Source organism: Gossypium hirsutum, chromosome A11 (genome assembly GCF_007990345.1).
Source record: "Gossypium hirsutum isolate 1008001.06 chromosome A11, Gossypium_hirsutum_v2.1, whole genome shotgun sequence".
In the NCBI taxonomy this organism is placed as follows: Eukaryota; Viridiplantae; Streptophyta; class Magnoliopsida; order Malvales; family Malvaceae; genus Gossypium; species Gossypium hirsutum.
The window spans coordinates 2,880,280-2,998,587 of record NC_053434.1 but is presented as its reverse complement, the minus strand read 5'-3'; the positions used below and the strand labels follow the sequence as shown (position 1 = coordinate 2,998,587).

Below are 118,308 nucleotides of genomic sequence, written 5' to 3'. Positions count from 1 at the left end.
TAAATAAATGATTAAATATCTAAGAGGTCCTTGCACTATAGAGTTAACAACAAAGTAGTCGACATCGCACCGATAGATACACCATTCTTTTTCTACTATAATCGATTTGTATTGATACTAGTATGTTTCAATGTATCTTTTCGTATCAATCAATATTTTTGAAAAATATATATGTATATAAAAATATCTAAAAAAATGAATGAGATTAAATAAATTTCAAATATAGATATGCTGCATAAAATTTTAGATCTTTATAATTTTTAGAATATTGTATAAAATATTATTTTTATTTTTAAAGTTTTAAAATTCACTAATCAAAGATAGACATGTGTAATTTTTTTTTACAATTGTATTTATATTTTATACTATTTTTATAATATAAATGTAAATAGTTAATATCATATCAATTATTTTTATTTGCTCACTTTTGAATATGTTATCAAAGTTTTTTTTTTCTATTTTATAATAACATAGGGATTAAATTACCCTATTTATTTTAATACCAACTAAATCACTAATAATCCTATAATACAATAACCTTCTGAGTATTTTATTCCAAAAAATAAACAATAAAAAAGACCCTAACCCCATGATAATTAACTAAATAAAGTAGAAATATTAAAATTAGTTATTCTCTATAATAAGGGCCTGTTCAGTCCTACGAGTCCCCTCAGCTATCCCTACCCTAACCCAAAATATTGGGAAGAGCCAAAATAAAATTAAGAAATCATGTTCCATTTATTTTTCAATATTTAACATTAATTATATATTTTTACCAATAACGTCTTGACATATGATTATGGTGTGAGACTTTTTAATTTTAATATACATGGATCAGTTTAGTTTCGATTATTTCGATTCTTAATTTATTTGTAGTTTAATTTTATTTTGAATCTACATTTTAATTACTTGAATATATATTTATGATTCTTGTATACTAAAAAAAACATATTTTCACTATCATAGAGTTAAAAGGATTTGGAGATTATTCCAACACTATATTATTTTTTCTAAAAAAGTTAGACTTAGACACATATTTTAATATTGATATAAAAATATAATAAAATTGAAAATTCTCTATCGTGTACATATTTAATCTTTAAATTTAAAAAAAAAAAGGAAATTGGGTTTAAGCCGCCATTCACCTCACAATCCATAGATCTTGGCATCATGAAAACCATGAACCATTCCAAAAGGAACTTTAATACATATTGTTAATACAATGATTTCTAAAACATAGCATAAAAAGTAACATTTTATTAATAAATTTAAAATTCAATTTTTAATATTCAAAATTAATTAATTATCAAATGTAAACACTTGAGTTTGGGTCCCGAAATAACACGTGAGCTGACGTGCAAAGAACATGGCGTGTGTTCTTTTTGCTTTCCTTAAGATTTGACCAGTCAACCTTCATAACCTTACGTTAACTACCCTTAATTTTCTATTTTTTTTCGTTAATTAAGATTAATACTTTGATCCACGAATCCAATATTACTTACAAACCGGTGGACAAGTCCTTATAAAATTGTTAATTATTATGCATTAATATAAAATTTCATAAACATACCCCGAAAAATATTGAATTTTTTTATTCATCCAATTTTTATTTTATATAATTCAATGATTAAAAATTCAAGCTTTCGATGATCAATATTTTTTTTCAAGCTTTCTTTTAATGACATTAAAGTAATACTATGATCATGTGCTGTAAATAAATGATCAGATTTTTTTTTCTATATTTAGTTTTGATTATTAAAATTATTACATGGTATTGAGCGTGGATTCTTTCTTATTACATCAAGTCAAGATAAATTCCTTTCATTTAAATCATATTATGTAATGAGATTTTTCTTAAAAAAAATTATTCTAAAAATTATTATTGAATTTTCATTATTACATTTAATGTGTAATAAATAATTATTTTTAAATGTAAATATAATTTGAATAGAAGTAATATATATTTATACAATCCATAATAGAAAAAAAAAGTCTTTAATCCAGAATAGTGGAATTATAATTTTTAAACAATTAAAAAAATAATAAGTTAATATAATAATAAAAATGCATTTTAACACTTGTCAAAATCCAACATCAACCAATAAAACCACAAGGACCATACAACATTGTAACCTAATGAGGATAACCACTTATATCACCTAAGGTGCTTCCGAAACAATGAACAAACTAATAAACTATTCTATCAGATTGTAGCTCCATTACTCGTCGTTAGAAATCAGATCAATATGCGTAAATCTTTAATTTTATTATATGCGTATGTTATGTATAGATTTTGTCTAAGTACTCTTCGTTTATTATGTTTTATATTAATTTAATTTTGCGTTGTAATTAGTTAATCATATCTTTGTATTTGTATTTTACTTGTGGATGCAATGTATTTACCTGTCATTCCATCACTAATAATATAACCATTTCCATTAGCTTGCAATTTTAGTTCTTTATGAGAGACAATGCTTTAGTTATTTCTTTTAATCTTTTTTTTTTTTTGCTGCTGAATTTTGTATCAGACAATGACTCATTAGTAAACAGATCATTAACCAAATTAATTGTGATGTTCAAGCTCTCACTAGAATAGAGAAATAGAATAAAACATTTATTAAAGAAAATACCGATTAGTTGAAAATTTTACTAATTTCTAAAATACGGCACTTAGTATTTTTTTTTAAATTTAAAATCCCTCAACAACCCTACAAATACATTTAAAATTAATAAATATATATATCTTCAAATTTGCGTGAAATACAAATTTAAACCATACATACTTCAAGATAAAAAATAAAAAATAAAAACCCAAAAAATTAAAGTTAAAAGATAGCTTCAAAGTAAAATTAAAATGAAGCGAATTGGGAACAACCCCAATGAAAGACAGGATGGCATATCCAAGTGTGGGTTTTGATTCTTTTGTATGTATTTTATTGTTCTTATTTATTTTTCCATCAAAACCCTATTTAAAGACAAAGAGGCATAAGCATTCTCCCATGCAAATTGTCCCCCCTTCTCTCCAATCTCCAACACACCTCCACTAGCTTTTCTCACTTGAGAGTTTAAGCCTACATTTCACACCAACTAAATCTCTTCCTCCATAACTTGTCTCCCTCAATACCATTCCTTCCTGTTCCTCATCTCCTTTTTAACTTACTTTTGCATTAATTTGCTTTCACAAACTCCCCACCTATATATATTGTAATCTGTGTGTTTGTTGAGAATTAATTTCATTAGATCATATATATCCATAAGATGTCAAGCAGAAGGTCAAGATCAAGGCAATCAGCAAGTAATTCAAGAATAACTGATGATCAGATCAATGATCTTGTTTCTAAGTTACATCAACTTCTTCCTGAGATTCGTAACTCCCACTCTGATAAGGTATTTCAACTCCCCTAACCTTTCTCTCTCTCTCTCTCTCTCTCTCTCTCTCTATATATATATATATCTCTTTTGTAATTTTCATTTAAGTATTATTAAGTCTTGAAAACTGGGGTTCTTTTTTTTTTTCCTCTGACAAATGATTAAGGACCAAACCCTTGTTTAGCTTAACTAAAATAAAAAGATAAGAAAATTGGGCGTAAAATTCAGACAATTTCCCATGCATGTATTTGGCTTTTTACTTCATCGAGAAATGGAGGAATAAAAAAGTTATCAAATTTGGAGTTTCTCTCGGTTATTATTTTTTTTCTATGTCACTTTGCACTAAGCTCGAATATAATAAACTACAGACGGTGATGGATCTTAAACTTGATTTTGGATTTAAATCTAAATTATATTTATCTCCTCTCTTTTTTTTTTCGTTTGAGGTATTTGATCATATTTACTGATATATTTATATATAAATTTTAGCAGTTTATGATTAAAACTATAATTATAAAATACGTTAAGTTATAAAGTATGAACTATATATTTGAATATGATATTTCAACCTTTTTTGTTCTTTGATGTTGATGGTAAACAGAAATTAGATTTTAATTAATTGTAACTTATAAAATGATCTCACGAAACAAATAAAATTAACAAAGAAGTTCTGTTATTAGCGACGGATATAGCGGCATAACTTTTAGCGACGATATTATTATTTTTATTTTAGCGACTAAAAGTAGCAATTTTAAACCTGTTGGATTGACAGGTTTCAGCGGCGAAAGTGTTACAAGAGACCTGCAACTACATTAGAAGCTTACACAGAGAGGTTGATGACCTTAGCGAGAGATTATCAGAACTATTAGCGACCACTGACAATGCCCAAGCTGCCGTAATTCGTAGTTTGCTTATGCAATAATAGATCACTTAATTAATAAAAATGAGGGTTAATTTTTGTATTAGGACTTTTATGGCTTCACTACTTTAATTTTATATTTTTAGAGTTTTCTTAATTTGTCTTTCTTTATATTTTTGTTATTTCTTTGCATTTCTTTTCTAATTTATGCTTTTTATTTTCTTTTGATTACGACTTTGTTTGTTACTAGCTAGCTAAGAACCTAAGTTGAAACCCAATTGAGTAGATAATCTTTGTGCAAAGCTTTATGTGTTAATTTAGAAATAATTTTAAAAAAATTTTAATCCATCCATTTTAAATTCAACTCATGAATTTTAAATTGATGTATCAAGAAAGATATCTCTTGAATTAATAATTAATCAAATTTAAATAATTAAATAATTAAATATTGTTATCTAATGTGTTGTTTAATGTGATTTTAAGGAGAGAAATTTACTTTTTTTTTCTCAATAGTATTTCAATTGACCATAACCCATGTCCATAAACATTTATTAACCAATATTAGATTATGATATACACTTATGTGGGTGAAAAATAAAATAATAAAACAAATATATTTATAAAATATTTGTATAAAAAATAAATAAGACTTTAGTTGAAATAATAAAGAAACTCAAAATCATAATGTCGCCCATTCAAATGTCCGTTTGAATAAGAATAATTAAAAATAACAACGAGTTGAATATTAATTTTGTTTTAATCGTAATATTCAAAATATAAATCCATTTATATATTCATACTAAATTTAAGTATTATCATATGAATTTAGAATAAATAAAAAAATCAAATATCTATAAATATCTACCACACATACTGTCCACTAGAAAAAAAAATTAATGAATGCGTAATGATATTAATTAATATGTAAACATTAAAAAGTAGTATAACTCAACAAAAGAACTTGATTAAATACAAAATTATCTTAAATAGTGATTAAATAATTTGTAGTCGGTGCTTATTATTATAAAATAATAAGAGAATAAAGATCTTGATCCACTGATCAAGCTTCTCTCAACGTGCAAACGTGATGAACTCACCAATTTCAAGACATTAATTAAACCAAACTAGTTTTCTCTGCCAATTAATTAGAATGGTAGTAATTGTTAATTACTTATTAAATCAAAAGTGCTCAAGTAAAATATCTGTCTTGGGACTAATCTGTATAACTTTTCTTAAATTTTACTCAGCAGGTGTGTCTACTGATTCTAAAGGCTACCTAAAGTTAATTAATATTGTGAACAGTTTAAGATATTCCTTTTTGTTTGTAATGAAGATTGCAGTTTATAAATTGAAATAATTTAGTTGATTTCGTTATAATAATAATAATAAGATATAAATTTAAACTTATTTAAATATATATTACTTTTTTTATTTATGGATTAAATATTTAAAGAAGATTATATTAATTTAAGTTAAAATTTTTAAATTTAGACCCAATTTATTTTTATTTTTCACAAGTAACATTTTTGAAGACAAGTTTTCATAATTTTTTCAATGTTGACATTATATACCCATATTTGTTCATAAATTCATAATGTTGGCATTGTGCATACATGTAGAAATGGGCAGTCATATATACTTAATTGTCTCAAATTATATAGCAATATGAATAGAGGCATGGTCAATTTTATCGTTAAAGTTGAAAGTACTTTTGATTATGTTGTTGTAAAGTAAAAGTTATATATTTAAATGAGTTAATATTTTGATATATGAAATATATAAATTTAAATTATAATAAAATATTAAAAATATTTTATTAGAATAATTAATATTATGATGTATGAAATGTATAACGAATTTAAATTTATATATTCACATATTATATTTAAATATTAAAACCCTAACCAACACCCCTAATTCATCATCACCAATAGCTTTGTCAAGTACTGCATCACAGTTTACTTTCAACCAATTATCCTCAAACCTCTCTCAGTCATATACATATTTCATAGTTTCGTCTCTATAAGGGTGTATATAAACAATGTTTAATAGGATTAACACTAGTGCAACATTTTCATAGAAAGATCTTTAACTTACTTAGCATCTTTAACTTCTAGATTACTATCTATATTCTGTTATTAACCAAATGTGAGGAAAAGGGTTTGTTTTTTGCTTTGTACCCTTAATAACTTATACATTGACCTAACAATGTATATGTCACGGTCTGCTCACGAGCAAGGCACCCAAAAGTTCGGAATAAGCCACTAGATTGAACAAATGCCACTCCAGATGTGGAAGGAGGCCCTCTCAAGTGCAACAAGCCCTCAACATGCCTAAGAGTGTCTTCTCCATTGCTTTTGGGATGAAATTTTTCTAAAAAAAATACTTTTCTCTTAAAAGTAATGAAGAACACATATCATTGGGGCAATTTTTTTAACTTTTAGGATGAGCTTTTTTAGAGATGAAAAAGCAGTAAATTTTAGCTTTTTCAGCCAAAAAGCATTTTTGGCTGTTATTTTACCTTTTTAACCTTACTTTTTGACTTAAAATGTGTTTGATGCTATTATTTTGTGTTATCTTTCTTAGTTATTTAATATAATTTTTACAAATGTGTTAAAAGCATTAATTAAAAATAAAAAATATTTTTTAAAATAATATAATTGTATCAATATCTAATTAAAAATATTTAATTATTATATTTAAATATTTAAATATAGTTTATATATTCTAATTAAATTTAATAAATAATTAATATTAATTACTTAGAAATATTTAAAATTAATATTATATATTAAAATATTAACAATAAGTTATAATAAATTATTTTTTATATTTTTACTAAAATATCATAATATTAACTAATTTGAACATTATTTAAATACATATTTGTTACTTTATAATATCATGTCTAAAATGAACATTTTAATTTTCAAAAGCACTTTTTGACAGTAATATCAAACACTTAAATTTTTGTAAAGCACTTCTCAAAAGTATTTCTCAAAAGCTTTTCCATAGTACTTTTCAAAAGCACTTTTCAAAAGCAATGAAGAACTGGCCATAATTCAAGAAAGAAGAGTCAAAAGGTTCTTGGAATGTGGTTGAAAACTTCTAGAATGTGATGAAAGAAGGCTTGAAAGAGTTTGGAAGTATATAAGGAAGAGATCAAAATTTTGTGGAATTAAGTAAAACGTTACGGAAGCTCTAGAATACTCTAGGCATGTATAAACTTGTAAAACATTATAAAAAACATTCTAGAGACGCGATCTTAACCACCCATTGTAATAAATCCTAATTACAGGATCAAAAGGACTTGACCTATATAAAAGAGGCATCATTCCCTCATTTGTACACAATTTTGCATTTTATCAATAATAGTATATCCCCCGAACTCACTTGTGTTCTTTAGGTACTTTCTTATTCTGATTATTAGAGACTAAAGGCTAGTTAGTAGCTCTCCGAATTAGATCTAAAGTTGACTTAGGCATATGTTAACATAAGACCCAAGTCAAAAGTTGCACATTAGCAGCACTAAAGTCTCAGCCGTAACATCTACATTAATATAATATAAGGTCATACAACTTTACCAAATCATCAATTTCATAGATTAACAGTTTTTGAATTGCTTACTTTTTTTTCTCAATCAACCATTCTTTTATACTTGATAGATCCCGCTTTCTTTCCTCCTTTAATAATATCTCAACTACCTTAACAAGCATATAGATTTATAGTGTCAGGTGCAAGTAATTTATGTTTCTCGATCACTCTACTAATCTATCTTCTCATAGCTTAATATTTTCACTATATATAATTCAGTAGAACAAATACCATGTTCATCATCAATGCATCTCAATAAATCAATCATAAAATTAATGACTACTCACAAACATGCACAATAACATTTATATTAACTCTAATTTATATTTAATTTAATTATATATTAATCTAATTTATAAAAATGGATGGAATATAAATTACAACCACATGCATAATTTAACACCGCTTTAAGTAATTAATAGCCACACATTCCATAAACAATAACCATATCATATAAGTACACAACTTAACCCATCCAAAAAAAAACACATATAAAAATACTCAACAAAACTAAATTCTAATGATAAGAGTGAGATTTACAATAGCATATCTACCACATAGACAAATGCATGTTACCTTTTAAGACAATATTAAGTTAAATTAGATAAGTAATCATAATATGAACAAAAATTGTACAGAAATGCATATGCTAAGAAGATCATTGTAGACCTTTCTTGGAGTCTCAAAATTTTATTTTAGAATCATCAATTAAATAAATATTATAATATTTTATATTATGAGGAAAAATAAATAATTAAAGAAAAATGAAGGGTGGTGGTGGCATTGACGCATAGTCCTCGCTAGCCATGGGATGAATGTCATGTGCGCCCTAATTGCACCCTGAGTACTGCACTCATCACTCTATATTTAATATTTGAGACTGCTCAAATAGATACTTTCATCATCAAAATTACAATACTATTCGATAGTTAATATTAAATTTTGAATTTGATTAATTTAAAATTGAATTGGACTAAATTTTTAAATGTGTGTAAAAATTATTTGAGATTATTTTTTCTTTTTATAAAATTATAGACTAGTCTATTTTTAGGGTTTTTTTAGGATTTGTTTGGTATGAGAAAATGAAAAGTGATTATAAGTTTTAATTATTTAATTACATTTTTATCTATTATTATAAATATATATATATTTTTACTTATTTTATCATCTGTTGTATCAAAGCAAAGCTTTAATCACCAAAACGCATGGGTGAGAAATGGAGATATGGAATGCATTTGACTGCCCTAATTTTCTGAATTATCTTTAAATTTTTAAAAGAAAACATTTTTAAAATTTAATTTGGTCTTGTTGAAGGAGATTAACTCTTTTAAGTGAGTTTTTTAAAGTGTCATTTGTTTAAAGTTGTCAGGAGGGATGCAGTAAGAGTCGAGATTAAGTTGTATATAATTATGAGATTTAAAATATAAATTTTACCCTTGTATTAGCTTGTATTTTTATACATTTCAATTAAATCAAAATTCTAATATTTGGGGGACAAATTGTAAGTTTATCATATATTAAATTAATATTTTATGAATTTTGGAAGGTCTAAAGCTACAAATTCTCATTTTAAGGGGGCCAAGGCCCTATCTACTCCCTCCCTTCACACCCTAGTCGACAGGTTTCTTAACGAGTTAATATTATTTCAAGTTGAAATTTTGTCTCTCAACTTTATGAAAAACTTGAGTGTTGAGACATTAAATTTAACAAAATATGAGAACAAAATTAAAGTTGATCATCTATCAAAAGAATTTAAAGATTTGACATAATAAAATTTTAACTCATACCCTACAATATGAAATGTTACCACTTAAATTAACCTCTATAAAGTTGAGAGAAAATCTCAAACCGTTGAAAACTTCCTATAAAAAAATCCTTCAACTCCTAACCAATAATATTTTAAAAACTTGCTCGAAAAAATTTAAAAAAAAAATCCTCAACCGATCCTAATTTATATATTTGAATGTTGATGATTGAAAAATTTTATAATTCATTTCCCTTACATCTTTACTGCTGTAGTATAAAATTCTTAATTTCATCATTTCCAAAGTGATAATAATGCATACCCAAATCATTTGATTTTCCTTAATTAATTAATCCAAATCTCTACCCTTTTCGACTATTAGCGGTCACAGGCACGTGCTTGCTTATATAAAAAAATGCATGCAGGATTTACTTTTATTATTATTATAAAGAATGGATCAAATCTCACATTAATTTAAAAAAAAACATTAATTTCTCACTAAACATAATGCCATCCCCTTGTTAATTAATCTGGCAAACCAGCTGTTTTAGTATTAATTAATTAAATTTATTTAATTAGTTGAAAGAGTGAATTATGGAGGTACTTTCAATAATTTCTTTTTACTTTTAATTAATTATTTTTTTATAAATATTAACAAATAACAGGTAGGCATCAAAGAATTAATGTACACTAACAATTCATGACTGTGTTCTTAATGGTGAAATTATGTTCTTAGTATTTGTATTTTTTTAAATTGCATATTTAGTCTTTATACTCTAATTTAGTCAATTTTAATTTCTATACTTTTTCAAATCTTAAAATTTAAGTCTTGGCTCAAACGGTGACAATTAAATTTGTTTGATAAATTTTACTATTGCTTTCGTATTATGTTCTCCAAGTAATCATTTTAGTCATAATTTTCGAATTTTAAAATTTCATTATTAACTCAAATAATACTAGTTGAACACATTAGTTAAAATGATGTGGCTTTTTTATGAGTATTGTGTAGAAATAGTAAGTTAAAATGATATTACACATGTGTTAATATATTTATTGCATAAGATTTTGAAAATAGCAAAATTTAACGTTATTGTTTGATTAGGATTGAAATTTCAAATTTTGAAAGGTACAACGACTAAAATTGATCAATTAAAGTGAATGGACTAAATTCATAACTTACGCATAGTATAATGACTAATAGACAAAATTTAACCTATTCTTATTCTCTCTTGCCAAGTCAATAAATAAATGATTAAATATCTAAGAGGTCCTTGCATTATAGAGTCAAGAACAAAGTAGTCAACATCGCACCAATAGATATATCATTCTTTTTCTACTAGAATCGATTTGTATTGAGACTATTATGTTTCAATGTATCTTTTCGTGTTTATCAATTTTTTTGTATGTATATAAAAAAATCTAAAAAGATGTATAAGATTAAATAAATTTCAAATATAAATATGCATCAATAAACTTCATAAAAATTTTGATCTTATTGTGATTATTAAAGATTAGAGGCTAGTTAGTGGCTCTCCAAATCAAATCCAAAGTTGACTTAAGCATATGTTAACTCAAGACCCACGTCAAAGGTTGCACATTAGCAGCACTGAAGTCTCAGCCGTAACATCTACGCTAATATAATATGATGTCATACAATTTTACCAAATCATCAATTTCATAGATTAACATTTTCTAAATTGCTTACTCTTTTTTTTTTCTCAATCAGCCATTCTTCTATACTTGATAGGTTCCGCTTTCTTTCCTCCTTCAATAATATCTCAACTACCTTAACAAGCATATAGATTTGTAGTGTCAGGTGCAAGTAATTTATGTCTCGATCACTCTACTAATCTATCTTCCCATAGCTTAGTATTTTCACTATATATAATTCAGTAGAACAAATACCATGTTCATCATCAATGCATCTTGATAAATCAATCATAAAATTAACAACTACTCACAAACATGCACACATACAATCACACGACCATTATGTAACGTCACTCACCTGACCTGATAGTCAGATCTAAATTATGGTGTGCCACATTCGTTGTCGGAACAACTACAATCAAATATGCAATAAATAATTATTCACACATACAATTAAGTACTAAACACATTCAATTCATGTTAAACAATTAATATGTATTTAATTGACGATTTGTTCCTCAAAAATTATTTGGTGACTATTGGCCCGGTCCATTAGTTTTAGTCCATTTAATCCAAGTTTCGGATTTTTTTATGAATTTAGCATTGTTTGGCTTTGAATTTTTTTTTATAGAAAAATATATATGTTGATATTTATCTCACAATTAAATAAAGATGTATGGAAATTTGGGATTTTCATCTTTAATTCACTAGTTATAGGTTAATAATCAATCTTTTTATCTTTCAAAATTGAGAAAAAAATAGATATTTAATTGTGAAAAAAAATTAAGTATTAAATTGAATATTGAAATTAAATTAATATATCAAATAGAAATTTGTTTAAGGCATTCATTCACCCTTGACCTCTAGTTTCAAAAATAATTTCTTAGTTGAATTTGATTTAAAAATAAATATTAACATAGAAATTTGTTTATAAAAGAAAATCAAAAGCTAAACAATATTAAATTCATAACAAAATTCAAAACCTAGATTAAACGGACTGAACTTAATGGACCGGGCCAATCTTGTATAGGCAAAAACCAATCTACCATTGAACAAAATCGAAATAGCAAACAAGCCACCAAACAGTTTTTGTGGAACGAATCGTCAACTAAATAAATACTATTATATACAAAATTCTGTAAAATAGAGTAAAAAGGGACTCTTTTCATTTATTATTAGTGTTTTATGTGCATTTGTGGGTTTCATCCCCAAAATTGAAAGCCAAATCTTTCACCGGTAATCGATCATTTATACAATTTCTTTTCATACTCATGTTTCCTTGTTTGGGTTTCTTTCAAAATTTCTGAATCAAACTGGTGTAGTTATTGGTAGATATTAGAAGAAGATGGTGCTGGTTTTGGCTTTGGGGGATTTGCATATACCCCATCGGGCGGCTGATCTCCCTCCCAAATTCAAGTCCATGCTGGTTCCTGGAAAGATCCAACACATCATTTGCACTGGTAATCTTTGCATCAAGGTATCCCATCTTTCTTTTCCTTTCTGGGTTTTTTTTTTTGTAGCTGAAATCATAGTTGAATTTGGTTCCACTTCTTTAGCACTTTGGGTTTTATGTTTCTCGGCAAGCAATTGACTATGTTTATTTTCTCTTCCTTCTTTGGAACTATGGATTGTTCATTCCTTTGTAGTAGTTATGCTAAATTTATGCCTAATTTAATCTGGATTTAATGTTTTTGCCCAATTATTTTCTCTTTGAGCTGTAATATGCGAAGAGATATTATTTGCTAGTTTGAATTTGGGAAAAGCAGCAGAAGCTACCTTACCTGAATTATTAGTATTTTAAATGATCGACAGCAATTGTTTTATTTGATAATTGTAATTTCGATCCGAATAGCCATTGCTGCTACCTTGCTTTTATACATGCAAAGAACGATTCCTGTCATGTTTGATCTCAAATGCGTATAATCGCGTGTCAGATACTGGTTTGTGTTCAAAATTTCCGAAGCTTTTCCGTATGTTTGAAGGATTTTATCTCAATCCTCTGAATATTTGTAGGGCATATGTGCCACTTTTGAGAAACCGAGAAGAGTCCGTGTAACATAGCATTAAGTAGGATTGAAGTACATATTCGGTTGAACTTAGAAACATGTAGGAAGTTAGTCACTAAGGGCTAGTTTCTCATTGCTTTTGAAAAGTGCTGCAAAAAAATGCTTATGAAAAATGCTTTTGAAAAGCTTGGTTTAAAATTTAAGGGTTTACTATCTCTTTAGTATTGCTTATGGCTTTAAAAGCACTTTTGAAAAGCAATGAGAAACGATGCCTAAGTCTAAGCTGTTTTTCTCTTATTTGCATAGCCAACAGCTAATCAAATGAACCTGATTTGTTAGCTTTAGCTTTAGCTTTATGGAAATTACGCCATAGTATTTCTACCAATTGAACTTTTACGGTTTTCGTTTATCTTATTAAAATTACCACTGGCTCAGCTAATTCGGACTAAAATTTCAGGAAGTTCAAGATTACTTGAAGACACTTTGTCCTGACTTGCATATTACCAGAGGTGAATATGATGAAGATACAAGATATCCCGAGACCAAAACATTAACTATCGGACAATTCAAGTTGGGATTGTGCCATGGCCATCAGGTATTATTTTCTTCTTTCCGCTGGTATATAGTATTGGACTCTGCATTTTAAATCAGTACCTAGTTTGCCATTGATGCGGATTATAAATTCATATTGAAGCATGCATCTCCTGCTGTGAAAAATATGTGATTTCATGCTAATGGTGTTATCCACACCTATGTCACTTGGATTCTGTTGTGAAATATCGGATGCAAGAATGAGTCCAACTTGAATATGCTCTTTTTCCCTTTTTTTTTTTCAAGTTTTCCCATGTATTTTTTAATGATCCATGAGGGATATATCTCTGAACCCTTGTAGATCTGCACATTTCAGCCAATACTAATCAGTCTTAATACGACTTTGATGCATCAAGGTCATTCCCTGGGGTGACCTAGACTCCTTAGCCATGCTACAGAGGCAACTGGATGTAGACATACTTGTAACAGGTCACACCCACCAGTTCACTGCTTACAAACATGAAGGCGGAGTTGTTATAAACCCGGGGTCTGCTACTGGTGCATATAGCAGCATCACTTATGATGTCAACCCTAGCTTTGTCTTGATGGATATCGATGGACTACGTGTTGTGGTCTATGTCTATGAACTCATCGACGGAGAGGTTAAAGTCGACAAAATCGATTTTAAGAAGACACCTGCTACAACTCACTCTGCTCATTGAAACTTTGGGGTTTGTTCTCTGTTGCTGTTCACATTTTCTATGAATTCGCTCAAAAGTTTGTCTTGCTAATCTAATGTTATGTCCTGTTTTGGAAGCCATTGGTTTGGATTAAATTAAAGAAAATGAAAGTAAAAGCTAAGACAAGCTTTGAAATGGACTTTTTTTTTTTTTGAGATGTTAGTGTGCCTTTACATGAATAATAGTTTTGATAAGTTATTGGTTTTTATTATTTTTTTTCATGCAGATTATCAAAACTAGATAACCTTTTTTTTTTCTTTTAATGTTGGGTTCGGGTTATCAGCTAGCTTCTAATATGATTTCTTTTTATCACATGTATGAACGGACTTGCGATTTGTCTCTTCTTTTATTTTTCTTGAGAGGGCCATTTGTCTCATTTGGTTATATATTATTGCATAAATCAAGTAAATTGGGTACCTTAAAAAAGGAAAAAAAAAAGAAGAAAGAAAGTAAATTGGGGAAATTTTAAGCTACAATTTGATATTCGACAGGGTAGATCGACACAGTAGATTAGTTTTTATTGATGAGTAGAACCATGTTATGAAAAAAAGTTAAACATGGAAAGAGTTTTTAATTGATACATGCAACAACAATTTTATCATTTTAGTGATTTAAATAAAATTTTTTGAATAATTTAATATTTTATATTTTTTGAAATTGAGTAACTAAAGTGTAAATTTACTAATATTTTAATAACTTTGAGTGAAGTTTACCCTTATATATATATATTGGTCAAAAGAAAATAAACCTAAGACTTGCTTTCACAATAGGGGATATTGTTTACACCTCCCTTGTGATCTCTTCAAACAATGTTTGGTTTTTTTATATCAAAAATCAATTTTACCGTACAATCTGTAATTTCATTTAACTCCCTAGAAATGCGTTGCAGGACTCTATGTCTAATATTTACTAAGAGTTGATGAATATATAACCCATGTATTTTTAAGTATTTTCAAATATCAATCATTAAACAATGAAACAAATTAATCAAGTGTACTTTAATGGCATTAGGTATAATTTAATTAATCAAGTGTTTTTTATGTCAATCCTTAAACAACATCCTTTTAATTTAAATGGAGATTTAAGGCTCGACTACTAGTCTAACCTAACATAAATTATGTACATATAATTAATAATTGTGAATTACAAAATTTATATTAGTATTTTTATTAAATTATAAAAAATTAATAAAATAAAATGAGAATTTGTGTTCAACTTTTTTTAAGTGTATACACACCCTTAAATTAATCAATATAAAAAATTATTTTTTATTTGCAACTGTTCTAAAATAATAATAAACAAATAAACAAATTTAAACATACTATAAAATCAATTAGTAAACCTAAACCTTAATCCTCATACTCTTAATGAGCAGTGAACCTATAAACCATAAAATGCTTATATATCCCTCGAGGCTTAACGATCTGAGATGGAAAATTTGGGTGATTCACTGCATCAGGGAATCCTTGAGTCTCAAGGCAAAACCCTGCATGTTTTCCATACACAGTTCCATTTCTGCCCTTCTCATTCTTCAACATATTGCTTGTATAAAACTGGACCCCAGGCATATTGGTCCATAGCTCCATTTTCCTTCCACATTTGCTTTCTACAACCACAGCAACTTTCCTCAAGTGTCTCGACCGCCTCGATTTATGGAGCACATAGTTTATGTCGTATCCGTGGGGTAATTGGTCGAACTTGCTGCCGATCTTGCGAGGCCGGCGGAAATCATAAGGGGTTTTTCGAACTGGAACGATTTCACCCGTTGGGATTAGTTCAGAGTCCACCGGTGTTAACTTAGAGCCAAATAGCTTAAGTGTGTGAGACATGATGTCGCCACTGTTGTGGCCACCGAGGTTCCAATAGGTATGTAAGGCTAAATTCACTGGGGTTGGTTTGATTAGTGGCTTGGCCATCATTTTCACAGCTAGTTTGTTCTTATGAAGCAACATATATGTCACTGAAACTGAAAGATTTCCGGGAAAACCTGCATAATTTAAGAGAAGTTTTTTAATGTTTTTAGGGACGAAAGTTATAGCTTTCAGTTTATAACTTTTCACGGTCCATATAACATCAGAAAATCCCTTGCTTCCACTTAAATTTAAAAAATGTCAAAATGTTAAAATATAACTAACAATTTCAATTTTAGTTAGAAAATAGTAAAAAAAATTTTACCATGAAGGGTGTTTTTTCCATCATTAGCATCGGTTTTATAAGTGACACCATTTAAAATAAACTTAGCCCCTCCAATTCTATTAGCCACTCGGCCTACAATGGCTCCAAAATAGGTTGTATCATTCTGAGAGAAACCCAAAATTCAAAATCATAATCGATTATAATAACATTCATCATATTCGCTTTCATCATAATATTACCTTGTAATCATTAACCAAGTCATAACCGAGAACAACATCATCCAATTTCCCTAAATAAATAAACAATTTTGCATTAGTTTTAAAATTGTGAAAACACAAAATATAAAGTAAAAAAAAAAGTACTAGGGATACCAGTTTTATCAGGGAGAATAACAGAGAGCATAGTTGCACCATAATTAGTGAACTTAGCAGAGAAATATCCTCTCTTAAGTTCATATACTTTAACATGCTGTGCTTTAGAAAAGCATAATAAAGAAAGGACAATAAAAACACAAAAGGAAAAAATATTAGCCATGGTTTAATGTTAATGAGAAATACAGCTAAAAGTCACAGACTATATAGAGAGAAGAAGGGTTTGCATTAAGTTGAAACTGGGTAAAAAATAAGTAGATAAGCACAGAGTTTACAGATCAAAGATAAATATCCCGCTTATTTTGCAGAAAAATCTGTAGGTTATGATTATGAATACTGAAAATTATGGCAAGAATTTATTGCATTATAACTCTGTTTTTTTTACGCCACCGTATATGGATTTGGTGTTTATTCTTCTAAAACTCAATTTGAGTTTATTAGTTTTTGGATAAATATCAAAATTGCGTATGAATTTTATTTTAATTTGTAATTTGATACATAAATTTTTATTTAGTACAATTATATACTTGAAATTTTAATCATGGTTCATATGTATACATAACAAAAATTTGTGATTCAAACTATTAAGTTTAAAGAAATAATACATCACTTTCTTTTCATATTAGATAAATATAATTATATTTGTCTATACAATATGTATAAAAGCCGTATAGTTTTGATATTTATCCCTTAATAAATTCAAATTAATTTTTAATAACATGTGGAATGATTGGATTTGCTTTTTATTTATGTAGATATTTAAAATTATTTTATTTTTTATTATATTTTATAAAAAATATATATTTTATTAAAATTACATTATATTATCTCTCAAAAAATACATTATATTATAGTATTTATTATATTAATAAAAATATACTTATTTTAATAAATTATTAAATATCTTCATGTAGCATATAGGATACGTACTATTTAAATCTGTTTAGATACATAAAAGTAGTGTTATTTGAACAATTACATAAACCAAAATATGAAAATATATAATTAATACGATAAAAACTTTTTTCACTTATTAAATTTTAATATTTAGCGGATTTAAAATAAGTAAGAAAAATCCACCCATTGGCCATTACTCTTTCTTTTCGCGTGGTGGTTCCAAGAATATGAGATGAGAGATTCGATTTTTTCTTTGTTATCTTTATTTTTGCCTTTAATGGACTTAACGAAATACTAAAATTATTCAAAAAGTTTGAAACTTAATTTGTACAAATAATAATAAGACAAATTCAACATCTATGTCGAAATATATATGTGCAAACTTAATTTTTGCCTTACAGATAAATCACTCTGTGCATATAATTGTTTATATTGGTTTCTGGTGTTAATCAAGTAAATGTAGTTTTCTATCATTTAACTCTTGGATTTTGTCACTTCTGATGTTTGATGGCAGGCTGCTTATGCATTCATGATATCGACGTTCATTTACAAGTCATCTGCAGCCATGACATACGGGCACTTTCCCACTCAATATCTTCTTAATAGAGGGCTACACCATCTTAATGCGACTACTGAAAATCCAACGGATCCTGGAATGAAGTGGGAGGATCGAAAGGGTAGGCTGGCCAGCTCGCAAGCTCGCACTTTGACAGGCTCACCAAGTGAGAGAGCTGCTGCATGGTTGACCAACTCGTAACAGTATTTTCTAGCAGTGCCTATCCTACTCATAATATTTGCTCAAATTCCAGGTAACTCAGAGTTATTGGATCAGGTCAAGCTCTCAGAAAGTACCAAGTTAGAGCTGGTCGTTACAATGGAGGGATGAAGCGTCGTCTCAGTGTTGCAGCTGCCCTTTTAGGCAGAGGCGGATACCGGGGGGGGGGAGAACAATTCTTTCTTGACTTACGTCATCCCTTATTATCGAGAAAATTACCTCACTGTAAGCACTTCGGTAATCTTAAACTATGTATCTGTTGCATTTTACTTTTTAACTATTTGCCTCCAACAGAAATTCTTCAGGGAACTCCAACCGAGAGAAAAGGAATTCGGCATAGGCGATGTACAACTCGGTCTCACTACGCTCGAAGAAGTTTTCATGGACGTTGCAATGAGGACGGAGTTAGAAACCGCTTTCACCGAAGGACGAATGACGACTTTTACGATGCCAAACGGATTAGACGTTGAGGTATGTTTCAATCGTCCGAACACTCCTCAACGTTTATATATATGTGTCGGATAAGGATACTTACAAACCAATGGGTGTTATTACAGATACCAGTTGGGGCAAGGTATATAGGGATTCCAGGGACAGAGTCACCACACTATCCGCAAGGCTTCGCAGTGGAAGTGTATTGGCAACAAGATCCTTTAACCGAGAAATTATGCATGGCTGGTCACTCGGCTGAAATTGCAGTGCCTCCCAATTTTCAACGCTTGCCTTCTGTAACATCAACTACTCCGCCTAATACCTTAGGCAAAGGTGGTACAGTTAAAGGAATCGTGGTCAGTTACTAAAAAAGAAAAATTATAACATCAGTTTTTTAGAGGTAAATTGCACATCACCCCCGTCTACTTAGAAATTGGTTGGTGAAAAAAAGCAACAATTTAATTATTTAATTTGTTTTTTAAAATAATAAAATTTTTAATTATATAATAATTAATTGAAATATTAAGTGTTTATAAGTAATATATTTGTTTTTTATTGGGAGAATTTACATGTAGAATTACAATATATATTTGAGCAATTACAAAATACAAATGAACAGTTAAATTGTCTAATATGTCGTTTTTTTATTAATTAGTCAAATAGACCTTTTTTTTGAAAATTTAGGAAAATAAACCGGTTTTGGAGAGAGTGTGTGTAAGCGTATCTAGCTAGACGTGGAAAGCGTGTCGCATTTTTTTAACTTTTTTAATATAACTTTGGTTAGATGGTTAAATGTTAGTGGTTTTGTTCTTGAGTCCTAAGTTCGATTTCTCTCTTTGAGTCTAAGGTTCAATTTCTCCTCTTTTAAACATATTTGAAATTAATAACTCTATCAACTAATTTTTTGATATATTTTTCTTTATAATACTTATATGTCAAATATTTATTTTCTCCACGTATATTGTAGACATGGTAATTTCTAATATTATAAACTGAAATAATTATTTCAAATATAAATATTATTTTTATATGTAAACTATTTCAAATATCATTATTTTTTCATCTACATTGTGCTATGATGCTTCAAATATTTTTATATGTGAAATATTTTAATTAATTATTTCAAATATCATTATGTTTATATGTGAAATATTTTTAATGCGAAAATAATATATTTATTAATTAAAAAAAAGCTTGAAACAACACGAAATAAAAATTACAAATATGTTTAGAAGAGGAGGAATTGAATTTGGGACTCAAAGATAAAATCATTATTATTTAATCATTTAACCAATTGTGTAACAGCCTAATTTTCAGTGGTGTCGGAACAGTGATTCGAGATCACTAAATCCAACAAATGAGTAGGAAATATTATTAATTTAGTGAGTATAAGTTAAATGTGAAGTTAGGAAAAATTTTGAAATAGTGAAATGTACAAATATATATATTAAAATAATTAGAATTGAAAACGAGGTATCGAGACCTCGAGAATTTTAAATCGAGCCATAAATATTTTTATAAATATTTATGGAGTGTTAATAAGTTAGTATTAAAGTTTCATCAAGAAATTTTAAAGTACTGATAGCTAATTGAACAAAAAGGACTAAATTGTATCAAATGCAAAATTGTGGGAAATGATTAAATAGCTTAAATGATAAAAGAAAGAGGGTTTAAAAGGAAAATAGACCCAAGGTCTATTTGGGCTGGACGGCAAGAGCATGAAATCACCAAGAAAATAAGGGCAAAATTGGAAAATTACAAAACTTACTTAATAAAGCTAGGATTAAAGTGGAATTATCTAGATTTCTCTTTATTTTTCTGCATTGTCATCAGCAAAAACACCATGGAAGAGTTCCCTTAAGCTGGTTTTTCATATTTTACTGCAAGTAAGTTCAATTCTTGATTATTTCTTGAAATTTTTGTGTTTTTGTGACTTTTACAACTAGGTCCATTTGTTGAATTCATTAGTTATTGATTCTATGAAAGAAATTGAAAGTTTCTATGAATATGTGCTGGAAGTATATGATGATTTGATATAGAATTAGAGCTTTAAATTGTTTATATGCTGATTTTATTGAAAGAATTGAATAGAAAGTGAATGTTTGGGACCTAAATTGTAAAAGAGTTTGAAGTTAAGAGTTTTATGTGGAAATTCTAAATTTCAATAGTTATGAAATAACTTATAATGTCTAGGAAAAGTATTAATTGAGAAAATTAGTTTAATTGAGGGGTTAATTAAGTAAGGACTGAATTGTATGAACTGTGAAATTTGGGACAAAATGAAAATCAACATTTTGCACTAAAACAGTTTTGGACAGCAGCAATAGTCTAACTTTGAAAAATCTCCAAAAATTGTATAAATATAATTAGAGGATGAATAAAATATGAAATTAAAGCTTATTGAGTCTAGTTTCTTATAGAAGAAACAGTGTAAGCAATGGAACTGTAAATCATGAGATATAATAAGTTTTGTGAGACAATGTCAAAATGATTTCGGGTTCCCCTGTTCTGAATTTGGAAAATCATAAAAAATTGGATAAAAATAATTAAGGGGTCAAATTTATATTTTTAAAATCCTTAAAGAGTCTATTTTCAATATAAATAAGCGGGAACATCATCCGAATCTTGTACGATGAGATAATTAATTCTTAGTGAAGAAGGGTCGGAACTGTCAGACAGCAGAACAGGGGCAACTTTAAAGAATTAACTGTACTTATTGGCTAAACCAAAAATTTTATGGTAATAATATAAGTAAGTCTAGTTTCAGGGAAAATTAGCAGATCTTAATTTCGAGTTATTTAGCTTAATATATAAATAATTTAGTGACTATGACGCAAATGGACAATTTTGAATATACATAAGTAAATAGTGAAATTATTGATAATGTTACTTGTTGCATGTTATATAAATTAAGGATGTGGAATGGAGAGGAGGAGGAGGAAAAATATGTATGAATATTCATCAAGCATGGCTAATTTGCATGTTTTAGGCTCAGGGACTAAATTGAATAAAAGTAAAACTTTATGGGTAATTTTATAAAAATGTCAGAAATGACCAAATTGCATGAAATGGATTATTTTATTATTTAAATTACAAAATTGAATGAAATTATTAATTTAGCTCAAGATCAGGGAAAAACATGTTTTAAGGACTAAATTGAAAAGTGTTGAAATTATGGAAAATTCTGACATTTTATAGAATTCATAGGTTGTTATCAATTTGTGTGAGAATAAAGGCTGGAAATAAGGATTAAATTGCAATAATTTTATTTTATACCTAATGATGAAATCGTCATTAATTAAAAGTTTAGGGGCAAAATGATGATTTTGTTTAGAGCATTAGTTGAATGTATTATAACATGAAATAAATGAAAACGATGATCAAATTTCTTTATAAAGATTCAGATGACTTGAATACGAGACTTGAACGTGGTAAAGAAAAGATATCGGATTAGTGAAATATCTGATAAATGAATCGGTAACTCCGGTAATGCTTTGTAACTCTATTCCGGTGACGGATTCGGGTTAGGGGCGTTACAAATTGAGCAAATATGTTAAAAATATTAATTAAAAATAATAAAAAGTTCAAAACAATATGAAATAAAAAATGCAAATGTGTGTGGGGAGGAATCAAACTTGGGACTCGAGGACAAAACTAGAGGTGTGCATGGGCCGGGCCGGGTTCAACTAAAAATTCAAGCTCGTTTGTTAGGCCCGGGCCTGGCTCGGCCTGAAAAATAGGCTTAAAATTTTATCCAAGCCCGACCAGGATAAAAATGTTAAAACTCGGGCCCGGCCTGGCCCATAATACACCAAAAATACTAAAAACATCAAAATAAATATTTTCCAACAAATTGAAAATAAATTTTAATAAATATGTATATTTAAATAATACTAAAATATATGCATCTTAACAAGCAAATGCCTCTAAAATAATAACAAAATTAACAAATGTCTTTAAAATAATAACAAAATTAACAATAAAATAAGTTTTATATAATATCCAAACAATAACAACAAAATAGTAGTAACATAATAGTACAATGGTCGCAAAATAGGAAGAAAACAACAAGAAAAAAATTAAAAAACAAAAAAAAGCATATTTTTTTCTTTTAGTGAATTTGGGCTCGGGCCAAAAATGCCTTACCTGAGGCTGGGACCGTTTTTTAAACGGGTCTTTTTTGTCTAAGCCAATTTTTCGAGCCTATATTTTTGCCCAAATCCTTCCACATTTCCATGAGCAGATATAGACAAAACTACTAACATTTAAATATCTAATCAAAGATTTATTGTATTAAAAAAGTAAAAAAAATGTGACTTAAAGGGAAAGCGCATCCAACTGAGCGTGTTTCCCTACCACTTGGACGTACTTTTATATTTTCTCTCCAAAATCGACCTATTTGACCAATTAACAAAAAAAAATATTTTTATACTATTTAACCCTAATAAACTAAGAACCAAGATAACTTGTACTTAAAAAGTAAAAAATTAAGTCCTTTTTAAAATAAAAAGAATCTCAGTTCAGTCACTAAATTTTAATAAAAAATGAACATAATAAGTTGACAAATGTTAATAAAAACTACCAATAACAATTATGGATGAATTATAATTTTTAAATTAAAAACATACTTAAATTTTAAGTATTTAAAACACAAAGATTAAATCTTAAATTTTAAATAAATAAAAAATTTTTTGGTTAAATTTTCTGAAAAATTCGCGTCAGCTCAAACTTAAAAGCTTAGAAGAGAAACAAATTAAACTTAATAACTTAAAAGAAACCAAAAATAAAAAAGGAAGAAACTGTTCCACTTTTTAAAGACGTTTCGAGGGAATTATCTACGGGAGTTGAAATGTTTTCATAAAGTCATCTGTCAATTGCATTGGATGGTTGTAAATTATGGTTTAAAATTCCAAAAAATCAATCTAATATTAATCTAGATTAGATGTTAAATATTAATTTCAATTAGACTTAAAGTATATTTAAAACACAATAATTAACTTTTAAATATATATATTTGTACTACATAAACAACTTAAATAAAACGTATTTAAAAACATACGACATTATTAAAATTTATGATGATATTTAAACATATATATATTCTCAACGTATCAAAGCTATTTATGCAATATGTTAACACTCAAACCAACATAATGATCTAATTTACGTTATATTGATATATGGAGTACTCAATTAAAACACTTAAAATTTGAAGATCAATTTAAATTCTAAATCATAATTTGAAAATATCTAAGAAGGTTTTTGGCTCATGTTACATTCTTAAGATAATTTTATTTTTCAACATAAACGTTCTCAAATCCCATAAATTTCCTTGAGTTAGTAATCTTATATTCCCAATAGTGTTAAGATTCTAGATTACACAAGTTAACTTAAGAGTCAGATTACATTTTACCTTCCTATTAAAAAAATAGACAAATTAATCTATGTATATTAGATCAGATAATAAATTAATTCTTTTTGTTAAAAATTCCATCAATTTATATTGTAAAAAACTGGTGCAATTTGTAGAATAACCAAATAGTGACACATGATATGCCATGTATACCTAAACTAACTTTTAACGATACAAATAGATGTAATTTTTATCAGAATGACTAGTTTATTCTTTAATCTAATATATAAAAAATATTTTTTTAATTTTTAAGTAAATAGACAAAATACATTATTTCATAATACTTTTATCATTAATTTGAATACCAACTCTTTCGAGATTCTAAGGGGTAATCATCATGTAAGGACATTTTTATCCTTTCAAGGGTAATCCCAATGCCTCCCCTGGTTTGTCCTCACTTACTGATTTTGGATCCTCAGATGGCTAGAAAAGAAAATATAAAATAAACGTTATTTTAACAATTACTTTGGATCATTCGCAAATTGACCCATATTATTTAAATAATTTTTTTGGTGAAATTAAATAATAATCATTTTTCTAGATTCATCCTTAATATCTGAAATGACCATACTAATATCACATAATCATTTTATTTTCATAGTATTTTTCAAGTTTTATATAATTATAAAATATTACAGACACTGTTAATAAAATTTATAGACTCCGCAATTAAGAGATTAACAATCATTTTATAAAATATAATAAAATATTTTAAAAAATATATGATAATTTTTTAAAATTATTTATAAAATAAAAAAATACTGCGAATATAAACAAATATTCACACATAAAATAATTAGAATTAGTTTATTATAATAATACATAAACCCGGTACAAAATTCTAGAAGACATATATAATAAATCCAAGACGGTGGGCTTTGCTTTGGACAATCTTTTGTGCTTATATTATGGTGGCTTTTGTTTAATGTTAAAAGTGCCAAGACAAATGGCAGGAGCTTCAATATAAAAAAACAAAATTCAACGGTCAAAGGCGATGCCATCAATCCCAATTTTAAAACAAATAAAATATTTAAAAGATAATATACTGGGGTTTTGAAAACCGAAGATTGCTTACTGTTAAAGTAATAATTAAAAAAAAAGGCTTTATTTCAAAGAATAGAAAGTAGGAAAAGTTCTAATTTTATATTTTCATTACAGGTTTCTTTTTTGTTTGTTGAAACTTTATTATGGGTATTTGAAATAGAATTTTGATCTTCCAGCTATATTTTTAATTTAAATCTATTCATATATATAAAAACTATACCTAAGAGTCGGTTGAGTCATAGCTCGATTGGTATGAATATTATTGTCAATATAGGAGGAAATAAATTTGAGTACAGTGAAGCGTATTATCCTCCTATGTATAGATTGGAAATGGGCTATAAGTAGTTTTAGACATTATATAAAAAAAATAGATATGACAAATGTCCTTTTTATATTGTTCAAATTTCAATTTTGGTACTTTTATTATATTCAAATTTAAGATCATCTTAAAAAAAATCTATTTCAACATGAGTTAAAATTTGTGTTTTTAAAAAAATATTCAACTCAATAGTTTAATCAAAATAAATAAAGGTGTTAATTATTTCTACTAACTAATGATATTATAAATGTAGAAACACCGAATCATATCAAATTAAAATATAGAAATTAAATCTTAAATTTTAATATAGTAAAAAAAACCATAAATATAATTTGACTTAATTTATATACCTTACACAATAATCTTGAGAGAAACTATGCTTTTGTTTATATAAATATCTATAGTAACTGGGTGTATAATAAAATGGTAAATGGTGTTGATTTAAAATAAGTATGAACATGAAACAAAATAATATATTTTATCTAAATTTGTTTCTATTTTAATTTCAAATATTTTAAAAATAAAAATTTTGAACATTCAAATTGAATGTCTAGGCATATATTGAATAGCAGTAATAAAAAAAATAATGAAATTTATTAAATCATTTGAAACCTATAATGATTTAAATTTCCATTTAATAAAAGTAAAATTATAATTATAAAATCTCCAAACGAAATATTGTTAAAAACTCAGTATTAATCTATAAACATACCAGTTAAAATTTCCATGATGAAAATATAGTTATAATTTTATTTCCAATGCTATTAACGAAGTTCAAAAATTTTATAAATATGATTATTGGATGACACATACCACTTTACGATACAATAAATTAATAAAAATTAAGTGTTAAAAAAACATATTACAGCATTTGAATATTTTATTAGTGAAATTAAAATTTCTTAGTGATAAGTGTTGGAATTGTTTTTATAAGAAAAAAAATTAGTATAAGGATAAATTTAGTCTTTGATTTTTATTTTTTGGGCATTTTAAATTTAATTTTTTTAGTTAAATTTGATTATTAATTGTTTTATAAAGGAAAAAAATGGTATAAGGATAAATTTAACCTTTAATGTGTATTTTTTTTAGCTTTTATTATTATTTTTGTTAAATTTTATCATTAATTTTTATAAAATAGCCAAATCGAAAATGTCAACTAAAACATCAAAATTTTATCAATATTGTTGCATGACAACTCACGTGGTGGTCCATATATATTTCATGCTAAAATGGCATTAATTGTCTTATGAAAAATTTTCATTTAGGTCATTTAAAAATTTTAATAAAGGTAAAATTGTACTTTGCCGCCTAGAACGATAAAATTTTAATTTAATCATTTAAAAAGTATAAAAATATAAACTATTCAAATGGTGAAATTACATTTTTACTATCGTAAAAATTATAATTTAATTTTGACCCTCCCAAACAAAATTTTCTAGTTTTGCCCCTATGAATCACGTCAACAAATAATTTAAAATTATAAAAATATTTAATAAATAAAAATTTCATATATTTAAAAAAAATATAAAAAGTACTCATGGATTATCACAGGAATTACCATATTTAAAAATATGACATTTTACTTATTATTTCTATTAAAATCAACAATTCAAAATTTTTTTAATATTGATGATTAAATTCAAATTGATAAAAATTTATAAATATTAAAAACTAAATTTATTATTATACCACAAATTTCAAGTCAACCATTTGCGTTTGAAAGCCACGGTGTTTAGAAGCAGGAAAATTCTTTCCCGTTGTTTGAATCACAGAATAAAACAAATATTATTACAATCATAAAGTCGCAATCCTAATATATAAATTAATGTAAATTTACGGAATTGACCATTCTTCCATGGTGGTGATTTATAGGAAAAGTCTTCGTAAGAAGATACAAATTCACATTTATAAACTTTCAACGATTAAAGTACTTTGCAATTGATTGCATCGTTAATTTTCACACATAATATTTAAACAAAAACAAAAAAAAAATTCATAAGTTTTACCATTTATTTAAATAAGTCCCTATAACTTTTACTCTAACAAACCAGCCTTTACCTCCGCTTTCAACCATCAACTTATATTCAAATAAGTCCCTAACATTTAATCTATAAGTGGATTTATTTATCTACAAATAAAAATTTAATGGTTAATCTTAAATATAAAAAAAGTAAATACTTAATTTTAATAAATATTTGTCATAATTGATAAAGACGTGTTAAAATTAGAAAAATAAAAACTAAACTTTCTAGCATTTTTAGCCAAAATATTTTCATTACATCCCAAAAAGTTAATAAACTTAATATTAAAACAAATTGCGAGGGATTAATGAAAATCAAATTCAAGGGATCTGTTTTGTTTTTATCATTTTGGGAATTGAATTGAGAGTTCCGTACTTCCATATATACTTCTTTGTTTTTAGGGAACCATTTATAATTTTTAAATACTTATTATTCAATTATTATATTTGACGTGCAATAAAAAATAATATATTTTTAGAATGTATTCACGCGGCTTTTTATAAATGGAAGTGACATAGTTAAGCTTCGAAGTAATTGTTGTTTACAGTTTTTTTCAGTAACATTAATATTTTAAAAATTAATATATAGAAATTATTCGTAATTAGTCAACATTCAATTAGTAACCTTCCGGGAAATGACCCGTCAGTGGCAAAATGGGGAATATTTTAAACTACAAGGTAATTTGCTAGCCTATCACTCTTGCATAATCAACAAAACCCCGCGCCTTTTCAACTGTTATAAGAATCCAAGTCCGTACTTTTAAAAATCGAAGGAAAAAAATGGCGATGAGAGGAATTGGGTTACTTTACTTGCAATTCAGAGCTTTATTAAAGAAAAATTTGATACTTTCATGGCGGAGCAAGAGATCGACGTTTCTTCAACTCTTCTCTTCGCTCTTCTTCATTTTCCTCATCTACTGTATCGAGAAAGCCACAAATGCTCAAAACTCCAATTCGACGGCGTACAAGGTGATCCGAGACCCCAAGCCGTTGGTTGCTCCGGTGATCTCCCCTTGCGAGGATAAGTTCTTCATCAAGCTGCCTTGTTACGACTTCGTTTGGAGCGGGAATGAGAGTCAGACCGTTGATAGGATCGTTAGAGCCATTAGAGAGAATAATCCCGGTAGACCTATTCCCGAGTCTAAGGTAAAACTTTGTTGAATACGAATTTCTCCAACAAAGCAATGAAATTATATTTTCGTTTAATGCTAAAGATTAGGATTCGATTAACGGAATGGCCGTCCAAATTTTTTATTTTTTATTGTTGCTTATTAGGGTTCTGTTAATTATTTTGATGTAATTTTGCTTAACAAATAAAATTTATCAACAAGTTAGATCTGAATTTTGAAATTTGAAAAGTAGAGGAGCTAAATTCGTGAAAATACAAGTACATGGATTAAATTCCTAATTTTCCAAAAGTACACGGACTATAACCATTTTTAAACTTTTTTTATAGATGTGATAGTGGCCGAATGCTAGGGAAGTTTTGCTGTAGCTATTCTTGGATAAATAATACAGTAACTTAATCCCATATATATATATGTTATCTATGTCTTTTTTCAGGTTAAATCGTTTAGGACTACTGTTGAAGTTGATGACTGGCTTTTCAATAACCGTATGCATGTGCCGGGAGCTTTGCATTTTCAACAAGTAAATGCAAGTGTGATTAGCTATGGTTTACAGACTAATTCTACTCCAGTGGCAAGACGAGGGCAATATGAAGATCCCACACTTAAATTCCAAATTCCACTTCAAGTTGCTGCAGAACGTGAGATTGCTAGGTCACTAATCGGAGGTACTAAGTTCTATCCTCTTCTAGAAATTTTATTTGCGGGCGGTTTGATTTGTATTTCTTTGTCTGATTGGTTTATATGATGAGTACAGATCCAAGCTTTAGGTGGACTGTTGAATTCAAGGAATTTGCACACCCAGCAATGGAAAGACTTGAAACTATAGCCATGGTTGGACCGACTTTTTTCCTTGCTATTGCGATGTTCAGTTTTGTGTTTCAGATCGGTTCATTGGTGTCAGAGAAAGAACTCAAGCTTCGACAGGTCTTTCAAATTTTATGTTTGAACTGAGATTAGCATTGCATCCTCATACAGAAACATCATGGATTCTCTTTGTTGACTTTCTGATCCTTTCCCTACAGGCTATGACTATGATGGGTCTTCTTGATTCTGCCTATTGGTTATCGTGGCTCACGTGGGAGGGGCTTATGACACTTATTTCGTCGCTCTTCATAATTCTGTTTGGGATGATGTTTCAGTTCGATTTTTTCTTGAATAACAGTTTTGCCGTTCTCTTATTCATCTTCTTCCTTTTCCAACTCAACATGGTAAAAACATGTTCCTTGATCTTCGCTGATGTTTTGTTTGTGTTTATAATTGCTTTTGTTGATTTCTAGTGTTAATTAAGTCATGATTTGTGACTTGTGATGCTTGATGGCAGGTTGGTTTTGCATTCATGTTGTCAGCCTTCATGAGCAAATCATCTTCAGCCACGACAGTTGGCTTCTCTATTTTTATCATTGGTTTTTTTACTCAGGCAATGCTCCAACTCTAAACTTCTTGATTTGAAATTACATGTTCAGCTATATTTATAGACATTAGTTATTTATTGCAGATTGTTACCACCGTCGGATTCCCCTACAGTGATTCCTACAGTCAAACCCTTCGAAGTATCTGGTCATTATTCCCACCCAATCTTCTTGCTCAAGCACTAAGGCTTCTTTCTGATGCTACAGCCAGCTCGACAGACATTGGAATTAGCTGGAGTAGACGAACCGAATGTGCTCCAAATGATGATGAGTGTGTAATAACAATTGTATGTCCATTTCAAAATTAAAGATTTTCTCTATTGAGAATGTTTCCCATTATATCTTCCACATACTCTTCACTTCTTTCCTTCCTGTCTGCTTCGTTCTCCTTTCATCAGGCTGCAATATTTCAAAATGTTTTTGGATAGTTAAATCATTCGTTTATGCTTTATTTCACTTGTTCTTAACAGAATGATATCTACATATGGCTGTTGGCTACATTTATTGTGTGGGTTGTTTTGGCTATCTACTTTGACAACATAATTCCAAATGCATCTGGTGTGAGAAAACCAATATTGTACTTTTTGAGGCCTGGCTACTGGACGGGGAAAGGTGGAAAAGAAAAAGGTAATTAAATTCCAAATTCAATTTATATTCAAGAATTTTCCTATTGAATTAGTGAGCCTAACTTATATAGTTTTCTGGCTTTCTCTTCATAGAGGGTGGTGTTTGTAGTTGTATTGGTAAAGCTCCACCTCTAGAGCATAATACTCCTGATGATGAAGATGTCCTTGAAGAGGAAAACCTTGTTAGAACACAAACAAGGGAAGGTACCGTTGATCCAAATGTTGCAGTTCAGACACGTGGTCTTGCAAAGACATTTCCTGGGACCAGAACATGCGGTTTCTGCTGTAAGTGCAAGAAGACTGCACCATACCATGCTGTTAAGGTAAGCAAATCCCTTATCAGCCTTATGCTGTCCAAATTTAAGCACCAGAACCTAAATGGTTTTCTCTTTCCAAAGTACTATTTTTCCTAATATACCTCTAAAGGAAATTTTCTCGTCCCAGTTGTGCTATGTTGGGTCATTTAGGATTGTAAGAGTTGTTTAATTTGATTGGTCTTTGGCCTGCTAGCACCCTTTCAGTTGGACTTCATGCAATGACATCATTATGTCTCCTAGGCAATGTTCTTCCCTATCTATATTTGTTCAACAAGTAATGATTTATCTACAATATGAATATGCATTTAGATTTGGAACTTAATTATCTTTTTCTGCATATCTTGTATGGGTGAACCTCACAAAACATATTGTAGATGTGCATCTAGATTCTTCTGTAAGTGGAGATTTAGTTAAAATCTGCTGCTTACTTGTAAACTTGTCTTCAGGGCTTATGGGTGAACCTTGCAAAGGATCAGTTATTTTGTCTTCTTGGACCCAATGGAGCTGGAAAAACCACAGCAATCAACTGCTTGACTGGCATAACACCTGTGACTAGTGGAGATGGTAAGATGCCTTGTTCCTCAAATCTTTTTCTCTTGATGCGTATTATTCAGCACAATAACTCATCTAGGGAAATATAATGTGTTATAAATTATAAACAGCGTTGATCTACGGTAATTCTGTTCGAAGTTCTGTTGGTATGTCAAACATTCGAAGAATCATAGGAGTTTGTCCTCAGGTAACCCTCTCTCTCTCTCTCTGTGATATGCAGCCATTCATAGTCGGCAGGTGTGTCAGAGCTTGCTGTTTTCAGCATTTCTAAGAAAACATATAATATCAATTGTCATTCGATTCGGATCTTAACATTTTCTGTATCTTGCATTTTTGTAGTTTGATATTCTTTGGAATGCTCTATCCGGTAAAGAGCATCTGGAGCTGTTTGCTAGTGTCAAAGGCCTACGTCCATCTACAATCAACTCGGTATGTACCACGTAGATATGTCTATCTCTGAAATTGGACCACTTCTTAGTCATCGACATTCCATCATATATAACCATTTAAATATTTACAAGCATGCCAGATGAAATCTTTTACATCAGAAAAGACCCTTTCAACTATCCTACCCATAAAGATCGATTTATCTGCTCAAATCACAGGTAGTTCAAAAATCATTGGAGGAGGTCAGACTCACAGAAGCTGCAAAAGTGAGAGCTGGGAGTTACAGTGGAGGAATGAAGCGCCGACTCAGTGTTGCAGTCGCCCTTCTAGGGGATCCAAAGTTAGTCATTTTGGATGAACCGGTATGTCAATCAGACCTTATCCTCACGTTAATGTGCTTAATCAACTTCGCAAGCACTTCTCTATCCCCTGGTACCTCATCTTTATTCCCTTATGACTGCAGACTACGGGTATGGATCCGATAACCAGAAGGCATGTATGGGACATAATAGAAAGTGCAAAGAGAGGTCGTGCCATTGTCTTGACAACACACTCTATGGAAGAAGCTGATGTTTTAAGTGACCGTATAGGAATCATGGTAAAAGGTAGACTCAGCTGCCTTGGAACCTCGATCAGGTTGAAGTCACGATTCGGTACTGGTTTCATTGCTAATGTTAGCTTCACTGGAAACAACAATGGACTTAGCCCTCCCAACGGAGATGCAGCTGACACAACACACCAACGGGAGTCTGTAAAACATTTCTTTAAAAAAGTATGTTGTATAATTCCAACTTATTTAAACTCTTTTGAGTTTCAAACACTTGGTTTCTCATTTGGGCTCGTATTCTTTCAGCATCTAGACGTGGAGCCAAAGGAGGAGACCCAAAATTTCTTGACTTTCGTCATTCCTCATGATCGAGAAAAGCTTCTGACTGTGAGCACTTTCTAATCTCGGTTGGAGTAATCTCTTTTTTTTTTTTTCCTTTTTTTGCTTTGCTTGTTAATTATTTTCATTTCTTCGGTATTTGTAATCTCAAACAGGGATTTTTTAAGGAGCTAGAAGAGAGAGCAGGAGCATTTGGCATAGCAGATATACAACTTGGTCTCGCAACCCTTGAAGAAGTTTTCTTGAACATCGCAAGGCAAGCAGAGTTAGAAAGTGCTGCAGCTGAAGGACGATTAGTCACTTTGACGATAACGTCTGGAGCATCAGTCCAGGTAAGTGCAACCAAATTTGATGATAGAATCATGGATATATAAAACTAAAATTGAAATTTAACATAATTTCGAAATTAAAAATCCTCAAAACGCAATGCAGATACCAATAGGTGCAAGGTTTGTGGGGATTCCCGGAACAGAATCCGCTGAGAATCCTAGAGGTATCATGGTTGAAGTCTACTGGCAACAAGATGATACTGGGACACTCTGCATTTCAGGTCACTCTGCTGAAATACCACTACCTCAAAATTTTCAACCGATGGCTTCTGTAACGTCTCATACCCGGAACCTCTTTGGCCGAAGAGAACCAGTTCAGGGAGTTGTGATCAACCCGGATGAAAGTTTTAGATCTACTTCATAATCATACATCATAAACACCGCCTCATACCGGGAACCTCTTCAGCTGAAGAGCACCAGTTTGGGGAGTTGGTCAGGCCGGATTACACCTACTTCATAATCATACATCATAGACACCTTATTTTCATCATCATTTTACTTGTTTGCTTGAATCACTATAGTCATCTTTCAGGTTTTTCATACGTATATTTTTTGTGGGCATAGTAAGTAATTATTTTTTGTAATTATATTTTTATTTAATTTATAACATTTTGTTTGTAGTTGTGGAGGCCCTTTCTTTAATATCATCTGATAGCAAAGGAAAATATTAGTTAGCTTAGTTAACAAGAAAACACAATTATAAAAGTTGGAACAAACTCTAATACGCAATTAAGAAGCCAAAAGGACAAATAAAAATAGCAAGGCAAAGTTTAGAAGAAACAAGCGAAATGAAACAATTTATCACAACGATGATTATTTTGCGGCATGTTTGAAAGTTCAAAATCTATTGATTTACACTCAAATTCACTCACAAACACTGAGAAGCATTGAATTTTCAGAGGCACTCAGCCCGCGCACACATCCTATCGACCCGGTTTCAGTTTCAAAGCAAGTTCTATTAATTTACACCACAAAGCATATGTATCTTGAACCTAATAGTGCCAACAACTCCTCAAATCACAATAAGATCACCTCCTCCACTCTACTTGAGTTGCCTTGGCTGAAAAATCGAACCAAAACAATAAAGTTATTTATTAACATGGGAAAAAAGATAACCATTTTCGATAAAGTAAATGGTACAGCATAACCATTTTCGGTAAAGTAAATGGTACGACATTCTTTAGCTTCTTATGTGAGAGGAGCTATAAAGAACAAACACCATTCAGAGTGCAAGTGCTAGCTGTGAACCTGACATTGGTGAAATATGTGAACTAAATAAGCTAATATACAACCTTTAGGGAAGCTGCACAGTGAAACATGTCAAGCTTACGACAAGCTATGAACAAAAATAGGTAAGTATTAACCAAGAATCAGCACTTCATACCATTTCTGTCTCTGGATGACAGTGGTCTGTCGCTTTTGCTCCCTTCCTTCCCTGCATGAACCAGTCTCTGCGTCCTTGGTGACTGTGAGTTGATTTTACTATTGGCTGAAATTGGCAGAGACTGGCGACGAGCGAGGTTAATTTTTTCACCTCCGTCCTGGCTAAATCGAGGAGAGCCTTGCAGTCTCAGCTTAGCCTTGGCAGATTCAGTTGCTGCCATGTAGCTTGGCAGTGCAGGACTGATTTGGGGCCCATTCTCAGTATGATCTTGTTTTGCAGGATTAGAAGCTTTCCTGCCAGACTTCTGATTCTCATTGTTGGTTGAATCGCCCTTCCTGTTCAGCTCCACGTTTGCTATGGGATTATTTTCATCCTTAACAATACTATCTATCGAAGGCTTTGAATCAACAACAGAAGGATCTGCATGAAATAAACCTGATGTCTCATTCATCCCTAATTGCCCCGGCATAGTTTCAATGTCAGGTGATTTCAAAACTGCCACAGTGGTCTCTTTTTTCATCTTCTCAGCTGAGCCATTCACTTGTGAAGCGATCTCTTTCTTAACCTTCTCAGCTGAGTTATTTACTGTCAAGGCTGTTTCTTTCTTCACCTTCTCGTTCGAGCTCTTTACTGTCAAGGCCGTCTCTTTCTTCATCTTCTCAGCCGAGCCATTAACTGTAGCTGTCTCTTGTCTCATCTTCTCAGCTGAGCTATTCACTGTCCTGGCCATCTCTTCCTTCATCTTCTCAGCTGAGTTATTTATTGTCAAGGCTGTCTCTTTGTTCATCTTTTCAGCTGAGATATTTACTGTCAAGGCTGTCTCTTTCTTCATCTTTTCAGCTGAACCATTTTCTGTAGCTGTCTCTTGTCTCATCTTCTCAGCTGAGCTATTTAATGATGTTTCTTTCTTCATCTTCTCAGCTGAGTTATTTATTTTCAAGGCTGTCTCTTTGTTCATCTTCTCCGCTGAGCTCTTTATTGTAGTTGTCTCTCTTTTCATCTCCTCAGTGGAGCTATTTACTGTCATGGCCATCTCGTTCTTCATCTTCTCAGCTGAGCTATTCACTGTCGAGGCCATCTCTTTGTTTGCCTTCTCAGCCAAACTATTCAGACTCTGTTCCACAATATCCGGATTAGTAGCGCTTGGGAACTTCTCCAAACTTTGCTTTTGCTTATCAGATTCAACCTGTGACTGCACTGAATTTTCTACTACAGGATTATGAACCTTTCTCAAGTTGCGTTTAACCTTTTCAAGCTCATTTTGTGGGTTTTCCTGCACTGCCATCTCAGCTGGACGACTGGAAACTTTCCTCAGGTTACGCTTGGGCTTATCAAATTCAGAGGTCGCTTGAACAGAGGCACAATCCAGATTTGCAGGACGAATCCTGCGAACACTCAGTTTTGGTCGACCTGAATCAGTTTCAACAACTTGACCGTTAGCTTGTTTCTTCTGCAACTTAGAGGCTTTTTTTGGTTGAGGAACCGGTTTCCAGAAGCAGGATGCTGACCAGCGCTCTAACCAGTTACAGACTGAATTTGGTTCCCCAGCATCATCATGGAGGTGCAAAGGCATTACAGGAGGTGATGAAGCAACAAGCTAAAGAAACAAACCCAACAGTCACTTGCCCAGTGTGTAAGAAAAAGAAGGTAAACAAATCAAATGACATTCCAATTAAGAACTCATGTCTACTGATGGTGAGAAACAGGAGAGATTTTAAGTTAGATTATGTGCAATAGTTTTTGTGCCACTGATTCAGATTTTCTTAAAGATATGAGAAATACCAATGCACCATCTAGTGACAGATAATTATCAATCAGACTTTCAAACATCTCGTATTTGCAATACTTTTGGGTGCCAGGTAATGCCATAATGTTTTCCCCATCAAAAGGAGTTTATGGATAAGGATAAAGCCCCGAAAGCATAATAGCTAACATATGGAGTCATCTCTAGAAATGTTGCACAATATCAAGGTAAATTCTATATATTTTCAATTTCGTAAACAAGATATATTATAAGCACAAAAGCAGCCATACCTTACGAGCAAAGGCATTTGCAGACAACTTTCCAATGCGTGCAGGCATATTCACTCCAAGAGAAACCACAGGCTTGCTCTCCTGCCAAACAATGAAATAAGAATTAACAAAGCAAAAAAAGCCGGCTTACCTATTTCTTGAATAAATAAAAATTCGGTGCAGGAAGATGAGGACAAAAGCTAAAAAGTACATGTTCTGTACCTAAAAGAATTCATGTATACTACGAAATCCTGCATATTGCGATTATGGGAAATAAAGAAAATGCATGGTGTTAGCTTCAAAAGCATTTTGACCACCCACAGAACATAGTGTTCAATTGTGCTCAAAAACCTCAGGCCAAAGATCTCTTTTAATCATTCTCACTAAACTTACTTCATGATGGACTAGTCAAATTCCATTTACATATGGACCATCAGATGGCCAATACAAAATTTAATTTATATAAAAAATCAAGTTGCAAAGTAGTAGGCATGCCTATTAAATTTGAACAAAAAGATTAGTGATTGTAAGATAAATTTCAATTAGTAGCACCGGGATCATGAATGGTAATTGGTCCATGATCGGATTCACAAAGAAATTACCCAGAGGTTCATTTGATTGTATTTCTTCTGCACTTCAAGACCACCATCAGAACGTCTGGCCATTACTCCACGAATATGACTTTGTAGCTTGACAATCCCCATCACACAGCACAAAGTAGCAATAGCTTGTCTTCTAACCAAGTGACCACGAATAAGTGCCTGCAGCCTTATAATGCCTTTGAGGGCCCAGAATGCTCGGCGAGCCTTCACATAATGAACTAATATGAGTGTAGGGATAATCTCAACTAAAGGTCCTTCCTTGGTTATATAAATTATTTGAAAATCGATAGTAACATTTCACAGGCAAAAGGATAAACAGGCAAAAGGATAAAATACCAGGTAACCCCTAAAAGCAGCCTGAACGATGGTTGCTGCTTGCTTTTGCTTCATTCTTTCAGGATCATTTTGGAAATATTGAAGAGTGGATTCCTGAGAATCTATGCCTTGACTCACTGGCAGTGATATCCTGTCATCGTTAGAGATATTTGCAGCCTCCTTGTTTTCCAGTTCTAATTTCCTTTCATCTCTCTCATTTCTCTCATTAGCATATTGATTAAGCTGTGAAGGGAAAGGAGGAGCCACAGGGACTTCAGCTTCTGATGCCCTGGCTGAAACCAGCACCTCATTTACATTGGCAACATTCTGCAAATAACAGTCCAATAAAAAATAGAAGTGTACATTAATATTTTAGGATTGATGGAAGAAAGATGCCATATCATGTTTATCTCATAACTCGAGGAAAGAATGATACATTCCCAAAACCAAAGCATCAAAACAGCCATGTTAAATACAACAGCTCCCGAGAAATTTCAGGGAAGCTACCGTCCAAATCAGCTAATCCTTTACAATTACTTAACTTTCTCAGTAGAGGGAATGAAGCCACCAAAAATAAACCAAATGACAGAGGAACTATATTTGCAGTTCCTCATGTACATAATCTAAACATTATATTTTTCGTTTAGTAGTAATTAGCAATAAATATTACCTCCCTTCCTTTATGATAACCAGTTTTGGAAGATTTCTTTCCAAAAAGCACAGCCTTAATCCATTTTCCCGGTGATTTTCCCATTTCGCGAAGTTCAGGAGAAACTGCAAATACCTTTAACCGACTTTCAGCATCATTTTATGCGGTAACAGCTTAACAATACATTTAACCACAAATTCAATAATAATTAAAAATAATGCAAAAAAATACAATGTCAAACGAAAATAGAAATTACGCATAGCAAATTACAGTATAAATTCAAAGTTCAACAAACAATTATAAACAAAAAGCAAAGCAAATTACTAGAATCCGTTAAGAATCCAATGATCTAACAGATTCAAAACAAATTTCAAAAACTTGAAGAAATTTTTAAAAACTTGAAGAAATTTAAAGTAATTAAGCCAAACATTTACGATCTACTGTGAGATTAAATAAAAAATAAACAGATATGGCGCCAAAAGGAAAAAAAGCAAAACCAAACATCTTAAAACTAACAAATTTACACTAGATCTGATACTTACGTCACAAATGCAGTACTTTCAGAGCTCAAATCTACATTCCTGATATTCAAAAAAACACCGAAACATCAGTTTTTTTTCTTCGAAACCAAAGAAAGAAACACTAAAAAGAAGAAAAGATTTCAAAAATCGAGACAATAGAAATCAAAATGTACTATGAGAAAAGTTAGCACAGAAGAGAGAGTAAGCTTACAAGCAAAACAAGAGGAAGATTTTCCTTTTTGTTTTTTTGATTCGCTTTGGCTTCGATTTTGTTTGCAGTGGTTAGGTGTCTTTGTATTGAGAGTGAGAGAAGGATCTAAAAATAGCGGTGACTAATCCAGTACAAGCGATTTTAGTGTAATGATTTTGAGTAGGACAGTTCAGACCGTCAGATGGAGAAACTTGACAGAGATTGTAACCAACAGTGGGATTTGACGGTTGAGATTGATAAAAGATGATAGGCGTTGGCGTAGGGGATGATTAATATAAGTAAAAGAGGGAGGTGGTGGTTGCCCTATATTACAGTTACTTCGGGAACAAACAAACCAGCCGCAAGTCAAGTTTACATATATTCGCAATTTGTAACTTAAATTTTAGAGATATTTTGTGTATTCGTAATTTAATTCACTTAAAATTTATTGTATTATAATTTAGCACGATGTTTGTTGTTTTTTTATTGCATTATATAGTTGTACTTATACTTGTATTTTTATGTTTTAATAATTTTTTTGTCGTCTCGTAAAATTTGTTCAATTTTTCTTGAAGTCTTGTGCTGAACTTACGTTTCTGCCCTTTTACCTTGGTGTCGCGCGTGGGAGTTATTATTTAAGTAGTGGCAGTTGCACGGGTAGAATGCCATGATGAATTGATGGATAGATGTGGCGTTGGATACAACCCAACATGAAGTAAAAGCAGAAGTAATTTGCTGCGATCTGTTTAATTTATTTTTTTATATTTTATTATAATATTGTTATAATATTTAATTTTATTATCATTATTATTTTTATACTATTTGTAAATAAATGTATTGTATATCTAAACATATATTTAATTCATATTAGCGGAATAAATGAGATATTAATATTCGTAATTTATTTCAATTCAATTAGAAGAAAATTTAAATTGGATTCAATAATTATCAAGTTGAATTCAAGTAGCTTGAGCTATCAATCGAACTAAATTCAAATTTAATAATATTTGACTCAAATGACTTATAAATCTTATCAAGTTTTTCATATTTTTGTATTATTAAATTATGTTGTTGCCTTTAATATATGTCATTAACTCTAAGCTTAATTATTGAGTCAAGCTTCAGTAGTTTAATCATATTTTGAGTCGAGCTTGAGCTTAAAAATAGATGATTGATTGAGCTCGAATTGAGTATCCAACTCAAGCTTTGTAATATTTGGGGTCAGTTCGGCTCAATTACACCCCTAATTCATGCTTATATTCAAAGGACTATATTTCATATTAATATCAAAATATGTTTAACATAAAACTTTTGTGTCATTCAACGTAAAAATATCAATGTAATGTTTTGAAAGCCACTTAGTAAATAGATTTGGGTGTAATTGATTATAATTACAAAAACATGACATATTTGGGTAACCATTGTAGCCGGTGAATCCTACCGAATTGGATGTAATTGAAGCACTCAATTACACTTTTTAATTCTTACGGGTGAGAATGAGAGTAATTACACATGTAATCACACCCAAATTCATTTTTTTTAAAATTATTTTTATAGAAGTTAAAAAAAACATATTACAAACATGAATACATACGAGTGCTTAAGATGATTATAGCAAAAAATATATATAAATCCTATAAATGTATGTAATAAAATAATTTGTGTGTTTTATAAAATTATAACAAAAATTATATTATTTAAATTCAAGAAAAATTGAAATTTATAATAAAAATTATTATAAAATAATATACATATTAGAAAAGTATTATAATATGTTTATTTATAAAAAATTATGGTCTAATATGGACATAACTCATATTATATATTATAAAAATAATATATTTATTCATAAAAAATATTATATATGTTTCTCATAAATATAAATAAGTTTCTAAAATTATAACAAAGAAGTATATTATTTGTAAGAATTGTTACAAAAGTTTTGGATATAAAACATTTTTTATAAAGGTTATATATTATAAATTTTATATTATTTTTACTTAATTTACTAATTAACTTAAAATAAATTATTCTCTGAATTAAGTTTATATAAATTTTTATAATTAAAGGTACAAAGTATTTAGATGGTGAGTCAAAATATTATAAGGTCGATGCTATGCAAATATAAAAAAATTTTATTGTACCATATTGTGGGATATTATACCCTTTAAGAGAATTGTGTCAAATCCAAACATCATAGATAGCTTGTAAACTCTTTAATTTGAGACACTCAGGGCTTCGAAATCTGATTGAGAAGACATTTGTTGTTCTAAAAAATATTTCTCATATTAACAACCTCGCATTAGTAAAGCATTAAAAAATTAGATCATAGTAGCATATTGCATATATCATAACTTCAATTATAAGTGGAACTAAAATGATTCATACTTCGTAAAAAGTGCATTGGAAAAATTAATATCAGTAATCTTAATGATGCAAATTCAAATTCAGATGATAATAAACTTAATTAAAGACCAATAGATGTTGAGATATAGCATATGTTAAACAATAAAGAGGGAATAACCCGACAAAATTGTACTAGAATAATTAGATAAAATTACATATGATGTTTATTTTTTTAATTATTTTTATTAGTAATCACGTTATTAATTACTTTTTTAAACTAACATAATACATTTGATGATTTGATTTTAATTTTTGTTACTTGTTTAAAAATTATTTTTATCGTACTAATAACATTTTGTAGTAAGTAATATATTTTTAAAAGTATAAATTATGTAATTGTGTAATTACAATTTGTATTACTAAACATCACATAGACATTAATTTTTGTTACTTGTTTAGAAATAATTTTTAGTTTTTTTCAACAAAAGGTAAGGGAAAAACTTGAGTTTTTTTTTATAGGAAAATTTCATTGTTTTATACAAAATTGAGTTATAGAGAAAAATTTGAATTTCATCTCTCATAGTTGAATAACTTAATTTCCTATAAAATCTCAAAATTTTTTATAGAAAAAAGATAAAATTAATTTTTAAAAAGTAAATGAATGACCAAAATTAAAACTTAATAAAGTTGGTTAACTAAAATGAAAACAGCTGTTAACATTAATGCTTAATTTGTAAATTTTCTATTTTCAGTGCCAAAAATGAAAACATATGAAAGTTAAGTGACCAACTATGAATTTGCCCATTTCTTTTGACCCACGCCATGTAAGGTAACACAGTAAATTTATGTGATTCGGTAAGTCACGGTATAAAATTACCAAATCCATCACCAAACCATCAAAGTGGAAGTCGACGTTTCACCCTTTTATGTCCGATTAATGTTTTATTTTTTTCCATCTATATCCTTATTGTCGGCAATTAACTACTACTATAGGGATAACATTTTATATTTTGATAAAATTGTCTTGTCCAAAAAATTTCTATCAAATACCAACCATATTACCAAATGACAAGTTTTGATTTATGACTTTTTGATGTGTGGGATCCTTAACTAACATTCGTCTTATTTTGAATTAACTAACTAACATACATTTATTAGCATTTAGTGGGTCTAATTTTTTCAATTATTTAACACTTGGTTAACGTAAACACCAAACAACCCATTTCGGGGAAAAAAATTAAACGAAAAATTACACTTTTAGGTCCACATATTTGTCAATTCTCACATAGACAACATAAAAATTAAAATCAACGACAACAATAATAATAGATTTATGTCACTACTCACTTGTAACAAATTTAGTTTTAGTACCCACTGAAACAAAATGATTTCACGTCTTAGAATTTGATTATTAATTTCCTCAATTAGGTGATGATAACATTAATAATAATGAAATTGGTAGTTGTGAAAGTTTAATTCATAATTTTAAGCTACAAATGAAAAAGGCATTTGAAATGCCTTGGAATAAGGATTAAGAATGATATTAATCTCAATTTGGTACTTCATAGGGCAGCACAAATTTCTCCTTCGACCTACTAAAACAAGTTTCAAGTGAAGCACTAAACTAATTGGCACACTCCTATCTAGAGGTGTCCATGGTTGGGCTAAACCTAACCAAAATCTTAGGTTTGCCTAAAAAAATAGGTCTAAAATTTTGTCTAAATCCAACAAAAAAAAAAGTTAAAATTCGAGCCTGGCTTATCCGTATTTATTTTTTATATTATTTTATATATATTTTAACCTTAATAATTAAAATTTTAAAATAATCAGCCATAGAATATGGGCCACTATAAACTTGAAAACCTATCGGACCCAACCCAACTAAAAAACCATTTCTTTCTTTTTAGCCCCTATTGGCTATTTGTCGCTTCACTGTACTATTTTCACCAAAACCCTACCGACTAATACCCTATGTTTTCTTTCCAAACCCTGCTTTCCCTCTCAGTCTCTCTTCTCATTTGATTCGAGGGCCTTCGTCAAGCTCAAACTCGGGTCTTTCATTTTCTTCACAAGGGAATCCCTTCAAGGTAGATTTTTTGTTTTACTTCTTTTTAAGCGGCCTTTTTCTAATTGCCTCTTGGGTGGCTTTTGTTGGTGATTCTTTATTTTTTTTCATTGTTTGTTTCGAGGGATTGTTTCTTTGCTTTTACGATGACCTTGCTTGATGTAATAACAAAGGCTTCGGCTAGTACCGAGCCACATACTTCTCAAGCAGACCACCCCATTGTTCTAAACACAGATGATATTTTCTTTAACTTAAAGCCTGAAGTTGAAAACACCAATCCCACATCGCTTGTTAATCCCCTTACTGGATGGGGAATCTCTCAAACCGATGCTAAACTCATTGACTTGAGCAAAAAGTTTTATACAAAGTTAAACAGAAAGCTCAAAGACATCCATAACTTTAATAAAGAAGAGTTTATTGGAATATTGAATCCATTTCTAGAGAAAATTAGGGAGAAAGGTGGAATTATTATTGGGGTTGATACAAATGATACTGGGTATACTTCTGTTTTGCTTGAGAAAGTTGGGTTTTTGATTGGTAGAGATGTTTTAAGTTTGGTTTTGGAAGCTTGTATTAGTTTGGAAATTTGGGAATTGTTAGAGGTGTTGATTTTTAATGGCCTTGTTGAACATTCGTGTTATCCCAATTTGGTTGTAAATATTGCTGCCAAGAAGCGGTCGGATTTGCTTTGTCTTTGCGTTAAACATGCTCGAAATTTGGGTTCGGTTGAGTTGCTTTGCATATTGAAATATTTTCTATGTCCACCTAAAGATAGTAATGTTAGTATGGTTAATGTGAGGAAGGAGTGGGAGAGTCAAGCTTTGCTGGCTATTGAAAAGGCCAAACTTGGAAAGAAATCACGTTTAGCCAAGGAGGCTTCGATTTTGCTTATGGTTGCATACGATGGGTTTTCAGATCCTGAGCTTTGTTTGCATTATTTGTTATCTTCGAACAATGTCGATGAGGTGATATTGTCGTCTTTGCTTGGTAAATTAGTCGGTAAAGAGTTGATGAATTTGATTCGATACTTGGGGAAATGGTTGAAAAAGTATGAGAGGTTTCCTCAAGCCATTCCATGTCCAAAGGCATCTTCTGCTTTAGGCTTAAAGGCCTGTGATTGGGTTCCCAAGGTCGAAGATGTTGTGAAATGTCTCGGGTTTGTCGTGGATGAGAACTTCTCTTCACTGATGTTGCAGCCCAAGTTCTGTGAAGAACTCAAATCTATTGAGGGAGTGGTTAGTTCCCTAGCATTTGAAGCAAGATTCTGTTGTTCGATGGCAAATGTAATCGAGAAGTTGAGAGCTGAAGATATTCAAAGCTAGGAATTACGGTAATGTTGCATTGACACACTTTCCCTATCATTTGCACTGCTGTGTCTAATATATTTTTGTTAACTAGACTTGTATTCCTTTTGGATTGAATCAAAGTTATTTTTATTCTTTTTGTCTGCTCATATTTAGATAGTTGAGTACTTATGATTGCTTTGTTAGTGTCTATCTTTTGTCGAAGCTATCTATCTGCTAGTTGAAAAATGTTTATCTTGGAGTGGCATGGTTCGTTTATTAGTTAGTTAGCCGTTGACACTTTGATAGAATTATTCATGATCAAAAAGAGCCCTAGAATAGTACTTTAATTCGAGACTGCAGGCATGCATGCGCAGATACTTGCGTCATTTCTATGATTAGGTAACCAGCTATTTGCTTTTTGTCATCATAAAATATGATCTCAATATGAAGAACCTAGATCAGGTTGTATTTTCCTAGGATCTTTCCAAGTTCTTTGCCTTAGGAAGTAAGTTGATTCTTGGATATAAATGAGCTCTACTTGAAGCATGGATCTTGTTGATCGAAACCACAAAAAGACCTTACAATTTTGAATGAGATAGGAAATATGATTGGAGAACTTTGTATCGTATGAAATACAATAATACTATGATCGATACGATGTCATGGTATGGAAAATAAATATTGGGTTTTTATTCTTTGGACCATTCCAAGTTCTTCACCTTTGGAAGGAAGTTCATTGAATCTCCAAGCATTGATCTTGTTGGTAGAAATTGAACCTCTATACAAATAGACTTGATAACTTCGGACACGATTGTAAACACAAAATAAACACATCTTTATTAAATACAGGACTTGTTATATGTATACTTGATATGTCCCATACACCTTGGTTGTTTTATTTTTTTAAAGAATCTGAATTGATTTAAAAACGATCAACCTCCACACTCAAGCAATCTATCATCTGTTGCTTTATTTTAACTTTTCTTAAAGATCAATCTCCATTCCTTAAAAGACCAGTTCTTTACTTAAGGCATCTTATACTTATTGTTTGCATTAGCTTTCAAAAGTGTAAGAATGAGTTAACTTTTCTTTTCCAGGAAAGAATTTATACAAAATCAACAGTGTTACATTAAGAGAAATAATATGAAATGTAAAAGCAATTGAGAACTAAGTAGCTTAAATGCTATTTGAAAAACCAGTTTGGTGTGATTTTTAACCCATCGCTTGGCCGTTGGACAACTTGGCTTTTATATAATCGGATCAAAAACAAAAGAGGGTATCAATTAGGAGAAGGGTAGAATCAGATTTTTTTTTAATGATATTTAATTAAATTGGTTGAATCAGTCGTTTGATAAATTTAACCACCAATACGGATGTAAAACATTGGTGCATTTATGTAAAACTAAAAAAAAAGGAGCCCTTTTATTTAGAGCACGCGGAGCCGCACACTTCCGATGTATTTTTCGTCATGGTATTAGAAGTGTAATTATATTATGGATTACAGACGCTGATTGGCTGACTTAGATCATACATGTTACAACATCGTGCATAATTATTTAAATTTGCCTTTGAGATTTTAAATTTTGTCAAATTTATTTATATTTGATACTTTATTTTTTTAGTTTTATTAGTAAAGTTAGAAAATTTTTATGTATTTTTTTTATATATTTGATTTTTCTTTATTTTAAATTTATTTATCATCACTACAATCTTACTTGTAAAATTTTAGCACTTTACTAACAATGTGTTAAATGTTTTTCTTTAAATTATATAATACACAAAAAATATTATAAAATTGAAAAATGATTTATACTCAGAGTATTGAATATTAAAACTCAAATCTAATTAATTTTCAAGCCTTTAACGTTTTTTTTTTTGGAAGCTCATTTTTCAAATATTTCAATTTTCATTTAAATTTTTTTCCAAATATTGAAGGTGCAAAACCAACCATTGATTGAAGTTGTGTTGATACACGGTTGGAATGATGGTGGTTGGTCACCTTGTGAGTGAGAGAGCCTTAGGTGATAATAGGTAATCGAAGTTTAAAAGATTTGACTATGGGTAGAGGAAGGAAGGGGTGCTCTAGTCTTTTTAAAGACGTGATATGTCGTTGTCATATTAGTTTCATATTTTTTAGAGTTCAATCAATTATTTTAATGTTTTTTTGTCGGTATGAGTTGTCATATCAAATGTTTATGTGACACGCAATTAGTAGGTGTTCTGTTTACATTAGAAATGTGATCTCTACTGAATCTGTAAGATCTTAAACTCACAGGTTTAGAGTTTGCCGATATTTTTAATTTATAAAATAATTTTAATCTACTTTAATAAAGCATTCAACAATGTTAAATAAGAGGTGAGTTGAGCCCATTAAGTATAAATGTAATTTACACATGTATCATAGCAATTCCAAAAATTTTCAGAAATCCTCAGTTGAATGGTATTAAAAAAAAACAATATTTAAAAAATTGCCTTTATTTTGGTGAAACAAGCAATTCCACCCAAAAGAACATTTCAAGAATGGTAAGTTAAGAATATAACGAAACATAGCTTAACAAGAAAAGCTGTATTAACATAAACAAAACCCAAAATGAACAAAAAAAGAAAAGCATAGTTTCGATGCCTCTATAAAATGATAGTACCATGCATGAACTTACAATACGTAAAATATACAAATTACTCCAATTAGCAACAGTAAAAGGTAGCCACAATTATGGCAAATTCTAAAGGTAGCTGGAGTGAACGGTGGCCCAGCCATACTGCCGAGAGGGTTTTCCCCTCATGGGGAGACTGGACTCTGGATTCTGACGGAATTTATAGTCTTGATATTGATCTTCCTGGTATTAATTAATCAACCATTCTTCTTTAGTTTACCCCTTTATTTTTTAATTGAATATAAATCATATGTATAAATCTTTAAATTTAGGGTTCAAACAACACGAGGTGAAAATATGGCCAGATTCAGATGGTTCTATAAGGCTTGAAGCAGAGACGATAGTTGATGAGAGCAAATGCAAATACATCGATCAAACCATCCAACTACCGGAGAATTCTGATATCGTAAACCTTTACGGACGATTCAGAGGCCAAGTACTCACCATTACTGTCCCCAAGAAGGTGAAAGCTGATGATCACAGTTCGCAAGAAGATGACCACAAAGGTGAAGATGAAGCTGAAGGCGAAGATGAAAATGAAAGAGATGATATTAAAGAAAATCGGACGAAACCGGAACCCGAAAACAAGAAGAGCGACAGCGATCAAGATTGTCGTAGTTTACCGAAGGAGGATATAAAGAAACCACCGGAAGGGAAAGAAAGTGTGTTAGCGATTGTGATGAAGTGTCTTGAGCGAAACAAGGTGATTGTTGTTTCTAACGCTATATCGTTTTCGATGGGGATGTGGGTGTCGAAGCTTTGGACCTAAGCATTATATGTCTACGTTTACATATATGTGTTCGTGTGTTATGTAATTAGCTCAGTTTCTTTAAAATATATTACGTTACACCTTTCACATTATCTAGGACACTTCGTTAAAAAAGTTAGTGAATATATGTATACATAACATGTGGAGTTCTCCTCGCCAAGGACAGATGTCGGGTATTCTATTCCATGGGTTCTCATCTCATTGCAACCTACCTAAAGGGTTATTGTGTTTCCTAAGTGATCGACCATGAAAAAATTACGTCGTACATGTATCAATATTCCAAGTTAAGAGAGGAGCACTCTCATCTATAAATACTCTTCTTTAACATTGGGGGGAATGCCATCCTCTTTCTAGTTTATCACTTCACCAAGAACACCAAAACGACCACCTTACAACTCTCGGCACACTTTCACGTAAACCTTCACCCAAACCTCCTACCTCTTCTTCCCCTCAATACACTTGCCAAAAAAAATATATATATAAAATGTATTTAAAAATAAGGGATAATAATAAATTTAATCTTTAATGTTTACTACTTTTTTCACTTTGACTTGCTGTCTTTAAAATTTAGTTAAATTATTTTTTTTTTCGAATCAAAAAGTTGATTGAACCATTAAAATTATTTCAAACAAAATCATAAAGTTACAAAAAAATATTTGTACTTTAGAAAAATTGTTTAAAAATTCAAATTTTTATTTTTAAAAAAATTATCCACTTGAATTCCATACTACCATACATACCACCATGTAGTGCCATTAAAATTTTAATAATTCAATAAATTTTTTATTCTAAAAATCATAAAAAAATCAAAACGAAAAAAATATTAAAAACTACATTTATCATATACTCAAAAATAATACCATAGTATTACCTCACACACAAAAAAAAAAATTGATTCAACCATTAACCAAACTTGAAATTATTATTAAAATGGTAATTTAATAAGTTATATAATTTAAAAATAAATTACAGAATTTGTGACAACAGCAGCCAACAATGAGATATTTTATTTACTTTTTGTCCATAAAAAACTCTACAATTTAAATTAGTAAAAGTAAAACAGCTGAAATTTGTATTTTTATAAAACGTTTAAAAAATCGCAACACCTTTCAAAAAACTTGACAAAAACAATATGTATATACTCATAAACACGTGGCACACACCCACATGTTTCTTTTTTTTTTTTTGCATTCTATAGAAAATGTTAAACTTTTAATATATTTAAATTTATAAATTAATCTATATACTTTAAATTTCAACATAACTGGTACATATAGTTTTTAATGTTATTAATTAGTCCACTTGATATTTTTTGAGATTTGCTTCTTCTTTTTTTTTTTTATCTTATAAGATAATGAAAATTGACCCTTATATAATGCTAAAATTTCAGATTTAATTTGCATACTTTAATTTTTATTTGATACCTCTACTTTTATAATTTGATTCAATATTATTTTTATTGTTACTTAATTACCAAGTGATTCAATATTACTTAACTTCAGAGTTTTCATGGTGGTAACTAATGCACTTAAATTTTTAAATTCAAAAAGTAGAGAGACTAAATTCTTAAATAAAAGTAGGGAACTAAAATCTAAATATACAAAATGTATAAACACTTAAAAAATATTTCAACATTTAAATTTTTACGTAAACAATCCCAAGCGAAGCACAGAAACCATACTAATTTAATTTCATTAATAACTATTATTCAATAATTATCTAGTTTCAAAAAAAAAGTAATGCTCTCAATAAATTCTTAACCGTAATACAAACATTTATGTTTTAAATAAATTTAATGAGGAAGAGATTCAAGCGTAAAATTAGAGTATTTTTATACATTCTAATAATTTTTTGTGATTAATATTTTAACAATACAATTATTGAATTTATTAAAATATTTATGCATGTAAAGTTTTTAATAGATCCAATATCTCTATTATATCACTTTAAAATATTATCTATATTAATATATATATTTAACAAGTGAAATTATTTTATATAAAATAAATAGTTAATTTTTTTTAATTTACTTCAAATTTGGCATGTATAATATATATGAATGAAATATTAAATGTGACGATTAAATTGTTAAAATATTAATAGTATAAAATATTATTAAAATATATAAAAATACTCTAATTTTATATGTTATAAGTGGATCCCTCCCAAATTTAATTATCAAATAATCTTCAATTATACCATAATAATATCTAACCCAAAGTATTGTCCAGCAACCCAATCATGCCAAATGCAACAACCACTTGGTAGTGAATATCTAGATTCACTTTCTTTTGCAAGGTATCGTCATATACAATTAAAGAAGTATCACTATATATGATGCATTAAAATGTATAAAATACAAAAACCTTTTATTTATATGAAAACATTAAAACATAATCAAATTCGAAGGTGCATAATATTGAGAGGCTGCTGGCCTTGTTTGAGCTATCACCAATCAAACATCAAGTGGATGGCCTTAGCTCACTGCGCCAAATAATCGAACATCTGGTGTCTAGTAGACTAGATGATAACCAGCATCCACCACTAAGTCATGCCCGGTAATAAGCTCAGAATCCTGGGACGCAAGAAACAGCACGGCATCAGCAACATGCTTCGTGTTCAGCACCACCCCTTTCAACCGAGTGTAGGGTTCGTAGGTCTGCTCCACTTCCTCCACCTCCTTCCCGAGGTACCGACAGAGTAACGGGGTTCCCACAGCAAACGGCGACACACTGTTTACCCTAATCCCATGCACCCCAAGCTGTTTGCTTGCCGATCATCAACCCAAGCACTGCATGCTTTGTAATGAAATAGTCGGTGTTCATTTCACCAGCGGCGCTAGCGGCGATGCTCGTCGTACAAACGATACTTCCTCTCACATTCAGTTCCACCATGGCTCGTGCAGCGTGTTTCACGCAGGCAGCCATGCCACGGACATTTATGTTGAAGAGGCGGTCAAACTGTGCTAAGTCCAGTTCAAGGACGTTTTGAGTGGAGCTGCTAAATATCCCAGCGTTACTGAACATGATATCAAGCCGCCCATAGTTTTGGACGGTCGATTGAACTGAATTCTTTACTTGCTCTTCATCGGTAACATCACAGTGCATGAATGAGCACTTATGGGAACCGATCGATTCGACTACCTTTTGGCCTAATTCATCTTGGATGTCAGCAATCACGATCATTTGAGCACCATGAGCAGCGAAATGATAAGCGGCGGCTTCTCCAATGCCGCTAGCTCCACCGGTGATTATGGCTTGTTGGACATTGTAGAGTTAGCCGATTTTGCTACTTAGAGTCTCAGAGACCACTAGTAAATGGACAATGATGATATGCAGAGCACCATTTGATGCATAAAAAGCTCTGGGCCGGAACCACGAGCGACAGATATTTTCCAATATTTCTTTCTGACCATTCTAACCCACATCAGTTGGCCGTGGAGCATTAACCGATGCTACACACTTGTAGGGTCTTGATTAAGAGTCAGGCATGGGCCGTACAAACGTGTCCAAGTTTTCTTTGGCACAACGTTGCATGTCTCCATCAGCTGTTCGGTCTCTCAGCTTTTCTAATTTGGATTCTGTGGAATATAGGGATCTTTTATTCAAAGAAGCAAAATTATATAAAAAAAAATTATAGCTCAATTTTAAACATAAATAATAATATTATTAAGTGATATATATGCGTTTTAATGATTATTTTTAAATAAAATTATTAGCATATATTTATAATCTTTTTATTATTTTTATTTTATCTAATAATTACGTGTAATGTTAATGTTTTTTTTGTAAAATGAAATTTCATTCATTGAAAATCAAATACGAAGGTGGGCTAAAACCCAAAGATATACAAATAAAAACTCAAGGCTTGACCCACACACGGCTACCTAAAAATCCTAGTGACCTAAACAACACCACCATCACAAAGGAGGAGGAGAGAGCGGACCAAGGTCCAGCAAAGATTTACTTCATGAATCGCATCTCAACAATGTTCTCTGTATTCCCTCAATTTCAATATTTACTCCATGAATCATATTATAAAAAGCTTAATCCATAATTTAATATTTGAGTTTGGTATTTAAGTTTTTTCGTTTAATGTGAGATTTATATTTAACAAAAGTTATAAATTTTGATATTTAAAGGTAACAATGTTAACTTTTAAGTGTTTAAATTAATGTTTTAGAGTTGATTTAATGAAAATTCATAATTAGCTAATATTATTAGTAATTAAATTTCATTCAATCAATCCTAAAACCTTAATTAAATCACATTCAGTTGACTATTTTTTTACAAATTAAATGCAAAATTAAACAAAGTCACAATTATACTAATTTTTTCTATTAACAAAATAATGAAAAATTCAAATATAATAATATTAGCAATTAAATTTTATTAAATTAACTCTAAACCAAAATTAAGAACTAAAAAATTAACATCGTTACCTTTGAATACTAAAATATATTACTTTTATCAAATACTAAATTCAATAAAAAAAAGACATAAGAACCACGTTACCATAGTAAGATAAATTGTCAAACTTAGATTATCAGAGAAATGAGAAATAATTTATGTTATGTAGACATGTTCATGGGTCGGACTATTCTTTCAAGCTTAAAGACCTGTCCAAAATTTGGAAGGGTTTGAGTAAAAATATTAGGCCTGAAAAATAATATTGGACAAAAAAATTAGGCTCGTTTAAAATATGGGTCGGGCTTGAGTTTGAATATTTAATGTTCGACCTGGCCTGTTTTAAAGTTTATAATATTTTATTTTATGTTATTTTTATGTATTATGTCATTTATAACACATTAAAAATTAAACTTATACTAAATATATAATACTACTCTAATATAAACATTAAAATAATATAAATAATTTTTTAAAAACTAAAAATAACATGAGTGGGCTTGGACAAAATTTTAAACCTATATATCAAGTTGGACCAAGCTTGAACAAATATAAAATATATTAATATTATGCTTAGACTCGACCGACCCGACTCATTAACAGTAAATTTATTAAACTTCTCACTAGTTATTAAAGCTAAAATGGGTCCATTTCTTAAAAAAGGAAATTAAAATAACCTAAAATGGGCCCATTTTTTAAAAGGGAATTAAAATAATTTATTGTAAAATAAAAAGCTTAATTATAAAGGATTATAATTAAAATAAGGAAAAGAAAAAAGATATGCAGGATTTCTATACTTTTTTTGATAGCAAATAAAATTTCATTAAGCCAATAAATAAGGATTACAAATTACATGAAAATTATAAGGATTGTAAAAATTTTTGTTTTTTTTTTAATTTTTAAATTAAGTTTAAAAGTTATATTTAAGAATTTACCGACTATGATTTTAGGATATAAGAATTTAGGGTTGGATTTTAAAGTAATAAAATTTAATAAAAAGATAAAATTAATTTTTTAAATAACTTAAATTAAAAATAATAATAATTGGCTCACGTTTGTCCGTGAGCTAAGTCTCATCCCAAATTATAGCCGATCGGGGCAAAGGATAATCAAAGCTTAGATAAATTAAGAACAAACTGATTTCCAGACAAGTATGATGAAAAGACATGTTCCAAATTCTAGTGCCAAGTCCACAACATTATTACTTATCTCTTCAAGCAAATCACTGCCATTCATATACAATAGGAGCAGTCAATTGCTATGGTTCGATACCGGCGACCTGTATAGTCACTTTTCAACATGATATTTCGAACCATCTATGCAAAAATAAAACAAGTTCAAACCAACACAAAATGGGCTAGCCTTATTTGAGGAGGGACACAGCTCACTGACTCAAAATAATTAAGGACCTGGTGGTCTACTTGACAAGAAAACCAGCATCCACCACCAAGTCATGTCCGGTAATAAGTTCAGAATCCTGTGACGCAAGAAACACTACAGCATCAGCAACATGCTTCGGTTTCAGCATCACCCCTTTCAACCGTGCGTAGGGCTCAAACACCTGCTCCACCTCCGCCTCCGTCCCCAGGTAACGATAGAGTAATGGGGTTCCCACAACGAACGGCGACACACTGTTCACCCTAATCCCATGCACCCCAAGTTGTTTGCTTGCCGATCTCATCAACCCAATCACCGCATGCTTCGACATGTTATAATCAGTGTCCCTTTCACCACCGCAGCTAGCATTCGTGCTCGCCGTACAAATGATGCTTCCTCTCACGTTCAGTTCCACCATGGCTCGTGCGGCGTGTTTCACACAAGCAGCCATGCCGCGGACATTGACGGTGAAAAGGCGGTCAAACGCTGCAAAGTCTAGTTCAAGGACGGTTTGAATTGAGTTGCTAACTGTCCCAGCGTTACTGAACATGATGTCGAGGCTGCCGTAGTTTTGGACCGTCGACTGGACTAAATTTTTTACTTGTTCTTCATCGGTAACATCACAGTGCATGTATGAACACTTATTTGAACCGATGGATTCGACTACTTTTTGGCCTAATTCATCTTGGATATCAGCGATCACGATCATACGGGCACCATTGAGGGCGAAACGATGGACGGTGGCTTCTCCGATGCCACTTGCTCCGCCGGTGATTATGGCTACCTTGCCTTCTAGCTTGTTGGACATTGTAGAGCGTTAATGTTGATATTCGGTGACGCTATGAAGCAGACAATAATTATAAGCAAAGCTGAAAGCATCGTTAGATGCATTAAAAACACCAAAGAAAATGTTCAAGAAAAAACCTTACGCTATAATTTTCATGTTTTTTTAATAATTAAAATACTAACAGCGTGTTTGTTTGGTTGTAACAACCAACGGAATCAGGCGTTATTTACAGCCAACCGTCATTCAGCCATTTTCCTTATTTATTCATTTGGTTCATGGAAGTTGGTATTCAGTCAATGGAATACCATTCAGAACTCATTCGTTGATTTCAACTTAACTGATATTATTTTTTTAATTGTTATAATAATATATTTAGTGTTGAATATTTATACATTTTATCAACTAGATCCTTAAATACATTAATATAAATATAATTATATTTAAACACATATAATTAAATCATGATAAATATATACGTAAATTTGTGATTTTTATAAACTTCATTTATGATGATGCTAATATCAACAAAAACCTAATTTTTCCAATGAAAGCTAACAAATTAAAAAAAAAAGTTTCCTATAAGCCATTTTCAAATCATCTTTCACATTTTTGTCAATTTAAAGAATCGTGCAATAATCTGCACCTATCTCTAAGCATAAAATTTATTGAAAATTTTATCTTCATCTAATTTGTTTGTAATTTATTTTAAAAAATATATATAAATTATTTGGATTCTCAAATTTTTTAACTTGAATTTTAGTTTTTTATTTTTATTTTTTAGATACATATATTTTTTTAATTTATAATTTATTTTATAATTTAAAAATATATATAATTTTATTAAAAAAAATAGATCGTCACATAACCAGTACCATGTATCCTATACTTAACTTTACCAAAAAAAAAATATCAAAATCTTTGATGGAATGAAAATTTAGGTTCCAACTTGAGAGAATGTGTCAAGTTGAGAGACTAAATGCATATTTGAACCTTATAGTTATAATTAAATACAAAAACATATTTATTATATATAAAAATAGATATAAATAATATTATATTTCGTACTTTTTTATAATATATATTTTATATTTAGTTATATGTGTATAAGAATCAAATTGATAGAACTTGTAAGTATGAAGGATTAAATTTCTTAAATTATTTAAAATTATAATCAAATTGATAAAATCTAGAATATTAAAAACTAAATTTATTATTGTAAATTAAAAAGAAAAATCACATCATCAGTTCTCCCTTCTATTAGTAAATATTTAACTGAGTGGAATTGTTAAACTATCCCAGCGTTACTAAACATGATATCAAGCCGCCTATAGTTTTGGACCGTCAATTGGACTAAATTCTTCACTTGTTCTTCATCGGTAACATCATTGTGCATGTATGAACACTTACGTGAACCGATGGATTCGACTACTTTTTGGCCTAAATTATCTTGGATGTTCACGATCACGATCATTGGGCACCGTGGACGGCAAAATGATGGGAGGTGGCTTCTCCGGTGCCGCTTGCTCCACCGATGATTATGGCTACTTAGCCTTGTAGCTTGTTTGACATTGTAGATGCGGACAATAATAATAAGCAATGCACCACAAGAAAAATTCGAATAAAAAAAAAACCTTATCCTATAATTTTCAATGGGTTATTGGGTGGAAATAGAAAAAAAAACGATTGAAGAATTTTTAAAACAACTTATTTTCAATGAAGTTATATAAAATGGAAGGTTAGGTGATGATAAATAATTCATTTTTAAAAAATTGCATCAATATTTTTAGTTGTATTGTATATATTTTTTTAAAGTTATATAAAATGGAAGGTCAGGTGATGATAACTAGTTTTTTTTTAAAAAATTAATATTTTTAATTATATTGTATATTTTCTTTCAAGGAATTGTATTATATCTATGATATTTATTAAGTGTTTTATTGAGTTGTCACCTGAATTAGGCCACAAATTCAATTAAGAAATTACGAAAATATTTTTTTATAAGAAAAAGTTATATTATTTATGGATATTTTAGACCTTTCATTTTAACAAAAACCAATTAGAAATATGACATATAGTGAGAATTGAACCTACACCAATTGAATTAGTAAAATCTTAAATTCACTACTCAACCAAAGCTTCATTTTAAAGTATATTTTGTTATATTTTATTTTAATATGTACAAGTTATTATCTTTATTTGTTATATAATGTTGTTAATTGAGTTTATGTCACAAGTCAACTCGACATTAACTCGCAATTGTTAACAAAACCACGATAATAAATATAATGCATTTAGTATTATTTATCTTATGTATTTATGTGTTTAAATTTTATTTTTTTCAAAATTTAATTTATTTTTTATTTTAATGACGTACATATTTCATGTGTTATTATGATTAATTACTTTCAAACTATATGTTTTATTTATTTATTATATTTATTTTAAACACACATTTATATCTAAATCTATGATTTTCACGCGCATACACAAGCAATAAGATTTCTAGTATTATATATTTGGCTTAGTTTTATTTTATTTTTTAATTTTCGTGGCTAGTCGAAGTGTTTTTTTTTTCGTGAAAAGTATAGGTGAGTGTTGGGTACATTGTGTACAATTTTTTTATTTAACAGTTTTAAAAAATTGGCATGTATTTTTTAAATATTTTATTATATCAGGTAGGATACTTGCTAACCCTAAATCCTTCTTGTGAAATTTAAAAACTCCATCAATTTCTATCAACTAATTTTCCGGAAAAATATTTTATTCTCATATTGTCTCTACTTTTGGTTGTTAAGTTGAGTATATCTTATTATGTGCTTGATATATTGAAAAGATATATTGAAAAAGAGTTAAATGTATAGTACTTCCTTAAACTATAATTTTTATTTTAAATTGATTCTTAAATTTTAAAATATTCTAATTACATATTTAAATTATTGAGGTTATATAATAAAGTTTTTCCATTACTAAAATTATTAATTTAACCATTAAATAAGATGTCAAATATTATGTAACATAGTTTAAAACGAAAAGTTTTTAAAAAATTACTATTGTAAAAATGGATATTGTAAAATTCTTGATTTTAAGATTTTCAATTTTTTACAAAAGCTTTATTACTCACTCTTTCTTTTTTTCAGTTTTATTTTATTTTTTTAGTTTTATTTATAAAGGTTATGCGACAACGTTATATTTTTAAAATTTTCATATTAAATGATGCTACATAAGGTTAGATATTTGATTTAACAGTTTTAATAATTAAAATATTTTTATTTTAAATGATGTTACGTAGGGTTAGATATATGATTTAATAGTTAAATTAAATGTTTTAATAATTAAAGGATCTGATTGACATAACATCGATAGTTTGATAATGTAATTAGAATGTTTTGAAGTTTGAGGGCTAATTTGTAAGGAGGGTCAGAGTTTTGAGATGTTCGGTGAAATTAACTCATTAAAAAATATATCTATGCTTTTTGGGTAAATTGTATCATACATCTTTAAAGTATAGCTTCCATTCTAATTTGATCTCAATTTTTAAAACATTGTAATTAGGTCCATAAACCATTGATATCATATCAACCTATTCCTTTTTAACTAAGGGTCTGTTTTTCTGTGCTTAAAAAAAGCACTTCTGGCTCCAAAAGCACTTTTGGAAGAAAATCTCTGTAGAACAAGCTGTTTTTGGCTGGAATTTTTGACTTTTCAGGTGCTTTTCAAAATCACTTCTGAAAAGGAGAAGCTAAAATTTTTAGCTTTTCCTCTCCCAAAAGTACTTTTAGTGCTTAATTACTTTTTCACCTCTCCAATAACATAGTACATTCTTTTTTTTTTCTTGGTGCTTAATTACAAATATGTTAAAATCATTAATTAAAAATAAAAAAATATTTTTTAAAATACTAATTAAAAATATTTAATGGTTATATTTAAATATTTAAAATGTAGTTTATATATTCTAATTAAAATTTATAAGTAATTAATATTTATTACTTAAAAATATTTAAAATTTATATTTCATATATTAAAATATTAACAACAAATTATAATAATTTTTTATATTCTTACTAAAATATAATAATATTAATTAATTATAATAACATGTATAAAATAGACATTTTATTTCTTAAAAGCACTTTTTGACAGCAATGCTAAATACTCTAGTTTTAAACCAAACTTTTTTAGAAGCATTCCTCAAAAGCACTTTTGCACAACACTTTTCAAAAGTACTTTTTAAAAGCATTGCCAAACTAGTCCTAAAAAAGGTTGAAAAACATTAGGGTATTGAAGGGTGAAACCCGCCATCTACAACCAGATTATGGCCAGTGATGAACTGAGACTCCTCACTAGCAAGGAACAGAACAGCATCAGCCACATGCTTCACCTTCAATACTCCATTATTTTTCAACCAATACATCCTCGCGAAGCTTGTCTCTACGTCCTCCGCCCCCATCCCGAAAGCTTCGCAAAGCAAAGGCGTTGCCACTGGCCCTGGCGACACACAGTCAACACGTATCCCATGTGGACCTAATTGAGTACTTGCACACCTCATCAAAGCCAACACCGCGTTTTTCGACATACGTAATCCGTATGCCTATCGCTCCCTACGCTTGCAGCTATACTAGCGGTGCATATGATGCTTCCTTTGGTATTTGCCTTCACCATGGCAAGCCCTGCGTGCTTGATACCGGCAGCAACCCCGCCTACGTTGATAGCGAAGAGCCTTTCGTACAATGATAAGTCGAAATCGAGGATTGTTTGCAAAGATTTACTCATAACGCCTGCATTGCAGAACATGATGTCTAAGCGACCGAACAATTGAATCGTGGATTGAACCAGCAATTCAACGTCTTGCTCCTTTGTTATGTCGCAGTGGACATAGGTACAGGTGCAACGGAATCGACTCGATGCAGCAAGTTCCTTGCCCTTCTCATCTTGGATGTCTGCAATCACGATGGCTCGTGCGCCAATGTCGACAAAGAGGTGCACAGTGGCCTCACCGATTCCACTGGCACCACCAGTGATTATGGCTACCTTGCCCTCAAGCTTTTTGTTGCAGGCTTTGGGATCTGCCATTTTAGGCTCAAAGTATAGCCAGCAGATTATAACCTATCTTATATAATATGAAGCATGAAAAGAAGATGGTCATCATATAAAGTATCAAACGCTGACCTGTAAGTGGCAAATTTAACTTAGATTCCTCGATATGGTTTGTGTCCTATAGCGAAGTGTTAGAGATTACGCAATTCCTTATGTCAGCTGAACGCAACTCTAATGCTTCTTTATTTTCATTTATTTGAATTTTAATTATTTATGTAAATTCCAACCTTAAAAATAGGGACAATCATAAATAATTTAATGTTAAATGGATAAATTTATATGCTTTATTTTGATAAACTTTTGGACACAATGCTATTTATTTTAATGTTTATTGTCTAATTTCTATGTAGATCCTAATGATTTGACAGCTTTATAAATTTCAAGATTATTTTATTTTAAAATTTATTTTTATTATTTTTATTTAAAATATTAGATTTTTATATTCTATTTTTAAACATAAAATTTATTTTTCATGGATTCAACAATCATAAATAAACCTCAAAAATCAACTATAAAACTAACAACTAAGGATATTTTGTTCAATAATGAAGTAACAAATTGTGGTTCAGTGGAGGTGCATTAACTTAAATATACATATGCCTTGTTTGCATCTTAAAATCATGTCTAAAAAATTCGTGTTTAGGATCTGACCAATGATGCTTGAGCTATACCAGACCAGCCAATCAAACCTGTTAGATCGAAAATCGATCGAGATATCAATCCAAAAAATGGTTTTGAACCAACTGGACCGTGAACACTAATTCAGGATTGAACCAATTTTTTTTTAAAATTTTTAATCAAACTAATGGCCTGATCGATACAACCACCAGTCTAGTTCTAAAAACATAGGTGCTGCCGTTGCTATATGAAATATTGGCTAAAGCAACTGATAATGTGTTCGAGAGTGAAAAACCATTCAAGCTGATAAAAGCTGCAAGACCATCATGCACATGCATGCATTGCTGTGACAATGATATACAGGCCCCAAAGAGTGGGGTAACAAAATCGCATGAACACAAAGGAAAATTTGAAGACTGGCCATGTTTACTCGATATTTGTTCTCTATGTCCGTTTTAACAGTAATCCGAGTGAGAGTCGTAAAAATCACTAGGGCAAGGTGACATGACCTCTTGTTCAAGCAACTGAACTACCTGGCTCATTGTTGGTCGTTCGTCTAGATTTGCATCAGTACATTTTGCTGCTACTTCAAGAATTGCTTCTAAAGTTTCCATGTCAGCGCCATTACACCTTCGATCAACTATGTATTCTAATCGGTTCTCTCTCAATAGTGTGTTCATCTGCACGTGTTGGAGCAAAAACACAAATTATAGTACCCACGCAAACAGTTAATCCTCCATCATACTAGCGGAAAAGGTTTGAGGAGCTTACCCAACCAACAACATTCAAGCCCCGCTTCACAAAAGTTGGATCGGTTGGCCTTTTTCCGGTTACAAGCTCCAACAAGAGAACTCCAAAGCTATAGACGTCAGACTTTTCAGTGGCTCGACCACTTTGCAGATATTCTGTCCCATGATAACAACACCTTAATGACTGCAATGTTGCTAGATGTGCTACTCGAATCTCTCGAACTTAGACTTGAAACAACAAAAAGTAGGGGCAACTGAAACATTCTAGACAAGAGTTTACAGCGAGATGTACCTGGAGCCAAATAGCCGAAAGTGCCAGCAACGACGGTAGTGACGTGTGCCTCCTCGTCCACCAAAAGTTTGGCAAGACCGAAGTCGGATACATGAGGCTCCAAGTTTTCATCAAGAAGAATATTGCTGGATTTAATGTCTAGATGAACTATCTTAGGACAACAATCATGGTGCAAGTAAGCGATACCTCGGGCAGAACCAAGGGCTATTTTTAATCGAGCACACCAATTCAATGGCCTGGCTTCTTCTTTGCTTTCTGAAAATGTAAATAACATACAAGAGCACACAATTTAAACCGAGAATTTCGTTGTCTTGTTAATGAATGCATAAGATATCATAGATAAAACATACCATGAAGAAAGTTGTCCAAGCTGCCCATAGCAAGATAATCATAGATAAGAAGTTTTGATGCCGGCAACCTGCAGTAACCTCGTAGGTTGACTAAATTAATGTGTTTGATGCTGCCCAAGATCTCTAACTCTCTCTCAAAGACTTGATCAGATCCTTCACGGTTCCGATCTATTCTTTTAACAGCAAATGTTCCACAATCATTCATGACCATTCGATATACAGTTCCAAATCCACCCGACCCCACAACATCTTCTTCATCAAGGGATTCCAGCTTTTCTATAATCTCACATGACGGATACAGCAGATCCCCATGAAAAGTGATAAGTTTTTTGCCTAAAAAAGTGAAAAAACTTTTAGGAACCAAGTAGGGTTGATCATGCAGAGCTGGGGCAGAAGCTGGGAATAATAGGACATTGTATAGAAAAGCCAGAGTTTAGCTTACTCGAATCTTCGTGGACTTGTTTTTTGACTTCTGTGTATCTCTTAGCAGCCCTTTCCTTCTTCGATAGAAGACATATCCAAAGAAATGCAAGGAGCACAACAAGCATGACAGCCATTGTTGACATTGCACCGATCAGTACACCTTTTATGTAATGAGATGATCGCTTTGTTCGGCCTGCAAGAATCGGAAACAATAATCCCCATATCATTACATGGTTAAAGCTTTGAAGAAATATAGTAATTATAGTCTGATTTATCCATAAAACTTGCCAGCTGCTTCATCACTTTCAGCATGAGGTAGAACTGCTGGGAATCCGAGTGAAGTCCGACATGGCCGGTGAACTTGTTGTCCACATAAATCCAAATTGCCGATAAACCTGAACATAAGGTCGGTGGGAACATGCCCATGTCAAACAGATGCCAATATCCAACCCTCACACCAAATCAAAGTGATATACACTCAACAGCTTCATCATAAATAAATTATCAAAATGCTTAAAACAATTTCTTTACTGTATGCTTACGAAAAGGCAAATAAACACCTTTCAATATATAACATTCGAAGAAATATAAAGCTTGAGCATTGCAGCTTGTCATTAATAAGTTGATCCACATAATGAGAAGGGTACTCACGACTTGTTCCCAAAAGTGTTAAGTACTCCGATATCTGGGATTTCACCGGAGAAAAAGTTGGTGGACAAATTACTGCATCAAAAGTTTAAGAAACCTCATTTTTGCTTCTTAGTTTTCAATTAAACAGCTTAAATTATTTAGCAAAAGCAATAAGTTCTTGTGAACTTACAGGTAATGCAATCTTGTAAGACGGCCTATAGACAAAGGTATAGAACCCTTAAGCAAATTGCTCGATAAATCCCTACAAATAGCAAAAGTATCAACAAAAACAGACCCTTCGATTCACATTTATGCCTTGTGACTAAAGTAACATGGTAGCATATTCAAGGATCTTACAGTACAGTGAGAAGAGAAAGGCTTCCGATATTTGATGGTATGCCTCCTTCAAGATAATTAGCTCTCAAGTAACTGTGCATATAGCGAATCAAAACGTGTAAATAAAGAGCTCTCAAATGAAAGAATAAATAAGAGAACTCATATGTTTTTGCTTACAGAGCTCTCAAATGAGTACAATTTGAAATTTCATTAGGAATTAGTCCATGTAAATTGTTTTGGTGCAGTGCCCTGTATTAACCAACATAAAGAATGTTAAAAACAAGAACCCCAAATTTTCATGCATTAATCTTCTGGGTATTGAAGAAAATGAGGATTGAACTCACAGTCTTTGCAATCTGTTGAGTTTGCCAATGCTGGGGGAGATTGACCCTCCTAATTGCATGTATGGTAGGTTGCTGTAAAAGCAAATATCAATACTAAAAGAGCCAAAGCAGTAAAATGATCAAAAGAAACAAAAGGAGGTGTGGTTTACACTTACATTGATCGAACTCTTTGAAGATTGGGAAAACATGAAATGCCAGTCCAATTACAGGGTGATTCATCAGTAGCAAGCCAGTTTCCAAGAAAGTTTTTACTGTCATTCAGTGTGCTTTTGATCTCCAGCAATGTTAAACCTTTAAAATAAATAAGTAAAATCAGATCAAAGAAACCAAAAAGGTTCAACTCCAAAATAAAGACCCAAGATTAAAATCTACTGGAATGGGAAGGTTTCTTAGAAAAAAAAACATCATCAAGCTGAAAAAAACAGTGAAAAAGTTATGGGTTTTTAGCTGTTACCGTCGTCAGTGACAGCAAAAGAAGCAGAGTTCCAAAGGGTAACCGCAAAAATCACAGAGGAAAACCACACAAACACACTCATTTTCCACCTCAATTTCCACAACAAGTTTCTGGGAAGTTCTAGCAAAGAAAGGGGGGTGCGGGGGAGAAAGAAAGTTGTGTGGGAAATGAAGTGATGATGATAGTGAATAATTATTTTGTAGCACGAGAGAGAAGCAAAGAGGAAGAGAGAGAGAGCTTTTTTCAGAATATTTTATGAACGCCATGGAGGATACTCCCCTTTTGTTGAAAATTTCATTGAAAGTTGTGCTGCTGTGTGTAGCCGTTGTCGTACCAATTAAAATTCAATTTCAAAGGTAAAAAAAATCCATTGAAAAAAATAATTTGATCAGGAGATTAAATCCATAGATTTTCTTTTTTCTGTTCAATCGATTGCATTGTCAATTAAGCTAAAATCAATTTCGATATTTTACTGACAAATAATACTGAAATTTTATGTATAATATTCTAATAATATAATAAATATATTATGAGTGAATTAGATTGTATCAAATATATAAATTAGCATTATATTAATTTACATGTTAGAATTATATCATGTTATTCTTTAAATGCTATTAAATAATTAATACGTTTTTAAGATTTTATCTTTTTTGTTTGATGATTATAAGAGGAAGACAAATCTCTAACAGCAACACGACTAACCTAACTTGATCTCTTAAAACTTTATGGATTTTCACCCAAATCTTCAAATGGTTTGGTTCTTGCTCTACAATTACTTAAGAGATGCCCCCAAGTTTTTTAGAACTAAAGATATAAGATACTGAGTTCTTCAATAATTTTTAAAAAAATTATACACTACTACCACAATATGCTTCTTTTAGTACAATATTAAAAATGATTTATATTAAATGAATATCTGATAAAAACTTTAGTTTTAACAATAGGGATTAAATGCAAATTCAATTTCTTTCTTTTTCTTCACATAACATATTTACACTTTGAAACACCTTTTATCAAACCAAATTTCTTTTACTACCAAACTTTTAGGAAAGGCAAATACTCAAGTACAGGGCCACCAAAGCAAGGGGGTAATGTTTAGGGGTATTATTGTCCTTCGAATTAGCGGCAAAAATAATGAAAGTTATGCATTTGTCAAAGCTACTAGTGAGTGGAGTGACAAAAATAGTGGGGGCCTTTGAAGGTAATTTGAAAAATCAACTTTTAGGTACTGTTTTTTTTTAATAAAAAATTATTCTTTAGCGCACTTAAATTCACTTATATATTAATAATAATATTTATACTAATTAAATTAAAATTTAATTAATAATTTTTTTAATTTATTTTTAGTTCATTTTTTAAATTCCAAACCTATAAAAATTAATTTATACTCCAATATATAAATCTTAATTCGTTTTCGTTAAATGTCATAATTAATTTTTCTTGATATATTCTTTACACATTAACCCTATTTTTAAAAAAATATATTAAATAATTAGTTTGTAGTGATGATATATTACAACTATAAATATATTAAATTATTTGTTACAATTTAAAAAAAACTATAAAATTTCAGAAATAATATTATTAAGAAAATAAAGAAACAATAATATAAATGTTTGGTATTATGATTAATATAAAAGAAAAAATAATATTAATCAAACTAATCAAAAGTTTTGATTATGTCTTTAGTATTTACCCTGAAAGTTGTTTCAAAATTAAATTATAACTCTAATTGTAGAAAATATTAGTTATGATTTATTTTTGTGTGTATGAAAATCATGATTGTTGAAATCATTTATTTAAATATTTTTACTTATTCCTTTACCATTGCAGGATGTACTCGCCATGGTATTTAAGTAATAAACTATTATGTACAAAAATTTCTTTTTTTATTAAATTTATTATTAAATTTTGTTCTTGAAATAATTATTTTGTTTTTGTTTTTAATCATTATATTATTCAAGTATTTAATTATTTTTTTAGAATTTAATTTATTTTGTTTAATTAAAAGTGTGATGTTTTAATAGTATATTCAAATTATTTTTTACATTATTTTAAAATATGTTTTTAAATTGAAGGTTTATTATATTCATAATATAATTATTCCAAATATATATTTTTTTAAATTGAAAACCTAATTTGTTGATCAATAATAAACGTGAGAATATTTGATGAACTTTTAGTGCATAACTTTAATGCATAACCAGTTAATAATAAAACGATACACCATTATTAAAGTAAAAAAATATTAAAGGGTTTAAAAATAAATTTAAATAATTTTATTATAAAAAATAAATATTAATTATAACTATTAAACATAAATAATATAAAAACATCAAATCTGAAACTTGAAACCTAAAACCTAAAACCTGAAATCAATGCCTAAAACTCCAAACTTGAATGAGAAACAAAATAATTTTAATTAAAAGCATATATCATATTTAAAAGCTTAACCATTGGAAAATATTGTTTAAAATTTTAGAATCTTTAGATTTAAAAAAAAAACACAAACACAAACGCATGATAAATAAAAATTATCATATTTTTGTAATGCAAATGTTGAGAGTATTTTCGGAAAAAAAATGCAAAAATATATATTTTTATGAAACAAACAAAACAAAATAAAATCTTCAAAAAAATAACTTTGATTTTTTATTTTTGCTTTGACTGATGTTGCTTTTGAGCTACCAATTTGTTCCTTTTTATAGATTTTGATTCTAGTGTCTAAATTTATTTGAACCTTTTCTTTTCCTCTTTTATATCGTCAAATTTTAAAAATATTTAATTAATAGATATTTAAATATTAAATAGTTATAGAAAATATATAATGAAATAAATAAATTTTATTTATATTAAATTAAATGTATAAATTAACATTTTTAATTTTATTTATCTAGTTAACTATTTATTTTTAAATATAAAATCTAAAAAATATTAAATTAAAATATGGTTATAGGGTTTAATAAATAATAAATTATTTAATTTAATTTAAATGATTTTTTTAAAAATATTTATTTGATTAAAATTTTATGTTTATCTAATTAAATATTTATTTAAAACATAAATTTAACGCCCATTAAAAAAATTTTGATCCATTAAAAGTAATATTTTCAATTATCTAAGTTTTTACGCATGTTTTCTCTACAAAAATTATATTTAATTTTCTTTTTACAAGAAAAATATAGAAAGAAATAAGTAGATAAGAGCTATTATCACTTATAAATTTTTTTTAATTATTTCTATTTTACTTTATTTATTTTAATGTTATATTATCTTATAGAACTTTACGTTTAAAATTTTATTTTTGGTTTAAAATAGGTGGAATGTTTAAAAATTAAGGAAAAACTGTAGAATATAAATTTTTATAATTTACAATATTTATTTATTAAACAATCCAGTTATATCCCGTAATTAATGTTAAGTAATATGTAAAACAAATTTTATAACTTAAAATTTTAATATTTAAATTTTAACACTTATTTTTTTTGCGCTTAACTTTTTAGTGTATATACCTGGTTATATTATATATATTATTAATTCTTAAAAAATATAGAACTTTAATTTTTACGAATAACAATTTTAAATATTTATTTTCTATAAAATATTTATTTCAACCAATAACCTGTTGCAGTGAATTTAAGGGGCAAAGGCCTTTCCCCTCCAAAAGAAAAATAGCATGTTTAATCTCTTCTAAAATAATAAAATTATAAATTAAAATATGATTAAATTGTACTTTTTACCTTTTAAAATGAAAAAAAATATTTAATCACTTAAAAATGATAAAATTATGTTTTGACTTCTGAAAAAATTATAATTAAAAATTTCAACCCTTAATAAAATTTTTAAATCCACCTTACTTCTTGGCCTTTAAAATTAAATTAGAAAAAAAAATTTAAACTCACTTAAATTCATATTTTTATATTTTTCTTTACAAATTTTATTGTAAATAGAAATTGAAATAAATTCAGGGAAAAAAAAAAGAACCCTCAAGTTTTCAAGACGTGCAAATGAAGTTTGTTTCAAACTCCAGATTATCCTACGAGGTGACTACCTTATTATCAACATAGCAATCCTACCAATTCAACTTATTTACCATTATAAGTATCCTTTTATCTATATTTATATCTATATCTACACCATATTTAAAAGTTTTTAAACGAGCACGAGGAGTCCCGGTCCCTCTTAAAATGAAACATTTTCTATTTAAATTTTTTATAATTTTTAATTAGTAAAGATAAAATTGTATTTTAAACCCCTAAAATGATAAAATTTTAATCTAATTCACTAAAAATTATAAAAATATAGGCTACTCAAATAGTGAAATTAAATTTTTAGTTTCGTAAAAATTATAATTTAATTTCAACTGAAAAAAAATTATAGTTTCGCCGAGTATGATAATCTCTTTTAATAAGCAACAATGGGATTGATGTGAGCTTGTGAGTTTTCGCATGCTTCTCTTGTAAAGTATGCATATATCTACAAGGGTCCTAAGTGATGGAAGTATAGACGAAGTTTTTTCCAACTAGATGAAGGTGAAAAAATTAATTTAAGTCAAATACCAATAACTCTACCCTTATAATGATTAATATAATAACTAAATGCAATTTTGATGTCGTTACATCATCTCTTACCAAGAACCCTATCAAAATAACAACGTAAAAGTTGAGGGAAATTATTTGAATTTAGACCAAGAAAAAGCAAAAGGAAAAGGGCAATAACTATTACTTTGAAAAGCTCGAAAACATAATGTACCTAACGGCCAACCACACCAAAACCCAGAAAATCATGCCATCCTTTTTGCGTTTGGGAGTTTTCTTTGTAATCTAAGCAAAAGTTTTTTTTTTTTTAAATAACAGATTTTTATATCGGAATAAATTATTTAAATTCGTTTTAGTTTTGCAAATAACGAATTTGAATTTGGATATCGAAGTCAATTATCTAATTTGTTTTTTAATTTTTTTATTTATTAGACCAAAATATTAAATATCTAACGATTTTTATATATTCGGTAAATACTATTATTTAATTAATTTGAGTACGGATTTAATGAATGTTTAGAGTTCATCCTATCAATTTAAAAGAATATATTCATTCGAAAAATAAAGAATAAATTGTTCAAAAAAGAAAGAAAAAACCTTGTAATGTCCTAAAAAGAATCATCTAACAGTCCACCGATGTGGGCCTACTAAGATGGGCCATATTCTCCTCTGAGAAAAGCTTTCGGGTCCTTCCGACCCAATGAATTTGGGTAAAAAACCCATAAATCTGGGGCAAGTTTTTAATGCTAGATTTTTAATCCAACTTATTATTTAAGTTAATGCAATGTCATGCATTTAACGACAGACTTAATATTTTTAACCAACTTTTAAGTTTCTTTTTTCCATTTTTTTTTCTTTGCAAAGTTTTTAAATGTTGAATATTAGAATGACTAACATGAAACTTATTAATCCAGTACGGAATTCCGTATCAAACTCGAATCCCAAAATTGTGTACAAGATTTGGTAACAAAGGATTAAAAAGCAGGCATTTTCAAGAGTAAATACTAATACCGGTATTAGTTGTTGTTTTTATCATCATTGTTGAAGAAAAGAATCAGACGGGAGGAGAAAGTGGTGGGTGATTGAAGGTTTGGTTCATCTGTAATGGGCAGAGAGTCAGAATAAGAAATTGAGGGAGGAAAAGAAGAGAGGAGAGGAAGGAGGGAAAAGGGATCCCTTGTCCCTCATGCCCAAGGACATATATATAGGGAGTATCCTTCGTATGACAATGTCATGTCACCGATAATATGGATGGTAGGCTTGCTTGCACGGTCAAGTAGGTAACAAGTCTTTTGCATGTCAACTACTACCATGCATAATGTTATATGGTTTTGCTCTGACATTTTTCTTGCTGAAGTTGTAAAGGTTGTCACACCTTAGTGGTCCTCACTGAGGGCCCATAACAAATGGCCTCTCCATTGGATTGAGTTGAATTTGTGGATGGTTGGTCATGAATGACTTTGGACAAAGAGCCACCATAAAGGCTATGAAATGAAGGGCCGCTTGTGGCTGCACCTAGTGAGGGGTGCTTGCCTAGGTTCTTGCAAGGCATCTTTCATTCTTTCGTGTATCATTTTTGAAGGAGGGTATAACAATTATAATATTAGAAGAGTAAATATTAATATCAATCTTAATTTTTTTATAGTTACAATATAGTTTGACGTATCATCTAAATAATTTTAACCACTACTTTAAATAAGTCTTAACAATATCGATCTTGAGTCAAGATTTAGAATTCTGTTTGTTGACCGGATTGGATCAAGTTTAACTTAGGTATGATATTATACAAGTCAAGGTAAGACCTAGCAAAAGGCCAGACTGTTTACTTGGGCCAGATGGGATTTGGCCTATGTCAGTTTGACCTCGAGCCTACCTAATGATTTACTAAATTTTCAATTAAAAAAATATTTATTTTAATTAAAAATATTTTAAACTTTTAAATATTAATATATTTTAAAGTTATTAAATAAACAACTAGACATATTTCTTAATATTTACATATATCGTTAGAAATTTAATCTTTTATATTATAACAATTAAAAAATATATTAAATAGTTAATAACTTCGTGATTTAATGACAAAAATGTTATAACCTCATTTCTCTTTTCAAATTATAATACCTAACTTAACTTGGCACTTGACTTTTAAGACCCGATCAATTTTTAATTGGATCTTTTCATAAAACCTTTAAACGTCACAAATCTACGGACCAAACTATTCAAAAGTTTTCATTGAAGTCACTGGGTTGTTAAAATCGTACCGCCTATACTAATAAAAAACTTTCCTTCCCTCTCTTTTTTATAGTTAAAACATTTGAATGTTATGAATTTACGAACCAAATTCTAAAATGCTTTCTTCTCTAATTTTCGACACTAACTCTCAAATCAACTTGAATATAAAATATGTTCTTCTACTCATTGACAAATATTAATCCACTATACCAGTTAAAGCTCGCTCGCTAAACTTTCAAATAAAAACATTCAAATAGTTTAACTATCATTTTATAACTTTTTAAAATTAACCAAACCAAAACATAAAGTGATATTGGATATTGTTTACCCATAATTTATATTCCCAAGTCTATTTTCCAACTTTATGTTTTTTTTTTTTTCAAATTCTTAAGGAATAATCCGAACCTCAGAACTTAACAATGATTAAATCCATAAGAAATAGATTAAAAGAAAAGAATAAGGGAAAAGAACAAAGATCGGAAACATTTTTGTCATAAACAAACCCCTACACTACATTCTGCACAAAATAGTAAAATGAAACAATATGAAAGTCAATCATCAAACAACCTTACATGAAAAAACAAAACAAAACAAAAATATACACGGACATGCCCTTCACATTCTACTAACAACTATCCTATCTTAAGACTCATCAAAAGTGAGTGTCAAATACAAATACGTATTCAGTAAATATATGCTGAATTCAGAAAATCATACTCTCATACTCGTATCTGAATATGTATCGAGTATGATAACTTTAGGACAAACAAATAATAACAACCAGCAGCTGGCAACTTTATCCAATCAATGCACACTTCATGCAGCAGCAAAAAGAAAACAATCAAACCCGGGCCACGTAAACATGTTACGAAAGAATATTGTCTGCCATCCAAAAGGCTGTGTTAAACTTGAACCCTAAATGCCATTTCCGTGAGGTCAATGGTGCGGCACGTTTCGGATATATGCAGATCGTTTATCGACAATAAATGGTCAGAGAGAAATATAAAGCAGGCACAAGCATGACTAAGTCGACCGATCCCATTTACCTCAAACAGCAACAGCTTGGCCAGTAACAGCATCATGGAGCTGCAAGGAACCATCTTTCATCAAGTTAAGACTTAAGCTCTTGAACCTCTCTCTTGAATACTGTCTCGATGCCTTTCTCCAATCAGTGCCGGCTTTCATCATGGCAACAAATTCGTCATAACAGATTTGCCCGTCCTGAATAATCAAAGGTATATAGATTTTAAGCACCATGAAACGGAAAATGATTTTAAGAAAAGAAAACTATTGAGAAAATGGAAGCTATACCTTGTCAGTGTCGACTTCACGCATGATGTCGTTCAGTGCATCAACATCAGTTTCACCCGATTCATCAGCTAATGCATCCCGTAACTCATCCAATTCAATATATCCACTCCCATCTTTGTCAAAGAACATAAATGCTCTGCGGAAATGCTCGTCATTTTCCATCTTTTGCAAGTGGATTGTCACTGCTACAAATTCCCCATAATCCAATACTCCATTTCCATCAACATCAGCCTGATACAAATTAGATCGCAACACAGAAAACACAAGTTAACATTCAAGTTCTTGCAGCATGCTAGTAGAACAGCTTCAAAGTGAAAACTGGACCCTACCACTTCCATTAACATCTTGATCTCTGGTTCAGCCAACTGCGAACCGACCTTTCGAAGGCCGGCCCTAAGCTCCTCGTACGAAACTTTTCCATCATTGTCTGTATCCATCAATGCGAACATATCTTTGATTACTTCAACCTCTTCTACTGATAAGTGCTCAGCAATTACCTGCAGCATTTACAAAACTAAATCACCTGCAGGAACTTGCACATTGCATGATGGCACAACGGTTTTGGATTTTAACTGACAAAATCACATAATCTGCCTAACAATACTTACCCGTAAAGCCTTCTTTTTAAATCTATTCATCACTGAAAACTGCTTGAGCCTGGCTCTCACAATATCTCCCAATGGAACATTCGGAGCTTTCTTTGTATTTTGCAACCAGGGATGTTCTGTGACCAAAAGAAAGGTTTCTGCTGATTAGAAATTCTAAAAAGTGAAATATTTGAATGCAAAACAAACTTTTCCTGAGTAACTCACTGAGTACAGATCATAGTGCCCCACTTTGCTCACTTCAATATAATTTCCCTTATAAATTTCGGAAGAATATATACTAAAATTTAAACTAGATAAATGTATACATATGTCATCATTTGACACAGTCAGCATTTGACCACACAAAGTTGCGTACAATGTTGAGTCATTTTCAGATGCCAAATGCTATAAACCCAACCCATACACTGCATAAAAGTGAGCTCAATGCTCAAATTCATTATGGAAGGATCTGTACTGTCAAGATGACCCTGACCTCACTCTTTATAACAATAATTTATAACATTTAGGCAGCAAGCACTTTGGGTCCTCAAATGCTATCTAAATGCTTTCAGCTAAGCACGCAATTAGCGCATCCTCTCTATACCAACTGGAAATTCAGTATGATAAGGAACTGCCAGAGAACTTACCAAGCACCTGTTGAGCAGTCAACCGTTTCCTAGGATCCGGTTCTAACATCTGCCGAACAAGACTCTTTGCACTCTCTGAAACTTGAGGCCAAGGTTCTCTCTTGAAATCAATGACCCCTCTCAAAATTGCAAGAGCAACTCCCTGTTCAGTCTCTGGAAAAAAAATACATGAAGGTAAAAAATCAGTGTGTGTCTATCTATATATATATGAATGCCACATCTTCATGAGAGTGTCTGAAACTGCACAACCATGGAAAAGTAGAAAAGGAGTACCTGCCCAAAAGGGGGGAACCCCACATAATAAAATGTAAAGGATCACACCAGCACTCCACACATCAACCTCTGGTCCATAATTTCGCTTCAGAACTTCAGGGGCCATGTAATATGGACTCCCCACGATTTCAGAAAACTTCTCCCCTGTAAAAATAAATCCAATCTCAAATATCAAGCTGAAATCCATGAATAGATCTCCCTAAAACAGTAATCCGACTCCAAAAACTCAAGATTTAGCGGTCGAACAAACATCCAACTAGCAAAATCCAAAATCCAGTCAAATCAAAGAGTCCCACAGAAATCCCCATAGCACTCAGCTTTGTCACAGAAACAAGCCAAACCCCACACAAAAAATAATTCTATAAATTCAGAGTAGAAAAAGAGACCAAAACCGTTCTTCAACCACACAATTGCGGAAGCCAGGGAACTTTTTAAAGAAAAAGAATCCAACCCAAACTTTAAAAATCCAAAATTTTATCAGATGAAGTTCCAAACCATCAAGGAACCCACGTAAAACTTCAAAAAATGGAATAAATAAATAATTACTCCACATACCAGGCTTAAAGAACACGGACAAACCAAAATCAATCACTTTTAGCGGCGCGTGTTCTTTCTTGTTAGCAAACAAAAAATTCTCGGGCTTCAAATCTCTATGCATAACGCCATTCTCGTGGCACATCCTAACCACCTCTGCTATCGTCTTCGCCACGTTCGCCGCCGCGCGTTCCGTGTAATGCCCCCTTGCTACTATCCTGTCGAACAATTCCCCTCCTTCACAAAGCTCCATAACCAAATGAACATTTTCATTGTCCTCGTACGTCGCTTTCAGCTTCACAATATTCGGGTGTTCCGGCAACGTTGACATTATAGCAACCTCGCGTCGGACGTCTTCGATGTCGACTGCTGTTCGGAGCTTCCGCTTGGAGATTGACTTGCACGCGAGGGCTTCGCGCGTTTCCCTGTCCGTGCAGAGGTAGGTAATGCCAAACTCACCTCGGCCGAGCTCGCGCCCGAGGATATACTTGTCCCCTATTCGTGTTCGGTGACTCAGTGGGATCACATCTTTCAGAACTCGGATCGGAGCCGGCGAGGCAATTTTCTCAGAGAACGGGTTCGGTTTCCTTTCCCGGGCTTTTTTCTTTCCCTTCTGGTTCTGGTCGGACCGGTTCGGTTTACTCTCCGGACTCTCGTCCGGTCTAACGCAAGCGTTACAGTTTCCCATACCAAAAAAGAATTCAAAGAACAACGGAAAAAACTAAGCCGCCGACGTTACGGGGTAGGTGCGGACGACGGCGGAAGAAGGCGGAGGAAGGAAGAAAGAAATGAAATGAAATGAATGAAAACGCGGGGTGGACTGGTCAGTCGAGAAAAACTAAAACTGGGGGTTTTGAAATTTCTTCTTAGTATGATTTTGATTATTATTTTATTAATAGATATTTGGGAAAAAAATGATTATTTAATTGTTAATACAATGATCTTTTTCTTAATGTGATTAATTGGTTAATTAGTATGAAATGTGGAGTGAAATGATTCGTCTTCATAAACAAAGTCAATATGCTGTAAATTTACACCGTCACATTTCGGGATTTTTTTTATTAAATATTTTATTACATGTATACTTTTTTTTAATTATCTTAATTTTAAAAAAAATTAAATAATTTATATTGTGGGTTGGTTTTGGTTATATTTTTTACCTATTAAATTAATTATATTTTCACATCACATTATATACGACATGCAACTACATGTGTCAAAGTTATATTTGATATTTATTTTGTAATTTTGTTAAATAACTTGATATGATTATGTATTTTCCTGCGGTTTATTTTTTTTCAAAAATAGGTTGTCTAACTGTAATTAAATAAAAAATGGAATTCTTTTATATGTATTTTGATAAGGGAATCTTCCAAAAAATATAAATTAAGTTATTTTTTCCATTCTTTTTATCTATAAAAAATTTTGAAGCAGCGGAAAACAAATCTAATGATTTTTTGGACCCACAAGAGGAAAAACTTATTACTTTAATCCCACCCGTTGCTTTTTATTATTCCAAGACAGCCATCCGTTTTTAACAATTCTCTTTTTCTTTTTCCCCTCAAAATTTAAAACAAAAAAAATCTATTGTCGACAGTTGTATACACATAGAAAATATGGGTGGATGCCAATACATCTAGAAGTTTTATTTTTTTATTTTTGGTATAACTCAATTTGAGAATTAAGTTTATCTTGATATCTGAATTTGTATTTTAGTTGCTAAATTTAAATTTTATTGAATATTTGATGATAAAATTAGTGTTATCAATCAGACTGATTAAGCAAGAATAATTATATAATAATCCGAATAAAGTGGTAGAATTAATTGAATAAAAAAACTAGAACAAAAATCAACAGTTGAATATGTTGAACCAATTTAATATTTTTATGAGTTTTTTAATTATTTATTTAATCATTGCTGGTCTAATGATTAAATCGAGAACCGGTAGTTTGACTGAAATCACCAATTTGGTTATTAAAACATCGAATGTAATACTCTAAAATTGTACTACGTAATAGCTAAAAAATTATTTAAATGCATTTATATATATATAATCATGCTAGTGCAAAAATTTCATTTACTTATTATAATTGTTTTTTGGAAGTCAAATTATACATTGATAAATCCATTAAATAATTATTTGACGGTCTCCTAAGTACTACAATATTATTTTGTTACTGTCTAAATTATTATTAATTATTATTATTAGGTAATACATCTTTTTTGGACGATGCTTAACTATTTGGTTTGGTTGCAACTTGCACTTAGTATGAGGAGTTGCTCAAAATATTTGACCTATTTTATTGCTGTCCTTTTTTTTTAAAAATTTTAATTTCTTTCTTGATGGGTTGGTTGCTTAAAAAATTGTCTTTTGAAAGCAATGGGACAAAAATTTGAAATATATTTTTTAATTTTGAGTCTATATTTACACACATCTTATTACAATGAAAAATAAAATAAAATTTCAAAATTTGTTAAAATAAATATATAACGTTTGATTGAATCAAGTTAAATTAAGTCCTAATTTATCATCTTAACTTGATTGAAAAAAATTTCGAATCGAGTAAATAAAATTCGAGTCAAGTCGAATAGAGTAAAATTATTTGAGTTATATTAAAAAATTAAACATGTCAAATTAAAATCTTGTTATAGTATAATTAATGTCATGTTATGGTGCATAAATTTGAAATCATATATATTTGAAGACTTTTTCAAAGCAAAATAATAAAATAAAATACTTTAGTATGATAAACTTAAATCATTAATTAACTTATTTAAGTCCCAAAATTATTATTTTAGAAAAAAATTAAATTTTTAGCTTTCATTATATATTTTTTAATTTTTAAATATAATTTTTTAAAATATAAAATTTAAATATTTTTGTAGGTTTTATCAAAAGAGACTAATTTACTTATTTTTAAAATTGAGGGGACCAAAGGGTATTACACCAATCTATTATTTGAATTATTAGAATTCTAAAATTTAACTTAACTCGAAACTTTAATTACTTAATCGAGTTGACTCGAATAATTTAAAATTTGTATTTTTTCAAATTAAATCAAATTTTGCTAAATACATTTACTTTTATTATTATGTGGGTAGTAAATTAAAAATAAATTTATCATAAATTGGCATTCTAGAAGCTAGACCACGAAAAAAAACATAAAATGAACATACATATGTTTTAATACATTTAATACTTGTGTTTAATATTTTAATTATTTTATATTATATTTGTATTTAGTTAATAAATAAATAAAAAACAGAAACAAGATAGTCAAAAGTTTGGTTCAAACACCGAACTCTAACTGCCAGCTAAAAACCTTGGCGCAATGTCAGAGGCCTTTAATTTTGCTTAGTGAAAACGGATAAATTTAAATTAGGTAATATTAAGGTTTATCATTTGAAACGTTAGTAACGGAAAATTTTTTAATATTTCAAGTGGTATTAAATAATCGTCATATATCATTCATCTATTTTTTATTTTGTAAATACTAATTTTAATCTAACAGTTTTTATTTTTGTTTATAGAATTAAAAAAATTCGCTTTCATGATATTTTAATCTATATTATGTAAATTTATAATTGAGTTAGTCATGAATCAATGAAGCATCAATTTAATTAAAAAATTGGTTTAAATATTTCTTCTTTTAATGATGAAAGAAGATAACCAAGTGACTTTAGATTAAATAAATCTTACATGTAATGCACCGGGTTTATCTTCTAACAAAAATTTCTTAACAAGGAAAGCTAGGAAACTAAAAAATAGTAAGTTCAACATCATCAGTCGAGCCTAATTTAGCAAACCAATCTGCTACCATATTACTCTCTCTATCATTAATCCTTAGTACAAGGTTACCGAAAGAGTATTCACAAAACTTTCCATTATTATCTCAACGATATTCAAGCAATCACTTTCAACAATAACTTTATTATGATTCATTAATCGAGACACTTCAACTAATTCCTTTATATATATAATAAGTTATATTTTTATGATTTTATATAAAACTGAAAAAAACTCAATTATGATAATATTTGAACTCATAGCATAATAAAATTTAAACATTTACCATTTTAACTGGTGATTTATTTATTTTATATAAACTTTTAATAAATATGTTGATATATCCGTTTATTTGAATGTATATTTAAATTAAAATTAAAATTTAATACGTATACATATAAATATTCACTCAGTAAATATCCCATAATCTAAAATTAAATGATTTTGTTTGACAAATTACAAGGAATATTGCCCAATATATGAACAAAAATAAAAAGTAGGTGTGGAATTGGGAAATTGGTTAGAAAATGCAAGCAGACGGCAGAGCAGGGCATTGTTAGGTGGAGACGTGGTCAAAGGTGAGGATTGAACAAATGAAGCACTCACCAAATACCAAAGTCTTTCAAAGCAGCTTTGCTTTGTTTAGCATAGCTCAGCTATCCTAATCAAAATCAGCCTAATCTCATTAATACCACTATTAAATAAAAGGGGGTTTACAAAATTCAACATTCCAACCAATCAAAGTCAACCCCAAATTATTTCCCCAATGAAAAAATAAAAACAAATGAAGTTGTAAAAACATAAAAGAAAGGGAAAAAAAAGGTTGCCTAAGCTTAAGCCATTCCTTCTTTACCTTATTAGTTATTATTCCTACCTCATTTTACCCTTTTATTAAACAAGGTTGAAGCTAGCAAATGCTCTCCTCCCTATTTTTATTATGTTATTATTGATTAATTTTAAATAATATGTTTCACTATTTATTCCCTATTTTTATTATGTTATTATTGATTAATTTTAAATAATATGTTTCACTATTTATTATATGTTATTTTTAGATTAATATTTATGTTTTAAATTTATAATTTTCACACATATATACAAATGATAAGATTTGAAAATTTTTTGTATTATAAAATTTTGAGTAATTTAATTTCCTTTAAAATAAATAGGATGGTTTAAGTTTTTATATGATTTGTTTTTAAAGGTTGGTTTAGTGTTGTTGATGCTGTTGAAAAATATTTTTGAAAAGTTTAGATTGAAAAAAAAATATAATTTTGGAAAGTATTGTAAAAAAAAGAATTATTTTTTAAGTTCAAAGGTTTATGATTTTATCTTGATATTACGCTTTGAGAACTTAATGAGAATTCTTAAAGGAACATAAAGAGTTATATTAAATGCTTCGAAAATTTGAAAGGCTTATTAAGAATTTTTAAAAGTTTTGAGGATCTAATTAAAAATTTAAAAAACTTTTCAAGGCCTAATTAAAAATTTTAAAAGAATTTAGTGAGGGAAAGCCCTTCGACTCCCATTACCATACGCCTCTATTTATGATTGCCATAAAAAAATGTCGTAGATTTAATAATGAAGTTAGAAAGTAAAGAGTACTTTCTTTCCCGAACTTATAATTCGATTTATAAAAATAAATTATAAATAATACATATTCAATTAAATAGGATTAGAATCAACTCAATAGAAAAGAGCAATAAATTATAAAATTTTATTTAAACTTAATTTAAAATAAATTTAGACATAACTCACACATAGTAAAATTTATATCCAAAATAATTTTGGAGGGAACTTGTCATTTGCGTGTGGCGGGACTTGAACTTGGACCATCAAGATTTCGTAACTTCAATCTTACTAATATATATACAATCAAAATATCATAAACTAAAAGTTAAATGATATTTAAATCGGATAATATTATGATATATAAAATTTAAATACTTTCCACTAATATAAATTATATTTTATATATTAAAATCATATATAAACATGATTCTTACATTATATATGTAATGCTCTATATTTTATATAAATTATAAAAAGATAAATAATTATATAATCAATATAAATGTTAGAAAATAATAGATCTAGAAGTTAAAAGTTTTCTATTTTATTTTTGACTTACTAAAAAATATAAAAATAAAAGCTTGCCCAACCGTCAAAAGCACTTAACTGCAATCCACCGCCCACCCCTCTTGAAATTTGAAGGAAAAAATCGATTGTTTAATAATGCTTCCTGTGTCAAAAAACTTCTAGATAGGCGGAAGTTTTTTAACCCCATCGGTACTGGAATCGATTAAATAATCGAATTTTTATTTCCTCCATTCAATTATTAATTTAGTTTTAATTAAATAAATTATATAGAAGATTATAAAATGTAACTCAGTTATCAATTTAATCAATATTTTTTATTTCAATTTATATAAAAATACGAGTTAATTCATTTTCTCTTTTACTCTAGAATGATGTATCAGTAAGTTGAATTTCAACAACTATGAGATATGTTGTTGAGCAAAATGGAAAAGATTAAAAGACATTTTCTTTCTTTAAAAAGAATAATTATTGTTAGCCAACCGTTGACAGGAAGTTGAGTTGATAATTTCCAAACCCATGAGAAAAGGGGTTATCTTTAGGAGTCGGAAGGAAAATCAAAGCGTGGAAATGGACCACATTTGTTCCTCTGCCTCTACACACACGCTGTGTGAAGTGTGTGAACATTTTTCATTCACATGGCAAACGCGTGGAACTTCCACTTAGTCCTTCCGTTTCACAACTCCACGAGCTACGGCCATCTAAAAAGGTCCATGGGTTTATGTATAGGTCTACGTGATTTTGAGGGCACGTATTATATGTTTAATTAAAAGTTTAAAAAAAATGTTATGGATAATTTTAAATATTAGATAAAAATAAAGGTTTAAAAATGTGATATAGAAGAAAATAAATAAATAAATAACACAAAATATATGGATATGATAAATTAAAAAGTTCTTAATATAGTTGACAAAAATTAAAGTATCAAGTTTTGAAAGTACAAATTTAAGTTCTACGTAAGTATGTGCGGATGTTATATTAATTTATTTTAATTTAATCTCAACACATATGGAACTATGCAAGTAATTAACTAAGATAATTTTTTCTTTTTGTTGGCGTAATTACAATTTACAAGTTAAATATATAATTAAAAAATATTATAATTATTATTCTAATAATTATATTATCAAAGATTATACTCGTTTAATAAAATATTATTAATATTTTATATATATAATTTAAAATTTTTATTGTACTAATGTAGAATTTTATCTGATTTAGAATAGAATTAATTTTGCGAAAAATTTAAATAAGAAATTATTATAGATAATTAGTTTAGAAAAAATTATATTTCATACTTTATAATAATTACAGTTAGAGGTGAAACGTTATTATAAAGAGCAAATAACTATTATAGATAAATTTTAGGAGCATTTTGATTAAATTAATCTTAATTATAAATAAAACCTGAAATGAAGTGCTTACTCGTCATGATCATGGTTATTGATCTTACATACGATTACGACTATGAAAATAAACAGCTTGTAGGATTGTATGATAACAACTCTAATATTTGATCCTTTTTTTTTTTGTAGATTAGATTACTGTAGTCTCAGTATAATTGACTTATGCGTCATGACATTAATAATATAAAGAAATTTAAAATGTGTACTTCACTTATATATGTGCCCCGCAAAGTGGTGGAACCATTGGTAGAGGTTTTGTTAATGCATTAAATGTTGGAGTGTCTTAATAATTATTTGATTATCGATTTTGATTACTCATCTTATATATTTTGTATTTTATATTTAAATATGGAATAAAAGTAAATAAGTTAAACCTCACAAGGCAATGATGAGGAGTCATTTTAAGTTTAATGCAGGGGAACTTTATAGTCTGTCATAGATAATTAGTGTAGACCCCATCTAATAAAAAGGGAAAAAATAAAGTAGAAATAGATGACCTCCATCATTATGTTGGGAAAAAGAAAAAAAAAATGCCTTTTCCATTACCCTGCCCCCCACCTCACTCTCCACGCCTTGGAATAATATTAGTAAAGATTCCATTTATTTTTTTGAGCTTTACCTTTTCAATTTATAGATGTTCGTTCGTGATGGCAAAATATTGTAGTTACGATTTTTCTTTTAAATATTAGGTTATATTAATTTTTCATATACTCATATTTTATCTATCTACTTTACTCTTGCATATGATAATAACTAATTTTTATACAAATTTATAATTCTTTTTTAATCTTATCGAACTAATCAATCAAATCGATAATCAATTGAGATATTAATCTAGAGAGCCATCAGATCTGTTGACACGAGAATCAATACGAATCAATTGAATTTTTCTAATTCTTTTATTATTATAACTTTTTAATGATTTATTTAATCAATTTGACTAAACTGATTCGGTAACCTGATCGATTCAATTCCGAAAACATTTAAATGTTTAAGCATACTTGAATTCATGTTTTCTTTATTATTATAATATCAATTATGTTAATTGAGTTAAAGCTAAATCAATCGTATAATAATTTTTATTTATATAAAATTGAATATATAAATAATTTAGGTTATATAAATAAAATTTAAAATATTATTGTATTTGATTAATATTTTTGTAATCGTAAATCTAAAATATTTTTAAAATATTTGTTTGATGGAAACTTTTTATATTATTTGTTTGTTTTATACATAATTGGTGTTTTTTCTCGAGTATAAATATATAAGAAATGAATATAATTATTAAAAATAAGTGATAACAAATATTTAAAATAAAATCATATTAATTTATTATATTTTTATTTAAAAGAATAAAAATTCTGCCAAGAGTTTCATATGCAATATGATTTAGTAAAAGATAAATGACATAATAATTTTTTTGTCTCTCTAAATTTATAAAAAAAATTATTTTAGCATTTTATTTAATTTTTAGTTTCTTTTACTTTTCGAACATACATTTTTATCAAATTACTTAAAATGAATGAAAAAGTGAAGGTTTCTTTTCACTTTGCTAACATGGTACACGCGTGAATTATCATATGGATGATGCGTCAGCATTTAATTATCTTTAAATTTTTTTAAAAAAATTAAAATATTTTAAAGAATTAAAAATCATTAAAATTATTAAAAATGATAAAAATATATATTATTTTTAAAAAATTAATTAAATGATGATGTATAATTCATATGACAATCCATGTGTATACTACTTCAGTAAAATTAAAAAATATTATTTTTTTCCATCCATTCGGCGATGATTTAATGAAAAATATAAATTTAAAACCTAAAAATAAAAATAAAAATTAAGGATTAAAATATATATTATAAAATTAGAGGATGACATAAAAGAAAAATCTTTGACCATAACTGCCTGCTCTCATGTACTTCCTGGCTGACATTGCTTGCCCCATTAATGAAACACCCGCGGCTCACTTCTTTTAGATTAGGTGAAAATATCAAGCAGGTCCCTCTATCATAGTAATCAGATTAAATTAGTCTATTTTCTATTAAATGGATATGGAGTTAACATTTAACCTATAAAAAGTAAAATGAAAATTATATCTTTTATTCTGAGTTCAACTCTAAATAAAATATTATATTTGAAAAATCATAAAATCTATAAATATATCAAATTTTTTAAATAATAAATGTTAGTTTTATTAGAATTAAACTTTATTTGATTATTTTTAATAATACAGGATTATATTAATCCATTTAGTAATTGAGGGACTAAATTAATAAAATCCCTATAATGGAGGGAGTTTTCAAGTGCTTTTACCTTTTAGATTCTTACTAGAGTGTCGGCCTGTGCTTCTTCTACCCAGTATTATAGCATAAAAAATAATTTAAATAAACAATGGGAATTATTTTTTTCTTTAATAAAACAAAATTATATGAAAAGTGTTATAAAATAAAGAGACTGAGAGAATAAAGAATAAATAAAATTTAAAATTTAAAATATATTAAAATTTTATTTTGATCATAAGATATTCATAATAAAAATAAATTAAACCAAAATTTTACTTTATCATATTGGAGAAAAACTATAATCTATATTGAAGGTTTATCGAACACCTGTAAATTGTTTTGTCTTTCCACGTTCAGTTTAATCATATAATCAGCTCTTTTGTTGGCCTCACTGAGGACAAACAATGAACCTTTTTCTCTGCACGTATTTGGCATGTTGTATGCTATATCTCAAATGTTATTTGAATTCGGTTTGGACCGTAAATGAAAGTTGAGAATAGACAATAAACTCCAACTTCTTAAAATGATAAAATTAATAAATTTATAAAATTACGAATTAATATCCTTTAAAATTACATTTTAAACTTTTTTTTTTTTGGAAATTTTTAAATTCGAGTGTGAATGTAAGATACAAATATATATTCGACACCGATGTAACACTATATTATTATGTCAAGTACTGTATTTCAAATCCAAGTAACGTAGGCCACGTATCAAGGAACAAAAACTGTCACCGCTTCATTATTTGTGAAATGCTGCCCATCGGCAAAAGCTAAGACCCAGCCCATTAAACATTACACTTATATGGGATGAGTCTAATATATGCATATGTATCAAAAATAATTATTTCATTAAAACAAGTTATTAATATATATTTTATAATTAAAAGAAATGAATGAGATATTTTCATGCCTACAATATAATGTTCTTGGACTAAAATAATATTAGCTATTAATAAATTTTATTTAATTATGAGTAAGAAATTTGTTTGATTGGAAGTTGGAATACTGTGACTTAAATTTTATTTTGGATAATATAAAATACAAATTATATTGAATTACTTTACTATATTTATATACTCATGATAAAAAAATTAATATAATATTTTAAAAACATATTTTGTCTGACCTAGAAAAGCATTTTATATATATTTTTAGATAAAATATTTTTATAAGATATGAAAAGCTAGAAACTTAAATCACAATAATTTTATGCATACCAAAACTTTTTGTAGATGATCGTGTAAAGAGTCGGATTATTTCATCCGGTGGCTGTAAAAACTTATGCGTTCCCAAAGGTCTAGAGAAAGCGAAAGCAGCTAAGGTTTCGACAACTTTATTCCCTTCTCTGTAAATATGCAAAACTTTGACCTCTTAATTCAATTACATCAATTCGTTTATTACCTGTGCAAGTGTGTTTTCTAAATGATCCGTCACTTGCTTACTCGCAACTGTTGTTGCTATCATACCACCCATTTCAATAAAAACTTTACGTGCACCCAAAATCCAAGCTTGCTCGAGTCCCTCAAACACTCCCCATAATTTAGCTTCAATAATCAACCAAGTTCCGATGTTTCTAGCACACCTCGTAAGTCATTTACCATTATAATCCTGAATCACACCCCCAACCGTAGCAAGGTCTGTATCACCATGTTTGGCTTCATCCGATAGTGCTAATAGTACCAATATTCCTAAATATAATGGTAATTTCAATACTACTTATTCCTTAAATAATGTAATATTTTTTTAAAAATAAATTTACCCATACTGAATGACTCTAAATCATTTCATTTAAATTCTAATAAAATGATAATAACAACTAATGAATTAAATTATCTGGTTCTTTGAAATATACGCTTCAATGTATTATTTCAACTATATCACTATAAGTCGAAAGAAAAGTCCTATTTAGTTATTGCTTTTATATAATTCAATTTATTCATTTGAAAAATAGATATAAAATTAACTTACTAACAATATGCATTAATTTATGAAAAAATATTTAGTACATTGTTAGAAAAATTTTTAAACTTTATAAACAAGATTGAGGTGATGGAAAATTGTCATGTAAGGTATAATAAATATTAATAATATAAATACTGTTAAAGGGGATCAACTCCTTCGGGATAAGTCTTTAAAGTGTCATCTGTCGAGTAGTTGATGCGGCCTTCAACAATCATAGGTATTATCTTAGGACCCGAGTTTTGTTTCCCAACTCCACGGAAAGTTCCAAGAGTTCATGGAGTGGTATTACCTTGGTTGGTGGAAAGCATAAGTATTTGAATTGTGCATAGATAATTAATTGGCGAACTCATGCAATATGTGGATTGAAACACCAGCCAAGTGGTACCATGTCTCATTGAAAAGGCTACTTATGCCTTGGTTGGTGGTTCAATCCACATTGCCTGTGACTTCATCAATTAATTATCTCCGCATTTTTTAGGTACATACTCTCTCCATCAACCGAGGTGCTCCCACTCTATAAACCCTTGTTGAGAACCATATACATAAAAGCACATAAAAGAAATGAGATACATGTCAATTTTTTAAATATGTTTTGTGGAATTAAAAGCATATACTGCCAATGTATCAATTACTAACCCTAACTTATTAGTAAAAATAAAAGGATGATTATTTGATACATTAGTAATGAAATTTTTTATTTTCATAAGCGATGCTAAGGTTTTATTACATGTCTTTAAATTGTATTTAAATTACTTAAAAATAATGGATATGGAAAAATCTTAATTTAATTTTTTTAAAATAATTACCTAAAATAAAATAAACTACAAGCTTAAATCATTATGTAATAATATATAAACAATTTTCATAATTTAGTAAAATACGTTTTTAATTAATATTATACTTCTTCACCAAATATTAAAATCTTATATTCTAACATAATTTAACCATAAAAGAATGTAACGTGTCCGTTAGTATTAAATAATCTTACATGAAGCATAATAAATATTAAAAAATATATATGATAAATTTTTAAAATTATTTATGAAATAAAAAAATTGAACTAACCCTTTTAATGATAGTATCACCCTACCAAAAAAAAAATAGTCAGCCATGATGAATGCTAACGAAATAACTCCTAGTATTTTTGCTCAATTTTTACGAAACACGTGGCTGGTGGAATTAGCGAGTAGAATACGTGAGTTGTACTCGTTTCCTGGAAGTCTCAGTATCAGCGACATAAAGTATCTTTTATCTTTCTTTGTTCGCCCTGGATTCGTGGGATTTACGACAAACCCCAAATTCTGCGTAAGCTCCAAGAAACATATATTACTCTTCAATTATTTTTTTATTTACACGTAGCCAAAAATACTTTAAAATTCTTTTTTTTATTTACTCGTTAAACCTACCAAAACAGTAAAACATACTCAAATTCGCAATTTTTGAATTATTTTAATAATAATATAAACTAAATTAACATTTAATTTATTACAATAATATTAAACTAATTTAATGTGGTTGAATGCAATAGTAAGACATATTACATTATCAAAAAATTATTTAAATTTGAATATTAGAGATAATATTATTGAGAATAACAACTATAAACTTCAAATATAAATTATAAAATAAACATGAAGAATATAAAAAAATAGCATGTTATAGAATTCATATTTTACTTTCTTAATTAACTTTTGAAAACAAATAAAATATATATTACTGAGAACTGTTTTTGTTTTCTATGTTTGGTCAAAATAAATTTTCACATGTCATAGCATACGTTATAAGTATGTTTTTTGGGTTAATAATTAATTACTTGCGTATGTGTAAAAACGTGTGATGTTTAATATTTGTATTTTTCTATATCACATTCAAAATTATGGTAAATAACACAAGTGATCATTTAACTATTAAAAATTTTCATTTTAGGCAGTAAATAAAAAAAATTATAATTTAAATACTCATGTTATATAATTCGGTCATTTTAGTCACTCCTACTAAAATGATAAACGGAAATCTAACGTAACCTAATATTTAAATTTTCATTTCAATTTTGTTTTTAAACCAAAACCAATAAAATTGAAACAATTAACTTTAGCTTTGATTTTTTTTCACCGTCATCAGCTTCATTCATAATTTTTGCAACATCAGTTGAAACATATATAGGAGCGGCTGTTAGAGAGATCTTGAAGGTTAGTGTCAAAGAAGAAGATGACAATGGGGGCATTGGTGTTTCAACTGATGTTGCAAAGATGATGAAGGACAGTGATGATGGTTGAAACAAGAAACCAAAGCTAAAGCTATGTGTTCCAATGCGCTTCCCCCTTGCGTCTAACGTTATAACCGATCATTACCGTTGGATTTCTAGAATCATCCATCACCAAGGGAATATTCTATTTTGATGCTGATTGGACTTTATAAAAAAATGTAAACTAAATATTAAGGAATTTCTAGCCATCCGTTGGGGACTTGTTCAACAACTTATATAAATAAATATACATTTATATTCAAAGTAAAACAGCTTGACAAATTTTATATGAGAAAAAGAAACAAATTGTTGTAATCAAATTGAATTTCAGCTCAATAAAATTTAATTTTTATTTATTTAAATTCATCTTAATTGGGTAAACAGACCACATAATATTTATTTCTTATTAACTGTTTTTCGAGTAAAAATAATTTTAATTTCAATCATTATCTTAAAAAATATATAAAATTTAACTTTCACATTTTAAAATATATATTATATTATAATTTATTATACACTATAGGAAATTTTTTTTTTGATAGCTTACACTATAGGAATTTAATTATTAAAGTTGGGTTTATTTTGACCCAAATAAGACAAAAAAAGTTGCCCAATTCTGTCCTAATACATGTCTTAATCAAACTTATAAATATTATTATACTTGGTGTTCATTTTTTAGGGAACACAACATTATTGGTTAAAAATAAATGATTTTTTGTCAATTGTGAATATCATTAATATTTTTATTTTGCTATGTATAATAAGAAATAAATGTTTGAATCTTACGTGATGACTTGATGATTAATGTTGTTTATTATTCCAGTTGTGGTTTAAGTTTGAGTCGTACTAATCGCGTTAGTTATTTGAGTTTTTCCTTGTTATTATAATTTACAAAAAAAATATTTTTTTCTTAAATTCACTGTATTTAACATAAAAAATGTTTTTTTTAAACAATTATTTAGATAAACTACTTTTATAATTTTCACATTTTAATATATTATATCTATTAATACTCCACCAATAATACAACATATATTTGCATAAATATTAATTTAACAAAAAAAATGTATATTTTATACACTTTTCCTTTTGTTAATTTAAAAATATTTAAATATTTTCTTTATAATTTTTCTTGCTTAAATTTTACATATACTTTAAGTGAATATTTATATTTTATTGAACTTAAATAAATTTTTTTATTTGAATAAGCCTTTATTTCAAATGAAAGACAAAAGATTGATTCATGCTAATAGTTTATTTAGGTATTAAATATTAATTAAAGGTTAATTTTCTAATACGATGAAAAGGACTGAGGTTTATTACATGTTAAATAAAATTAAAGAGTTTTTTTAGGTGTAATAAAAATATAAAATTTCTAAATAAAATTAAAGCATATTGGAATGATTTTTTTTTAGGCTAACCTGACAGCCACAAAGACCCCATTGGTTGCTTTGTTGTCTACCTTTATCTCCATACATTTACAACCCAAAGGAAACCCTAATTCACAAAAGATGAAATAAATTAATTGCAAATCTCTAATTCTTCATATTTAATTACCATAAAGATAGTGTTAATCATTTTTAATTTTGTTATTTTTTTAATATTTTTTTTATTTTTATAAAGGAAAAAATAGGAGTTTGTAAGAGGGACCGAATTATATATTTATGATAAGTTTAATTTTAATGTTTAATTTGATAATTCTTTTGTCTCGATTTGGTATTTGAGTTTAGCTTTAATATTTAATATGACACTCGAGCATTTTTTTATTCTAATTAAGTATCTAATCATACTTTTATTAGAAAACATGTGTTAGAGTCACATGATGCTATTTGATCTCGTACTAAATTAAAAATTAAAGCCAATGAAAAAAATCTCAATTATTAAATTAAATAGCAAATGTTACCTTAACAAATTAAAGAAAAGCAAAATTTTGAAGAGAAAAGGCAAAGCTGTGATAAACTGCTACCGTCACAGCCACTCCCAAATTGCTTGGAAAAAAAATAAAAAAGAAACTAAGGGTTGACAACATAGAGAAAGGCAAGAAGAGAGCCGCCTCTGTTTCTCTCTCTCTAAATAAAAATTTACAGAGGCTTCCCCTTTTTTTCTCTGCTTTCTGTAACAGACCCAGAAGCTTTAACTCTATTTTCAGGTATTTTTCTTCACATAAACTACGATCCTTTTCCTTGTTTTAATTTTTTTTTGCATTATGTTAATAACTTAATATCATTCCTCTACTGGGTTTCAGCTCTTTTGGTTTTATATTGCACCATTTAAAAACAGACCTTTATGTTTTTTTTAAATTAATGGATAATTTCTTTTTTTCCTTTTTTACTTCATGATTAAGTAGATAGGCTTTGTTGGTTCGTTATAAAAGGAAATTGGAACTTGTTTTATTTTGGGTTTAAATTGTTAAAAGCATTAAGAGGTTAGTCAAAGGAAAAGAAGCGTTTTTAAGGGGGGATTGGGGTTGCCCGTGTTCTTTTGTTGTTCTTATTGATCTGTTGTGTAAAACAAAACACTTGGTGTTAATTGAAGTTATTTGCAATATATTTGATTGGTTTTCTTTTGCGGGTGACTGATTTTGTTGTCATTTAGAGTATGCTAAAGTGAATGGAGAATTGCTTGCTAAAAGAGGTGAAAGGGCTGCCAAATTATGTAATTTTTTAGATCTAGTTCGAGAAGTTTTCTTATTTTCCTACTGCTTTCGGAGATCAACGATGTAGACCAAACGTATGTTTGGTTTTTGGTGGATTTTGAACTGTTAGTAGGGAAAATTGTGGATGCCATGGATTATTTCTTTTGACAGGTAAAAGGAGGAATCATTCTTTTCGACTAATTATGTTTCTCTTTCACATTATAAGTGTTTGAATGTCACCTCTGGGATCGGTACCATTCTTCTACGGATGCAGAGTGTAGATAAGGTATCCGGAATGTTTGTATTACTGGTAAAAATGTTGTAGGCACATGGAGTTCTCCCATTTGGAATTGATAAAGAGGAGTTAGAGCTGAAAAATCTTACAAAAACATACAATTTATAGATTATAAAAAACAGGCTCCTTGTTTATTCCATGCAGTAGAGTGAATTCATTGGTTTAAGGTGATTCTTGTTCATATGCTCTATACGATGTCTAGACGCAATTACTTCTCATTTTCTGTGACGTGTAACCTGTTTTATTGCTTTTCCAGCTGTTATGAAGATATCAAAGGGCAATGCGGGTTTTGAAATTGTTCATATGATATTCATCTGTCTCAAAATATAATTTGCTGACATTTAGTGGCATGTAACGCTATTTGTTTTGTAGCAAATATGCAGATTATCCTCTTTGCCTTTGGCTTGTTTTAGTGCCTTGTCTTTGTATTATCGATGTTTTTCTTAATGATTGATACACGGGGGTTAAACTTTTCTTCCTTTGAAAAATTTTCTGGTCTGTGTGTGCAGATCATGTTACGAGCAAAGCATATCGGTAATCTCTCCAATGGTGCAAGGACATTTCTATTTAGTGGCTCACGAGGTACTGCTGCAGATGGGAATTCATGCACGTGCCCTGAAGACGAGTCCTGTGTTTCAAGAAGGCAGAACATAAGAAATGAAGATTTGTCAAAATCCTCATCCAGGGGAGCTCTGAAGTTGGCGATTGCATCCCAAGCTGTTGATTCTCATGAAGCTGAGAGAGCACCACAGCTTGTCTCCAATCCTATTCCGTTGCGTAGATCTAACATTGTAAATTCTGCCAGCAGCGCTAATGCTATTCAACATGATGAACATGCATCAGCTACTATTTCTGACCAATTTGTTAAAGTTGGCATTGAAGCTGTATCGTTCTTGTCTGACCTGATGAATTATAAGCTTCCTTTGTCTGATGGGGGTACGATATTAGGCTCAAATGGGCGTTGTGTGGTCGAATCAACAAGGTCATTTCCAAATATAAAATCCCCAGCTTTCAGGTCTGTCAAACGAGAGAACATTGCCAAAGTCAATCCAAAACCATCATCTGAAATAGTGGCTGGGGATAAGTCAACAGTTAGCTACAATGGTACAAAAGATAGAGGTAATAATAAATCCAATTTTGTTAGAGGTTACAAGCGAGTTTCAAATGCGGAATTTGTGGATTCATCAGAAACTCATAGTAGTTCTGCAAATACTTATGATAGGAGGAAGCCTATACCACAGAGAGTGAAAGCTCAGTCTCATCATTTTATGTCGAACTTGAATTCCAATGTAATACCTTCTCATGCAAAGGTTTCAGATCCTGGCATAAATGGTTTTAGGAAATCCTTTAGAGACATGAAAACGGCAACCACCGGAGTTTGTATGACCAGAACTTTAGGAGGCATGGGGCATGTTGTGGAAAGTGTATCCCAGATATTGCGACAGCTGAAGTGGGGTTCTGCTGCCGAGCAAGCTCTTAAAAATCTCAACTTTTCAATGGATGCATATCAAGCGAACCAAGTGCTAAAGCAAATACAAGATCCTGCAGTTGCTCTTGGCTTTTTCTATTGGTTAAAAAAGCAGGCTGGATTCAAGCATGATGGTCATACATACACCACCATGGTGGGTATCCTTGGTCGTGCAAGACAGTTTGGGTCAATAAATAGATTGCTTGATCAGATGGTGAAGGATGAATGTCAGCCAAATGTTGTGACATACAATCGTCTCATTCATAGTTATGGACGTGCAAATTACTTGAATGAAGCTATGAACGTGTTCAATCAAATGCAGGAAATAGGTTGTGAACCTGATCGTGTCACGTATTGTACTCTTATTGATATCCACGCCAAAGCTGGGTTTCTTGATGTTGCCATGGACTTGTACCAAAGAATGCAGACAGTTGGCCTTTCGCCTGATACCTTCACTTATAGTGTGATAATCAACTGTCTCGGAAAAGCTGGGCACTTACCCGCTGCCGACAGGCTGTTTTGTGAAATGGTCGATCATGGTTGTGTTCCTAATCTAGTTACTTACAACATCATGATTGCTTTACAAGCGAAGGCAAGGAACTATGACAGCGCATTAAAACTTTACCGTGATATGCAGAATGCTGGATTTGAACCTGACAAGGTCACATACAGCATAGTAATGGAGGTGCTTGGACACTGTGGATATTTGGATGAAGCAGAAGCAATTTTCGGTGAGATGAAAAGGAAAAACTGGGTGCCAGATGAACCTGTTTACGGCCTGCTGGTTGACTTATGGGGTAAGGCTGGTAATATTGAGAGGGCTTGGCGATGGTATCAGGCCATGCTACAAGCTGGATTGCGCCCCAATGTTCCTACTTACAATTCTTTGCTCAGCGCTTTCCTTCGAGTACACAGGTTGCCTGAAGCTTATAACTTGCTACAAAGCATGCTGGATTTGGGTTTAAATCCTTCTCTGCAAACTTATACCTTGCTCCTGAGTTATTGTACAGAAGCCAGGTCACCATATGATATGGGGATTTGTTCCCAGCTAATGGCTGTCACAGGTCATCCCGCACATATGTTTCTGCTGTCTATGCCTTCAGCAGGACCTGATGGCCGAAATGTGCGGGACCATGTGGATAAGTTCTTGGATATGATGCACAGTGAGGATAGAGAGAGCAAGAGGGGCTGGTGGATGCTGTTGTGGATTTTCTTCACAAATCGGGGCTTAAGGAGGAAGCTGGGTCTGTTTGGGAGGTAGCTGCGGAGAAAAATGTGTACCCAGACGCTGTTAGAGAGAAAAGCTCATGTTATTGGCTAATCAACCTACATGTGATGTCGGATGGTACTGCTGTAACAGCATTGTCTAGGACACTTGCCTGGTTTCGCCAGCAAATGCTAGTTTCTGGTATCAGTCCCAGCAGGATTGATATAGTGACTGGATGGGGCAGGCGGAGCAGGGTTACTGGATCATCACTTGTGAGACAAGCTGTTCAGGATCTTCTCAGTATTTTTAGCTTTCCATTTTTCACCGAGAATGGCAATTCCGGGTGTTTCGTAGGGTGTGGAGAGCCTCTTAACAGATGGTTACTTCAATCATACGTGGAGCGGATGCATTTACTTTAGCTTGCCGTCCGCGTAGCACAACAGAATTTTGTTGGAGGATGTAGAAGAGGAAGAGGTTTTGTATATTTATTTAAATTAGTCGCAGCCTTTCAAAGTTTTAGAAGTTAAATAAGGAGCTGATGGCAGCTTCTTCATCATGTTACAGTTAAGATTAGCTTTTGATTGAAAATTCGAACCCCAATATTGGATCCAAGTGCTATGCAATGGCGACCGGTCTATTGAGCAGCAGGATATATATAGATATATATAGTGTTAAAGGCAAAAACTTTTGGCTGAGAAGTTTATGTAAATGATCCAACTTGAACAGGGAATTTGCAGACAGATTTGACATTTTCCTATTTTTTAAAATTTCAGCATGTGATGATTTTAACCCTTCCATTTTCTCTGGTTTAGAGATTTGCCGACTGTAAGCTATCGATGCAGCTGAAATACGAGTACCGTTGATCACCGGTGGCGGCAATCTGAGAACTGACGTGAGTTAAAAATTGCTTAATTTGACAATGGCGCGGTTCCCTAGTCATTTGCCATCAACTTCATCCTGTGATTTTGTTAATAAAGTAAATCTATAAAATTAATTGATAAAAATCTTTGAATCAGATTGAACTAGCCAGTAGGATAGGAATTGACTGGGATACCGGTCCAAAACTCAATTAACACCCGAAAATTCATAAAAACAATTTTTACTTGAAAAATTCATGTAATTATGAATTGGAATAAACACAACGCAATTAACATTCGAAAAGATAGGGTCCAGTCCATTTTAATGGCAATTATTATTTTAACCACTGCCTAAGATAGAATAAATAAAAAATAAATTATTTAATCTTGAAGCTTTGAACTTGAAGCTTTTATGTTAGTAGCATGAAGCTACAATCAACCAAGCTAATAAACTTAGTTGTTTCACTTGTAGAAAAAATAATATATGTAGGTTTTCTTCATTGGTTAGATGGTAATATATTAATTTTTGGATTTAAAAAGAAAAGGATAATATTTTAATTTTAGCTCCTCTAAAATATTAATGATATAAATTTAAATTTGATTTAAACAAAAAAATGCACATCCCTAGTATTGCTGCTTCTGTTTTGTTTGAAGGATATTGGCAGGGATCAAAAGAAAGTTAAAATGCAGCATTTATTTGAGATTGTCAAAAGTTCTGATTCAGAAATGTTTATATTTTTCTCATCTACATTCTACAAACATCAAAATGCCCCTCTAAATTTGGTAGTCTGTGATGTAACTGGAAAAATAAATCGAACAAACTTCGATTCTGCTAAACTGAAACCACTGATGCAGCCCTGGCTATCTATCGAGAGCAGAGTTTTGATATGTCGGAAACTTGGGTTTTTAAGTGATAAGCGGTTGCTTCTGCATGAATGCAATTCCCTTCTCGGTGCTGGCCTTTAATTCTGGCTTAAGAGCTTCCAAAGCCTTCTCTTTGTACTTGGATAAGCATACGAGTTCAGATGGAATCAACGCTTCAACTCAGAATGGAAGATCAGTCTGATCGGACTGCGCGAAAGAGCACTCCTAGATGTCCCAATCTCCATCCAAAGCGTGAAGGGATGATTCTACAAAACTTGGGGCTGCACAGGTGATAGAAGCAAAGGTAACTTGGTAGACTGCGAACTCTAGAAGAAAAGACAAATCTTTATTGAATAACTTCTCTAACAGAGGTAGTCCACATGGAGAGGACCAATCTCATGATACAAGCTGGAAAAACAAATGCAAAAGATGAAAACATGGCTGGACCTAATATCCTATTTATAGCTGTAAGAATCAATTATTTGCAGCACAACAGAATCTGAAGATAAGCAAATAAAGTATGTGTGTATAGGTGGTAACGTATCAATAGGCCTTTGTGTTAGTAGCATGAAGATACAGCCAACTGAGCTAGTAAACTCAGTTGTTTCGGTAGAAAAACTATTATATCAAGGTTTCTCTATTGGTTAGATGAGAATATTTTAACTTTCGGATTTAGAAAAAAAAAAAACAATAATGTTTTAATTCTAGCTCCTCTAAACTATTAATGTTTTAATTTTAAATTTTTTAACACCTTAAAAGAAAAATATTGTATTTATAAAGATTAATGTATTGTGTTATCCACTTCCTTTTCCTCCCACATGTCTCGCATTCAAAAAATGGTATTGGGTATTGAATATTATATCAATAGTTATAATTAAATAATTAATTCGACAAAATAAATTTAGATTAAATTCTATGATATTTAAATATGAGACTTTAAAATTATGAAGAAAAAAAAGCTTAAATACCAATGTAAAAAAAGTGATATAGTGCTTTAAACCAAATATTTATTACAATGAAGAAAATCATCAAGGATGCTAAACCAAGCAAGCAAGTTGATTTTTTGACAAACATTTATTACAATGGAGAAAGGTATTGAACTAATTAACCTGGCAATTAGTATAGACTGGTTGAATCAAGTGTAATGTATAAGGACTAATTCACTTATCTTTTAATGAATAAAATGCAATTTAACACTTAATACAGAAATTATCATAATATTCTTACCTTTTATTTTGTACTTTAGTTTTAACAACACATTTTTTAATAATTTATATCATACTTGTATTTAGGTTTCTTTCATCTTACCCACTGGGGAGAATTTGAGATGGAATCAATTGAGGTATATTCTTTTTAATTGGTATGTTGAGTCCCTTGAATTTCACAGTGAATCTTGTTCTTTTACAATAAAAACTCCTTTTAAAGTTATTTTTACTAAAAATAAACGTATAAGTTCAAAATATATATATGTATTTTTAAATTATTTTAATATAATAAATATTTCTACTCGTAATCCTCAAATCATAGAAAAACACACTTAAGTGCACTTACACTTATATATTCTTTGTTATTGTAATAACAATGGCACCAAGTGTGCTAAGTAAGGTCATTTGAATTGAACTAGATTGGCTGAATAACTAATTTGGAGAGAGGTTGGTTGACTTAATAATTGATATGGATTGGTTGAACGAATTGAAAATTGGTTGAATTGGATTTTAAATATTTTTTTCTAAATTTTAATAATTTGTTTAATTAAACTGGATGGACCAATCATCAAGATTGACAAATAGGTGGTCTGATTGATTTGATCATCAGTCCAGTCCGGTTCTAAAAACCTTAGCGCTAAGATGATTTAACATAATTTTATTTTTATAAAATAACTAAAAATAAATAATTATATGAATGATAAAAATAAACATAAAAATATTATCACACATGCTAACAACGAGGTGAGTAGGGGTGTTCATTCGGTTAACCGACCGGTTAACCGACCCGAAATTACTATAACCGAATTAACCGACCTTCCAAAAATTTTAACCGTTAACCGAACCGATTTTTTTTTTTTAAATTTAACCGAACCGAAATTTTTTCGGTTAATAAGGTCGGTTAACCGAATTAACCGAAATTATGTATTTTTTATTTTTGGTTAAAAATTACCCGAATTACCCGAATTACCCGAATTACCCGAATTAACCGAATTAACCGAATTACCGAAAATACCCGAATTTTTTTTATTTTTATTTTTAAAATTTAAAAATTTATAAATTATTAAAGTAAATTGGGTTTTAGACTTTAGTAAATTGGGTTGTCTTTTAGTTTTAGTTTTATTGGATTGGGTAATTGGATAAACTTTAGTTTTAGTTTTATTGGGTTGGGTAATTGAGTTTGGGTTGGGTTGGATAATTTTATTTATTAATTTTTTCGGACCGACCGGTTTCGAACCGAATTAACCGTTAACCGAAAAATCATAAAAAAATTAACCGACCCCCAACCGAAAAAATTCGGTTAACCGACCGATTAACCGAATTCGGTCGGTTAACCGAATTTTTTCGGTTTTACCCGAATTATGCACACCCCTAGAGGTGAGTAGCTAGGGGTTGGTAAGGGGCCTGCCCCCTTAAAATAGAAATTTTTTTATTTAGGTCTTTTAAATTTTTTTAAAAATTTAAATTAATAAAGGTAAAATTACACTTTGTCCCCTTAAAAATGATAAAAATTTGATTTAATCCTTTAAACTTTATAAAGAAATAATTTATTTAAATGGTGAAATTACAATTTAACTATCATAAAAATTACAATTTAATTTTAACTCCTCTAAAAAATTTCCTAGCTTTGCCTCTGCCAACAACCCCTTAATCTAGTGGCAAGTACATTAAGTAATTCCACCCTCCACTCCCAATTATAAAAAAAAAACCATTCCAACATAAATACTTTTAATGAATTTTGATTATTTATTATTTATTTATAAAAATTATTTTTTATACCTTTTATATTTGCTTTATGATTCAATATTCAAAATTTCTTATTATCCATTTTTAAAAAATAAAAATTTCACAATTAATTTTAATCCCAGGATTACAATATAAATATCAGCACTGGTTTTAATTTTATGTTGTGTTAAAATTGTAAACATAAAGAAACATGCATGTTATGCGTGTCTCCTGTTGATTATTTTTAGACTTTTAAAATCATTTTTTATATTTATAAATATGGATAATGAGACATCTCTTTCCCTATCAGTTGCAAGTAAACATCAAGATCTCAATTTATTTGACATCAAATACTTATACTTAAGATGCCATTTGTTCCATTAAGAAACACAGCCTATGCCCACTTGGTCTAAGTAATCAACCTCCCTTCCATTTATTATATCTGAAATAGATTGATTTGATAATAACTAAAAATTAAATGTTTATATACATTTATTTACTAAAAATTAAATGATAATAACTAAAAATTTACTTAAAAAGCAATTTATTGGATTATTTATTTAATTTAAATATATAAAATTATTTATTTTTAAATGGATAAAGAAAATGATTTTGTATTTAGTCAATTGTCTCCAATTTCGATCCCCTAAGGAATTTGGAAGAATTGATCCCTAGTATAGTTTGGGCCACTAGAGGATGAATATTTGGAATCATTCCCCCATGAAAATATATTTTTAAAAAAATTGATTTTAAAATTTTATATATTTAATGTTATTGTAAAAAAAACTTAATGCGAAAAAAGTTAAAATATTTTAAACGTGATGTTAATATTATGATATATAAAATATTAATTTTAAATATTTTTAGCTTATTAATAAAAATTGTGTATAAAATCTAATGTGAATATATAACTTGTATTTCATAGATTAAAATCACATTTTAATATAACTCTTATAAAATAATAAAAAATCATAAATAATAAAATAATTGACTTGAACAACTGACATCACTTGCAACCTTGATTTAGATTTATTATATATAAAAATATATAAAATATATCTCATGCAAAACTTGTGAGAATTTGCATGAAGAAATAAAATTTATTATTATTATTATTAATTATTTATAAATTAAAATTAGTTAATTTTTATGAAGACTTTTATATTGAAAGTTGAATTATATTTTGTTTTTTTTTTATTTAAAAAAATTAAATAAATTAATTCATATATATTAAATTAAAGAGTAAATTAATCTTTTTATTAAAAAAATAATTTTTATTATTAAAAATTAATCCGTACATAATTAACACGACATCATTTTGTTATTACATGTATAAATTATGCATGAACGAATTAAATTATTAAATAATTAAAAAAGATAATATCTTTTATCACAAAAAGCTAATATTTTCTTTTACAAAGTTTAAATTGCTTACACCTACCCTTCGTTGGTTGGTGTGAAAAGCTTCACCTTTCCTGAAAATTTTATATTCTATTATTCTTCACATCTTCCTTCTAAATAACGTATAACATTTCTCATTTTTATAATTTAAAAAGTAAATTAATATTAAAAATAAATTTAATTTGAAAATTATATTGTTTTTAACATAGTTATTATATAAAAATAATGAAATATAATATTTACTATTTTAAAAACGAAAAAAAGCCAAAATTAATCTAATAAATTTAATGGTTCATGTATATGTTAAATATTAAAAAAAAAAAGGAAAGTGGGCTTAGCATTAAGTAATAAAATTTATCGTTATTAATTATATATAAATTAAAATTGGTTAATCCCCATTTTAGCTTTCTCGCGAATCAAAGTCTCACCCTCTTCCTTCCATGGAATAGGTGCCTTTGTCTGTCACACTCTTGGAGAAGAAGAAGACGAAGACGACGACTACGAAGCTATTTTAACGCTTCGGTTTCATCGCCGATCATTTTCCGTCATCGTACTTTCTGAATTTACGACTTTATCCCTCGCATTTCCAGTAAGTTCATCTTCTTTCTTTCTTTCTTTCTTTCTGAAATCTTTTCTCTGGAAATATATTGATAAAGCACAAGGAGAAAAGAGGAAAAGGAAAAAGAAAAAAGAAAAAGAAAGATTTATGCATGTTGATTCGATTGAGATAATAATCGATGGGGCACAAGAAGAAGAACGTTGCTCCGCGCTCAAAACAGTTTCCGGCGCCAGTGAATGTCGTTAATGATTCAGGTGAAGCTGAGTTGAGTGGGAATAATGCGAAGGTCGGGGTATCGGCTGGTGTTCCGGATGAATCGAATGGTTCGTCTTCGTCGTCTGTGGTTAAGGCTGACTGTGAGCGAGCCCTAACGGCACTCCGACGTGGCAACCATACGAAAGCGCTTCGGTTGATGAAAGAATCGTGCACTCGTCACGAGAACTCGGCTCAGGCCGCTCTAGTTCACCGCGTTCAAGGCACGGTGTGCTTGAAAGTGGCGTCCATCATGGATGACCCCAACGCTAAAAATCGGCATTTGAAAAGCGCGATAGATTCAGCCAGAAAAGCTGTAGAGTTATCACCCAACTCCATCGAATTTGCTCATTTTTATGCTAATTTACTGTATGACACGGCCAACGATGCAAAAGAGTATGAAGAAGTGGTTCAAGAATGCGAACGCGCGTTGGCCATTGAGAATCCGGTGGATCCCGCTAAAGAAAGCTTACAAGAAGAAAGTCAACAGCAAACATTAACTGCGGAAGCGAGGATTTTGCAAGTGCAAAGTGAGCTTAGGTCGTTGATACAGAAATCACATATCGCTTCAATTTCTACTTGGATGAAGAATTTGGGGAGTGGAGAAGAGAAATTCAGGTTTATTCCGGTCCGGAGAGTGACTGATGATCCAATGGAGGTTAGGCTAGTGCCATCGAGAAGGCCTAATGAGATCAAGAAAGCTACGAAGACACCAGAAGAAAGAAGGAAAGAAATTGAGGTTAGAGTTGCTGCTGCTAGGTTGTTGCAGCAGCAGAAATCTGAAGCACCTTCTTCTTCACCACAGTTGCAAAGCAAGGGCGAGAAGGATGAACTGGATTTAACTTCAGGAAGCGGGCAAAGAGGAGCAGATAGGAGGAGGAGGAAGAATGGTTCTACAGCTGAAAGGAAAGATTGGGTTCGATCATATTGGAATTCAATGAGCATTGACTTGAAGAGAGATCTGCTTAGAATTAGGGTTAGTGACATCAAAGCGCATTTTGGTTTGGTGAAAGATGAATTGGCAAGTGATGTCTTATCAGAGGCTTTAGAATTTGCGGAGGCTTATAAGACTTGGAACTTTTGGGTTTGTTGTAGGTGTAGTGAAAAATTTGCGGATTCAGAGTCTCATATGCAGCATGTTGTTCAGGAGCATATGGGGAACCTCATACCAAAAATGCAGAACGTGTTGCCACAGAGTATTGATAGTGAGTGGATAGAGATGCTCCTTAACTGTTCTTGGAATCCTTTGGATATTTCTGCTGCAATTAAAATGATTGGGGACCGTAATGAGCAGTGTAATGATTGCTTTGATGATGCATGGGAGTCATCTCCTGCAAAGGAAATCGTTGGGGTTAGTTACAGTTGTGGTAGTGTAGAGGGTAATGTTTGTGAGAAAGTTTCTAGCATTGAGTGCAAAGGATGCGATGGAAACAAGGGTTCTGTAACATATCCCCTTGTTGATTGTTGGCCAACAGTGGCTGATGCTGAGCGTGCAAAGTTGCTTGAAAGAATTCATGCCACATTTGAACTGCTTATTAGACATAAGTACCTTGCTGCTAGCCATCTTAACAAGGTGATACAGTTCACAATGGATGAGTTGCAGAGTCTGGTTTCTGGTTCTCAGCTTCTAAATCATGGCATAGATCAAACTCCCATGTGTATCTGTTTTCTGGGATCTACACAGCTTAGAAAAGTTCTCAAATTCCTACAGGACTTATCTCATTCTTGCGGTCTGGCTAGATACTCTGAGAAGACTGCTCCTGTGGATGATGTGCATGGTGCTACTAAGATTCTTGAGGTTAAGGAGAAGATTGTTCTTAATGCAGATGCTTCGTGTCTCCTCTTGGACGAACATTTATTGCCTGATGCAGCAATAGAAGATTCTGCCATGGAAAAGTCCAGAGGTAGCAATGGAAATGAGTTTGTACAGGATGCTGATGCTCTGCTGTCCTGGATCTTTTCAGGCCCCTCAAGTCAGTATCAATTGGCATCATGGGTACACATGAAAGCAGAGAAAACACAGCAAGGACTAGAAATTCTCCAGATGCTGGAGAAGGAGTTTTATCACCTACAGAGTCTCTGTGAGAGAAAATGTGACCATATGAGCTACGAGGAAGCATTGCAAGCTTTAGAGGATCTCTGTCTTGAAGAAGGTAAGAAGAGGGAGACTGCCACTGAATTTGTTCATCAAAGCTACGAATCTGTCCTTAGAAAGCACAGAGAAGAACTTGTTGAGACTGAGAGTGATGATATGTTCCTTAGCAGTAGATTTGAGTTAGATGCTATTACAAATGTTTTACAAGAAGCAGAAGCACTGAATATCAATCAATTTGGCTATGAGAATACTTATGCTGGTGTGACTTCTCAGTTGTGTGACTTGGAATCTGGGGAAGATGATGACTGGAGAGCTAAGGATTATCTGCATCAAGCGGACACCTACATAGAAGTTGCCATTCAGAGACAGAAGGAACAATTATCTCTAGAGGTCTGTCATTTGCTTTAGGTGCAACTTTCAATATAAAGAATTGATTCTTAACCTGCCATTCTTAATTATTTCATTTTGTCAAGCAGCTAAGCAAAATCGATGCACGAATTATGCGAAACGTTACTGGGATGCAGCAGTTGGAACTCAAACTTGAGTCTGTATCTGCACATGATTATCAGTCAATAATGCTGCCTTTAGTGAAATCATACTTGAGGGTTTGTATTAAGCTAATTGGATTTATGTGTTCTATTTCATATAGACTATGCCATATCGTGATATGTTTTTTTATCTATTTATTTATCATTTTTAAATTCAGGCACACTTGGAGGACATGGCTGAGAAAGATGCCACTGAGAAATCTGATGCTGCGAGAGAAGCATTTTTAGCAGAGCTTGCACGTGACGCTAAGAAGGTTGCTCGAGGAGGAAGTGGTAATTCCAGACATTCTCAGGAGAAAGTCAAGGATAAGAAAAAGAACAAGGAGTTCAGAAAATCCAAGGATTCAAAGGTATTGCCACTTTTTATTTTTTAATATTCAGCTGCTAGTAACTTAAATTGCATGTTCCATGGTGCAGGTCTAATGTTTTCTTACTGTTTCAGGGTTATGGTGGAAATGAGCTGCATATGCTAAATGATGAGACTGCTGAGCAAGTGTATATTTCCTGCTGTTCTCCATTCGCATATTCTCATTGTCTATTCTGATCATTCTTCTCTTTGCAAGTGGTGATAGTACCTTTTGGTATAGTTTAATATTAATGTGCATTTTCATGTGTGTTTCTTGCAGTTCTGGGGCAGCTGATGGTGACCATCTAGATTCTAAAGTTGTTTCTGTGAATAATGATGACTTAAAACAGCAAGAAGAGGAATTTAGACGAAAAATAGAGCTCGAAGAAGAGGAAAGGATGCTTGAGGAGACTTTGGAGTATCAAAGATGGATTGAGAATGGGGCTAAACCGAAGCACCTTGCAGAGCAAAATACAAGAACTATTCAAACGCATGCAGAGAAAGCGGTTGATGGATTGCATGATGCATGTTTGGATGCTGGTAATCTAGATATTCAGGTGAGCATTATGTTGGTGACTCTTTCCTTTATGCATGATGAGATGGAAAGTTGGAAAGATATCATGCCAAGATGTGCTTCATGCTGTTACCTTTATAGGAACCATGATGAGATAATCAGAAAAGTTTATAAACTTTCTTTTCAGCAACATTTGGCACCAAGGAGCGGGGTCGCAAACAAATTGGAAAGCATACCAATGAGCGCTGCCAATGGTTCAGCTGTGCCAGTGACTTCTATTACATCCGGCACTAGGGGTGCTGTCCCAGATGATGGTTTTTTTCCTAGTAATCAATGGACAGGAAGAAAGGGTCGACGACATAAGGGTAACAACAAATTTCTTGATGGAAAGTATCAAGTCTCGTCATCTGAAAATCAAAACATTCAAAGTAGAATCTCTCATGGCAACGTGGAAGAACAAGTTGGATATGTTGATGGTGGCCCCATGGACAGTGGTAAAGCTTATTTTGATGCTACAATAAATCTATGGTTTGATGAGCTGGAGCTTTTTGATTTACTGGATCTCAAGTCTAGACATATGTGCTCATGCACCCACACTCTTATCCTTATAATATTGGCCTATCTTCTCTTTCTGTTTTGCTTATTCAAAATATTCTTTTGGCTACCTTGTATTATACTATTAGGTATACAAAATTAAGTATGAGATTGTATAGATATAATGCTTGCCACGTTTTCTTTTGGAAAGTTACATTTTCCTGCTTAATTTTGTTAGCTGCAAAAATTATTCTATGTTAACCTGTTCCACATGCATTCTCTTATTATCTATCTATACTATGTAGAGGGAAAATGACTATCTAAGCTTTAGAATACAAGGAATAAAGTGTATGAAGTTGTATGAGGAAATATAATCATTATTATATGCTATCCCATTCCACATTCTGCTCTGATCACCGTGCCATAATGGTTATAGACCATCTATCATTGTGAATTTGTGTTAATATTTTTTTATTATTGTTAGTTTTTATGTGGTAAGCTGCTTTTCTAATTTATTTGTCCAACTTTTGGGAACTAAGTCGATGTGGGTGTTTCTGTAAAACCAGCTGCTCCTGTATCTGGGGAAGGTGGTACAAAGACTTTAAGACAACTGCAAGCTGAGGAAGATGACGAAGAAAGGTTCCAAGCAGACCTTAAGACGGCCATTCGCCAAAGTCTTGGTAATGTCCTTACCGCATTTACTTTTTCATGCTTCTTATTGTTTCCCTACACTTACAAATTTGTACTTGAGATTAGGTATCTTGAAACAAGTCATCCATATAACTGTTTTAGTGTATGTTCGGTAAATTCTCACCCATTTTCTCATTAGCATCTCATGAACAGACTTTAAGACGATTTCGCCTATGAATTTTTTATTGGTAAAAGAAAAATATCCGTTCTTCTTTAAGGAAGATTTTGCAGTCAATAATGCTTTTCTACAGTTTTTGTTGAGACAAACTCAGGTGAAACACTTTTTCCTGGGTATTTGTTACAAAGGTTAAGTGTTGGTGTCCTCAATCTGATTGGCTAAAGTGCGAAATTTTTTTGACAATGAGCTGCCTAGTTATGCATTTATATTTAACTTTGTAGTTTTGGCTAAACTCTATTGCATGTACCTGTATTTGGCAGTCTATTGTGTTGGTGCATGAATAATCTCACATGCATGCATTTGTATTTAACTTGGTAGTTGTAGCTCAACTCTAGCGAGTGTACCGGTATTTGGCAGTCAGTTGCTGAGATAAGTTCCACTTTTATAAATTGGACTGATACTTTTTGTTGTAACAGAGGTATTCCTTACTGTAGTATAGTTCTGTTGTGTAGTGTTGTTCTTTATGATTGATTGCAGCTTGGCTGCAAAGCTGCACATACCGTTAAACATGGTCTCGGCGTTAAGTTTCTAATTTTCATTTTTCTTGAGTAGATGGTCTGCTTGAGCAGCTTTCTAACCTTGTTATTGTCATTTTTCAGACACATACCAAGCACAACAGAGATTTCCCTTGGCTTCAAGTTTGAAAGCAGTAGAAAGGGTACCTTTGGAAGTAAAAACCCATGGTGTCTCACCAAATGAGGTCTCCGGTGAAGGTTTGAAAGAAACTGAAATGTTTGGTACAGGTCTGCTGAATGATGTTGGCGAATATAATTGCTTTCTGAATGTTATTATACAGGTTAGTTTTTCTCGTACTGTAATTCCTGGTCCCTTTCAGCCCACCGTCCTTAAACTTGGCCCTCTATGTAATCTTCCCTTTCTAATCATTTGCTGCCTTTGGTATTAACTTCAGTCATTGTGGCACTTGAGACGGTTTCGTGATGAATTCTTGCGGAGATCAGCATCAGATCATGTTCATGTGGGAGATCCATGTGTTATCTGCGCACTATATGAAATTTTCACTGCCCTGAACATCGCATCTAGTGATGCACGGAGAGAACCAGTAGCCCCTACATCACTTAGAATAGCCCTTAGCAACTTGTATCCAGATAGTAACTTTTTCCAAGAGGTAAAATCAGTGCTTATTCTACATCGCATTTCTAATTGTTAGCTATCCCATCATTACTCAAAATTACGATTTTAGATGGATGTCTATGTTTGAAAGATTTGACAAAGATACTAGCAATTTACAGGGTCAGATGAACGATGCTTCTGAAGTATTGGCCGTAATATTTGATTGCCTTCATCGGTCTTTCACTTCTGCTTCAAGTGTTTCTGATGCTGATTCTATGGACAGCAACTGCACGGGCTCTTGGGATTGTGCAAATAGTGCTTGTACAGTGCATTCTCTTTTTGGAATGGATATCTTTGAACGAATGAATTGCTACAGTTGTGGTGTGGAGTCCAGACATTTGAAGTACACTACTTTCTTTCATAACATAAATGCCAGTGCACTGCGAACAATGAAGGTGTCTATCCTTTGCGCATGGAAAAAAGAACTCTAGAACTCCTTTTGAACAATTTTCTTTTCTTGGTTATTCCTAACAAAACATTTTTTTACCTTTCAGGTTATGAGTGAAGAAAGCTCCTTTGATGAGCTTTTAAATCTTGTGGAGAGGAACCATCAATTAGCTTGTGATCAAGAGGCTGGTGGCTGTGGGAAGCTCAACTATGTCCATCACATTCTCTCAAATCCACCACATGTTTTCACTACAGGTTGTGCTTGAAGTTATTAAATGAATTTATACTTGGTTACTCAGTGGTTTATACTTCTAAAATCATTATCATTTTTGGTCTTGCAGTTCTCGGTTGGCAGAATACATGTGAAAGTGCTGATGACATAGCAGCAACACTGGCTGCCTTAACTAATGAAATAGATATTAGTGTGCTTTATCGGGGTATTGATCCCAAGAATAAGCATAACTTGGTCTCTGTGGTACGAATGCGCAGTCTATTTTCCTCTTTGCACGTGTTTGTGTTTTAATTTGGAGTACAAATTTTAAAATGCAGAAATAGGGGTGATTATTGGACATTATTTTTAAGGTTTGATTTTAAACTCTCAGGTTTGCTATTATGGGCAACATTATCATTGTTTTGCCTATAGTCATGATCATGAAAGATGGGTTATGTATGATGACCAAACTGTCAAGGTAAGTTTGTGTTCTATTATGGATGTATGGCATGTCATGTCATCCAGTGTATTCTCTAATCTCTGGTACTACAAAACTGATTTTTGATGTTCAGGTAATTGGTAGCTGGGCTGATGTTCTTACAATGTGCAAACGGGGGTGCTTGCAACCACAGGTTCTTTTCTTTGAAGCTGTAAACTAAAGAATTTTTTGTCAAATCTTGTCATAATGATACACAAAGATAGCATTGAGCTTAACATGGGTTTTGGCTTCGGTTCGCTATCAAGTGAAGTGTTGTTCATAGTCACATTGCAGTTTATACTGTAAAAATATGCAAAATTGGTTCCAGAGGAAAGCCAGAGATGTTTTGTTATAGTAAATCCAGAGTTGTGATGTATAAAGGAAAGGGAAGAATTTTGGGACTCCTTTGAGTTTTTGTAGGAGAAAGTGAAGTCGTTTTTAAGGGAAGATATGATGTACCAAAGAATTTTGGAACTTCCTGATAAAGTGGCTCCAGTCGAGGGGGAAAAGTACCCCTGAAATTTTATATGAATGGGTAGCCATGAATGGCATTATTGAATGAGAATGTAATGCAGCAAGGATAGTTGACAGGAGGATATAGCAATTATAAGTGGGGAAGATATTAGATATGGAAACTGTTGTAGATGGATTTTTTTTTTTTTGGTTCAAAAGATTATTTCCCCCAATATATTTTGAAGAGAAGGTTAAGTATGGGTCAACATCAGGACCCTACGGTGTTCAACTCATGATATTTCAGCTTATAGTAAAATTTTGTTGTGACCCTGATGCTGTTTCTATTTTGAAATGTACATGCATCTGTGTTTAGAAATTGCACCCATTCACTGCCTCTTCATTTTCCTACAAACCATTGCCAGATTTGTAACTATTTTTGATATTTAAGTAGATGCTTTTCTTCAATCATGGTTTTATGAACTAAGTAGGGTCCACTCTCGAGTTTTTGTATAATAATTACGAATAGAAAATTTTTATTGCATTATGGATTTCAAAGTTATTTGTCAATGATAAATATTATTTATGAATGTTAATGAATAATTAATTATAAATATAAACAATTATTCATTATTATTCTTAATGTAACATTAAAATAATTTGAAATGTTTTCACCATCATAATCATAATAATTTGAATTGAGGACATTTACCATTTTTTTGGATTCATGATTCTAAGCAGGAGACAATATTAACGGCAAAAATTAATAGATTTAATAAGCTATAGAATTTTAAAAAAATATATTTTGATACTTATGTAACTATAAAATTTTGATTTTTTTTTAATTTTAAGATAATTGATGTTATTTTGGATTTAACAAGATTTTTTTTTTCAATTGAAATACAGTGTTTATTTTTTAAAAAAACTACAATTATACTAGAAGTTACAATCATAATATTTGAAATATGCGATTATTTGAAAATTAAGTGAATGGCTTAAATCGTTAAATATAAGATACAATCAAACTTTTTTAAATTTTAAATTAGAATATTGAATAAATATATATATTAATAAATTTTAACTTTAATTTCAAATATAAAATATAATTAAAAGTAAGCTTATGTTATGCTTCATTAAAGGAAAATGCAAGAATCATTCGCATATATCTTACTGTGTTATATATAATTATTTATTAAAGGTTCAACTTTAAAATCTTGCACTAGTTGTTTGCCAAGTTACCCACTGTCGACACTTGTGACACACAAGTACCCAACCCTAAACCTAAGGCAGCCCCTTAAAATTAGAATTCTCCTAAATTCCCCAATTTATGTCCCCTAAGATAACGGTCACACACTTGGAAACCCAACCCAACTTCCCATTTCCATTACGCCTTTTCTCTTTTTTACTCGGTCTTTTTTTTACATCCACCAAATCCGCTGATATCAGACCTTTTCACCTCAAATTTCGAAACCCCTATTTTCAGTTTCAACGCCCCCCTTCCCCTATTTTCTTTGCTCCTTCTTCTCCGTTTAGTGTTTCACCCCCACAGTTAACCCTGTTTAATGATACCATGCAAACATGACCCTCAAAAGTGGCACCACCAGCGCCTGCGCCGCCTGCAAATACCAAAGGCGAAAATGCATCCCCGAATGTCTCCTCGCCCCTTATTTCCCTGCCGACCAAACCAAAGTCTTCCAAAACGCCCACAAATTATTCGGCGTTAGCAACATCGTTAAAATCCTTAAAAGTTTAGATCCTTCTCAACATGCCGAAGCCATGCGTTCTATTAAATACCAAGCCAATGTTCGTGACAAGTTCCCCGTTTACGGCTGTTTGGGTGTCATCCGTCAGCTTTATTACCAAATTCAGTTACGCGAAGAGGAATTCCACTCCGTGCTTTCACAACTCGAAATGTATAGACAATATCACCACGAGGTGCCTTCGCAACTAGAGCTAGGCATGGCACCACCTACGAACGGTCTAAATTTTCTCACCGCCGTATCGGACATGCCGGTTTCGATGCAACATTCCTACTCTAACAGTAATAACATTGGTTATTGCTCTTCTTACGTAGATTCTAAGGACCATAATAATAATAACAATAATAGTAATAGTAATAGTAATAATAATAATAATAATAATTCTTTGTGGATTCAACACCCTTTTCTCGCTACAAACAATAGCAGCAGCTCCAACAGCAATGAGAATAATCCATTAATGGCAATTCAATCTCAGCTGTTGGTTTCAGACATGCAGCCTTTAGTTAAACAACACGAAGTTGTTCAAGATTACGATGAACTTCATCCTTTCTTCGATACTATCGATGACAGACAATCATTTATTCATTCTAAAGAACCTTATGATTCCAGGTAACCAATATATATATATATGATCATATATGTGTGTGAATTAAACTGGGATTTAAGTATTGATGGTGTGGGTTTGAATGGTGCAGTTGTGAAGATTCAGCAAAAGAAACAACACAAGCAATTGAACTTGTTCCCAATAATGAATTGAAGAATGCTGCTGCTTGCTTCAGTCTCACTAGTGTTCACTGATGAAAAATAGCAGCCAGAGAAAAAAGAAAAGAAAACCTATGTACTGCAACTTACATATTCTTTTATGTCATTTCATTTCTTCATAGTTTAGATATTCTATACAGTGCATCCCACTGCTAGAATAAGAGTTGAACATTTCTGGGCTTTAATGGTTCCATGTTTTACCCTTTTTTTTAAATATTTTAATTAGTTTAAAATTGGTATAGATAATTATCATATACCAGCCAGGTCAAGATGATATGTGTAATTTTTTTAATTAGTTTAAAAATTATTTTTTAGGGTGTAGTGACAAGGTCTATCACACTTTTAAAGTGAGAAGGTGATGCGCTTATCTTCTTAGTATGTTTATAGAAAATGAAGGATTAGTCACGCACTATGGAGAAGATATTGTTGAGAATGATAGTTACGAATATCAAACATGAATCTTATAATCAACTTGAAAATATGGAAAAATATTTTTTTCAACTATTTTAAACACCAAATTTGTTACCCTAATCCAAATCCATATAAATGTGTAATTTTTTAAATTTCAGTTCGTATGTTTTTATTATAAAAAATTAAATATCAAATATATTTTCATTGGAATTTTTTTTTACTTTTTTTACCAAACATATTTTTAATTAAAAAAAACATTTTCAAAAATAAATGAAAGTTTAGTGAATTAATTTTTTATACAATGTCTTCTTCTATCATAATCTATTTCTAATTCTTAAATTAAATAAAAAAATTTAAAACACAACTTTTTAATTATTATAATATTAACTATATTTAATTTATACATATAAGTTGATTGAGTTTTAGTTTGATTAGTATAAGTAATATTGTCAATACAAGAAAATGTAGGTTCGAGTGCGCAACAGCGAATTATCTTTTTATTTATGAGTTGACGATAGATTATGAATAATTTTAAACATTAATCTCACAAAAAAATAATCAGAATATATAATAAATTAAATATTATTAAAAAAAAGGCGTATAAACTTTATAGTTTTATCAGCATGACATCAACATGCCTTGACAAAATCTTTGCCTATTTATGTGGCAGAATTTTTTCAAAACCAACCAATGATGATGGACTACCGTACGAAGGAATATTGCCCTTTTCCACTCGAATTCCAATTTCGATTTTCTTAATTTAAAAATTACATATAATATATAATACTATTTATAATCTCTTTTCTAGGATAAATTCACTACTTTAATAGGTCTAATCTCATGATATTAATTGAATTAAGATTTAATTAACCTCTAATATTAATATTTAAATTGATATTATTTAAAATATATCATATATTATTTATTAGACTTGTACATGAATCGGGTTGAGTCCTAATAAAATTCTAGACCCGTTTGATATGTTTGGATTCGGCCCAAAAAATAGACTTAAATTTTTGCCCAAGTCCGACTCGGATTATAGATGTTAAACATGGGCTCAACTCGTATTAAATATTTTTATTTTATTTTTATATAATTTTTTTAAAAATATAATACATAAAAAATACTAAAAATATTAAAATAATTATTTCTCAACAAATTAAAAATTAATTAAAAAAGTCTTTATACTTAAATAACATTAAGATAAGTACAACTTAACAAGTAAATATCTCTAAAATAGTAACAAAATTAACAATAAAATAAAAATTATACAATATCAAAATAACAACAACAAAATAATAAAATGGCAGCAAAACAATGAGAAAACAATAACAAAACAACAATTTTTTTTTCTTTTTGCAAATTGAAGCCAGGCCTGGCTTGGGCAAAAAAAAAACTTACTTGAGGCCTAACCTATTTTCTAAATAGACTTTTTTTTTTGTCCAAACTCATTTTTCAAGTCTATATTTTTTACCTAAATTTTCTTATTTTTTAGGCAAACCTTAGAGCCAAATATCCAACCATGAATATATCTATTCTATAGGATTTTTCAATATATTTAAAATTATTAAATTTTGATGGAAGGATAGGATATCTCATTATTCATAATAAAAGACATAACAACAATAAATTAACCGGTTACTATTGTTACCTTTATAAAACATTAAAATATAAAACAATTAATATATATATATAATATCGATAATGTATGTTATTAATAAATTATATGGTAACATATATAAAAATTATTTGAATTTAATTTTTAAATTTTATTTATGTTATATTATTATCTAATTTGATTAATTAAGAACCATAGACCATTAATATAATTTTTGGTACGCAATTATATTATTTTTTTGAATAATTTAATTATAAATTTTGACACAATGCTTAAAATTATTCTTAGTCTTTTCTTAACTCATAAATATGAGAATAACGCGTTTCAATATATTAGAATCCACATTCTCTTGCATTAATAATAATATTTATGTCAATTGAGCTAACACTCAGTTAATAATTATATCACATATTAAATAATAAATAATATAATACCATTGGACATGGATAAGGATTAGCAACCATATCATGAACCCGGTGACACGAAAGCTGACAAGTGACATCCAATTTGGCAATTTGAAGTAATTTTATTGAATTTTCTTTCCAAAAATAATGGGATTGTTTAATATTACATCTTATCAGGTGGTGCATGCTTAGAATTATTCCAACATCATTTGAATATTTTATCAGGTGGTGCATGCTTAGAATTATTCCAATATCATTTGAGTATATATTCATATTAAAAACATTCAAATATTTTGTAATTTATAATATATTTTATTATATTTTAACAATTTCAATTTGTATACTATTTTGTGTTACAAAATATTTTATTTATACGAAATCGCATAGCTCAAAGTTTATTTTTTATTTTTTTGGTCAAACGTAGCTAAAAATTGAAACTTCATTAATAATGACTATTTTTCAAATTTGTATTTGTAAACATTACTTCAATGTTGAAAACTATATTTATTTTGGATTTATTTTATTAATGTTCAAGACGTCGAGTCAGCGTCGCAGTTCAAAGGATATGTATCTCAAGGTTCCTGTAAATTTTTACATTTTTTATTTTTAAATTCGAGTTTAATTATTAATGTTGTTAAATTTATTAGTATAATATTTTGAAATAATAATAAAAATATTCATTTGATAATCATGTAACAAAAGATAATGTTATGAACTCAAATTTAATTGAATAATTTTAACGTTATCAACAATTAAATTTACATTTTTAAATATAAAATATAGAGAGATTGAATTTTTTAAAATAAAAAAAAAGACTAAATTCTTAACATGAAAAGAGTACAAGGGCCTACAGTACATTTTAACTCTTTTTTCCTAAAAGAGGAATTCTCTCAACTTGTCGTGTACGAGTTTCCTAGTTCCTACTTTCACGTATAAATTATAAAAGTAAGTTTATTTTACGTAATATTTACGTAATAATTTTTTAGGGGTTAAATTAAAATTGTAAAATTTTATGAGTTAAAATCTAAAAAAAAGTTATTGATGTAAAAAATTTGAACTAAATTGTTGATTCATTTGAAGTGTGTAAAATGAAAATTATCTATTAATCAAAAGATAAAATTAGCATAAATTAAATAATTAAACATTAGCCCTTTAGTCAAAAAAAATTAATAATTAGAAGAGACTAAAATGAAAATTATTCCATTTGAGATTACTACGTGATTTAGTGTCGTACGAATAATATTTAGCAATAAAGTTAAATATTTTAAGGGTCTTTTATTTGTAAAAGATAGTTTTTTTAGATTGATGATGAAAATGATTGGTTTTGGCAAATTAATTAATAGCTATTGAATTAGAGGAGACAAAAAAATGGGTATACTTCATTTCCTTGCATTTGGTGTAAGACAAAGTGATAAGCACAGATCTTTCTTACCTATTCACGTTAGACATGGCAAAATTCGAACCGCTCATATGGAGTAAATTTTTTTAGATAGTACGTATGGATTAATTATGATAATTTATTACCTTTTACCGTTTTGCTCCACCATAAAAATTATCATTTTATTTTTAATGTAATAATATATTATAGAAAATTTTATATATTTTATGTTTAAATATTTTTCGAAGAATTATGTTTAATTATTTATTGGACTTTAAAAATATTAAAAATATTAAAGATAAGTAATAAAATTTAAATTGAAGCGGTGCAGGGTAAGATAAGATAGGGTAGGGTAAGGTGGAGCGGGGATAATAGTGGATTTCAATATTATATATCCAATAGTAGAGCGAGACAGGTGGTGGAACAAAACATATCAACTGTAAAATAGTGATAGATTTAACAATATCCACTCCTTCGTGCTCCGTTGCCAATCCTAACCTCTAGTTTTAAAATTAGAAAAGAAAAAAAAAGTGTGCATAAAAGGAGCATATATATTCTTACCCTTTTTGTCTTTTTAATTATTTATATATATTATATTTGGTATGAGAATATACCATACTATTTAGTACTGAATTAAATATTGATACATCATCAAAAGATATGAAATAAATTTAAAGTATATTTTTGGTATAATATTACATTTAGCTCTCAATATTTATATTTTTTGTTAATTTGATCTTTAATTTTTTTTAAAGTTAAATTTGTCCCTTAAACTTTAAAAAAGAGCGAAATAGTTTTTTTAACAAAAACATTGGCTAAAATATTAATTTTTTAATGATATTGGCACAGTAACCTATATGACAATCCATGAGTACTTCAAGTTAATATGATACTATTTATTTTATATGTCATGTCATCAAATAATTTAAAATTTATAAAAAAAAAAGTAGCATGAAGTACACATAGATTATCACGTTGGCTGTCTTGTTTTAAATCTAACATTTTGGTTAATATTTTTGTTAAAAAAAAAACAAATTGAGTCTTCTTGAAAGGTTAATAGTCAAATTCGATTATTGTTAAAAGGTTAAAGCTAAATTTAGTTAAAAATAAATAAAAACTAATAGAAAAATATATAAATATTAAAAGCTAAATTTAGCATTAAATTTTTATTATTTAATGATGCCTAGTTATCTAATTTATAATTAACCGTAGGAAACTATTCACGGTGCATCAAATATAAAGTTTATATAAAGAAACCCTAATATGTTTGTATTAAAATGCAAATTTTAAAGTTTAGATATTACTCGATTGAGTTTTAATTCGACTAGCATGAGCATTGTTATTAATGTAAGATGATATAAGTTTAAATACGTTGAAGCGCATTATCCTCTTATTTATCGGTCGAAAAAAATATAAATAATTCAAGTATTAAAATATAAACTCGAAAGTTGTCTTTCTTTTTCCAAAATTAAAATTTTTATCAGTTTTCAAAATTCCGTGAATTTAATTTTGGGTAAATTACACCAACAGTCACCCAATTTTGGGTAGCTGACAAAACAGTCACCTAAGTTTCATTTCAATCACTCAACTTTCGAAAAGTTACAAAGCAGTCGCTAACGTTATAAAAAAGTGACAAAATAGTCACTAATTAACAGTTACCGTTAAGTTGTTAACGGGATTGCTGATGTTACAAGTTAACCAGCTGATGTGGCAAGTTAACTTGCCACATCGGTGAAGTGGCTTCATTCTTCTTCTTCTTCTGCTGCTGCTGCTGAGTTGGTTGAAATGATTATTAACACCAAAGGATAGTACCTTCTGAAAAACCTTCATGGTTATGCAACTGGGGCTTTTGGTGGCTTACTTGCAGTAACAACACTAGATTCAGTCGAAGTTTTGTTGGTTCACATTGAGAATTTTGCTTAGGGTTCAATGCCTCTGCTTCTTTTGGAGAAGACCTTTTTGGCCCTTCACCGGCAACATTAATCACCACTTTTCTTCCTCCACCGTTTCCCTTCGCCATTTCTTTAATTTTTAGTACTTCATCTTATCCCTTTCAATAATTTTCACTCTTATACATAAGTCTAATGAAAAAACAAAGTTCTTGCAGGAAGAGGACATGCAAAATGAGGAGGGGACTAAAGTGGTTAACACAAAGAATTTGAACCCAAATATAGAAATAGAGCATTCACAGAGTCCCATTAAGGAGTTGGAAAGCAGGAGATTAACCTTTGGAAGGAAACTGCTTGAGTTGCATAGTCTAAAAGAGAAGTTGTCATGCATTGCTTATTTGCAGAAGGATTTAACTGGCAAAACTGCAAAAATTGGCAAGCTCAATTTCACAATTTCTGCACTTAAGGCTGAGATAAAGGATCTTCAAGAAATTATGAGACAGGATAACATGGAAATAAAGCAGTTGATAGAGGAATTGCAGAGGAAAAATAGCAATGGTAGCCAGATAAAGGGGCAGATAATTTTGCTTGAAGAGCAATTATCCGGATTTACAGCCATTGAAACCTCTACTATAGAGATGCTTTGGTTAAGAACAGGCTTGAAGATATTAAAAATATTGAATTAAAAGTTATTAAAAAGAGGAGGAGAAACAAAGAACTTGAGCTTGAAAAGAGGGAAATTTTTGTTCTAGATACACGACATATTAACCATTAAACCTTCTTCTTCTTCTTCTCCTCCTCCTCTTCTTCTTCTTTTTTTTTTTCTGTTGGGAAGCTTAAGTAAAAATGAAGAACGAAAGCATTAAGTTGAATTTGGCAGAAGCGAGTGAGACGATCTTCCGATTCCAGATTTGGCCAAGTTGTCAGTTGCTTGATTAGCATCCCCGGATTAGAACTTGATGGTCATTTACTAGTCATTTAAAATTTTTTCCCATTAAAAGCTTGAAATTTATCCTTTCTTTCAGTGTGTTTTTCTCTGCTATAAGTTTGAATGCAGGTACCGTTCATTGAGATTTTTAGTCCTAATTTCCATATTAAATTTTATCTTTGCAAAAGCTTGAATGGCCTATTTTCTCGTTACAACTTACAAGTATACAACAAGTATTGTATAGGGAGGGATTGTGAGAGAAATGAAACTCAGAACTTTAATTTGAAAAGCAAAAATAAAAGAAGGGAAAGGTAAATTACAGGGATTGCGTTTGTTTTGTCTTCAAAATAAGAAGAAAATTACAGGGATTTCTTTAAAGGAAGAAGAAAGAGAATGAGAGGGGAGAAACGGGTTTAGGAAAGAAGAAAATGTTAGACCCCGTCACCTGCCATGTCACTTTGCCGTGACGTCTGTGACGGAAAACTGTAAAAGGGACTGTTTTATAATTTTTTAAAAGTTGAGTGACTAAAATAAAATTTAAGTGACTGTTTTGTCAACTACTCTAAAGTTGGATTACTATTGGTGGAATTTACCCTTTAATTTTAACCGAAAGTGGTTTTGATGTCCATTTCATTACTGTGATTGAGTAGATATTTTTGGTTCTCCATGTCCATATGTGGTCTGTATCTAACCTTAAATATGAAGAATCGTCATTTTACAAAAGAAAGTATATCAGTATCCTACTCCTAACCTATAGGCTATATGTTTTTACTATAAAAAAATTACACTTTAAACGTTTTTACTGTTTAAAGGATTTGTTTAATTGATACATACAGTATTTTTTTAATAATTTCGTTTACATTTAAAAATATTTTTTCATTTAAAGTAAACTATATTAATAGTCAATAAATTAAAGTTAAAATTTTATTTTATAACTAAATTAAAACAAATTATAATTAAATCATTAAATTTTTTGAAATTATTTTTTTCACTTAATTTTTTAAATGATAAATATGTTTTC

General features: G+C 30.1%; 13 protein-coding genes and 2 pseudogenes across 19 annotated transcripts; 8 read left to right on the top strand and 7 right to left on the bottom strand.

Annotated features, from left to right (window-relative positions):
- The first annotated feature begins 3,005 nt into the window (after window positions 1-3,005).
- LOC107911261 (transcription factor PRE3) lies at window positions 3,006-4,385 on the top strand. Its single transcript, XM_016839134.2, has 2 exons — window positions 3,006-3,387; window positions 4,142-4,385. Exons 1-2 carry the CDS (start codon window positions 3,259-3,261, stop codon window positions 4,289-4,291), a joined length of 279 nt encoding a protein of 92 aa, XP_016694623.1. The 5' UTR covers window positions 3,006-3,258; the 3' UTR covers window positions 4,292-4,385.
- Window positions 4,386-12,286: 7,901 nt separating this feature from the next.
- On the top strand, window positions 12,287-14,701 carry LOC121209617 (vacuolar protein sorting-associated protein 29). Of its 2 annotated transcripts, none has more exons than XM_041080572.1 (4): window positions 12,287-12,452; window positions 12,539-12,693; window positions 13,680-13,817; window positions 14,170-14,701. In XM_041080572.1, the coding sequence occupies exons 2-4, from the start codon at window positions 12,562-12,564 to the stop codon at window positions 14,473-14,475; spliced, it is 576 nt and encodes a 191-aa protein (XP_040936506.1). In that variant the 5' UTR covers window positions 12,287-12,452; window positions 12,539-12,561; the 3' UTR covers window positions 14,476-14,701. The 2 variants fall into 2 exon arrangements, with proteins under 2 accessions (XP_040936506.1, XP_040936507.1); XM_041080573.1 differs by having other exon boundaries at window positions 12,303-12,452; window positions 12,549-12,693.
- Window positions 14,702-15,747: 1,046 nt separating this feature from the next.
- LOC121202962 (galactose mutarotase) lies at window positions 15,748-17,199 on the bottom strand. 2 transcript variants are annotated; one of them, XM_041080570.1, is made up of 4 exons: window positions 17,001-17,199; window positions 16,869-16,918; window positions 16,669-16,792; window positions 15,748-16,588 (listed from the first exon to the last, which is right to left on the bottom strand). In XM_041080570.1, exons 1-4 carry the CDS (start codon window positions 17,161-17,163, stop codon window positions 15,858-15,860), a joined length of 1,068 nt encoding a protein of 355 aa, XP_040936504.1. In that variant the 5' UTR covers window positions 17,164-17,199; the 3' UTR covers window positions 15,748-15,857. The 2 variants fall into 2 exon arrangements, with proteins under 2 accessions (XP_040936504.1, XP_040936505.1); XM_041080571.1 differs by having other exon boundaries at window positions 15,748-16,480; window positions 17,001-17,192.
- An 11,436-nt stretch (window positions 17,200-28,635) lies between these two features.
- Window positions 28,636-34,156, top strand: LOC121209616 (ABC transporter A family member 2). Its single transcript, XM_041080567.1, has 16 exons — window positions 28,636-29,046; window positions 29,464-29,695; window positions 29,785-29,954; window positions 30,053-30,238; window positions 30,352-30,447; window positions 30,526-30,726; window positions 30,910-31,066; window positions 31,159-31,388; window positions 31,829-31,946; window positions 32,045-32,121; window positions 32,274-32,363; window positions 32,540-32,683; window positions 32,785-33,093; window positions 33,175-33,255; window positions 33,363-33,539; window positions 33,640-34,156. The coding sequence occupies exons 1-16, from the start codon at window positions 28,681-28,683 to the stop codon at window positions 33,898-33,900; spliced, it is 2,895 nt and encodes a 964-aa protein (XP_040936501.1). The 5' UTR covers window positions 28,636-28,680; the 3' UTR covers window positions 33,901-34,156.
- A 169-nt stretch (window positions 34,157-34,325) lies between these two features.
- Window positions 34,326-39,578, bottom strand: LOC107912146 (protein IQ-DOMAIN 31). 4 transcript variants are annotated; one of them, XM_016840216.2, is made up of 8 exons: window positions 39,232-39,578; window positions 39,042-39,080; window positions 38,521-38,624; window positions 37,872-38,177; window positions 37,536-37,739; window positions 36,955-37,035; window positions 34,921-36,517; window positions 34,326-34,596 (listed from the first exon to the last, which is right to left on the bottom strand). In XM_016840216.2, exons 3-8 carry the CDS (start codon window positions 38,602-38,604, stop codon window positions 34,565-34,567), a joined length of 2,304 nt encoding a protein of 767 aa, XP_016695705.2. In that variant the 5' UTR covers window positions 38,605-38,624; window positions 39,042-39,080; window positions 39,232-39,578; the 3' UTR covers window positions 34,326-34,564. The 4 variants fall into 4 exon arrangements, with proteins under 4 accessions (XP_016695705.2, XP_040936502.1, XP_040936503.1 ...); XM_041080568.1 differs by having other exon boundaries at window positions 34,326-34,784; window positions 39,232-39,553; XM_041080569.1 differs by having other exon boundaries at window positions 34,326-34,784; window positions 38,521-38,634; window positions 39,232-39,471.
- A 3,905-nt stretch (window positions 39,579-43,483) lies between these two features.
- Window positions 43,484-45,060, top strand: LOC107912147 (uncharacterized). The gene has a single exon (XM_016840217.2). It carries the CDS (start codon window positions 43,768-43,770, stop codon window positions 44,941-44,943), a length of 1,176 nt encoding a protein of 391 aa, XP_016695706.2. The 5' UTR covers window positions 43,484-43,767; the 3' UTR covers window positions 44,944-45,060.
- A 2,455-nt stretch (window positions 45,061-47,515) lies between these two features.
- LOC121209615 (uncharacterized) lies at window positions 47,516-48,686 on the top strand. Its single transcript, XM_041080566.1, has 2 exons — window positions 47,516-47,747; window positions 47,834-48,686. The coding sequence occupies exons 1-2, from the start codon at window positions 47,621-47,623 to the stop codon at window positions 48,328-48,330; spliced, it is 624 nt and encodes a 207-aa protein (XP_040936500.1). The 5' UTR covers window positions 47,516-47,620; the 3' UTR covers window positions 48,331-48,686.
- Window positions 48,687-50,678: 1,992 nt separating this feature from the next.
- On the bottom strand, window positions 50,679-51,605 carry LOC121209614 ((+)-cis,trans-nepetalactol synthase NEPS2-like; annotated as a pseudogene).
- Window positions 51,606-53,842: 2,237 nt separating this feature from the next.
- LOC107912150 ((+)-cis,trans-nepetalactol synthase NEPS2) lies at window positions 53,843-55,096 on the bottom strand. Its single transcript, XM_016840220.2, has one exon. The coding sequence runs from the start codon at window positions 54,919-54,921 to the stop codon at window positions 54,154-54,156; it is 768 nt and encodes a 255-aa protein (XP_016695709.2). The 5' UTR covers window positions 54,922-55,096; the 3' UTR covers window positions 53,843-54,153.
- A 3,909-nt stretch (window positions 55,097-59,005) lies between these two features.
- LOC121209613 ((-)-isopiperitenol/(-)-carveol dehydrogenase, mitochondrial-like) lies at window positions 59,006-60,308 on the bottom strand (annotated as a pseudogene).
- Window positions 60,309-60,916: 608 nt separating this feature from the next.
- LOC107912152 (LRR receptor-like serine/threonine-protein kinase FEI 2) lies at window positions 60,917-64,510 on the bottom strand. The gene is made up of 13 exons (XM_041080565.1): window positions 64,191-64,510; window positions 63,892-64,027; window positions 63,737-63,808; window positions 63,570-63,641; window positions 63,414-63,485; window positions 63,247-63,318; window positions 63,078-63,149; window positions 62,715-62,821; window positions 62,446-62,619; window positions 62,004-62,336; window positions 61,654-61,908; window positions 61,384-61,517; window positions 60,917-61,292 (listed from the first exon to the last, which is right to left on the bottom strand). The coding sequence occupies exons 1-13, from the start codon at window positions 64,270-64,272 to the stop codon at window positions 61,068-61,070; spliced, it is 1,806 nt and encodes a 601-aa protein (XP_040936499.1). The 5' UTR covers window positions 64,273-64,510; the 3' UTR covers window positions 60,917-61,067.
- Window positions 64,511-71,448: 6,938 nt separating this feature from the next.
- On the bottom strand, window positions 71,449-75,288 carry LOC107912153 (calcium-dependent protein kinase 10). 2 transcript variants are annotated; one of them, XM_041080564.1, is made up of 8 exons: window positions 74,337-75,288; window positions 73,782-73,925; window positions 73,509-73,661; window positions 72,883-72,998; window positions 72,604-72,771; window positions 72,275-72,505; window positions 72,010-72,184; window positions 71,449-71,878 (listed from the first exon to the last, which is right to left on the bottom strand). In XM_041080564.1, the coding sequence occupies exons 1-7, from the start codon at window positions 75,001-75,003 to the stop codon at window positions 72,011-72,013; spliced, it is 1,653 nt and encodes a 550-aa protein (XP_040936498.1). In that variant the 5' UTR covers window positions 75,004-75,288; the 3' UTR covers window positions 71,449-71,878; window position 72,010. The 2 variants fall into 2 exon arrangements, with proteins under 2 accessions (XP_040936498.1, XP_016695712.2); XM_016840223.2 differs by having other exon boundaries at window positions 71,449-72,184.
- Window positions 75,289-90,929: 15,641 nt separating this feature from the next.
- Window positions 90,930-94,461, top strand: LOC121209612 (pentatricopeptide repeat-containing protein At1g74750-like). Its single transcript, XM_041080563.1, is given in 3 exon segments — window positions 90,930-91,028; window positions 91,547-93,692; window positions 93,695-94,461. Coding segments are annotated over 3 exon segments (2,601 nt in total). The 5' UTR covers window positions 90,930-91,010; the 3' UTR covers window positions 94,132-94,461.
- Window positions 94,462-100,159: 5,698 nt separating this feature from the next.
- Window positions 100,160-108,727, top strand: LOC121209611 (uncharacterized). Its single transcript, XM_041080562.1, has 14 exons — window positions 100,160-103,060; window positions 103,147-103,275; window positions 103,377-103,568; window positions 103,661-103,713; window positions 103,845-104,121; window positions 104,266-104,572; window positions 105,179-105,292; window positions 106,080-106,276; window positions 106,391-106,606; window positions 106,731-107,006; window positions 107,106-107,253; window positions 107,340-107,473; window positions 107,601-107,687; window positions 107,782-108,727. The coding sequence occupies exons 1-14, from the start codon at window positions 100,502-100,504 to the stop codon at window positions 107,866-107,868; spliced, it is 4,776 nt and encodes a 1,591-aa protein (XP_040936496.1). The 5' UTR covers window positions 100,160-100,501; the 3' UTR covers window positions 107,869-108,727.
- An 834-nt stretch (window positions 108,728-109,561) lies between these two features.
- On the top strand, window positions 109,562-110,873 carry LOC121209610 (LOB domain-containing protein 27). The gene is made up of 2 exons (XM_041080561.1): window positions 109,562-110,506; window positions 110,593-110,873. Exons 1-2 carry the CDS (start codon window positions 109,716-109,718, stop codon window positions 110,693-110,695), a joined length of 894 nt encoding a protein of 297 aa, XP_040936495.1. The 5' UTR covers window positions 109,562-109,715; the 3' UTR covers window positions 110,696-110,873.
- The last annotated feature ends 7,435 nt before the right edge of the window (window positions 110,874-118,308 follow it).

What these genes read in the sequence shown, in the direction of transcription:
- LOC121209617 (XM_041080572.1), top strand. Translation starts at nt 12,562, where the DNA reads ATGGTGCTGGTTTTGGCTTTGGGGGATTTGCATATACCCCATCGGGCG. An exon ending in CTGGTAATCTTTGCATCAAG is followed by an intron (nt 12,694 to 13,679) that starts GTATCCCATCTT and finishes CTAAAATTTCAG; the next exon opens with GAAGTTCAAGATTACTTGAA. An exon ending in GATTGTGCCATGGCCATCAG is followed by an intron (nt 13,818 to 14,169) that starts GTATTATTTTCT and finishes TGATGCATCAAG; the next exon opens with GTCATTCCCTGGGGTGACCT.
- LOC107912147 (XM_016840217.2), top strand. Translation starts at nt 43,768, where the DNA reads ATGACCTTGCTTGATGTAATAACAAAGGCTTCGGCTAGTACCGAGCCA.
- LOC121209616 (XM_041080567.1), top strand. Translation starts at nt 28,681, where the DNA reads ATGGCGATGAGAGGAATTGGGTTACTTTACTTGCAATTCAGAGCTTTA. An exon ending in TCCTTTTCCAACTCAACATG is followed by an intron (nt 30,239 to 30,351) that starts GTAAAAACATGT and finishes GCTTGATGGCAG; the next exon opens with GTTGGTTTTGCATTCATGTT. An exon ending in CACCATACCATGCTGTTAAG is followed by an intron (nt 31,389 to 31,828) that starts GTAAGCAAATCC and finishes ACTTGTCTTCAG; the next exon opens with GGCTTATGGGTGAACCTTGC.
- LOC107912153 (XM_016840223.2), bottom strand. Translation starts at nt 75,003, where the DNA reads ATGGGAAACTGTAACGCTTGCGTTAGACCGGACGAGAGTCCGGAGAGT. An exon ending in GACTGCTCAACAGGTGCTTG is followed by an intron (nt 72,999 to 73,508) that starts GTAAGTTCTCTG and finishes TTTTGGTCACAG; the next exon opens with AACATCCCTGGTTGCAAAAT. An exon ending in TTAAAAAGAAGGCTTTACGG is followed by an intron (nt 72,772 to 72,882) that starts GTAAGTATTGTT and finishes TAAATGCTGCAG; the next exon opens with GTAATTGCTGAGCACTTATC.
- LOC121209611 (XM_041080562.1), top strand. Translation starts at nt 100,502, where the DNA reads ATGGGGCACAAGAAGAAGAACGTTGCTCCGCGCTCAAAACAGTTTCCG. An exon ending in AGGAACAATTATCTCTAGAG is followed by an intron (nt 103,061 to 103,146) that starts GTCTGTCATTTG and finishes TTTGTCAAGCAG; the next exon opens with CTAAGCAAAATCGATGCACG. An exon ending in TTCTGAATGTTATTATACAG is followed by an intron (nt 106,277 to 106,390) that starts GTTAGTTTTTCT and finishes TATTAACTTCAG; the next exon opens with TCATTGTGGCACTTGAGACG.
- LOC121209615 (XM_041080566.1), top strand. Translation starts at nt 47,621, where the DNA reads ATGGCAAATTCTAAAGGTAGCTGGAGTGAACGGTGGCCCAGCCATACT. An exon ending in TCTTGATATTGATCTTCCTG is followed by an intron (nt 47,748 to 47,833) that starts GTATTAATTAAT and finishes CTTTAAATTTAG; the next exon opens with GGTTCAAACAACACGAGGTG.
- LOC121209610 (XM_041080561.1), top strand. Translation starts at nt 109,716, where the DNA reads ATGACCCTCAAAAGTGGCACCACCAGCGCCTGCGCCGCCTGCAAATAC. An exon ending in AAAGAACCTTATGATTCCAG is followed by an intron (nt 110,507 to 110,592) that starts GTAACCAATATA and finishes TGAATGGTGCAG; the next exon opens with TTGTGAAGATTCAGCAAAAG.
- LOC107912150 (XM_016840220.2), bottom strand. Translation starts at nt 54,921, where the DNA reads ATGTCCAACAAGCTAGAAGGCAAGGTAGCCATAATCACCGGCGGAGCA.
- LOC107911261 (XM_016839134.2), top strand. Translation starts at nt 3,259, where the DNA reads ATGTCAAGCAGAAGGTCAAGATCAAGGCAATCAGCAAGTAATTCAAGA. An exon ending in GTAACTCCCACTCTGATAAG is followed by an intron (nt 3,388 to 4,141) that starts GTATTTCAACTC and finishes TTGGATTGACAG; the next exon opens with GTTTCAGCGGCGAAAGTGTT.
- LOC107912152 (XM_041080565.1), bottom strand. Translation starts at nt 64,272, where the DNA reads ATGAGTGTGTTTGTGTGGTTTTCCTCTGTGATTTTTGCGGTTACCCTT. An exon ending in TTTTGCTGTCACTGACGACG is followed by an intron (nt 64,028 to 64,190) that starts GTAACAGCTAAA and finishes TTTATTTTAAAG; the next exon opens with GTTTAACATTGCTGGAGATC. An exon ending in TTTCGGCTATTTGGCTCCAG is followed by an intron (nt 61,518 to 61,653) that starts GTACATCTCGCT and finishes ATCATGGGACAG; the next exon opens with AATATCTGCAAAGTGGTCGA.
- LOC107912146 (XM_016840216.2), bottom strand. Translation starts at nt 38,604, where the DNA reads ATGGGAAAATCACCGGGAAAATGGATTAAGGCTGTGCTTTTTGGAAAG. An exon ending in GTTATCATAAAGGAAGGGAG is followed by an intron (nt 38,178 to 38,520) that starts GTAATATTTATT and finishes TGTTATTTGCAG; the next exon opens with AATGTTGCCAATGTAAATGA. An exon ending in ACAATCAAATGAACCTCTGG is followed by an intron (nt 37,036 to 37,535) that starts GTAATTTCTTTG and finishes ATTGTTTGGCAG; the next exon opens with GAGAGCAAGCCTGTGGTTTC.
- LOC121202962 (XM_041080570.1), bottom strand. Translation starts at nt 17,163, where the DNA reads ATGGCTAATATTTTTTCCTTTTGTGTTTTTATTGTCCTTTCTTTATTA. An exon ending in TATTCTCCCTGATAAAACTG is followed by an intron (nt 16,919 to 17,000) that starts GTATCCCTAGTA and finishes TTATTTATTTAG; the next exon opens with GGAAATTGGATGATGTTGTT. An exon ending in ACTTGGTTAATGATTACAAG is followed by an intron (nt 16,793 to 16,868) that starts GTAATATTATGA and finishes GGTTTCTCTCAG; the next exon opens with AATGATACAACCTATTTTGG.